At 41.0% G+C, this 144179-nt stretch overlaps 4 protein-coding genes and 3 pseudogenes across 8 annotated transcripts in view; 2 read left to right on the forward strand and 5 right to left on the reverse strand.

Moving 5' to 3' along the window:
• Nucleotides 1-259: 259 nt before the first annotated feature.
• GTF2H1 (general transcription factor IIH subunit 1) lies at nucleotides 260-36652 on the reverse strand. Its single transcript, XM_038407241.2, has 15 exons — nucleotides 36064-36652; nucleotides 28714-28882; nucleotides 27369-27561; nucleotides 21787-21949; nucleotides 20871-20964; nucleotides 18375-18524; nucleotides 15757-15836; nucleotides 13991-14121; nucleotides 11376-11463; nucleotides 9015-9103; nucleotides 7692-7809; nucleotides 6465-6555; nucleotides 2995-3110; nucleotides 1808-1900; nucleotides 260-1136 (listed from the first exon to the last, which is right to left on the reverse strand). The coding sequence occupies exons 2-15, from the start codon at nucleotides 28865-28867 to the stop codon at nucleotides 1050-1052; spliced, it is 1647 nt and encodes a 548-aa protein (XP_038263169.1). The 5' UTR covers nucleotides 28868-28882; nucleotides 36064-36652; the 3' UTR covers nucleotides 260-1049.
• A 258-nt stretch (nucleotides 36653-36910) lies between these two features.
• Nucleotides 36911-78329, forward strand: HPS5 (HPS5 biogenesis of lysosomal organelles complex 2 subunit 2). Its single transcript, XM_043517582.1, is given in 26 exon segments — nucleotides 36911-38008; nucleotides 39024-39196; nucleotides 40219-40329; nucleotides 42954-43018; nucleotides 43568-43760; nucleotides 48140-48273; nucleotides 49661-49876; nucleotides 51167-51238; nucleotides 51829-51895; nucleotides 51897-51918; nucleotides 53173-53351; nucleotides 53613-53636; nucleotides 53638-53677; nucleotides 53680-53771; nucleotides 57574-57733; nucleotides 60597-60720; nucleotides 66513-66665; nucleotides 67451-67522; nucleotides 68583-69202; nucleotides 70663-70783; nucleotides 71085-71240; nucleotides 71755-71874; nucleotides 72907-73020; nucleotides 73918-74024; nucleotides 74798-75083; nucleotides 76058-78329. Coding segments are annotated over 25 exon segments (3417 nt in total). The 5' UTR covers nucleotides 36911-38008; nucleotides 39024-39088; the 3' UTR covers nucleotides 76119-78329.
• Nucleotides 78330-78475: 146 nt separating this feature from the next.
• LOC119857158 lies at nucleotides 78476-88577 on the forward strand (annotated as a pseudogene).
• A 19912-nt stretch (nucleotides 88578-108489) lies between these two features.
• Nucleotides 108490-117413, reverse strand: LOC119857157 (serum amyloid A-5 protein-like). Of its 2 annotated transcripts, XM_043517594.1 has the most exons (4): nucleotides 117337-117413; nucleotides 116881-116999; nucleotides 109454-109592; nucleotides 108490-108709 (listed from the first exon to the last, which is right to left on the reverse strand). In XM_043517594.1, the coding sequence occupies exons 2-4, from the start codon at nucleotides 116981-116983 to the stop codon at nucleotides 108568-108570; spliced, it is 384 nt and encodes a 127-aa protein (XP_043373529.1). In that variant the 5' UTR covers nucleotides 116984-116999; nucleotides 117337-117413; the 3' UTR covers nucleotides 108490-108567. The 2 variants fall into 2 exon arrangements, with proteins under 2 accessions (XP_043373529.1, XP_038261595.1); XM_038405667.2 differs by lacking the exon at nucleotides 117337-117413 and having other exon boundaries at nucleotides 116881-117320.
• A 2246-nt stretch (nucleotides 117414-119659) lies between these two features.
• LOC122460699 lies at nucleotides 119660-120192 on the reverse strand (annotated as a pseudogene).
• Nucleotides 120193-131371: 11179 nt separating this feature from the next.
• Nucleotides 131372-144179, reverse strand: part of LOC119857159 (serum amyloid A protein-like) — a 33674-nt gene continuing 20866 nt past the window's right edge. The window contains exons 1-4 of one of the 4 annotated variants that reach the window (XM_043517595.1): nucleotides 136354-136533; nucleotides 135898-136016; nucleotides 132268-132406; nucleotides 131372-131522 (exon numbers count right to left, since the gene is read on the reverse strand). In XM_043517595.1, the coding sequence (XP_043373530.1) occupies nucleotides 131381-131522; nucleotides 132268-132406; nucleotides 135898-136000 (384 nt within the window). In that variant the 5' untranslated portion in view covers nucleotides 136001-136016; nucleotides 136354-136533 and the 3' untranslated portion in view covers nucleotides 131372-131380. Of the gene's footprint in view, nucleotides 131523-132267; nucleotides 132407-135897; nucleotides 136209-136353; nucleotides 136534-144179 lie in introns of those variants that run through there. The other 3 variants (XM_043517596.1, XM_038405668.2, XM_043517597.1) reach the window with 3 other exon arrangements.
• Nucleotides 138670-139203, reverse strand: LOC119857302 (annotated as a pseudogene).

The following is a 144179-nucleotide window of genomic DNA, read 5'->3' on the forward strand; positions in this document are numbered from 1 at the left end:
GTTTACTTTTGTCTTTAAGTCAAATATTTAATACAAGATAGATAGGTTTTATGATCAACTCACAGTTTATGTATTTGGAACAAAGTATGGCACAGATTCCAGATACCTCAGGAGCTTGTGTATTTCACACTTTTCACTCTTTTGCAATGATTATCAATTCGCCAAAAATAGTGTAACAGTCAACAAGGAAGAGTGGAGAAAAACAGATTTAGGAGAAACCTCTCTTCTAAGAGGTGAAAGTAAGTGACTTTTCCTCTAGTTCTTTAGTAAGAAACTTTATTTTAGAAAATGCATTCTCTCCTTCTCAAAACAGATGCCACCTTAAAAAAAAATTGCAATAGCAACCCTTGCATTCAAAGGAAAACATGCAAACTTGATGGCTGAAAATATTCTGCATAAAAATCCAAGACACAAGGCAGAAGTGTGCCCTCCCCCACTCATGCCTTTAGAGACTCCAAACCATAAACAGCTTTCAGTGCAATGTCTGTTGCTTCCAGTTTGTGGGGAAACATATGGCTGAAGCTTATCTTCTGACAGCTAATCTTGTCAGATGTTTGAAGCAAAAACAGTCTCAGTTGTATTTAAAATGTCATTGTTAACCTCTGTTTCAGTAAGTACAAACAAAATTCAATAAAATGCCAGAATCCAGTGAAGAAAAACATTACATTCTACCCTGTGCCATACACATTTTAAAAAATTTAGACAAACAGTTTCAGATTTTATTAATACACCCTTTTTAAATTTATTTCTGAAAGCAGCTCTTTACGCAAATCAAAAGCAGTTCCTGAGTAACTGCAGTAAACAGCATCTTAAATACGTTATTTTTTTTGCCTCTCAGCTCTTCTGTTTTGGTTCTTCCTCAATTTTTTCCCTAGTTTCAAGTTTAATCACAGGTCCTTTTCCAAAAAAATGTGCAAGTTCAGTTAGCAACATTTCCAGGAATCCACATATTGCAGATGTTCCTGCAATATCTAAGAACTGCACATTTGCCAGGTTGTGTTCCTACAGCTATTGCAGATTTCCCTCTCCAACCTTCATAGCAGGAGTCTTCACGTTTTCTTCAGCATACGTCGGGACTGCCACGTGTGGAATTTATTGTAGGCTGTCTGCAACATCTCTTCTATGTGATTTATCAACTGAAAGATAAAACAAAGGGATCATCCCAGTATCTGAGAAACGCGTGCCCTTACTCTGCTCAAACATAAATGGGATTGATTATTATTTCTCTCAGTATGAGGAATCAGGAGTAACTCCTCTAAAGCCTAGAGAGTTGCATCAGGGTATGTGATGCGAGAGGAGAATTGGCCGCAAGTTTCAATTACAAAATGCCTCGAAGTTTTATTAGTCAAGTATGGCAGAGTATCAGTAAACACAGTGGATATGTAGTGAGCTAGTTCAAGGGAAACTATGTGGACAACTTATGTTCAAATGCTGTACTTAAAAGCACTTTCCACTGTCACTGGAAACTAGCTAAACAGGCCATTCATCCACTCATTGAGAAATCAGAGTATCAACTTGAAAGATAATAAAAGGAGAAAATTATTCCAGAATATAATACCCCTCCATCCTTTTCTCCATCAGTCATGGTTTTTTTTTGTTTTTGGAGGGTGGAGGTGGAGAGATGATGATGAGAGAAACACACTTAAGAAAAATTAAGAATTATACATGTAGTTAACAGAACAAATTAAAACCCCCCAAATACAGGAGACCAAAATCTGCCATCCTGTGAAAAATATGAGTCAGTTATTTTTTTTAAAGATCAGTATGTGCACAAATAATTGAAATTGGAAATATTTTTTCCTCTTACATTTGTGCTTAAATATTGTCTCCGAATTTTTTCTTGGAATGGACAGAGCTTTGTAACTTGAAATCTTTCCAAGTTATTCTTCATTTTCATAACCTGAAAAATCAACAGGAAAAGAAAAAAGAGTACCAACTCCCCTTCACATGAACATTTTCTTGCTTTCAGCAAATTGCTCCTGCAAACTGAAATACCCTGAAGCTAGTACCTAGGGTTACTGTAAATATGTACAGTTAAAGCAAATTGCTAGGAAGCACTTACTGTATTGAAAATGTGATAATCTCTTTGCTTTAAACAACTGGAAACAAGCACTAAATGGCTCTGCATTTTTCTTAAACTTAAGCTGTTTAACTGAGCATAATATGCTTTACACCTGTACTGTGGTAATTTCTACAGTATCTTTGTCAGCAACACCTCACATTTAACATTATTTATTTCTCTGCTTCAAGCCAACAGCATACTATGATTTTTTTAAGTTTTGCAGTAGAAGGCCCAAGCCATCTGAATAGAACTTTTCATTTCACACAGTAATCTACTTGTCTGATCCAAAACAAGGCACAGTAGTTAAATGCCTTGTCCAAGATCAAAGAGGAAAACAGTGGCAGAGCTAGAATCCTATGCTTTGTTTCCAATTCTTAGCCCCATGCTCTAACCTTTTTGAAGTGCAGTTATACGCTGCAAGGTGACTAGAATGGCACAATTGTTCTGTGGATGTGTGTGAGATTCTATACTAAACTTGCTCTGTTTAGACAAGTTCTCTCCTGCCTATCACAGTTATCTTGATTTTGAGATCCAAGGTTGATTGTATTTTCTTTCCAGTTCTCATTACCAGTAATCAGGATTCTACAGTTGGAATATAGGTAATATGACAATTTGAGACACAAGTATTCAGCCCCTTCTTCTGTACTGTAGTTAATGGGACAGCGAAAAACTGTCTTAGGCAATAGGATTGGCAGATCACACTCCAATTATGCAGAGGGAGCAGATCTGCCGAGTTAAATATGCTGTTTTTATATAGTAGCTTTCTGTTCATAATCATTTCAGGAGTGAAAGGACAATCATCATGTAGAGTTATATATATCACATTATTAATCATGTGATATTACAGCTTGAATAAAAATACTTTCAATACTACTCATTACAAGATACACTGACATTTATACTGGCAAGTTTATACCATCAATCCCTCTTACCTTTTCTTCTAGGAAGGGTGTATTAACAGGAAAGCAGGACCAGAAGTGTCGCAGTAGCTCCTCAACTGCCACATACAAGTGTTTCAGTTCAGACTGAACATCATTTGGCACCATCTCTACAACAGGAAAAGAAATGTTCTAAAAGGCATGTCACTTAAATTATGTAATGTGTAAGTAAAATAAGAGCTGGCTAATACATAGAGAAAGCTGTTTGATACCTGTAACAGGACCAGTTTAGAGCTCAAACAACTGTATTGTGCCAGTCCACAAGCAGAGAGTCAATTACACTATTTCTTTGTAGTCTAAGTCTCTCTTAAAAAAGATGCTCTAGGGCTCATTTAAAAAGTTGAGTGTTTATTAAATGTATCCCCTTGGAGGTAACAGGACCCGAAAAACCACCCATAGTGGTTAGGAACACTGGACCTTAACCTGCTGCTACGTCCTCCATTTTCTTCCAAAGGGGGCTGAGGGTGAGAGCCCCCAGAGCACTTCCCCAACCTGAAGTGTGCAACACTATCACAATCCACTCATTTTGGAGCAGAAGCAGCACAAATCAATTTGGATCCTACTGACTCACATAATCAGGGTCCTTCCCCCTTCATGACATACAGGAGTAGGGGCAAGATCACGGTGGCAGAGAAGATAGAGAGGAGAAAAATACTGGGAAGGAAAAAGCACAAAGAAGCCATAGGAGTGAAAGAAGCAAGGGAAAAGAATTAGAGACTGAGATGCACAGGAAGAGAAGTTAGGGAAGGAACAATCAGACAAAGTGAGCAAGAGAGGAAAGGGGGAAAAAAAAGCAGAAATATAAAAGTCAACAAGGAAGCAGCTGTACAAGGAGCCCCCCAAATGTCTGTATGGGGATAAAATGGGGGAGGATGGGGCCCAGTAAACACTATGTACCGGGGCCCCAGATTTCTCTCAGTGCACTGTGCTGTGGCTCTGTAGCCTTGGGGGGGAAGGAGCTGTAGAGGCACAATCGCAGCAGGAATGCTGGGAGACATGGTGCCGGACCGGGGTGGGGAGGGGGATGTGGCTGCCGTGCCCGTCTCACCAAAGCTGCATGGTGCCCTTGCTCCTGCATGAGGGATGGCCTGGCCTGCTCCCTTGGGGAGGTTGGTGCCATTGCAGGGTGGGTACTAACTGCACGGAGTCCTTGTGCTTCCAAAATGCCAGGCCTCAGACTCCCATGCGGGCCTGTGAGGGGAGAGATCTTTGAGCTGTCTCCCCTGTGCCCCTTACACACCTACCTAGGGCTGGGTATAGTTGAGCCCAAATCTCTAAGGACTTTGTCTTCACTGCTAAAAAAGGCTGCGTCTTTTACTTGAGGGTAACTACTGTGTCTGAGCTAGTCCTGGGTAAAAAACAGTTTATTTAGCAGTGAAGCCAGGCCCTGAGGCTGTTCCTAGCCAGAGATCATCTCGCCCTTGGCTTATTCAAACACGCTGCTCTCTCCTGGCTTCTCACAGGCAGGCAGCAATATTTTCAGTCTGGTTCAATTCAATACCTAATTCCAGCTCTCCAGAGAAGTCGCACAGTCCTTCCCGGTGCCAAAGTGTACTGCAAAGAGGTATCGTGCAGCAGAGCCACAAAAAGGTACTAGCTGTCATCTAGTAATACAAACTCACAGTAACCTTGACTTGACGGTGTCAGCAGAACTCCAAACAGAGGCTGCAAACAATGCCGCTGTTTGAGTTTATTTCATTAAGGAGCTTGCAACTCAGCATGGCTCATTATGAAACCTGGCCCCCAATACTATTTGCAGGCACTTGTAAGCTTTGACCCCAACACCAGAATTGAGCACTTTAGCTCTCTATAGTACCCCCAAGGTCTTAGTACACCCTGCATTTTGGGCGGATCCATCCTTCGTAGCAACTTACTATGCCTGCTTAATTTGTATTCACTTCTACCCTTTCTGCATTCTTGAGGGTAGAGGAACTTGTGGCCTGCTGAGTAAGGTATTATTTTTTTAAGAGTGGAGTTGGGGTTGCACAAGTGGGGTAGAATACAAAATTAAGGGGTTGGAAGGAAAACAAAACCAAACCTGACAGCATGGGAGGGAAAACCTTGTCCTTTCCCACCTTTTATTGACCCCTTTTCATCCACTCTGAAGTGCGCTCTACACTTTCCCTTGTGGTACCTGACTGTGGTTACTTCTGCCCTTATCTCTGTGATGCTTCCTGTCAGTTACCGGGGAAGTAAGAGTGCAAACTGGGCCTTACAGGGACACAGCTTAGTCGCTGCAAGGCTGAAGAGGCAGGAGCTCAAGGAGGTATAAGCAGGGTCGGTTAAAAGGGGAAGAATTAAGTGAACACATAGGGCCTGTGTAGAACAGTTATGCCTCTGTAATCCATAGGAAAAATTAACATTGAGCAATTATTTCATAGAGACAAGGTGGATGATGTAATATCTCTTTTGGTGAGAGACTAGCTTTTTGAGCCACACACAGTTCTTCAAAGGATACTCCGAGCATCACAGCTAAGTCCATTTAGCTGTGACATTCGGAGTAACTTTCCGACACCTGAAGAGCTGTGTGTGGCTCGAAAGCTCATCATTCTCAATTGGTCCAATAAAAGATATCCCCTCACCCACCTTATCTCTCTAATATCTTGGGATTGACACAGCTACAACTACATTGCATACAATTATTTCACAGACAGATCTGGTTACAAAATCTGTTTCCAAATCAAATCTATAGCTTGTTCCCCTAGCATAAATGAAGCTTTATTTTGTAAATGGCAGAAAAAATGTAAGAGCCAAGAAGCTACTCCTCCACTTTTACACTGTGGCATACCTTCCAAGGCCAGGGAGTGTTGAGTTTTAGCCCTTAACTCAAGGCTTCAGAGCTTTCATTTGTGTACATCTGGCAGCAGGACTGCTGCTGCTGCTACCTCTTATCTCTTGTGATTTTTCACTTCTACCTCTGCAGAAAGCCAGCAGGAGGAGAAAGAAGGGGGAGGAGAAGACTACACAAAGCAGGTGTATAGATGAAAGCACCCAAGTGTGAGCAGAGATATTGGAGGAGGAAGTAGGCTTACTGGTTGTCCTCAACTCAGAGTGGCCACTTGGGTTTCACCCTCTCCGCTCAAAATGGTGGCAACAGGTTGGAAGCAGCTAGACAGGGCCTTTAGTGGAGGAGTAATAAATGGTTTTACCTTTATATAACTTAATATTCTGAGAGTCAGTCTGGCTTTGTTTGCTCCTAGCTAACTTAATCCATTTACCTCAGCACCAGAGCCATCATTGCCTCCCTATTGGGCAGACTGGATTACTAGTTTCTTTCAGAATTTTTCCTTTGTCACTTCTGCCTGATAACTTTTATACTTTGCAACAGTATTTTCGATGAATGTCTCTGCATTTGCTTTGTCAGTATAACCTGTTGTATCCAAAATTTAGAAAGCCAGGGCACACCACCTTGTTGTTGGTATAGCCTATATGGCTAAAAGATAACTTACTATGCAAAAACTTACGGTTTATGGCTTGCTGTGTCCCACCCTGCATAAGTGCTCCTCCAGGTGACAGGGCTGTGATGGTGCTAGTAGCAGCACCACTTGAAAGAACCTTTTTTTAAAAAAAAAAAAAAAAAGTCCTTTCATATCATTTTCCCCAGTGACTTGCTTTAAAACATTTTGGACAAAGTCTTGAAGTGTGAACTGCACTGGCTCAGACATATCAATCAGGACGTTAGTGATCTTAGATTGAAATAATTTTGAATTTTGCAAATATAAAAGTAATCTCCCCATTGATGTGATAGGGAATTGGACATGTAGTTCTACTAAGCATTAACTCATGTTGCCTTTGGAAGTTCCAGAAACCATGATGGGAACACAGACAGCACCTGTCCACCAGTATTGTTCTCTACTTGATGTCTATAGTGTGGGTTCTTAACATGCACATGATATTGCCGAACTAGTGCATGTACTGGATGTAAGTCAAGATCATTCAAACTTTTAATAAGGCAATATGACAACTGAAGGAAAATTTTCATTGGTCCTCATGACTTTACTAGAACTGAGATGCACACACATTGTGGTAATTTAATAAGGGCCAAAAGTAAATTTTCTGAGTGCAAGGGAAGTTACGAGAACCAGCTGCCCCAGTCAACCTGAGGGCACAGCACACATGCAGCCATTTGGCAACCTCAGAGATGTAGTAGCACCTGTGTCCTGCAGATCCACTTAATCACAAACCCACTGGCTGTGACCTTGTATTGCCATCAAACCCTCCCCCGCGAGGTAAGGGCCACCAGAGATAGCTCCACCTTCACGTTGTGGAGCTAAGTCCCCATGTGTAGCTTTGCTGTACTGCACAGGGTAGACCAGAATGCTGATTCCACTACATGTGGAGCTTCCTCACAGGTATGAGAGGGCTATAGGATTTGCCGATCAATACCAGCAAATATGGTAGTACTTGTCTTAATATTACAACTTCAGAGAAGAGCTGAAGTGGTATGGCTAAAACACTGCTCTGCAACTTAAGTGTTGTTCTGATTGAAGACTTCACTTCTAAAATAGTTTCCAACATTATGCAATTTAATAGGAAAAGTATCAGGTTCATCTTGAGGGACAAAACTGTGTAAGTACCATAATTCTAGTAAGTCAAGAAATATCTAGACAAAGCTAATTTGACACCAACTTTCCAGTATTAAGGAGGGAGCTTTACTTTTTTGTATTTAAATTAAAATGAATTTTTCCTACCTGAGTTAGTCTGGGTACGTAGGCTTCCATTTCTTGCCTAATACTATGAAAAGAATTAATAATATCCTGACTGGTTGCATATTGCTGTGATTGAATTGGAGTTGGACCATGATAATACCTATGAGAAGAGAAAGGGGGAAAAAAACAAACCAAAACACAAGGTAACTTAATTCTCAGTAGACTAAGATTTATGTAGCAGTTTCAACTCTCAGATTTTAGGTGCTATACAAACTTGGCTTTTGGCCTCTATTAAAAATTATATAAATCAATAAATCAGTGGTCTGATTGGAAATGTAAAACAATTAAAATTTAACTGTAAGCTTCCAAATTCCACCTACAACCTAATTTTTTCCCATATGTGACAGCACAACGAGAAGGAACATGCCATTTTTGATTTTTTGTTATGCAGATCTTAGGGCAGGTCTACATTTAAAATGCTGCATCAGCACAGCTGCAGAGCTCTCCTGTCAGCCAAGTTAATCCACCTCTGACACGTGGTTGCTATAGTGACAGGAGAAGCTCTCCCGCTGACAAAGCGCTGTCTATGTGGGGGGAGAGGAGGGAGGATAAGGTTGGTATGACTATCACTCAGGGGTATGGATTTTTCACACCCGAGTGATGTAGTTATACCAACAGAAGTCTGTAGCATAGAGCTGGCCTTAAAGTCATCACCCCTTTTGTGCTTTGCTCAGCACTGGCAGTACTGTCACTTAGATTGACAGACTCCAGATGAGTGGGGCAAGTCCCACCTCTCAGGACTAGCATTTGACAAACACCATTACACCATTGGTTCACATTTGGAAGGTTCTCTTTGTATCTCTTGTCCTGACAGTTGCAATGTTTTTCAAACTGAAAGCTTAGGTTCTGGAAGACAAAAGAGTAGCCCATCACAAAAGTAGTGAATCAAACCATTGAGAGTTGTCCCAAGTCAACACCCAAGTACAATCTGTGTCTGTGCAGAGAGTGCAAATATTTCCAAATACATCATACCAACAAAAATGCTTATGAGATGTCTCAAACTAAAATAAGGTACATTTGTTAGATTTTCATATTCAGACTAAAATTAAGGATCTCTTCTAGCAATCATTTGTAACAGGCTTACTAAATTCAAAAGTCAATATGAATTAAAGATAGTTTTGAAAATGGTAACTAAAATTTGTTTAAACAAGGTTTCAGATTAATTAAATTTTAATTTAGAAGCATTCAAACACAGAGCAGATTAGGGACAGATTGATTCTGAACAGATCATAAAGAGATTTATATTAGTTTTAATATGCTGAAACATCCAAAGAACTGCAGTTTTCTTTTATCCATTGAACTTACCGATCAGATTTCTTTAGGTTTAGTGCAATAGTTTTAATGCTATTATTCTTTCCTAAATCTTCATATTCAATTGCCTCCTGTAGCTTCACCTGCAATATAATAAGAGATAATAAAAACTAAATTACTTATGATATAGTTGTACATACACAGACTGTGCTTTTTTCCTTGTCCTAGTTTCCTGGTAAGAGAATGGAAAAAAAACAAGATAAATGAAAAAAGCCCACGTGGCTCAGATCCTCTGCTCTGGCAGTGCATCACCAGCATAGGTTGGGAGGAGAGGTGTATAGGCGGCTCTGGTTGTCTAGCACAGTTTTCAGTGACACTGGCTGTGAAGGCCACAAGATCCCTATACTATTTGCCGTGGCATAGGGGGAGCTCCTTTCTCCCATCACAGCCCAACTGGATTACCCCCATATAAATTGGTCTTTCTTCCATAGCAGGCTGTTGGCCCAGTGATTAAGATTCCCTCAGCAGCACAGCACAAAGTGGCCATATGCTGTGCTATGATCTCAGCCAAATCTCAAAGATCTTTACACAAACAGACAGGCCTAATTTTACAAGTGACTAGCATTCCTGGGTATCCAACCTAACATCTTAAAGGATCCAGGTCTTCAGAGGGCAAGTACTCAGCACTTTCTGAAAGTCAGGTCCCTTTAAGGATCTGAAACTGGGCACTCAGAACTTAAGACACTCAATACCACTGGTCAGTTCTGAAAATGTAAGACCATTATAACTGGAGTCAATGCTTGTGTGAAGACTTCAGAATTGGGCTGAGTGTTTAAATGCATTGGAAGTTACATGGTGGTAAATCCGATTGTAAAATTATTTCTATTATTTTTAAACTAAAAAGCACAGAAGCCAACTAAAATGTTTAAAAATTCCAAAATCATTGTCTTGTTATACAAATATTTTTTAAATGGCATTTGAGAAATTTTAATAAAAGCAGAAACTTGTCAAAGAACCTAGTGTCTGCCAGTTTTGAAAAAAGTTACAGTAAAACTCGCAATCAATATATGAACAGGAAAAACGTGACTAAAGCCATATTTAGGTAAATATTCTACTGAAATCCCATGGGAGAGCTCCCTACCACCCTCCCTTTTTTAAAAAAACATGTTCACATGCTTGTTTTAGTACTAATGGCCTTTACTACTTTTTCTGCAGATCCTGGCCAGGATTTTTTTTTATAATCCGAGCCACCTCATTTAAAAAAAAAAAGTGTGCACATACATAAACAACCCTTTGTAGTCCCTGTTTATGTGCATATGTTACTTTAATACAAGAGGAAGGAACAGGGTCTAATGTTTTTAGTGCAGGAATTTAACCCTAGAGCCAGTGCAGATATGTAGCTAAATAAGGTGTTCATTTGTGGCAGAAAATATTAAGGATCATTAACAGTAATATATTTAAATATGGTACAATGAAAATTAAGTGAAAACTGCTTTGGAGATCTCTTGCTTTCTTCATTCATTAAGTGTAGAGAGATTTTCCTTTAGTCCTGCTCTGTTATTCATTCCCACTGAAAACTGCACCATATAGTGAAGTCCGAGCTAGTGACTGCCACAAAAGCTACAATGGGTATTTTCTAAAAACTGTTTGCTACTTGTGTGGATTTCAAGTAATTTTTGGGGGTTGCGGGAAGTGTATGTGCAAAGGTTAAGTCAGTGAAGTTTTCTCCCTTAGCTTTTTGGATTACAGTATGCAGTCATTCAAAACATTTTATTTTCTTAACAATTTTTACATAATTCCAGTATCCTGAACACAGCAGCTCTGTGGAAAAATTCCAAGAGAAACACTATAGTTGCCTCATTTTTGTGCCACCAATAATCAATCAGATTTGAAACTCACTTTCAGTTGAGCACTACGATTCTGATGCAAGGTCAACCCTTTTAGCTGAAGTATCAAATTAGCATTCTGTTTACTAATAAGTAGTAAGTGTGCATTCCTTCCCCAATGTATTCAATATATTAATTCCATGCAGTGGTTGCAACTACTAATATCTTAATTCTTTGCCTGGATGTTCTCCTAAAGGTGCTCAGGCACTTACAGTGGTAATGCATAAATACAACCACACACAATGAACAGAACATGCCTTTTAAGATCCATTAGAAAGGTATGGGGGAAAATGTAAATATTTACTCAGTGAAAGAAAAAAACCAGGAAGATTGTATTATCAATTAAAGTTATTTGCACTTAAATAAATGAAGAGCTCTGTGTCAACAGCATGTTCATCTTAAGGCTGTTGTATTTAATACTTTACATTCATATAATTCTTCATACTTTTAAGCAGATGATGCTTTATGCAGCTGTTTGCAGTATTATAGTTCAACTGGAATTGCAGTGGAAAACTCACTTTGTTCATACCTTTTTTATTGGTGTCTGGAAGAAATCTGAATCCCGGGAGTTTCCATCCATACTGCTGGTCTCACTGTAGTGATCATTTTGTGCTTCTCTTAAAATAAAAGACAGTTTTAAAAGGAAGTGAACAATAAGTCATCTTGTGGGAGGCTGACATTTAGACTGAGGACATGTAGTAGGTTAATCTTTATTTCTTTCAAAAAGGTCTGCACTTAAATGCTGGATCCCTGGGTGTCACTCTAAAAAGGATCAGTATTTTGTTGACGACGGGCGATGGGGATAAGATTCTTCATCTCTGCACAAAGAAAAAAATAGTGTACTCTTGACACAGACAGGGAGGTAACAGGACCATAGTGCAGTGAAGAAGTCCTTCTGCCAACTAAAACTTTAGTCACACACGTTGTGTGCTACCGTTAATGCATTTACATCACATCATTCCCGTGTCAGTGTTGGCACACAGGACAGAAACTACTCTCTTTTAGTCCTCTGTTATTTGCTGCTGCTTCCATCTGCTCTATGGTGTTGAGATCTACTTTTCTATCCTCCCTGTTAAGGGTTTTTCTTAACGTGTCTCTTGGACACCCTTGTTTCCTCATACCAGTTAGTTTCTACTTAACATCTTCGTGTGGGAGTCCATGTTAGTTTCTGGAGTACAGCTACTTCTTCTGATTCTGGTGGAGACGAGTGGCTGATGGCTGATTTCTCACATCTCTTCGCTGGTAAATACTTATTTCCAACCAATGCCCAGGATCTGTCATAGGCATTTGTTTACAAAGGGGTCTAGTTTTCTGTCTAACATTTTGATAGATCTCCAGTTCGAGGCCATATGATAGCACTGAGTTTACGTTTGAATTGAAAATTGTCAGTTTTGTTCTGAATATCTTAGTTTTTCATATGTTAAGTTGAATAAATGATCTGGATGCTTTTCCTATCCTTGATGTCACTTCCTTCTTCAGGTCTCTGTTGGCCATACTGGTGCTACCCAGGTAGGTGAACTATTCTACTTTGATGTTTTTGCCTTCAAATGTGATGTTACTGCTTGATGTCTGGGTTTCCAGGATGTTTATTTTAGCACATGTCTGTTCTGAGTTCTGCTTGGTGTGCTGTATTTGCCAGGTTGTCTTTGTTTAACTTTTCAGGGGTGGTGTTCAGTGCAGGAAAATCTTGGCTTTCTAATATCTGCCATCTATCCATGCTATACCAGTATTTGTATTGCTAATATACTACTTTTGTTATCCAGTCTATGACCATGCCAAACAACAGCAGTGATTAAAATGCAGCCCTCGTTTCTTGCCACTCTCCACGTTAAACCACTCTGGTCTGGTTGTTCCCCCCCTTAGAACACCTCCGATCTCTGCACATGGCCTTGATGATATTGACAACTTTAGCTGGGATGCTGTAGAACTGAAGAATATTCACTGTGTCTGAAGGCTGTCAAATGTCTTTTGAAAATCAATTAAATAAGTAAGGAGGGCAGCTTGCCATTCTATACACTCTTCTAGGAGGGTGCTTAGTATGAATATCTGCTCTACATAGACTCTCTTGGGCCTCAATCCTGTTTTTCCTGTTTTGCATCCACTGTCTCCATCATTGTCTTTAGTATCACACTTGCCCAATACCACACTGTCACCTCCACACAAACTTGTCTGGAGTGTGGGAGTGCTGGGCATGCTACGTTCACAGTACGAGTGTTGCTAGTCTCCCTCTAACTGGCACTCTGATTCTGATTGCTGCTGTGCACCTACAATAGGGAGTACTCCCACACAGAAGGACGGGAAAGTAAAGGTGCCTTAGTATCCAGATTGTGAATTTTGTAGAAAGGAGCAATATAAGTTTTGGGGGATGGAATGTTTTTCCTATCAGAAAGGCTTATTAAGGTATAGTATTCTATTTAAATGAAAACACAAATACATCATATGAGCAAATAAAGAAGCAGTAAGGGGAAAATGTGTCTCCTAAAGAACTGATTGGATAAGTTGACTATAGTTGGCTGAGTTTTGCAGGACTCAGGTGGAGCCCCTTCCTGGGCTGCACAGCAGCCACTACTGCACCAGAACTGTAACTCAGCCACCTCGTGGATCTGCATTAGTAAACCCAGTTGCCCTGGCTCTTCTATCCCCTCCTCCTGAACACAGCAGTATAGGAAGCCCCTACAGAGCTATGTTCAATGTGCAGGTGGCATGAACTCCATGTGATGTCCTTGTATCCAACCAATCTATCCCTCTGTATGACAAAAACCAGACCACTTTCACTGCACTCATGGCCTTCTAGGCCTTAATTTGGGCTATCATCTGGATGAGGTTGTCAGTTGTCAAATATTCTCTAAGGTGAATAAAACATGAAAAAAACCATGTTTGAGATACAGTACAGAAGAGGAATATATGAAGGTATTTCCAGCCTACAATATTTTACGCCACCTCGTGCGAAAATAACATCTTTAATTTTGGTGGTTGGCATGGCCTTATACATTGAAAGGGATTTTAAAAGTAAAAATGGAATCCACACTATCAGATTTTGTTTTTAGATCATAATATTCCACAGGCTTCAAGATAACATTTGTAAAATTTTCAAGTTTGTATTAGTCGCCAGTTCTGACAGCTTTTTCCTATGCTGAAACTTACTGTTTTCTGAGCCCAGCTGCAAGGACCATGGCACTGTGATGATTAAAGCGTTTTATAATGGCAGCATTGCTACTCTCCTTTAAGGACTTTGAGGAGTTTGATGTGGATGGCACAGAGGAAACACCATAACCCTGCAAGTAAAGTAATTAACAGTTAAGTTATTCCAAACTAACTGCAGCATGGGGCACAGGTCACTTGCAGGTTTAAACTAATGTAAACGGTGGATTCTCTGTAACTTGACGTCTTTAAGCCACAATTTGAGGTCTTCAGTAACTCAGCCAGAGGTTATGGGTCTATTACAGAAGTGGGTGGGTGAGGTTCTGTGGTCTGCAATGTGCAGGAGGTCAAACTAGACTATCATTTTGGTCCCTTCTGACCTTCAAGTCTGAGTCTAAAAAGTGAGACCATTCCCTATTTTCCATTAGATCAGACATGTAGCAGTGATTCTGCATTTCCCATTTTCTGGGCTTTTACTGAATGAACAGCATTGCAGTGTGGTTTAGAGGAATATACATAGTATTGGGAGTCCTCGGGGTCCTAATGCTGGCTCTACTGCTTATGTGCAGTGTGACCTCTTCACCTCTGCCTCATTTGTACACTGGGGATAGTACTTCCCCAATCTCAGAGGGATGTTGAGATCATTAATGCTTGTTTTGCACTTTGAACATGTAAACCTCTGTATAAATGCTAATTCTTTATTTTCAAACGGTTAGCTGCAATTACCAAATTCTTACAGAATTTTATAGAAATCCAGTAGGCCAAGGACTATTTAGTAAACTAATAGGAATGTCATTCACCAAATCTGTCGTCATGTTTTAAATTTTATTAAGTGCTTAGGGATACAGCTTATATCACTGTAAAACAATATAAAGTTGTATTAATTTGCACTCTGACTCTAGTTACTAATTATTCTGTTCTAACCATTGTCAATGGTATCATTGGAGCTATCAAACATGTCTTTGGTGTGTGTGGTACAAAGTACACCTCTATAACGCAACCTGATATAACACGAATTTGGATATAACGCGGTAAAGCAGCACTCCGGGAGGGGAGGGGGGGACCTGGGCTGTGCGCTTTGGTGGATCAAAGAAAGTTCGATATAATGCGGTTACACCTATAACACGGTAAGATTTTTTGGCTCCCAAGGACAGCGTTATATTGGGGTTGAGGTGTATTTAATATTTTAAATTGATATTAAGAAGTGTTGTATATAGTTAACTTCATTTTAAGTAAATAAGTTGGACCAAAAATGTGGTAACTTTTATATTTATCTTCGCTTTGATCTTAATCTTCTGTTTTGTAGGATTTCTGTTTACCAATGCCAGGTAGCCTCTAAATGGAAAGGATTAAATAAGGGGAGGTCTATGTTAAAATAAAAAAGCTGTACAAGAATGCTTCTAGAAACAAAAGTCAGATTTTATACTAGTGTGCTTAGGAAGCCAGCTGAGGTAATGCAGCGCCATCGAATAAAGAAAAGATGCATAGCACACAGACTGAGAAAACAAGTTCTGATTCTCCATCCACCTACCCCACTGTATATCAGAAGTAACTCTATGCAGTTACACTGGTGTAGAACTGATGTGATTAGAATCAGACCCAGATCATCAACACAAAGAGGAGAAATTCAGTGACAAATTAGCATTGGGCACCAGAAGTTATTCAGTGGAAAGTTTGTATTTTGGTATTGTTTGCAGTCCTTTTTTTAAGCTGATAGTTTTACAATGTGGAAAGTCTTACTTTTTTTGTTTTACAGTCTCTGTACTTACCTCATCTAACGATTTATCTTCCAAGGCCGTTAAATCTAGCAGTGGATTTTTCACCCCTTGAGACACCATTGTTTTTAACCCTATGAGAAGGAAAAAACCCAATGTCTTCTTGCAAAATAGTATCTAAACAAGAGTATCTGTCAACACTCAGGGTTGATAAAGCGTGAACCTCCAAGTTATCTAGACTTAAGTAGCTTGATATGATTCCATAATTTTCTTACACAACATATAGTACTAAATTACTATTAGACACCAATATATGGAAAACTTGTCTTATGAAAGGAGACTAAAGGAGCTTGGCTTGTTTAGCCTAACTAAAAGAAGGTTGAGGGGAGATATGATTGCTCTCTATAAATATATCGGAGGGAAAAATACAGGAGAGGGAGAGGAATTATTTCAGCTCAGCACCAATGTGGACACAAGAACAAATGGGTATAAACTGGCCACCAGGAAGTTTAGACTTGAAATTAGACAAAGGTTTCTAACCATCAAAGGAATGAAGTTTTGGAATAGCCTTCCAAGCGAAGCAGTGGGGGCAAAAGATCTATCTGGTTTTAAGATTCTACTCGATAAGTTTATGGAGGAGATGGTATGATGGGATAATGGGATTTTGGTAAGTAATTGATCTTTAAATATTCAGGGTAAATAGGACTAATCCCCTGAGACGGGATATTAGATGGATGGGATCTGAGTTACCCAGGAAAGAATTTTCTGTAGTATCTGGCTGGTGAATCTTGCCCATATGCTCAGGGTTTAGCTGATCGCCATATTTGGGGTCGGGAAGGAATTTTCCTCCAGGGCAGATTGGAGAGGCCCTGGAGGTTTTTCGCCTTCCTCTGTAGCATGGGGCACGGGTGACTTGAGGGAGGCTTCTCTGCTCCTTGAAGTCTTTAAACCACTATTTGAGGACTTCAATAGCTCAGACATAGGTGAGGTTTTTCGTAGGAGAGGGTGGGTGAGAATCTGTGGCCTGCGCTGTGCAGGAGGTCGGACTAGATGATCAGAATGATCCCTTCTGACCTTAGCATCTATGAATCTATGAATATATGTGCAGGAAATTTATTTCTAACAGCACTAGTTGTTGGCAAACTTGAATGTGTCGTGTAAACAACCAACATGTAAGATATCTGGTACATTTTAGATTATATGGGTTTGCAGAAACCTGTGAACTGAACACTACAGGTATCAAAAAAACAAGGCTGTATCTATTTTAGAACACAGGTATTTCTAAAAAGTACAACTTTTTTTTTTAAATCCTCCGAACATGTTCCATGGTTGGGAAAAAGGGTAGTGTCAGAAGGTTTTGCATGTGTCCAAGTGCTATTATGTGCAGTAACTTTCAGCCCTTTATAGCATCTATCATTAAAGTCAGTCTTTTGCTCTGTATTTTTGAAAATTATTGCAGGAATTATTCTAACTAGTTCCAGATACTTCCACCCACAATTCTGAACATTTTCTAGTAATTCATCAATAGTACTGCCTTCAATATAAAGTATTATATTTAATTTTTAAATAGATAGTATTAACTAGTGATTAGAACAGGGAACTGGAAGCCATAACTCTTATGTTCTATTTCCAATTCTGCCACTGTGTGATCTTGGGTAAAACACTTAATTATTCTATGCATCACTTTACACATCTGATGATGAGGTATGGCTTTTGTTTGTTTTTGCTTTGGTATTGTCAGCTGAAGGACACTATCAAATGAAAAGCATTCAATATTTATTAATATATTAAAGGATCTAATCTTCTCTCCATACATGTGTATCATTCATGGATTATACACATGCATCAAGATGACATTTTCAGAATATAACTTTGACGTTTTTCACTTCTAGGTCATGGTTTCAAATGTGTCTCAGAACTGTGATGGTCAATGAAAGTAGAACATATTCAAATGGCCTGTGAAAGAAACCAATCTTCATCCACTTTCTAGAGAACTGATTTATCACAAAACCCACATCTGTTGCAAGTCTCAGAGGAGACATCACAGAATAAATAGTCACCTAAACAAAACTATGCCCTACTATCAGAGGTATGGTTAAGGCCCCTTCGTTATACATTGAGGAAGCTTTCACTGACATTATCCATGCTGCATGAGTTGTGTATAAAAAGGAGTTTCTAGTGCTGGCATCTTTTAAGCACCAATTTGTTTCTAAGCATTTTAGTACGGGACCTGAAATGTCTTCCATAATCAGATACTGTAAATATATAGGTTTCAGAGTAGCAGCCATATTAGTCTGTGTCCACAAAAAGAAAAGCAGAAAAACTTTATTTGAGCATAAGCATCCGATGAAGTGAGCTGTAGCTCATGAAAGCTTATGCTCAAATAAATTTGTTAGTCTCTAAGGTGCCACAAGTACTCCTTTTCTTTTTGTAAACATTCAGCCTGATCAACACTGTTTAAAGATTACATCACAGGTCTTGGCTCCTGTCATCTTGCAGCATTTATCAAACAACAGGACAAATACATAATTTTTAAAAATGAGAATGTTGGTTTTATCTGATTAATCTAATGTGGCTTTCAAAACTTAGCTTTATTTTTTAAATTATTTTTGAAGTTTCAGTTTACTGTGGCTACCACCACTAACACCTGTTGCACAGAAAGAAAAGCTTACCTTTTTCATCCATTTTGGCACATTCAGCAAAGAGATCTTTTGAGCCTGTATTCAGCCTATCTCGATGGAAATAGTGAGATTGGAAAAATCGTGTCCAGAATTCTTTTTCTGTCATATTATGTGGAACATTTTCTGCATATTTCACTTTTACTGCAAACAAACCAAAGTGTATATAAATTCAAGATACTGTTTTAATTGTCGGTGTGTGATGGAAAATGACCAAAGCTTATGTTGAATAGGCGTAAACACTTACTTACTAAAAAGATATGGAGTTTGGATTTAAAAAGAGATGGCAATTTATACAACAAATGGAAGTTCTGTCATGCCCAACAATGCTTATTATGTATTAGAAACAAAACACCAATAGCCTATAAACTTTGAAAATGGTACAGCTGAGCACATCTGAAAATTTCAAAGGTCAGAAGTCTAGTTATTTAAGAGGAATCCTTCCATATTGTTCCCAAGATGGACTGGTTCTTTTTCATCCAGGACTGATCAAACTAATGTCAGTTTCAAGGTCCAATCTAGCATTTGTAAATCAGATAATTTACCAACAATCTCTCATTAGAAAATTTTAGAATTGTTAAAAAAAAAAATCCTTCAAATGGAGAGTGGAACTTAGCATGAACATTTACTCATGGCTTAAAAGCAAACCAAACTGAATAATTCCAGAGTCTCTTTTCAGCCTCAAGCCTTAAAATTAGGGCCATCAAGTGATTAAAAATATTAATTGTGATTAATCGCATGATTAATCCAACTCAAACAATGGAATACAATTTATTTAAATAGTTTGATATTTTCTACATTTTCAAATATATTGATTTCAATTCAACACAATACAAAGTGTACAGTGCTCACTTTATATTTTTATTACAAATATTTGCACTGTAAAAAATAGTATTTTTCAATTCACCTAGTACAAGTACTGTAGTGCAATCTCTTTATCATAGATGTTGACCATACAAATGTAGAATTATGTAAAAAAAAAAAAACCCCTGCATTCAAAAATAAAATGATGTAAAACTTTAGCGCATACAAGTCCACTCAGTTCTACTTCTTGTTCAGCCAGTCGCTCAGACAAACAAGTTTGTTTACATTTGCAGGAGATAATGCTGCATGGTACTGTTGTAGCTGGCATGTGCCAGATGGACTAAAGATTCATAGGTCTCTTCATACTTCAACCATCATTTCAGACGACATGTGTCCATGCTGATAATGGGTTCTGCTCGATAACCATCCAAAGCAGTGCGGACCAACGCATGTTCATTTTTGTCACCCGAGTCAGATGCTACCAGCAGAAGCAGGTTGATTTTCTTTTTTGGTGGTTCGGGTTCTGAAGTTTCCCCATCAAAGTGTTGCTCTTCGAAGACTTCTGAAAGCATGCTCTACACCTCGTCTGTCTCAGATTTTGGAAGGCACTTTGGATTCTTAAACCTTGAGTTAAGTGCTGTAACTATCTTTAGAAATCTCACATTGGTATCTTCTTTGCGATTTGTCAAATCTGCAGTGAAAGTGTTCTTAAAACGAACAACATGTGCTGGGTCATCATCCGAGACTGCTATAACATGAAATATATGGCAGAATGCAGCTAAAACAGAGTAGGAGACATATAATTCTCCCCCAAGGAGTTCAGCCACAAATTTATTTAATGCTTTTTTTTTTTTTTTTTTTTTTTTAAATGAGCCTCATCAGCATGGAAGCATGTCCTCTGGAATGGTGGCCATAGCATGAAGGCACATATGAATGTTTAGTATATCGGGCACGTAAATACCTTGCAATGCTGGCTACAAAAGTGTCATGTGAATGCCTGTTCTCTCTTTCCAGTGACATTGTAAACAAGAAGCACGTAGCATTATCTCCTGTAAAATATAAAGATACTTGTTTGTTTTTAGTGATTGGCTGAACTAGAAGTGGGACTGAGTGGACTTGTAGGCTCTACAGTTTTACATTTTGTGTTTAACTGTAGTTATGTAACAACAACAAATCTACGTTTGTAAGTTGCACTTTCACCATAAAGAGATTGCACTATAGTATTTATATGAGGTGAATTGAAAAATACTGTTTTTTTTTATTACAAATATTTGCACTATAAAAATGGCAAAGTGAGCACTGTCTACTTTGTATACTGTGTTGTAATTTAAATCAATATATTTGAAAATGTAGAAAAACATCCAAAAATATTTAATACATTTCAGTTGGTATTCTATTGTTTAACAGTGCGATTAAAACTGCGATTATTTTTAATCACATGAGTTAACTGCGATTAATCGACAGCCCTACTTAAAATATTTCCAGAACCTACAAAAAAAAAAAATCACACTCAAGTAAGACCCACATAAGAAGTGCAGAAGGGAGTAGGAGGGAATGTTCAGAAGCCCTGTATATTTTACCAACAGAAAAAAGTGTAGGACTAACCCTCTAGTCTTCTAATGATAAAACATAATATAATCAACTTGGAGTGCTTTGTATCACATAGGTATTGATTTTTCTGCCTACCTGCAGGATAAGTCCTGAATATGGATTCAATAATATCTGAAGTTAAGTTATACCTCAGACCATTGCAGCCATCTGTTTGAGGCCGAACATCAGCCTACGGGAATAACATAAGAATATTGTCAAACTGGGTAAAACCTTGTTATGGGTTGAGTTAAAACTGATGTGTGAACCCATATTTAAGATAGTTGTAAGAGAGAATTAACCGATATAAACAAAAGTAGTAGAGTGGATAGTTTTTTGTTTTTTAAGCCACAGTACAAAATGAAAAGCAACTTTTGATTGTCTCTTAAGGAAACAAATTTATTTGCTTACAGCCAATGTCTTTCACTACAAAATTGTCTTTTCGGGGGGAAGAACGATTTAGCCAAGAAGTGTGTGTATTCAGTCCTTTTTTTTTTTTAATTGATAAGAAAAGAGCCTACAGATATCTGAAGGTATAAAGAAAAAGGGCAGAGGAAGTATCATACAAGGAGTAAGAAAATGAAATAGAAGGGAAAAATTTAGGTTGGATATCAGGAAAATCTTTCAGATGGAGAGGTATAGCAGAATATGGAAGTGTAACAGGAAATAGAGGAAACCTCCTTTCTCATGACATTTATAAATAGACCAGACAGAACACTTTAGGGTATATGCAGAGAACAATCCTGCACTGACAAGGAGATTGGCTTAACTTCTGAGACTATGGAAAGATAATGGATACTCTTGTTTAGAATTGGGGAATTTCACTTACAAAAAACACCACATTAAAACTCAAGGCAGGGCCTTTTTTTTGTATTGCATTAGGTAGAAAAAGATTTCAAAGCAAAGTGTATTTGGGGTAAAATTTAAATTCATCCACATTTTACAGAGAAAGTCTAGTCAAGAAATAAATGTTTTTGTTTTAAAATCCTTCCTATGCTATGTAGGTCAAACGTACCAGAAAAGCTGCAGAGATGCCCACATCCTGCTTACTAGGTGCCACAGAATTATCCACAGCGTTCAAGCTTAAACGGTTGGCCCAGAATTCTTCAGCACTAATTACTTGGCTCACAACGAGGTCTTTATAAAGCTGAAACAAAACAGGATCTTCTTGCAGCATTCTAGTAAAAGAACGTATTGAATAAAATTGAAACACTCCACACTAATTCAGCAGGATTTCCATGTCAATAAGCCATATGGGTTCCTGAAGGGAACAGATCAGTGAGGTAAGAAACACACAGCATTGTCAAAGAAAAGTTAATTAGTTGTACAAGTGAGATATTGAGGCCAATACTGCTATTCATATTGGCCAAAGGGGAGAGAATAAGGGTTTGTCCTCATGGGGACACTCAGTTGATTTGTTTTCACTTCCCTGAAAGTGTGAAGTTCACAAGCATTAGTTTAAAAGGCATTAAACCCCTGTATGGTCACTCATTCAGAAGTAAAATGGCCGTAGTTTGCTGTAGCTTAATCCTCACTTAAGAAGAGTCCATCCAGGTTTAATGTGCTTTAATTTATGCACTTTAATTTCACATCTTTAGTTGATTCATCTTAACTTTTGCGAGTGTCCTTGTGTAAACAAGCCCTAAACAGAAACAAAGCTGCTGGATGAGGGATAGTTTTAATGGGCAAAAATGGTGATCCCTAGAAAGAAGTTAATACAAGATGGCACCCACAAAAAGAAAAAAGTTACTTGCCTTATAGTAACTGGAGTTTGAAAGCTGTTAATGTATAGTCACTCTTGGTGCCCGCATGGTTGAGATCGGAGTCTTAGTCTTTTGGCCAGCACTGTCCAGTGGGGATGCACATGCACCCTGAGTATCCTCATGCTCCTGTTCCAAGGACATAAAGGGCAGAGCACGCCCAACTGCCACTATTTCCTTCACCATCACAGAATCCAGATGTTCTAGGACTCCATAGTAGCAGGGAAGAAGGATGGGTCACGGAATATACATGGAAAACACATTTCAAAGAACTTTTTTTCTTCTTAAGTGGTTATTGATATATATTCCATTCTTGATGACTCACAAGCAGTGACCTGATGCAAGGAGGTAGGTGCCTGGAGTTTAAAGACTGAAGCACAGCATCAGACCTCAATGCTTCTACTAAGGAACAGGTTACTAAAATATGGATTGAACCACAAATAACTTCTTTTCAGGTGTCTGAAATAGGTATGCTTTGCCCGGCAGCTGTTGGGTACCTAAACTAGCTAATTTGTAACAAATCTTAATATAGACTGAACACACATGGATATCCTCTGGGCTGATGCTGCTCAACCTTTCATTTTCTCAACAAATGCTGTAAATTGATTCAGAGAGGTCATGAAGGATTTAGTCCTTTGCAAATAAATGGATAGAGCTCTGCAAATTTAAGATGCATAGCCTAACCTCCCCCTGATTAATATGTAATTTAGGGAAGAATATTGGTAAGTGAATCATTTGGGCAAGAACCTGGGATGGGGTGTAAGTGATAACTTATCTCTAAGAAATATGGTATAGGGAGGTCCTGTCATAAGAGCCTGTATTGCCCTGACTCTAATTAGCTGATGTAACTGCTATTAAAAAGGATGTTTTCATAAATAAGTCAAGCACAGGTTCAAACGGGAGGAGGGGGAAGAGCATTAAGTATGCCACAACCACATTAAGGTCCTATGGACTGGGAGGTTTCCTTACTAGTGGAAAAACATAAGGTCTTTAAGGAATTATACCACAAGGGGATGAGGAAAAAAAAATGTAGTTTTAAATGGGGGGCACGGAAGGTGTAATAAGCAGAAGGGGCTATGAGGTGCACTCTAACAGAGCTAATCAACAGTCCAAAACTCTTTAGAGCAAGCAAGCAAACCAAAAGAGGAGGGACCTGGTTGTCAATAGGCTGTGATTCACATTGTTCACAGCAAATCCTGGATCTTTTCCATTTAGCAGCATAAATTAGTCCTACTCTGAACTAAACACATGTTCCTCAGATGTCCAGAATGATCTGTCTGACATCCACTCAGTAGCCAAGCAGTGAGATGGAGGGAGGTTGGATTTGGATGCGAGTTGTTCATGTTGTCTTGAGAGATTAAGTTTGATAGAAGAGGAAAGGTTTTCAGTGGATGAACTGGTAACAGCATCAGCTCCAGGTACCAAAGCTATCTCAGCCAGGCGGGAGCTATCATGATAACTGTGGCCGCATCCTATCTGCTATTCCTCATCACTCTGGGAATCGGGGATTGGCTGATAAGCATACATCATCCCTGGTGAATCACTGAATGAGGAGTGTTTAACAGAGATCCTGGAGCAGAATCTGACATACAGCTTGCTCTTGTCTGTTGTGAGTAGGTCTATTGAAGGATGCAGCAGAAACCAGAATCCTTGATCATCCACTGGTGGTCTGATGAAAAATGTCTGCTCTAGCAGACTATTTGAGCTTTCTGCAGACCTGGAAGATACTAGGTGCTAAATGCACCAGTTTCATAGCGAAACCACGTCCTTCTGCCATAATGGGGATGAATGGGCCCCTCCCTGCCTGTTTATATAAAACGTGTCCATTGTGTTGTATTTCATAACTTTACTAGTCATTCCTTGAGTCTATGGTAGGAACATGGCCCAGGCTTTGCAAGAGCTCTGAGCTCCAATATGTTTATATGTAGTAGAATCTCCTGATGATGGTCCAGGTATGCTCCCAAACCCTGAAAGGGTCAGGAAGATGGAGTGGGCGTAGTATGGAACTGTAGAGAATATCTAGCTATGAGCATCTCAGTTATCAGGTTCCATGACTCCTTCAATTTTTCAAGGAGATTCCCAATTGCATGTGTGTAAGAGTGGCACAAGAAGGAGGAGTGTTGATTCAGTAGACTGATCAAAGCGACTCTCAACCAGTCGAATGAAATAATAATTTAGATATAGACGGAGAATGGGATGAAGTCATAGCCAAGGCAGAAGAGCTCCTTTTTTTTGAAAATGCTGCCTTGTTCTTGGAAGCTTTGAGTTTCTCTGGTGAAAGAAGGTACCAGATGATGGTCTCTGTTTGGCATAAGTGTGAGGTCTTCCCTATTTTGTCCAGGGGAGAGTCTTCTCTGCCTGAATCAGAGGTTGGGTGCATTGAGTGGTCTAAAAAAAAAAAAAAAAAAAAAAAAAAAAAGAGTAAGATGCATCTCCCAAATCTTTAGAGTCCTTTGGGCCATATTTAACTTAACTCGAGGGGGCTGGACTAATGCGATCAGGTGATAGTAAGCTGAAAATCTGGGCCTCATAAAAAGGCTCGAGAGAGAACAGTTGGAAAGAAAGCTGTGCCAGAGGCCACAGACAACAAGAAATTCCTGGAGGGATAAGGAACCACAGGGAGCAAATTAAGCTCCTATGGGAGGCCTTGAGCTACGAGTTTGCAAGAAGCAGGGAGATCCTTGGGATGAGACACACTGGGGGGGAACTTACTATGAAAATGACTCCAGGAAAAGCAGCCTAAAAATCAGTGCTGTATTACAGCCAGAGCTCCCCAATGCCCCCAGCCAGCCCCTCGCTCTGGGGACCAACCTCCCCAGACACCCTATTGTCCTTGGCCGGCTCCTTGCTCTGGGGACTACCCCCTCTGTGTTCCATTGCCCCCGACTGGCCCCTTGCTCCCGGGGGGGCACCCCATAGAGAACAGAGGACAGGTGAGCTCAGCCTCCCTGCACCAGCCTTTACAGTACTTGTATGAGGTGAATTGAAATACTATTTATTTTGTTTATCTTCTTTGCAGTGCAAATATTTGCAATAAACAAAGTGAGCACTGTACACTTTTTATTGTGTTGTAATTGAAATCAATATTTGCAAATGTACAAAACATCCTAAAATATTAAATAGAATACCATTTATTTATTTACCATATTATTTATTTACTATTTAAACACTGCTATTAAAACTGATTAATTGCAATTAATTTGTTTAATAGCTTGACCGCCCTAATTTAAAGGTGGCCCAGAAGGGGCTGAAGAGTAACCCGAAATGGCCATAAGAATTGTTTGTCTGACCTTCTGGTTGGACCTTTGCTATCCAAGAGCGAGACTGAACTTTAAGAGTGACCAGGCCGTAGCGCCAGGTTGCTTGAAGAATATGACCACTGCAAAACAGATCAGCCAACAAAAGGAAGTGCGGGAATGGAAGAACCACTGCGATGTTATATACTGACATGAGGAGGAGCTCTGACAGCAACTCTCACCCAACAACAGACTTGCACAGTGAGTGTCTGTCAGAGATATGAGCCTTTCCAAGACAAAAAGGCATCTGGGATGCCCATTGTTAACTGGAATTGCTGCCTGGCAAAAGAGACAATACTTAAAGCCATGTAATTTAATCTGTACTGACAAGAACATCCTGATCAGAGGTTCAGGGGGAGAGAGGGAATCAAAATAAAGAAGGTGAACATTTCCAAAATCAAATAACTATCCTAGCACTAATATAAATATATATATATATGCACAATTATCTATAAAGACTATGAAGAAGGTTGCATTGAGACCTGGACCCTGAGGAGCTCCATTTTGTAGTTATGGATGGTGAGAAGGAATGGAGCAGCAGAGGGACCCACTCTGCCCTTCGTGTCCTTGACACAAGGACACTCAATGTGCATGTGTAGCCCCAAAGGACAATGCTGGCCAAAAAAGACTCCAGTCCAAGCATGTACTCAGCAAGCAGAATATATAAATATGGAGAACTCAAATAGCCTATGTTTAGTTTCTTGTAGGCAGTGTATTTATTGCACCTCACATGTTAAGTCAAGACAGTTGAAGAATTTCCTACTCAAATTCTCATGTTACCCATCAGAAATTCTAATTTAGAAATACTACAGAAGTAGACAGAAATCAGTTTGAGAAGGTTTATTTAGAAACGGGTAGTTTAAAAAAAGCCTAATTACTAATGACATAGCAAATTCTAGCCTGCAAACCCTCCATCAAGTCCTTTCTAAACTGATACCATGAGGAAAAATTCTATTTTGTTTTAAACACAAACCTGGAGAGTTTTCCAATACTTCAAATTATACAGCTGTTCCTACTCTTTAAAAATACTGTAATATTTAATGAACTGTGCACTCAAGTCTTCTTTACCATCCCGCTGATCACAAGTCTATTTAGAAAAATGGTATAGTTATGTTCAATTTAGGAAGGAAACTGATTGGATAGAAAAAGTATTTGTATTCCAGGATTGGGGAGGAAATGAATAGATTCCAATGCATCATTTATCTTGCTTTGCTTGTCTGCTAGAAGGAAGTAATTTCTAGGCTCTCTCTGAAATCCATTGATCCTAATAAGGTAACAGGTTAGTCACAAAGCTTTTAACAAAATAAATGGCTTGCTTACACAAGTCCTGTAAAATGAAAACATGCCCAGAGGAATTTCATCAGAAGCTAAAGCCAACAGATTTTTACTACTGAAGTAGAACACAACAAGCATTTTTGTGCTACAGCAATATAGCTCAAGAACTGTTCACAAGTCACAAGAAACATTTATGTTGTAATTAGAGAGGGGGAAATGACAGATTCTTTTTTTGAAGATCTTCTCCCTCTCCCCTCACACTTTACCTGTTCTTTTCCTCAAGTTCTTTATTTGCTTTCCTCTTGAATTTGGGCAACAACTGCTGAAGAAGGTCCTTCACTGCATCTCGCTCCTTCACTGCTGTGCTTTCATTAGAGAAGTGGAAGTTGGTTGTGTCCCCTGCATGCAATACCAGCTGTAGCTGAATTTTAGCCTTTCCTTCCGGACTGATTTTCTGGCCTAGAATATATAAAAGAACAGCAATTAGTGATACAAGTACATTTATGTAACAAACTTTCTCCCCAGATCATTCATTTATATGCCGTTGTCGGTATCATCCCATTAAATCGTGATATCCCACATTGGTGGTATTATAGCACATTTCTTCCAGCCCTGGATAAGAAGCATGCAGCTGCCTCTACAAGTTAGCTTGAAAAGCTGCATCTCACTTTTCCCACTGCAACCAAAGACATCCTGGACCAGATCCTGAGCTGCAGCAGAGTACTCCTTGGCCACCTTTATGTTCCACCTTTGCTAGTTTTCTATCAAAACTCAGAGCAGCCCTCAGGTCCCTCCAAGTTGCAGGACCTAGCAATGGCCCCATGGTGCTGCTTAGAGCAGCTGGAGATCACTAAGGCATAAGGATACCTGAGCCCTTCCTCCTTTCCCATAGCCACAGAGAAAAAGGAGATACAGGACCAACTAGGGGAGATCTACACTGCCCATAGTGAACATCTACCTGCTTCTACGCTGAGGCATTGTCTTATTTGCATTGCTTCCCTAAAACCAGCATAAACTGCCCTACCACACCTCAAGATCTGAGCCCCTTTCTCCAATATAACCCCACTGGACATCAGATTTTAATCTAGATTTTCAAAGATGAGAGGCTAGTATAATAAACCATCAGACCACATAACTTTACCAAACTTTAATCAATTTACTGTGAGCTGGGTTTTATAGAATAGACTGTGGCAGAGCTAGATGCACATCCTAATTAGCCGAAAATGGGTTAGATAGTTCCCTCTTAGGCCCCATAAATCCTGTATCCTACAAAACAAGACATATGGCCTAGTGATTTTCCATTAGACTACAATACATATTTCTGCTTCTAAGCTATTGCAGAGTTTAACAAATTGGAAAAATGAAAAAAAAAATTTGGGGTCTATTAAAAACACCTGAATTATTATTTTTTTTTTAAATTACAGAATCTTCTATGCCTGTAACTTACTCCTGGTTCCACTCATGCTTGCCAGAAAGAATAATCTAATGAAATGCCCAAATTGGCCAAATACATGTGAAATAAGGTTTGAGTCTTATTTAAATACTTTAAATATATTTACTGATAATTTGCATACAAGAGCAACAGATACAATAGAAAGTGCTTTCACTTACATTTTATATCTGCATACATATGGCTGACTGTGAATCGGTCTTTGCCTTCAGGTGCCCATGCTATCCTTTCAGCCATAAGGTAGAGAGCCCCATCCTGTTTCTTTTGACGCACCTTCTTTACTATCAGTAACACTTCCTCAGATGATGTTGCCATGATGGCTATAAGGTACTATTAAAAGCACACGGTACCGTTAGTTAATTCAATAGCAATTAGTACAGTATTTCCATTGACTGATTTTTTTTGCAGTATTCCAACTTGTTTCAAGGCATTAAAATTTGCATTTTCACTTCAATACTTACATTCTGTAAACTAACAGCAGCATACAGTCACTGTCCAAGCCGTATGGGGGACACACTCTGATCTCTACTTTACACATGCAGTCAAACATTTTCGGATTGAATAAAATAATCACATACACATATAATAATCCACAGCCATATTATACCTAGATTTCTTTTCCAATCCTCCTTGTGCTCCAGCTACACCTACATTTCATCTAATTCCTATATTTTCTATTTCTCTTTTATGTTTCTTTACTGGTTTGTCCAATTGTGAAGAGGGCTTATACCTCAGAGAGCATGTACATTCCAAATTCCCTGTGGCATTACATAATGCTTTCCTTCTGTGATAGAAACTCTATATGTTAAAACTATTTGGAAGGGAAGAGGGACGAAAATATCGTAGACATGTTCTTACAATTTTGTACCTCCCAAGTAAAAAAGGTGAACCAGTTACTTTCTCCTTCCTTCAGCACGATCCACTGATTACCATGCAAGACTTGAATGAGACCTCAGACACAATCATAATTTTAACTGGCCTATTTATTTTGTTCCAAGAATACTCAGGATCTAATCTTGCAACCACAGAAAAGAATGTTTCAGAGTAGCAGCCGTGTTAGTCTGTATTCGCAAAAAGAAAAGGAGTACTTGTGGCACCTTAAAGACTAACAAATTTATTTGAGCATAAGCTTTCGTGAGCTACAGCTCACTTCATCTGATGCAATGATGAAAAGCTCACGAAAGCTTATGCTCAAATAAATTTGTTAGTCTCTAAGATGCCACAAGTATTCCTTTTCTTTTTACAGAAAAGAATGAGAGTTTTGTCATCGACTTCAATAAGACCTTTTGTAATTGGAAGGAAGGATAATGGGAATGCCAATGTCTTTTTTCCTTTATAGTTTTCCCAATCTTAAATTTCTCAAGAGAACAGATAAACAACAATATACAAATTTTACTGTAGTCCATCACTACACATTTCACTCCTATCAGAATGACATGAAGTTTCCTTCAGTACTATATCCTTTAAATATTTTATTCCCATCCTACTCCTGCAGTTTTATTTGCCATGTACCTTACTACCCCTTCCTCACTTTGCTACAAGTGTATTAAGTAGTTTTAGAAATCCTTTCAATACTTTGAATATGTACATGTACATTCTTATTTTAATTGCCAAGATCTACATCAATACTTTAAAAGAACATCTGTACCATAGTTTACCACATATTAATAGATATCAGAAACCAATATACATATCCATTTATACTTGCATATGGATATGTTTTTAACTGGATTATAAATACTGTACAACATTGAAAATAAAAATCTAATTGTTTTAAATTTGAACATCTATACAGATAATTAGTAATGACCAGCACTCTGCTCAGTGAAAATTTTATAAGCTGAGCAATCAGACAAGTGTATTAAGTACAATATTTATGAGAGAAAATGTTTAGTAGAAGATGTATCTGCACTTAGGCTTTGGTCCAGAACTAGATCAGCAGTTTTGCTATTGACTTCAACGCTGCGGTATTGGGCGCTTATATGATTTCTGCCTGTTTGTGACAAAACTGTGGTTATCACTAGAATACTTAGTATTTAGGGTGCTATAGCTAGAGAAGTTCTGGTAATACTTTGTTTCTAAGGCAAAATGAGACATGTATGAAGGCATGATTTCAAGGTAGCACCCAGGATATTCTGTGCCATTTCCCCTTCCCCCCAATACCACTATTCTTTCCTGGTATTATTTAGGACAACCATCTCCTTTTAAGATTTAAAACCTTCCCAGCTCTGGCTCTGCAGCCTCCCACAGGATTCTTACCCTTGCTGGAAATAAGAGATTTGGTCATAGTGAGAACTTCAATGATTTCTCAATAGTGTAGATTTTAGCAATTTTCTCATTTGTTATTTTTAAATTATATACCCCACGTTTACTACAGTTGAAAGAGGGCACAACTGCACTAAAGGCGATGGACTTCAAATCACATTGAATTGAGATGAATTAAAGGCATTTTCATGCTTAGGCTTAGCTTATTGTGCAGTTATACTTTCTCAGCTAGGTAATGTTTCCTCTATATACAATTGATTTTCCAAATGAGAAAAAAATATCAGCTGTTCCTGATTTATCGAACAAAGACAATGTTTCTGGCACAGTACTTTGCAGCATGCAGCTTCTGAATGCATAATATCCCACAAGCGGCTTATTCCATTGTCTGGGAAACTGAATGCACTAACTCAGTGCTCTTCTGTTCTTTTTTGGTCATTGCTGTTACTCTTGCTTTCATGCCTCTGTAATAACTGCACTTTAAAGATGACAGCTCTGACATAACTGTCTGCAAACTACTCGCAAGTAGCAAACATTATCCAAGATAGGGGGGAAAAAAACCCTGGAGTCCTCTTTAAACAGTGCATTAAGAATCAAAATATTTCACTAATCAGGGTTTAAAAAAAATACTATACACCTACTATCTAACAAGGCGAAATGGCTCCACCAGTTAGGTTCTGAGGTATTACTAAAATAGAAATCCAAATGCTTCTCCTCTAATTGCTGGTGGGAAGGCTCTCTTTTGTATCATCTCTAGATAATAAATGTCTTCTCCATCATTTAAAGCTTTCTAGCTGCTGTAAGGGAGGAAAAGTTCCCCAATACTCTACCCCTCCCGACTCAGTTTTTTGGAGTGCACTTTCTCTTGAAGGTCTGCAGCAGCACTGTGAAAGTGACATGATTCATGACAATATCACTGCTGCTCCCAGGGGTCTGAACTACAGTTGTCAAGATGACATGTTTTGTTAATTTTAATCTGCTGGTTTTTTTAGCAAAACTATAAATTAGCAATAAAGGCATTGGCGTTGTCTAGTTGAAACTCAGGAAGATGGCTCTTTGTCAGTTTACACTTGTTTCAAATTTGAAAGATTACCTTTGCAACCATGAAGGCTAGAAACCCAGTTTTATTTAAAAGCTTTAATTCTGCAGAAATTGATGGTTAAGAGACCCCCACTCAAGACCGGTAAGTGGATTTTCCATGCCATGTACTAAGCAATATGAAAATACAACTTGTTACATACAGGTTTTTGCTGCTTTGCATAGACACGTATCTCTGACAGTAACTTATCTATGAAATATGAAGTTATGTTGTTGAACATTTGTGTTCTGCAACAAGGCCTTTGAAATAATAAAATAGGTAATATTTCCATAAAGCACGTAGATAAATCAGTGGTTCCAACTTGTGGGTAGGACTCCATGGAGGAGGCACAAAACTTCTCCTGGGACTGACATTTTCAGTTGTACATGACTACTGACACCACTCATCCTGCAACATAAGTGGTGCATTTAAAAAACAGAAACAAAGGAAGACTGAGCTGCAAGGGTTGTTTATTTTCCAGCCCATTTCTGAATATTCCCCATGAAATTGGGAAAGGAGGGGTAAATGCAACATGTGAAGAGCCCAGCAAAAACTGGAAAAGGATCTTCAACATACCCATTTCCATTTCCCTAGTTGGTGGATTAAATCAGGCAGAGATTAACTAGCAGCTACCTTTAAAGCCACCTGCCTGGCTTCTTTGTTTCTCTTTAATTAGCTCTCCCCTACTATTGCTTTTCTCTGCTCCTTCTAGAGTAGCCAAGTAACATAGTGGCACCAAGGGATCTTGCCTGTTCCCCTCCCACATGGATTGCTTTGGCAAGTGAGATTTGGATAGAGAAGAGAGGCCACCAGTACCCCTGTTAATAGTCCTGATTTGGCTGAGACAAAAATGGGTTTTGAAATGGTCCTAGGCTTCTGTGACAGGTGGACAAGAAAGGGAGCTCATCTGTCATTTTACTGTAAGGAAGGGTAGAGCACTACAAGTTGTTCTGATTAGGCAAGCAAGACAACAAGCTGAAGAACTCTGGAACTTATGTTTTGGCCTGTCTACACAATAAGTCTGAACCCCTGGCACGGTTAGAAGCATCTGTGGTCTAATGTAGTAAAAATTTTAGTTGCAGTAAGACTAGAAGAAACAACAGGTCCTGGAAAAAATTTTGAAGGAGAAATTAGTTAAGGACATTGAAGTCAATGGTAAATGGGACAAAATACAACATGGTTTTACAAAAGGTAGATCGTGCCAAACCAACCTAATCTCCTTTTTTGAAAAAGTAACAGATTTTTTAGATAAAGGAAATGCAGTGGATCTAATTTACCTAGATTTCAGTAAGGCATTTGATACCGTGCCACATGGGGAATTATTGGTTAAATTGGAGAAGATGGGGATCAATATGAACATCAAAAGGTGGATAAGGAATTGGTTAAAGGGGAGACTGCAACGGGTCCTACTGAAAGGCGAACTGTCAGGTTGGAGGGAGGTTACCAGTGGAGTTCCTCAGGGATCAGTTTTGGGACCAATCTTATTTAATCTTTTTATTACTGACCTTGGCACAAAAAGTGGGAGTGTGCTAATAAAGTCTGCAGATGATACAAAGCTGGGAGGTATTGCCAATTCGGAGAAGGATCGGGATGACCTGGTAAACTGGAGTAATAGTAATAGGATGAAATTTAATAGTGAGAAGTGTAAGGTTATGCATTTAGGGATTAATAACAAGAATTTTAGTTATAAGTTGGGGACGCATCAATTAGAAGTAACCGAAGAGGAGAAGGACCTTGGAGTATTGGTTGATCATAGGATGACTATGAGCTGCCAATGTGATATGGCTGTGAAAAAAGCTAATGCGGTTTTGGGATGCATCAGGAGAGGCATTTCCAGTAGGGATAAGGAGGTTTTAGTACCGTTATACAAGGCACTGGTGAGATCTCACCTAGAATACTGTGTGCAGTTCTGGTCTCCCATGTTTAAAAAGGATGAATTCAAACTGGAGCAGGTACAGAGAAGGGCTACTAGGATGATCCGAGGAATGGAAAACTTGTCTTATGAAAGGAGACTAAAGGAGCTTGGCTTGGTTAGCCTAACTAAAAGAAGGTTGAGGGGAAGATACGATTGCTCTATATAAATATATCAGAGGGATAAATATAGGAGAGGGAGAGGAATTATTTAAGCTCAGCACCAATGTGGACACAAGAACAAATGGGTATAAACTGGCCACCAGGAAGTTTAGACTTGAAATCAGACGAAGGTTTTTAACCATCAGAGGAGTGAAGTTTTGGAATAACCTTCCAAGGGAAGCAGTGGGGGCAAAAGATCTATCTGGTTTTAAGATTCTACTCGATAAGTTTATGGAGGAGATGGTATGATGGGATAATGGGATTTTGGTAAGTAATTGATCTTTAAATATTCAGGGTAAATAGGCCAAATCCCCTGAGATGGGATGTTAGATGGATGGGATCTGAGTTACTATAGAAAATTCTTTCCTGGGTATCTGTCTGGTGAATCTTGCCCATATGCTCAGGGTTTAGCTGATTGCCATATTTGGGGTCTGGAAGGAATTTTCCTCCAGGGCAGATTGGAGAGGCCCTGGAGGTTTTTCGCCTTCCTCTGTAGCATGGGGCATGGTTGACTGGAGGGAGGCTTCTCTGCTCCTTGAAGTCTTTGAACCATGATTTAAGGACTTCAATAGCTCAGACATGGGTGAGGTTTTTCATAGGAGTGGGTGGGTGAGATTCTGTGGCCTGCGCTGTGCAGGAGGTCGGACTAGATGATCAGAATGGTCCCTTCTGACCTTAGTATCTATGAGAGAGAAAACCAAGATGTGAATGCATGTCAGATGCCACCTCTTTTTAAATCTGTGGAATTTTCTTTTAGATTTTGGAAAAGGGAGAGCGGTGCTATTATTTCTTTGCCTTTACAGCCATTAGGCCTATATACAAAGTAATTTAATCTCCAGCTAAATTTCCCGATATTAAACCTCTGAAATCTTGAAGTTTCATTTCAGCTACAGTTTCAATGTCACAAGTAAAAGGAATACTGTAGTTTCCTGTCCTCTTTGGTACTTCTCACTATCCTGGATTTTATGGCAAGACAGCAAAGCTGAACAATAGACAATTACTGGTGACATTTCCATCGCTCCCCTTCCTTAACCTTTCGTTCCAGTTTTATCCCTCCCTTTCCCAAGTTTCAGTGTCTCATGTATACACCAAACAGAAAAAGATCACCCAATCTGTTGATGCCATCCGTGCTCCTGCACAGTGGTGCTTTTATCAGCAGACACAGCATAGAGTATTGAGGGGTGAACAGGGTCAACTGTGCTAGCAGCAGCACAGCACACTGAGATGCGAGCAGACCCATGTCAGTCAAAACACATGGCAACAGGGTCTAAAATGGGATGCTGATTCTTTTAAGGAAAAAAAAAAATGTAGGGAGGGTAAGCCTCACAACTATTTACAGAACTTAAACCTTGATCCTACAAGCTGTTCCACACAAGCAGACTTGCACACCTACCTGGGGTTCTGCAGCGGTGCAGAAGTCCACCTGCATAAAGCAGCTTGCATGATCAAGGTATATATTTTAGGGAAGCACAACATGATAATCTGAGCTGGGTTGCAACAGGACCATCAGGCCTCAAATCCTGATCATTACACAATGGCATTTTTATCTTTAACAAACACACGAGTAGGACCTTGGTTTTACCTCATTTGGAAGGGCACAGGGTCAGCAGGGCACCATTCCCAAACGTTACACACTGCTGGATCTGTCCCCCCTCAGAGGGAGGAACGTGTTCCTGCCACCACACGCCCCTGGGTCCTCTCCCGCCCAGCTTGCCCTGTCATTCGCTCAACCCGCCTGCACGCCCTCCCCCATGTCCGAGCACCCCGTGTGTGTTAATAAATCCGCCTCTTCCCCCGTCCGCATCCCGCTCAGCGGTAGCCCCCAGGGCAGGACAAGCCGAGCTGCCCTCGCCCGGCGATAGCTGGGGAGCCCGGAGCAGCGGGGGCCGGAGGCGGCCGAAACGCGTTGTGCTCTCGGGCTGTCAACGCCGGCTCGCAGGGCGGGCTGCCTCGCTCCCCGCCAGGAGCCAGCACAGGGACCCCGGCCCGGCCCATCCCCTCCCGCACAGACACAGGCCCCCCGCCTGGAGAGCAGCCCCGCTGTCCCAGCCCGCCCAGGAGACTCCGCCGAGTCCCTGGACACCGTCCAGACTCCTACCGTGCGGGCGGCTGCTCAGGCCCCAGGCCGCCCGCGGGCGGCTGCTGCTGCCGCCGGGTGCGGGCGCGGCGGGATGAGCGGGCGGGTGGCGCTGCGCACTGAGTCCAGCCGCTGCCGCTGCCGCTGCTAGGGGGGTCTCGCCGCCTCCTGTTCCATGGGGCGGCCAAACTGGGCAGCAAGGGCACGTGACCGGAACGAGCTAAAGTCCCGCGACGCACAGAGGGAAACCGGGTCACGTGACGGGGGAGGCTGGTGTCGCCATGACCCCTCCCGGTCACATGACAGGTTCTCCCCGCCACCATAGCAATCCCGGATCACGTGATGGTTTCTCCCTTCCCCCACCCGTCGCCATGACAGTGCGCGGGAGGGGCTGGTGACCAGGTACCGATAACGCGGCCGCCCCCGTTCGGTCCCTCCCATCCCGGTCACCCGGCCCCGAAGAGCGAGGAGTACGGCTCCGGCTCCGTCCTTTTCGTTCCGCCTGTTAGGTGCCGTCTGTTCCGCTCCGGGGTACCGCGGCGCTGAGGGGTGGGGAGGGGGGGGGCGGGGACTTCCCTAGGCAACCGCCCGAGGGGGGAGGGGTGAAAAGAGCGTAACCGTCACGTGACCGGGGGGGGAAGAGAAGTTGTGTGCGCGTGACGCACTGTCTTGCGCGCGAGCTGACGTGTTTCAGGTAGGCTGGGGAAGGCTCGCGTGCCGTGGGGGCGGGGCCGGAGCAAGCAGCTGACGGGGCTGGCCGGGTTGGAGTTCGGTGGGTGAGTGTCCGCGCGGGGAACTGGGGCTGGCTGGGGGCAGCAGCAGCAGCAGCGCTGGGGCCCAAGCAACGTGCAGTGGGTGGGACCCATCCGTTTCCTGCCCTCGCCTGTCCCGGTGCCGTGGTGTGACTGACGCCCAGCTCCCCTGCCCTAGGCAGTGCTGGCTCTCGCGGGGGGCTGTCGTGCTCCCCGGCTGCCTCCCCTGGGTGCCACAAGCGGGCACTGCCCCGCCAGCAACCCCCAGAGGGCGAGAGCCACCCTCTGCAGACTGGGAGCCTGCGCTTTGAAATCACTTCTCGGTTTCCCGTCCTGGCGGCTCCGTGTTGTCGTTTCTAGTATGATTGGCAGCCGGGAGAGTCTCCCCCACCAGGTCCTGGCCCTGTTGCCCAAAGTGTTTGCAATTTGAGCTTAAAAGTGAACGTACGCATGGGTGAAACGTACGCGCGGGGAAGAAGGTGACCCCGATGGACCTGAGTCTGCAGGCACACAGCGCTAGTGGCACTGCTGCTCCTTGGGAAAGCCATGGGCTGACTCTGGTATTTAGGTTCCTGTGGCAGCAATGAAAAGGAACATGTCAGTTTCAGGCTACAGCTTGAGGAAACTGTGGGTGGTAGACATGAGTACTGGAGTTGTCCTCAGAGGGAAGAGGATCTACAAAAAAAGTTGGGGAGCTACCCACCCATTCTTCAGAAGAGCCTCAAGAAAGGAAGAAATGGCAAAGCCCCTCCAACAGTTGTCAAAAGCCTGTGGCAGATGGGAGAAAAAGATTCTTTTCCAGGTGTGGGTGGTGTGATTTGTACAAGGGTACACTACCTGAACCGTATTTGGGGAAGTGTGGATTCGATCTGCTATTGTATGTACTAGAGTGGGATTAGAGTATTTTGTTTATTAGGCCAAATCTCCCCTAAAACGGGTGAACAGCAACAAATATCATTCTCTGTAACCATTAGAGATGCTCCCGTCCATATCCTGGAACGGACTTAAGAATTCCAGAAGTCCCAGTGTTACTTTGCTGTCAGCAAATATCTTTGAAACTCGCTGTCAAAGTATGTGTCTTATCCTTCTAGTGGCTGGTCCTCAGTAAATAAGTCTGCTGCTACTGCCAATTAAGTGGTAGAAGTCTGTGCTGTGGAGCTAAAAATGCCCCCTCCCCCCCATGACATGTAGAGTGTTCAGTATAAAAAATTATGGTAAGTTGTTGGTTTTTTTAATTAATAAAGCTTGTGAGGAAACTGCCAATTTTGTACTCAGTGCAAGGTTTGGATGATATGCAGGAAATAATGCATGGGGCCCCATGCTGATGGATGAAGATAAAAATATTAAATAGCTATCCCATTCAGTGCATGAATGATGGGTCCTATGGAAACTGTTGTACGTCATTAGCGTGTATCATAGTGCACGTGCACAAGGAGGCTGAATTAAGGTTGAATGGACTACCTTGATTTTGGTACATTTTTAACTTTTGAGTGCTTGATATTGTAACATTCATATTTTAACAACATATTTTACATGTAATATCAATTTTAAATGTGTCAATGCAGTGATTTACACTGGTTTAACCAGATTGATCTTCAAAATTGATCTTTAGCTAAATCAATGCAATTTTGGTCTATGGGCTGGGCTTAGATTGCACAGGAGACTGTAAACCCATCAGATATTTACCTTTAGGAATAATCAAATTGTAGGTCATCCAACAGACTAACATTTCCAGTGTAAGTTCATAGACAAAACAAATAGGGCCCTGCCCTTGCAGTCAGATCCATGTAGGAGGATCCTTATGCTTGTATGGGTCCAGTTGCAGGATCAAATCTGCAGCCTGTTAGATTCCCCCCCCCCCGCTTTGTATCTTTATGAGCAGTCTTAAGTCTTTGTCCCCATTAAAAAGGGTTTCCTTGTATAGCTATACCAGCTAATCCTCCTTGTGTAGGCAAAGTTTATACCCGCAAAAGATTTCTTTTGCCAATATAGTTTATACCACTTCTCTGACCAAAATAAGGTATACTGCTATACCCGTGTTTGCTATCAGGCTATATTAGGTTAGAGGTATTTCCCCTCTCCTTCTCCATCCCCCCATTTTCCTAAGTGACATAGCTATGTGAGCAAACTTTTAACTTTAGACTAGGTCTTAAAGAACAAAGGTGGGGCTAGAAAGCAAATTGTAACTGCTCAAGAAAGGGATTATATTCTTAAATTTAACTTCTGCAGGTACAGCTAGAAGCTGAAGTAAATAATGCACCAATGATTGAGTATTGCCAGGCTTTCTTAACTCAATGACTTCTGTGCCAATGATACCAGAATCTTACAGCCATGTATTGGCAGAACTTGAGTGTTTGGATCCATTGCTTTCTGCACTCAGGTTGGATTCTAGTCGTCTGAAGGTAAGTTTGGTTCATGCTTGTTGCATTTATTGCTTTCTTGTTTCTTGTTTTTCAGACACGGAAGTCAATATTTTTGTCATGCTACTGCTTGGTGAATGACTGCATAAAATTAATTTGATTTGTATAGCTCTAGAAGCTATTATGCAATTTGCAGATTATGACTTGGTGTTTGCTACTTAAAGCTTGGGTCCACTTTTATTACTGTCAGCTGCATGGTCGAGAACAGTGGCTTCTTGGAAGAACAGTTAAGAGCAGTGTAGAACAAACAAAGATGGATTTTCTTTTGTCTGTAATGAAATAAATAGAAAAATCTTGCATGTATCTTTAAAAATGTTGCTTGCCCATTCTTAAAGTCAGAGTAATTTGCTGTTTAATTCTGTTTTTGAAGCAAATTACGAATATAAGGTAATTTGAGAATAGATTAGTCAGTTCTAGGAAAAATGCAATATTTAACCCCAAAGCCTCTAAGTGCATGGTCACTTAATTTGAATTAAAAAATTTGTATTACGATTTAAGGTTTATTTTTTGGTCAGCCCATGAAATTGGATGATTGGTTAAACTTTAAGTGGATGCTAACTTATTCCGATGGACAATTTCATAGCAAACTGTTCTACACTTTGATCTGTGCTTATTGAGTATAATAGCAGATCCATCAAAAGAAAATAACTTTTCCCCTTGTTTAAAAAATATCGTCTAACAAGGTTTAAAGTGCCCAAACAGCTTATGAAAAAACCCGAATTTGTCTTTTTCTGTGTCCTTTATCACTAAATATATTTGCAGGAAAACAGTCTTCAAGAGTTTGTTTGCTTTTGCTGTTGACTCCCCTCTTCGAATGCATTGGTTTCACTTCTCTGACAACCTGACCTTGCTGTTGCATACCTTGGGGGGGGGGCAAGCAGCAGGCATAGAATGGGTTCATTGTCAAAGCTTTTGTTCTTAACAAATAAAGGACAAATGAGATGCCATTGTTAGTGGAATTTACATTTAAGTAGCTACAGTGTCCTGTGTCATAATTTTTTCAGTGCACGTGTATAGCTGTGTCTCGGAAATGGTTGGCTCTGGGCAGTTCAGGAGGGGGATTAAACCTGATTCAAAAAGATGGTTGGAAACAGAGGCTGTTCCTCACTCATAAGGTAAGGTTAGAATGGTGCAAAAACCTCAGGAAGGGCAATATTTCAGTTGCAGAAATGGGGAAATGGTATATTCATATTAAAGTCCCAGGAATGTACAGCCTGTTGAATTATCCAAATAAGCTGAATTTTCTCACTACTTGTGTTTGAAGAGAGAGGTGGCTGTTTGCAAAAATAGTGCTTTGAAAAGTGTGGGGGTTTGAAGGAGGAGTAGCCTGAAAGGGTGCATAGTCTACTCAGTTGTTCTCCAGACTCATAGCTTACCTTTTTTTAAAACAAGTCTCTCTCTATGTTCAAAAGAAAATCTTCAAATCTTATGTGAAGTCAGCATAACCAGTTTGGAGATATCTACCTAAATTTGCAATGAACCCGGAACAATAACTCTAGCTGTGAATTGCCTCAGTCATTTCAATGGGTGTTAACTCAAATGCCAGTGATGATTCTCTAAATATTAACACTGTTAGCTATTACTAAGGCTGCGAGTTTCACATGGAAGTCACAGGTTTCGTGACTTTCTGTGACTTCTGCAGTGGCTGGCTCTGGGGCTGCCTGATCAGCTCAGGCAGCCCCTGGACCAGTCGTACCAGGCTCTGCTGGGGCAGTCTCAGGCCACTGCCCCCGCAGCAGGAGGATTTTGGGTGGCGGGCTCAGGGCTGGGGCTTGGGGTGTGGGAGGGGCAGTGCTTATCTTGGGGGGGGGGGGCTCCCCAGAAATGGTAACATGTCCCTCCCTCAGCTCCTAGCTCTACTTGCTGCCTCCGCCCGCAGGCACTGCCCCTGCAACTCCCATTGGCTGCTGTTCCTGGCCAATGGGAACTGCAGAGCTGGCAGCGCGCAGAGCTAGGAACTTAGGGAGGGACATGTCGCTGCATCCCAGAAGCTGGGTAGGGAGCCTGCCAGCTCCCTCCCCAGCACCAGTGGGGGTCCCAGGCCCACCAGCACTCACGGCACCCCCCGGACCACTCCTCCAGCATGTGCATTTGCAACGCTCCCTTGACCACTCCCCCCTGCAGCATGTGCACTTACGCCCCTGCCCCCAGCACCCATGACACTCTCAATATTTAGTTAGGGGTTCGTACAAGTCATGAACAGGTCACGGGCAGTGAATTTTTGTTTACTGCCCCTGACCTATCCATGACTTTTACTAAAAATACCCGTGACTTAAACGTAGCCTTAGCTGTTACACTGCTCAATGCACGTAAGACTGGAATAGATCTTCAGAATATATTTCCTTTCCTGTGTTCCCCAAAGTTAGTGGCATATGTAAAGGACTAACTTGGGCTGGAGGAAGTGTTGAAGGTATATACATTAAGATTTTTAAAGGCTTGTTGGCTTTTAACAACAGGTGGCAGGAGTGGAGGCAGGGAATGATGGATTTAATTTTCCTGTGCAGAGGAAGGGGGATCAGCTTTCAAAAAGCTGAGACTGCGTTATGCAATATCTGCATTATTAGTATATCAAATGGTCTGTTTCATTTTTCACTGTTGTGGGGGGGATGATGGATGAATAAAGGATTTATTTATTTACAAGTCTTGATTTCTGAAAAAGTACAGAATTAAAACTGCTGTGATGCTGGTGATGGGATCAGTAAAGGTCCTTGTAAACCAAATGATTTGGAGGCACCTCTATTATAAAAATTTCTGTTGTGTTGTCTTCTTGTAAAGGTATCTCCTTTGGTGCTAACCTTGTCTTTCACTTGTCCAAGTGCTAACACCGTGCTTGCCTTGAGACAGACATAATTGGCAGCATTTTTTTAGGTATGATTATGCCTTTATTGGTATCCTTGTGTATTTTATGCCAGGATTTCCCCCTTATTTGGTATTTTTTCAAAACTTTACCTTTAAACTTGAGTTGTGTACAATTATTTAAAAATATAACCACAGATTTCCAATTGGCTCAAGTGCCACATGAAAGATCCCCTTTGTTACGTGGAGCACAGAGTGAAGAGGATGCTGTCTAATACAAATGGTATACTTAACTTCCATGTGCAGGAGACTGTCTTTTTCACTGTGCCAAAATAGGCTGTCAATTGGACTCGGTTGCACTGAGGATAGGTAATTCGTTATGAAGCCTTTTGTGTTGAGTTCATCAGTTTAGAATCCAATACAGATCAGTCATGATCAGGTATCTTTACAGTCTAACAATAGTTGGTGAATTGAAACCACAACCTCATTTTGGTTCCTTGTGCATTGCTGTTTGTATTCTGAACACAACCCTCGTCACTGGCAGAATTGAATGGGTTTGGAAACTGAACCCTTGTCACTCATGGCGCTGGTTCCTTTAGTCCAGAATGTAAGATGTTGCATAGACTGTGTCAGATGAAGTAATTTTCATTGCCACTACCTATGTTCCTCTTCAATGGATAAACATAGGGCTTCAGTCTCCAGGACTGTCAGTTGGACATTTTTCACAACCAGTAAGTTCCACTTAAAAAAAAAAAAAGTGAAGAGAAGGCAAAGAATCCAAGAGCACTCAAAGCTGCTATGAAGACTGACTTTCATCTCTTGTTGTAGTTCTCAAGTAGAGGATAAGAACTGTCTATAACTAAATGTAGTAATGAGAACTAACTTTACTACTGAATTTGGAACTGTATTCATTTCATCACTTGACTGGTCTTTCTTGCATCAGGAAGGTGCCATTTCCCGGGTTGCCTGTTCTTTACATGATGAAGATTATGTTGCTGTTGCCACCAGGTGAAAAATTTGATTTAATTAATTTTCCTCTTCCTACCTCAAGGCTATAAAGCAAGTTCTCTGCTGGAGTGTATTCCACAATAGCCATGTTGGTCAATTTCCCTGTTAGCTAAGGCCTGAGACATTTCAGTGGCACATGAAAGTGTGTTTGCTGACCTGATAAAGTGAAATGGGTAGCTAAAACATTTATATGTTGAAATTCCAGTTAGTTACATTTATTTAGCTTACAATGGACACCTTTATTGGCAGTTCAGAGGCCCAGGTTTGAGTGAGCAACCCTCCAAGTCAGGGCTGATGTACACTGGTAGGTTGGTGTGTGGAAGCTTGTATTGTGCCTATCTTTGGATAAATGTAGCACGTTATTTTTCAGAATTGTCAACCTCGTATTTTTCATATGCACAGCATTCAAACACAACATTATTATATCAAAATTTATTCTTTGTTTGCTTGCCTCTTTCTGCAAGCAGCACTTCTTTACTACTGGTATAAATGATTGTCACTTTCAAAAGATCAGTTCTCTTAAAAATGTTAATCTCCTAACTATTACAGTCAAGGCCTTGTAGTGGTCTGGGAACTCAATCAGGAGCGTCGTGGAAAGCCAGAGCGGATTTATGTTTCCACTGAGCACAAAGGCAAAAAAGTCACATCTCTCTGTTGGGATACAGTCGCACTTCGAGTTTTTGTAGGAGATCATGTGGGAAAAGTATCTGCTATCAAGATTAATACATCCAAACAAGGGAAGGTAAAATGTTACTCATTTTCTTTACAATGAGAGGCGATTCCAACAGAGACACACAGATTCAATGTGTCCATGTTTGTTAGTAAAATCAGGATGGGGGAAAGAATTCACTAGCAAATTAAGTTCTGCTCGTTTTAGTGACTAGACAGGAGTGATGAACTAAATACTGGTATAAATGTTTGCTTCAATTCTTGACTGTATATGTAGCTAATCCAGCAAGTGGCAATATAATGTAAATATTCAACAATACATTAGCATTCAATTTGGAGGTACGATTTACCACTTTTAACCGACATTGAGTTCAGGGTGGATTTTTTGCACAGTGATGCAACTCCTTTTTAGAAGTCTGAGCGTAAATCCACAATTTCTGTCTTGGCGGTTACTTTAAATAGTCTTAAGTAATCAAAAGATGAATGCACCACTTATTATGGTACTTCTGCTTAATTGTAGAATGAGACCATCACTGTACAGGATGATATTAAGTTATTATATATACTTACGGCAGCGTATAGAATATAGGCACTGCCCGTCCAGCTAGCACAGGTATAAATAGCAATGTAGACATGTCTTAGGTGAGTAGAGTAGAGTACCATCCATTGCTAAACACACGAGTATATATTCTACATAGCTCTCCACATGCTCAAGCATTGCCTACTATATATACTCTGCTGTTTTTAACAGTGTAGTGTCAGAGTCCATTCCCTGTCACGGGGAAAGACTGCAATGGAGAAAGGCTCTGGCAGTGGGAAGGCAGCAGGGAAACTTCCCCATTCCCCTCCCCACCAGAGACTTTCCTTGCTGTCGCCCCTGCCAGAGCTTTTTACTGCCATGTCTTGCTACGCACTTCAGTGACAAGTGTGGACGCAGCCCGCTTTCACTGCGGCATGTAGTTACATGTGTCGTGTCTGTAGACAAGGCAAAAAACAGTTTGTCACAGTCCTGGCTAAGCTTCTCCCACTGGATGCTTGGCAGACAGCTGTGTTTGTATCTCATGCTGGATCTATGTGCTACTAAACTCCTCTGGATAGGCTTCTGGTTTCTTGGGCACACTTCCCAGGCATAAACTCTCTGATGCCACTTACGGGGAATGGGACCTTGTGATTGAGCAGTCTTGGACTCCAGGATCAGTGCTGACCCCCAAAACCCTCCAGTCTCCCCAATAGCTTAAGCACACCTTCCCCAGAGCTCCGTTCTCATGAGTGTTCTGGTTCATAGTTTAATCCTTTAGGGACATGTGAAGTTAAATGAGGTAACGCAAAAGGACTTTCTAAACTAGTCATGCTTTATTCATAAATCACAAGAGATAAACAGATATAGGCAAAATTAAATATCTTTATTCAATTCCCTCCCCAAGTGCTCATGCTGAGAGGTGTTTGGATTTTGGTTAGTGTATTCAGGGTCCCAGGACCTTCCTCTCCTTCCTTCCTCCTGACCTGTCTAGCCACCTTGTTCTGTGCAGTGAGAGAGTTACTCGGAGCACACTGTCCATTTATAACTTTCCAGTTCCTCTGCCATGTTACTCTCCTAGTCAGCCTCAAAGCTTCCCTCAGGTGATCAAGATCCACCGTCAGGTGTGCTGTTGCTTGGTTACTGCCTGTCTGAAGTCCAGACTGAAAACACTAGTTTCTTGCAACAAAGCCTCCCCGTATAGGTAACTGTTAAAATGTTAATGACTCTTGATGTTCCTGTCATAGCTGTCTAGTTAGGGTCTGTGCCATGTATAATACAGTCCCTGTTATCAAATGGCTGATTCAGTCTACACTGAGGCTTTCCATGGTATAGCAATTTCATAATATGAACCAGAATTCTTAACTTTTACATAAGGAAAGTCCCAAATCATGTCACAGCTCCATAGTTAAACATATTACCAGAACAATTGCAAAAAAGAGCAAAACTGGAACTGAAAATTATAGTAAAGTGGAAGTTCGGGTTTTGAGGTTCATATCATGTCAGATTTGAACAATACATTTAGCATTGAATCTGCAGAGAGCTTTTAGAAAACTGGCCTCTATCTTTTTTGCTTTTTTATAATTTGGGCTTCAAATTTGTCAGGGCATTTTATATAAAAAAATCATGGAGCAGTTGCTAAGCCTGTGACTCTTAATAATTTTATTATGACTGCTCTGTGATTCTTGATAAAATATGCCCTGACAAATGAGGGGGCACCGACCAGCTGCAGCAACACCCTCTGCTCTGACACCACAACCCTAATCCTAGCCTGGGAAGGGAGGGGGCTTCAGAGCAAGCCCAACCTGCACTCACCTCGAGCACAGGGAGCATCAGAGCCTGCATCCTGTGGGGCCAGCCCCAACTCCCCACTCTGGGCATTGCAACCAGGCATGCAGGATTGCAGCACTACTCAGATTTGGCCCAACCAACTCTTCGTCGTGATAGAGTGGCAGACCAAACCTGAGTGGTGCTGCAATCCCATACACCTGGTTGCAACACCCAGAGCGGGGAGCTGGGCCCAGCCCCGCAGGACAGGAGCTGAGGTGAGTCATGGACGAAAAAAGTCACGGATAAATGGGAAAATCATGCTATTGTGACTCTTTTTTCCTGCCATGACAAATCTATAGCCTTATTTATAATGTATAAAATATAGCCTATAAGAAGGCCTGAAAGCCTTTTTATTAAAGAAAAAAATCTGCTTGTTTTAGAAGTATCAAGTAAGTCAACTCTATTCTTCCCTGGTTTTACTGGGTTACGTGGGGGACAAGGAGAGAAAATGTCTCCGGAATATATAATGTGTGCACTAAACCCTCAGTTGAAGGGATTGGACTGTGGAAACTCTGACGTACTTTCTCCACAATATTAATTGGCCATTGAAGCTAAATAATACCCAAAGCTTTAATAGTCAGGCTATGGCCTTTCTGTATTAGAGAATTGTAACAAACTTTTCACTTGTGCTCCTACTGGTTCAGCTGCATCAGTGTCATCATGAGTGAGAGCCCAGGTGGTGCTACTTGATGTATGGCCCACAGTCAATGCAATTCATCTATGTGAGAATTATTTAATAAATGGTAGTTAGACAACGTACCGCAGAGTAATGATGAAACTTACCGGCATTTGTAGGTCGATTAAATGTGAAGCTAAGTTACCTTAGTAAATAGGTGCATTCCCACGGGGAATAAGTTAAGGGAGACTATTGCAGGCTTAAAAGAAAATGTGTATTACATGGGTAATGACACATTTATATAGAAAGATAACTTACTAAAAAAAAAGTCGGAGAGGACTATGATGTACAACAATGAATATAGTACAAGTATACATTAATGGGGAGAAAAATTACAAGACACTATAGACAAGGCCCCCATCTTGCAAACACGTATGTGAATAACTGTATGTATGTGGATCAGAGGTTGGCAGACTATTGGCCCGTGGGATTGTCCTGCCTGGCCCCTGAGCTCCCGGCCGGGGAGGCTAGTCCCCGTCCCCTCCCCTGCTGTCCCCGCTCCCCCGCAGCCTCAGCACGCAGCGCCGCCAGCACTCTGGCTCGCCACTCCTGCTGGGCAGCGTGGGTGGCATGGCTGGCTCCGACATGGTAAAGGGGCAGAGGGTCCTGGGGGCCGACAGGGAGCAGGTGGCGATTGGATGGGGTTCGGGCAGGCAGTCAGGGAATGGGAAGGGGAGAGCTGGATAGGGCATGGGAGTCCCAGGGGGCCTGTTGGGGGCAGGGGTGTGGATAGGGGTCTGGGCAGTCGGGACAAGGAGCAGGTGGGGCAGTCAGGGGACAGGGAACGGGGGGTTGGATGGGGCGGAGGTTTTGTGGAGGGGTGGTTAGGGAATGGGGAACAGGGCGGGTTGGATAGGCGTGGGAATCCCAGTTGGCCTGTCAGGGGTCGGGGGTGTGGATAGGGGTCGGGGCAGTTACGGGACAAGGAGAAGGTGGGGTTGGATGGGGGTGGGGTCCTGGGGGAGCAGTTAGGGGTGGGAGTCCTGGGGGGGGACAGCCAGGGGACAAGGAGCGGGGGGAGTTGGATGGGTTGGGGATTCTGAGGGGTGGGAAGTGGGAGGGGGAAGATAGGGGACAGGCTGTTTGGAGAGGCACTGCCTTCCCTACCCGGCCCTCCATATAGTTTTGCAACCCCGATGTGGCCCTCGGGCCAAAAAGTTTGTGGATAGTCCATTGAAATCTGTAGGGCTATTCACCCGCATAAACATTCTCAAATTCAGGGTCTTATTTGTAGGAGGAAAGTAATGGTGTACGTTATTGGACACAGGACAGAGTTAAATTAATGTGAACAACCACAAACAGTTCGAAGTTTGCCGTTTTCTGCCCTTTGAGTGCAGCATTTTGCAATTTTTTCATAATGTCGTTTTTATAGAATATTATCAACATTGACCTAAGCCCAGTATGTGTTGTTTTTTGTTTGTTCCTTTAGGCAGCTGCTGCTTTTGTGATGTTTCCAGTTCAGATTATAACCACTGTTGACTCCCGTGTAGTTCAGCTTGATTATTTGGATGGAAGACTGCTTATTTCTTCACTTACTCGCTCCTACTTGTGTGATACTGAGAGGTAAGTTATATGCTAACTGCAAAAGTATCAAGACATCTCTTAAAGCTGGAAACTGATTCAAATGAATCTGCTGAAAGATCATGCTTCTTTAGAATTTACATTTATTATTTGTAAATTTCATCACTCAAAATTGTTACCGTTTAGCTGGTCATACATACTCATCATGGAAGAAACTTACTGGCATATTGTAGACCAGATATTACACCTTAACAGTATTATCTTAACAGTATTAACTTACTTTTTGGTTTTGCTTCTGATTTTAGGGGTTGGGTTTCATGGTTTTAAAATGAATACTTTAGTTTACAGCTCTTCAGAACAGTATTTAGTGTCTACACTGCACATGCAGTTTAACAGACACAGTTAAACTTTGAGGTCAGCAGAGACAGCAAGGAAGATACCAGCCCTGCTGTGTAGACCCTAGTTAGATAGACCCAATTGGCTAGGAAAATATCATAGAAATTACTTTGATTGCTAAAGCAAAATAAGTAGTAAAATTAATGCAGAAAGGATGCAATGTCTTCATAAAGTACAAATTTAAAAATAATGGAAAACTGACTTGTATCAAGCAAACAGGTTTAGTTTTGGTTAAACTGCAACTGTCTCATCACTCTATACTGGGTGAGATTTTTTGGTTTAACTTACTGGCCATCAGGAAGTTTAGACTTGAAACTAGTCGAAGGTTTCTAACCATCAGAGGAGTGAAGTTCTGGAACAGCCTTCCAAGGGAAGCAGTGGGAGGGCAAAAGACATATCTGGCTTCAAGACTAAGCTTGATAAGTTTATGGAAGGGATGATGTAATGGGATAGCCTAATTTTGGCAATTCATTGATCTTCAGCTATTAGCGGTAGATATGCCCAATGGCCTGTGGATGGGATGTTAGATGGGGTGGGATCTGAGTTACTACAGAGAATTCATTCCTGGGTTGCTGGCTTGCCCACATGCTCAGGGTTTAGCTGATAGCCATATTTGGGGTCAGGAAGGAATTTTCCTCCAGGGCAGATTGGCAGAGGCCCTGGAGGTTTTTCACCTTCCTGTGCAGTGTGGGGCACGGGTCACTTGCTGGAGGATTCTCTGCACCTCCAAGTCTTTAAACCACAATTTGAGGACTTCAATAGCTCTGACATAGGTTAGAGGTTTGTTATAGGAGTGGTGGGTGAGATTCTGTGGCTTGCGCTGTGCAGGAGGTCAAACTAGATGATCAGAATGGTCCCTTCTGACCTTAAAGTCTATAATTCTATTAAATAAACTTTACCATATCAAATACAAACTAAAATATTTTGGAAGCTAACGGTTATGAATGTTCCTTTGGTGGATACAGTCCTCCAAGAAAATGTTAAAACAGAGCCTGTTTTCTATATTGTCTAAATATATATTTTCCCCCACTAGAGAAAAATTCTGGAAAATTGGTAACAAAGAAAGAGATGGAGAATACGGCGCCTGTTTTTTCCCAGTTGGAAAGAGTTGTGGGAGCCAGCAGCCATTAATATATTGTGCACGTCCTGGGTCAAGGATGTGGGAGGCGAACTTTGAAGGGGAGGTGCTAAGTACCCATCAATTCAAACAGCTGCTCTCATCTCCTCCTCTCCCCGTTATTACTCTAAGGTAGTGGTATTGATGGTGGTTAGTGATAAATTGGATTTCATCCCATGACTCTTTCTGTGAAAGCTACTCTCTGAAAGTCACAAAATACAGTAATAAGTCAAGTCATGAACAAACACTTCCGCTTGTCATGCAGCCTAAAGTTTTCATTTTGCAGCTCTCAGAAATATTTGTTCAGCTGTTCTTTATAGCATCCACTTGCCCCATACTTGCATCCAAAAGTTGTTTTCTTCTGAAAGGAAAAAAAAAAAAACCTAATGACAAAAGATCATGCTTAAGTAGTGACTAATGCAATGGTTGCCATTTCAATTAGAAGTGGTCAATTTTTATTACATATCTTCAAGTTGGCAGGAGCTCTGTGCATGAGTGCTTTAAGAACTGATTTCTTTGTTTTGTAGTCAATTCTGGCTTCCAATTAAATGTAGCTGTAGCAAGTTATCGTCCTATTTGATTAGAGAAGTGAATTCATACTTTGACTCTTGGGTTATATTTTCCATAGCAGAGATGCAGTTTAAAGTGATGCCTTTGGATGCTCTAAAATTATTATTACTAAACATAGAGCTGTTAATGCACTACTGTTTGGTAACATGTTTGACTCTTCTTGGAATGGGTTAGGTTGGGGTAAGGTATTCTCAGAATACTTCCAGTGTACTTTATACCTATGGAAAATATAACTACATAATTATTTCATAGAATAATTAACTTTTTTCTATATTGTATTTTAAATGTTTTTGATGGGAAAAAACTTCTAAACAAACTGATCTCTGACCTTTACTGTAAATTATCTTAAGAGTTAAGGCAACCAGAGATCTTGGATTCTTGTAAATTGCTATTTCCTGTTCTGAAGTATCAGTCCTTTTGTAGTTTATGATGACCTCTTCTTTCCATATTCATGGCTATTTAAAATGCCAGTGAAAAACAATTACTGCTGTTAGTTAAAAGAATTATGCTAATCCATCCACCCTGTATTAATTTTAGAGGTAAATTGTAATATAGTCAGATTGTGACTTTAGTAAATATTGACATTCCTAAGTATTCCACTTTAGTAATAGTAGGTCTTTTGCCAATAAACTTTGTTCATAAGTGACAGTAAAAACTAAAGCCTCAATCTTACAAACATACCCATATGTTTAACTTTATACATATCACTTTAGTGGAACTAAATACATGCTTAAAATTTAAGCATGTGTGTAAATGTTTACGGGACTGAGGGCTTAAATATTTTGCTAACGTGTGTTTTGTAATTAGAATGAATAATTGTCAATTGCCATTTAGATATTATACGTTTTATAGGTTGGATCCTCAGTATAATACTTCCGCCTGCTCCCTCCAGTCTTTGTCTTTCCCAAAACTGTTATATTTGACGTAAGTATTTACCAGCGCTCTGCTTTATTAACAATATTGTCTTTGTGTTAGCTTTCATCTCATCAGTTCAAATTAATATCCTGCCAAGCTCATGAGCAGTAGTTTTGATTTGTTTATCCTCTTCTTCCCATGCTCCAATTCCTCTTAACCCACTTCCCCCCAACCCTGTTGTCTAGTGAATTATTTTCAAAATCCTAATTACTTTAAGTTTCCAGGTCTGGTCAACAAAATATAAATTTGTACCACTTTTAGCATTTCCACTAAACGCATTTTTTATGGGTTCACAGTTTCATTAAATCTGCAAACCTTCTCCAAAAGTCAGGTTTTTTTTAAATACTTTTTTTTTTAACTGTAACATCTACAAAATAATCTTCCTACCTGAATTCCCGTTATGCAGGTTTGGTTAAATACGATAGAAAACAGATGTGTTAGGTCAGGATGCTGTCTCTTAAAGTTCAGATCTTGTTCTCTAAATAAAAATAGTCAATAGATTAATTAAATACACTATTAAATGGAGTACTCTGGCAAGAGAATTTCCTTCTGAAATGAGTACATTAAAACAATGCTTAATATTTTTTCTTTGCTTACAGCGAGCATTGTGTTATGACGTGGACAGAAAGAGGCATTTATGTCTTCATTCCTCAGAATGTTCAAGTTTTTACTTTGGAGTGAAGTAAAAGGTGAACTTTAAGGAATTTACGTTTTTGCTACATTGTTCATTACATTTTGACTCTCTAAAGTCCTGTACTTATGGTACAGTAAACCAATTTCCATTTCCACAAAGGGGTAAATAACATTAATTAATAACTTTCTAGTTTAATAGCAATTTATATGACAAATTTTTGAATATTAAAAAAACAACAAACCTTTGAAAACTAATCTTTACAAATTACTTATTTGGATGCTTGTGAAATAAAAGTAATAGGGGACAGTGTATTGAATCTCAGAAATAAAATGACCAAATGCGATTCAATGAAACACCATAAATATTATGGTTTTCTTTCCTTGCTTCTCCTTACTCCATTTTATTATCTTTCAAAGAATATCTGATGTGGATCCAACTCTAACAGATTAGGAGACTTTTGTATAGTGATCTTCTAAATTGTATTTACATTCTTCAGTTTAGACAGCTGCCGAGTTACACAGAAGGACTAAGAAATGTCAAACACTTATGTGGTTACTATATTGGTCCTAGAACTGTTCTAAAGGTTCTAAACTGTTCTAAAGTGTTAACTGCACTCTTGATATTAACAGTTCAAAATGCCACTGTTATGGAGCATTTGCACATTTAGTGTTTCTTGTATATCAAATTAATTAAATCCTTACAAGCAACTAATTAATTTCAAATAATGGGACCTGTCATTGTGCTACGTAGTCTCTGCATTTTGGTTTTTGTTTTCCAAAGAAAAAAAACGTGCATAACATGTAATTAAATACTTCTAAGTAACTTGGCAAAGATCAAAGGACTCTTAGATTTTAATTGTATGCAATGATAATTATATATTAACGTACTGTCATCTAATTTTATCCCATATTCTATTGGTCTATTTCAGGAATGGAAATTTGTTGTAATCATTAGTAGGCAGATGGAAAATTACAAACTGTTTCCAATGTGTTTGTGGCCGTGTCAGTCCCAAGAAATTAAAAATGTAAGGTGGCTGAAGAAATGTCTTTTATTGGACTAACTTCTTTTGTTGAGAGAGACAGCTTTCGAGCTTACACAGAGCTCTTCTTCCGGTCTGGGGAACTTAATCAGAGTGTCATGATAAATCTGTTCTACGTTGTATTGGTCCAGTACAGAATTTGGTCCAATAAAATACGTTACCCTCACCTTCTTGTCTCTCTAAATTGTTTCCAAGTTTACCCAGAAATGGACAGGAATAATGATAAGTACATTTATTCCTAAGACCTTTCTATTCATCTGTTTTATATAGATATCCAGGATATAGCAGTGTACAGAAATGAGTTGTTCTGTCTGCATACGAATGGAAAAGTCTCGCACTTCTCTCTTCTGCTAGTGGAGCGGTGTGTAGAACGTCTGCTAAGAAGAGGTTTCTGGAGTCTTGCTGCCAGAGTCTGCTGTCTCTTCCAGAACTCTATTATTTCCTGCAGAGTAAGTTAGGACCTCTTCCCACCTCTTTACTACATCTATTCAGTTAAGACCTTGGTCCAAACCAAATCCTATGAAACTCTGCACTTCGGATTTTGGAGTTTTTTTATCATGTTGAAATGTTATTGTAGAATTAATTAGCAATGACTCCTTTATTAGAAAACTTAGCCTATAATTGTATGGGTAGTAAATTAAAACCCGTCTGTTATGTTTCATATGTGCATTAAGACTATTAACAAACCTCTTGCTTTTTTGTATTGTTAGGCAAGAAAATTTTTGCCGCTAGAACAAACTAGAGCACTTGAAATCACAGCTGGACCTCTCAACCCAAGTGATGTCATTAGCCAACTGGAAGAATTGATATCAAAGCTGGAACCTTTAGATTCTGCATGCAGCAGCAGAAGGAGCAGTATTTCATCACATGTAGGTGTATATAAAGTTGAATTTTTTCATTAATTGAGTTCTTCCTCATTTTGTTATAAGCTTGTCTTTTGCCATCTTTGACCGTGGTGCTGGAGTGATGATACTGAAAATGCTCAAATGCAAAGAATAGGGCAGACAATCTCCAAAACGGGTGGTTTATTCTAATAATTATATTCACCAGGCCAGTAACAAAACAGCCTTTGTAATGCCTTACAGGTTCTCTTTAAGCACTGTAGCCTTTGGCTCCCACTCAAACAGCCAAGTCTTTATGGTGAGGATTAATTAAAACCTTATTCACCATATATAAAGTCCTACCAGTCCCAAGGGATCAGACACATTACCCACCAGGTCAATGAATATTTCAGATCTTACCCAAATATATGCTTACAACCAATTCTATTAACTAATCTAAGATTTATTTAAAAAGAAAAGTTATTGTGGTTCAAAATCATTATATGTGCAGATATGAGTATAGTTCTTAGGTCAGTTTCGTAGTAGAGATGGTGATGATGCTGATTTGTAAAAGTCCTTTCTGAATCAGTTCAGTAGGTTATAGTCCAATAGGCAGTCGATGTGTAGAGTTGTTCAGATTTCTTCCATGACAATTTGCAGGGATAATTCAGGGTACACCTGGAGACCTCTTGCGACTTGAACTTCCCTATCAAAGTTTAAGCAAATCTGAGATGGTAAGGATCAGGCCCGAGCCCTTTATAGCTAAAGCTCAGCAGATAAGTCTCTTGACATCAAATGATCACAGCAGGGGCCTTCCCGAATGAGAATAGGCAGTGTATATTGTGCTTTGAAGCTAACTTCTATTTCCTATGTATATGCTGATAAACTAGTTGCATTGATTAGCATATCGCAATTACCCATTCAAATGGTTCATAGGTATGTACTGCACACTTCAAAGAGAAATAAAGACAATGATATTATTACACCACAAGTTTCATCTAAATGTTAATATCCCTTTTTGATCTCTGAATCAATAGAATATAGTAATGAAACATTACAGACAGGAACTGAAGTTTAGCATGTACAAGCTAATTAGATTACATGTTAAACTTGTAACAAGATATAGGTAAACAGACAATACAGTTAATATCTGCTTCTAATTCTCTAACAATAGAGGGTTACATTTCAAGAACTCCTGGTGTATTTAACATGGCTTTCTTAATTATATACAAGGAATGGTCCTGTTTACCATTTCAGTACTATTCTAGTATGTTCTTAAAGGTTGATTTTTGGATCAGCCAGCTGCTGGTTGCTTAACCCTCGCTGGCTCAGTGTCACACAATCCTTCACTCTGCAGATTAGAAAAAAGGTTTATCTTATATTTGCCTTTCTTCACTGATAGTGGTCAGATATTTAGGGTGTGGGGGAGGTAATATCTTTTATTGGACCAACTTCTGTAGGTGAAAAGTACAAGCTTTCAAGCTACAAGGAGCTCTTATTCAGGTCTGGGGAAGGAAATCAGAGTGTCTTAGCTAACTACAGTTTGAGACACATTGCTAAACATAAGGGTTAACTCATATTGTAGGAGGCCACATGAAAAGAGGTGGGCAATTGAGGGTTTAGACTATTATGCATAAGGGGTTTGAAGTGGACAATTAAGGACAGCAGGCAGTAGTGGTGGAGGGGGGCGTATTACAAATTGTTGTAATGAGCCATAAAACCAGTGTTCCTGTTGAATCCAGGGTTTTTGTTGTCCACCAGAGTTACGAATTTAAGTTCCCAGTTGACATGTACCACCCCAAGTATTGGAACCCATACTGCATGTCATCATACAGTTAAAACCCATATTTGATGCGGACCACATCCTGAAATAAATCTTTCTTGAGTACCCTATTCTTGTCTTCAAACAACCCCCCAGCCTTGCCAAGCTCTTCATCAGAAGCAAGCTCCCCACAAACCAGGATGTACCAACTCAAAGTAGCACCAAACTCTGCCAGAATAACAGATGCAAACCTGCAGACATATCCCCACTGCTACAATGATCAGTACCTCACACAACAAAAACACCTTTCAAGATTCATGGGTCCTACACATGCTTATTACAACTCATTCAGTACATCAAATGCCCCAAAACAACTTTGTGGGTGAAAACAGTCAATCATTACATTCTTGAATGAACTCTCACAAAAAAATGATAAAAAACAAAAACACTTACTGCCTATGGGCAAACTTTTCTCACAAAGTGATCGCTCCATGTCTGGTTTCAAAGTAGCAGCTGTGTTAGGCTGTATTCGCAAAAAGGAAAGGAGTACTTGTGGCACCTTAGAGACTAACAAATTTATTTGAGCGTAAGCTTCGTGAGCTACATGCTCAAATAAATTTGTTAGTCTCTAAGGTGCCACAAGTACTCCTTTTCTTTTACTCCATATCTGTTCTTTCAATACTGCCCTCAAATACCACAATACCTTCAAAAGATGAGCTTGGGAACTTAAATTAATAACTCAGCTAGACACCAAAAACACAGATCAACAGGGACACTAGTTTTACGGTCCATTACAACAATTTGTAATATCCCCCATCCCCGCTGCCTGCTACCCTTAATTGTCTACTTCAATCCCTTATGCATAACAATCTAACCCTCTGTTTGCCCATTTCCTTTCAAGTGGCTGCCTAGAACATGCATTGTCCCTTATGCTTAACAATCTGTCCCAACTGGTATTTAGCTCACACACTCATTTCCTTCCCCAGCTCTGAATAGGAGCTCTGCATAGCTCAAAAGCTTGTACTTTCCACAGCAGAAGCAGAAGTTGGTCCAATAAAAGGTATTACCTCACCATCCTTGTCTTTTTCATATCCTGGGACCAACATGGCTATAACCACACTGCAAGATACTTAGGGTGTCTATTACTAACTAGACTAATGGGGATAGGAACCTAAAAATGTTAATTATGAAGTTCTCGAGATTTGTAAGGGTATGATTGATAGATTTTATGTTCATCTAGGGCTACTTAATTCTGTTCTCTGACCCACAATGATTCCTGCATGACAGTACTTCTCTTAAGTTATATTTTAGAGTGCTGTAACATTCTTCAGAAAATGCCGGTTTGTGTGGAAATGTGACCTCATTTGGGCATAAGACTTGTACTCAGTTTTAAAAATTGGCTTTAACCTTACTTACAAAAGTGTCAAGGGCTGTTTTACTCATGTGGTTGGTAATATGTTGACCCTAACTTTGTGTCTTGTGAAAAGGAAAAACTTGCTTCGTATTTAGCACTTACATAGCTATCTTCAAAGCACTTTAGACAACTAATTATTCTCACAACATCCTGTGAGGTTATCCATGTTGTACAGATGCAGAAATGTACAGCTTGAGCTGAACCATGACCAGGGAGAAACATGTGATTTGGGGAAAACTTTTGTGGAGGGTCTATAATTGCACTTACAATTGTGTTAGCTAACTAGTTATTTAAGACTCAATTAACTGTATTTATACCATGACCAAAACTCCCATTATAGGCGAGAGGAAGTGACTTGTACAATGTGGCTTTGTCGGAGACTATATTAAAACTGAGGAGTTCTTAGTTCCTCATCTTGTGCTCAGCCCACCAGACTTGCAGTTTTTTTTGTAGTTACTCTTCCTGTAAAAGTTTCATTTTAACTCTTAGTTCAATTTCTTTATAAATATACAATGTGTCATACTCATCTGCATACAAATACCAGAATGCTTTTCCAGCATACATGTGTTTATTTCCAAGGTTTCAGATTAAAAGCTCTGGTGGTTCACTGAATTCTCAGTATGGTTTAATAAGGATATTTTTGTGGCTCATGTGACTATTATTTGCCCCCACAGGAAAGTTTCAGTGTCTTAGACTCTGGAATTTATCGTGTTATTAGTCGAAGAGGCAGTCAGTCAGATGAAGACTCTTGTTCCCTAAACAGCCAAACATTGTCAGAAGATGAGAGACTTAAAGAGTTTACTGCACACCAGGAAGAAGAGCAGGTGGAGCTTGGTAATGGCTTGTGATGAAAATATGCTTTTCAATTGCCTTCTTTGTGTTCAGCAAGTAGCTGGTGATATGGTATCTAGGTTTAAAACAACAACAAAATCCTTCATAGCTGTAAATTCCATTTGTCTTCCACCATTTAGCTATCCCTGATTTAAACCCTATAAACTGTTTGGTGGATCACATGTGCCACATCTTGCTAGTAGTAAACCTAAAGTCACCACTTACATGGCCTCTTTTAGTAAAACGTTGTACTGAAAACTTTAGGGTTGAGATCCTGACTCGATTGAAGTAAATGGCAAAACTTCCTTTTATTTCAGTAGAGCCAGGATTTCACTCAAGATTTCCTTTTTCTGTAGGTAACTCAGCTAGGTTATTCTTAGCATTAAGGCAAACTACCCTGCTTCAGTATTAATCAAGCCTCTGCTAGCCAGATTTCCGCTTTAGTTGTCCTATCCTAACTGTAGTTGAGCCAGGCCTTATATTGATGCCAGGGCGCTGGTCAGTGTGGGTCAAGAGCTTTTAACTTTCTTGCAGGGTTTCTTTTCTGTTTTTTTTTTTTTTTTTTTTTTTTTGGAAGGGATTCCCTCCTGTACATTTACACATTAGAGTATGAGGGATGCAAACCTTTTGAAATAGTAACCCCGTTATTCCACCCAACCAGCTTTGTTCTTTTCTTCCCCCAACAAATGTCCATCTCTGGACAAAAGTAGAGGCTTCTCTGGCTTTTCAAGGGGTAGTGTGATCTCTCCTTTCTGAAAAAAAACCAATCTTTGTTAGTAGCTCCTTTCTCTGCTGTTGCCTGTCTATGTTGATAGAGGAAGCTGTTTAACGTTGGGTAGAGGATAGAATTGCTTGCAGAGAGGGAGATGCTCTTGGGTTTCTGCTGGGAATATGCTCCAGTGCTATAAGGAGAATATTGGGGTTTATTTTTTGTATAGTGAGCTGTCTCTTCAGATGCACTAGAAGAGCTGGATGAGGCAGACCTGAAGGCCCACTTCTATTAAATATTAAACTCCTTCCACCTCACCCACCCAATTTAGAGCTGCTAGCTATGAGAAGGTGGGGAGTTTTTCTCCTGACCCCTAGGTTGCTGATGACCTAAAAATTAAGTGGGGCAGGAGAGCAAAACTCCCTTCTCATCAGGGAGTCAACCTGCTATCCCCTGCAGAGTGGGAGCATCCTGTAGGAAGGGATGGCGCCCCTTGTGATCTCCCTGATCTTGAATTGAACCCTGCTGTTTGGTCAAGAGGGAAGGTGAAGAATGCAGCTGTATTGGTAGACTCATTCTTTTCTAAAATCAAGGTGGATTATACTAAAGTGTATGAAAATACATCAGGGGGTTTCTTTGGCCTCTCTTTAGTGAATCTGTTGGTGTCAGACACTAAAATGTTATAGTGCAACAATTTTTTTTGCCAAGGTGTTTGTGGACTTTCTCACAATGTGTGTCAAGAAAGAGTGGAAAAAATAAAGGTTTAAAAGCTAATACCATCTTTAGGTAGTTTGTACTATTAATAAATGCATGTTTTGTGACCATGAACTTTACCCTTGTCATTTGTGACATTTGTTCACCCATCTTTACTTTTTGGTTATGCCATCTTAATGTATTTTAGAACGTAAAATTTTCAAGGAAGGAGACTGGCTTTACACGTTTGGAGTTAGTTTTCCTGTTGCTGCTCAACTAGTGATCTCAAAGTGGCTGGTTATTTCAAACTATAAAAGTCGTAGCTGCTTCTGTACCTCAGTGCATGTGAGCATCATTTGGTACTTTAGATGAGTGGTTTGCAAACTGCAGGTTGCGACCCAGAACTCGGTCGCGGAATGTAAGGTACTGGGTCGCGTTGGCTCTGGTCAGCACCGCCGACCTGGCCGTTAAAAGTCCCATTGGCGGTGCTGCCTGGCTAAGGCAGTCTAGTCCCTACCTGACACTGTGCTCCACCCCAGAAGCGATCAGCAGCAGGTCCGGCTTGCCGGCGGGGGGTCACGGGGCTCTGTGTGCTGCTCCTGCCCCAAACACTGGCTCTGCACTCCCAGCCAATGGGTTGTGGGGGCAGTGCTTGCGGGCAAGAGCTGCACGGAGCTGCTTGAATACCTAGGAGCCGGACTTCCTGCTGGCTGCTTCCAGGGCACAGCGCGGTACGCGGTGCCAGGACAGGCAGGAAGCCTGCTTGAGCACTCCTACTGCACCGCTGACTGGGAGCCACCCGAGATAAGCATGCACCCCAATCCCCTGCCCCACCTCTGAGCCCCCCCCAAACCCGGAGCCCTTCCTGCATCCAAACCCCTCATCTGCGGCTCCACCCCAGAGTCTACCCTCTCAGCCCAGATGTAATCTAACTTTCCCAGCCCAAATGTAATATAACTTTCATGAAATGTCACTACATAGTTTAATATGACATATTTATGGTTTTTTTGAGCCATCTTGGTTACCTGCTGAAAATAGCATTGAGCTGTTGCCTCAGAATAGGCCAGAAATCCATGTACGAAGATAGTCACGCAATCCAGTGTTCTCCTTTTACTGCCATTGGTTTGTCAGTTGCCTCTTTATCAAATAAAGATTCAACAGGTTAATAAAACAAATACCTACTGGTATAAGGCCAATAATGCTAAAATTGCCCTTGATCCCAAGGGGGGAGAGAGAGAGAGTGTGTGTGTGTGTGTGTGTGTGGTGTTGCTAGTTCCTATCCTTTCTCCAGTCTTCCACTCTCTTAAAAATCCGTGATAGAACCTGCAAGTAAAAAAGAAAACACAAATTAGGGCACAAGAGTAAAATTTCCCAGTTAAAGGAAAGTGTGGGTCATAACTGGATTATATGTTTCATTGTCAAGTCATTGCTTCATAATTTTATTATTTCAATTCCATTTGTTAGACAACGTATCTCATGCTTCTGTGGTGGTTGAGACTGATCGGAATGAGACTTTTCTCCCATTCAGTATTCCATTGTCATTTCGTTCACCATCTCCTCTGGTCTCCCTCCAAGCTGTTAAGGAAAGGTAAAAATCATAGGATATTTGTTCATCCATTACATTCCTTTTTTTCTGAAGTCATAGCATTGTTGATTCATACTTTGTTGAAAGATAAAATATTACATAAAATACGCAATATAAAATCAAATTTGATAGGGAAGTTAGAGTTTAATCCTGACTCCAATGAAGATAATAGGAGTCTTGCCATTGACTTCAATCAAGCCAGGATTTCACTCTTGAGTTTTAAATGGAGGTTAAGAACACATACCATAGTCTTGTGGCTAGTGTTTCCAACTTTTGAGTGAGTCTATTGATTGTGGCTATGGGATTTAGCATTTTGGTACTTAGATTGTTGAAGATGTTAAGGACCTGCTGTGTATTTTAATGATGGTATGTATTGTCAAGATATGTACCCCAAATCAATTAAATTGTACCTTCCTTCCTTCAGTAAAACTTATGCATTCCTCACGGGTATCTGGAATCAACTGTGGTTTATATCTACTGTATGTGAACAAACCAAGTTTTATGTCTAAAAATCAAATGTGCGGCTTTTAAAAATAAAACAAGCAAGCCACTAAAATAAGGGGGGGAAATAGCTTGCATAAAACTGGTTATTTCAAAGCTCTGAATATAATGTATCTTATTTAAAACCAGAAGTGCTGGCCCATGATGTTTGTAGTATTATCCTGAAATTTTGGGTTAGCCCTTTCATTCAGTTTTCTAAGGTAAGTGTATTGCTCCCAGACCCTTCAATAATAAAATAATGTTTTCATCAAATTACTTGATGCCTGGTAGTCTATTGAAAGTTTTAATCCATAAACTTTATGTGGATAGTCACACCTCCATTTTGCTCTTTCCAAATACCAAGCTATATCCATTTAAAAAAGTTTATTACCAGAGAACATTAATTTTTACACAAGCAGAAAATTAAATCCATAAGTATTCATATGCTGCATTCTAGTTACTCCAGTTTAAAGGCTTGGGTCAAGTATCCTATTTTATTTTGCGGTTTATAATCTTTTATAAAAATTTCCTTTCAACACTCATTGTATTTTAAGATCAGTAATCTACTGGGTTTAAACCTATTCCCTCTTCTTAAATTTGAAGAGCAGCTCTTTTTTGTGTTGTACTGTGCCACCACTAGGAGGGGCTCTTTGAGGGGTGAATGTTAACTGTTTAACCAGAGAATCCAGAAGTTCTACTTGGAGTGATTGTACAAGTCCATTCCACTGTAGGGGTGGGTGTGTGTGTGTGTGTGTGTGTGTGTGTGTGTGTGTGTGTGCGCCTTGCACAATTGTAGGGAACCTTTTCCCTGAGTGGTACCCATCAGGGTGAGTCAAGCACTGTCTGCCATCACTTGCCACTGCTTGCAGATATAAAATGACAGTGACAGCTGTTGGAACACTTCCAGTCTTGCTATTACAGGTTTATTTCACTTGCTCTTTGTATATAGTCTGTTGTTTAGTTGGTAGTTCGATATAGTTCATAGTTAGTGTTAGGGATAGGTTTCAGTTTTAGATTCTTTATGGACCAGATTTGATTCTCAGTAGCAGGTACTGTACTGGAGCCATGCCTTGTTCTCTGGGGTTCAAGTCCTGCCAATTGTGTGCCAGAGCTTTGCCTGTCAGTGACCCACAGCCCAGCTGCCTAAAATGTTTGGGGGAGTCCCATATCAGTGAAAAAGTGTTACATTTGTAGAGAGTTTAAGCCTGACTCTAAAAAAAAAAAAAAAAAAAAAGGGGGGGGGCGGGAGGAGAGAGAGCAGAAAGACTTAAACATCTCTTTATGGAGGTGGCACTTTACCCTCCTTTGGAGCCATTGGGTTCAGAGCATATTCCAAGCCCGGCACCATTGGTACAGAGTGTACCTCCTGAGACGTCTTCAGCACCATGTACAGTGTTTCTGGTATCAAAGAAGAGAGACGCATCTTCCAGGGACACAGTACCTCTTTCAGCAAGGCCAGTTAGAGACGAGGACTCTGTGAGGGACTCGAAGGGGAAGTGTTTTCTAAAGCATTCCTCTGCCACAAAGTGGGGTTTGTCAACTCAAGAACCTATGCCAGGTCTGTTGAGGCTGACCCCTGAATTTATTATACAAACACAGCAGACTGAAGACCAATTCTGGTATTGATGATGTCAGAGGTACGCTGCCACAGAGAATTGCTTAACCTTTTGGTATCGGCATCCCCAGCAGAGCAAGAGTGGTTTCAGCCACGACCATCAACGGTAGTTCCTACAGCAGGTCAGTAAAAGCATGCAGTCCTGATGTCGCTTCCAATACCTAAGGGGCCAGTACAATCCAGAGGAAGCCACTGTCACTATCCCGAGTACCACCACCTCTGGGTTCAGCTTACCTGTCTCCTGTCTACATGGGTTCTGCTCTGCTGTTATTGCAGGACTCGGTCATCTTGGTCAGATTTGGAAGTGGGGTCTTCTGTGTCTCAAACGAGATGGCAGGGTTATTGTCCTTCAGAACTTTGTGGTTTATGGATGTCCCAGCCTGAGAAGTCATGTCTGAATCCAATGGGAAGGGCAAAGGGGAGACCCTACTAGTGTTGCTAGAAAGACCAACAACCAATTTTGCTGAGACCAGGTTGGTGCAATTAGTATGAGGTAAGCATGATCCTGCTTGGCCTTTAACAGGACATTGGGTAGTAATGTATGCATTTCCTCTAACAGCAGCAGAGAGCTCATCTGTGATAGCATGAAACTGTGTCAAAGAACCTGGGCTGTGACCCTCTCTGGAGCAGAACTGATGGCACTTTGTTGCAAATAGGTCCTCTTGGGGAGTTCTCCGCAACTGGATGGTGAACCTGGCCACGTCCAAACAGAGACCATTCATGGTGGGTGGAGGAGGACCTGACAATGTGTTCTGCTCACCTGGGAAGCAAGCAGCTTTGGGGTGAATTGAGTTGGTTTTACAGAACTCCCAAAGCAGAATTACCTCCTGGCACAGCTAGAAGGAACACACCACTCCCTGTCTGTCCGCATAGGACATAGTTGCTGTGTTGTGCGTTAACGCAGCAGACTTTTTCCCCACAGTATGTGGATGGAAGGTCAAACATGCTAGATTGGTAGCATGTAGCTCCCTGACGTTTATTCGAATCCTCAGATCTTGCGAGGGCCACAATCCTTGAGTTTGCAGGGTTCTGATGTGGCCCACCCAGGGATGAGGTATCCATGACCAGCTTGAGCATTGGTTGCGGAGAAATGAAGGGAACTCCTGCACAAACATGCCAAAGGTCTGTCCATCAGTTCAGAGAGGACAAAGTTACCTATGGAACACTAATCACTCTGCCTAAACTACGTCGCAGGGGACATACACCGACGCTAGCCATCCCTGAAGCCTTCTGAGGGCAGAAGTGTAGCCTGGCGTGCTATACTATGCAGGTACATGCCACCATGTATCCCAGAACCTTGAGCCAAGTGTATGCTTGGTAGCTGGATATGTTTTTAGATCCACGACCAGGTCTCTGAGCATTTGAAGAGTTGATAGGGGCAGATGCACTCTGGCTTTTGTAGCATCCAGGCATGCTCCGATAAACTCTATTCTTTGAACAGGTTTTAGAACTTATTTGTCCATACTGAAGAACAGCCGTAGTGTTTTGATGGTGGACTGTATGATAGTCATACTGGTGGACAGTGACTGATGAGAGGCCAGTCTAAGTCTCAATCAGTCGTCCCGGTGGAGGAATCGCATGGATTTCCAATCTCTGCAGATACACAAAAAGAAAAGGAGGACTTGTGGCACCTTAGAGACTAACAATTTTATTTGAGCATAAGCTTTCATGAGCTACAGCTCACTTCATCGGATGCATTCAGTGGAAAATACAGTGGGGAGATTTATATACATAGAGAACATGAAACAGTGGGTGTTACCATACACATTGTAACAAGAGAGTGATCACTTAAGGTGAGCTATTACCAGCAGGAGAGTGGGGGGGGAAAAACCTTTGTAATGATAATCAAGGTAGGCCATTTCCAGTAGTTGACAAGAACGTCTGAGGAACAGTGGGGAGTGAAGGGGGGGGAATAAACATGGGGAAATAGTTTTACTTCGTGTAATGACCCATCCACTCCCAGTCTATATTCAAGCCTAAGTTAATTGTATCCAGTTTGCAAATTAATTCCAATTCAGCAGTCTCTTGTTGGAGTCTGGTTTTGAAGTTTTTTGTTGTTGAAGAATTGCAGCTTTTAGGTCTGTAATCAAGTGACCAAAGAGATTGAAGTGTTCTCCAACTGGTTTTTGAATGTGATGATTCTTGATGTCTGATTGGTGTCCCTTTATTCTTTTACATAGAGACTGTCCAGTTTGACCAATGTACATGGCAGAGGGGCATTGCTGGCACATGATGGCATACATCACATTGGTAGATGCGCAGGTGAACGAGCCTCTGATATGTGGCTGATGTGATTAGGCCCTATGATGATGTCCCCTGAATAGATATGTGGACACAGTTGGCAATGGGCTTTGTTGCAAGGATAGATTCCTGGGTAGTGGTTCGGTTGTATGGTATGTGGTTGCTGGTGAGTATTAGGGCCTTCTAATTGGGCCGTCCCAGATCCTTTAGATCTTCAGCACAGTTATTTGTCATGATTTGCGGCCAGGGTGAAAGATCAACCGGTTTCCACTCAGGAAATCTAGAAAGAAATCCTCTCTTGCACTTGTTTGTGCAGTTAGTTTATGTCACACCACCTCTTACCTGGAGCATTGGCTCATTTAACTAGAGCACATACAGCTTTTCTTATGCATGTACCCGGTCGAGACATTTGCAAAGCAGCTACCTGGTCATCAGTTCATACATTTGCTGCTCATGCCATTTCCCATCAGTCCAGGAACAATGCCAGTTTTGGACGGCTTGTTCCACCATAGCTGTTCAGGTAGACTCCAAACAGTTCTCTGCTTGTGAGTCACCTGTAGTGGAATGGACTTGTGCAAAATACTTTGAAGAACAACAGTTATGTAAAGATAGGTAACTGTTTTTTCTTTCTGACACGGCTAAACCTGTTCTGACCTGGAGCACAGGAACTTGAGGTTGCTTTTTGAATCCTGGTTTTCTAAAAAAACTCTTGAATGTTATGGGTTAATTTATTAGAGTTTTGGAATGTAGATAGGCCTTCCTTTTGAATGAGACATTCTAAGGGTTAGGAGTGGATAAGTGAAACAGAGGACCTCTTAGAACGCTCTCTAATTTATTAGGTTTCAGAGTAGCAGCTGTGTTAGTCTGTATTCACAAAAAGAAAAGGAGTATTTGTGGCACCTTAGAGACTAACAAATTTATTTCTCTAAGGTGCCACAAGTACTCCTTTTCTTTTTTCTAATTTATTAATAACTGTAAATTTCCTGAACAATTTTCTTGTTGCTGTGAAGGTCATTATAGACCAAATTAAAAGATAATTAACAAAATTCTTTTGCATGTGCGAATTTAGAGGCTTTATCATGGAAAAATTAGCCTCTCTGTATTGCAAATAAAAATCTCATAATTTGCATAATTGTTAAATCCCCTCTACTGAGTAGCACAAAACCAAACTTCCAGTGTTTTGTGATCTCCATTGGGGCCTAAAAATCTTAGGAGTAAAGAACTTGACTAAAATGTACAAGTTCTGAGATGTTTCTTACTGAGTACAACATGCATTTTTTCATGTCTGGTTCTGACTGACTGATACTTGCTGGTTACCAGTGCACCCATCCTCTCTTCCTGCCTCCTTTAGATGATAAAGGTTTCTGAAGTGAGAGGCTGGCTAGAAAGACCGAGATCTGTTGCGTTGACTGAGCTCCCCCCTACTGCCATCTCAGTTGTTTGAACTTTTGACTTCTAGTGTTTCCAGCTTTGTACGCAAAACCACTGAAAAGATTGGCACCCTTCATATGAGTCCTGATGTCAGAGTGAGGCAGGAAATAAAAGATGATGGGGAGTCTCATGAAGTGACTGCTAGTATAGCCACACACTCCCAGGAAGAAGATGAAAATGAGTAAGTTCAAGCTTGCATAGTTTTATTAGTCGAATGTGCCAGCTGCCCAAGGACTGGGAACTCTCGTCTTCCACAATGATCCCATTCATTTAAAGAATGGGGAATCACATGATTCTGCTGGAGATTTTTTTTCCAGCTCGCTGTATAGAGTGGCTCCATGAATTCATCTGGTTTCTCTCTCCTCCCCCACCCCCTTTCTCAATTTTTTACCTCAAAGCTTGTTCAGGTGTTAACATCTATTTTTGAGAAGAGTTTAACAGTTTACATTCATGGTGCTGGAATGGTTGAGGAAGGGGAAACTAATATAGTTCCCTACTTGCCCTTCTTGGGTACCTAAGCAGGCTTGTTGACACATGTGAATTTTAAAGCCTACATCCTATTATTAATGAAAAGAGGAACAAGTAGCTTTATCACCCTCAAAACTGGGTTGTTTAAACGAATAAGAAAACACTCTAGTGGCTTAGTCGTATGAATAAAGAATGAGAGCTAAATTGTTATCAGGAGTTAAATTGGCAAATCATTGAAATGTTTTAAGCAATGAATTTGTAATAGCTCAGTGTTAGTTTTGTTTCTTGACATCTGAGAACCCTCATAGGTAACGAATTACAAGATGGAAAAAGTTATTTTTCTTCTGCTCCTCATGTCCAGCTGCTCCATAATTACTGTAGTCTCATTTGTCTATTTCTCATGAAAAGTAAGAGCTGCATTTCTCATAACAGAATTAATGCTATTTCTCTCTCTGTTTTGAAAAGAGAGCACAATTTTGTCTTCATATTTCTTCCTAGAGTGGAACTACAGAGCCAGCCTCAAGAAGAAGACCGGCTAAGAGATCTCAAGGTAGCAACGACAGAAGCTATGTAAGTAGAGAGCATAGAGCTATATTTTACTTTGGCAGAAAGCCTTTATTGTAAATATCTGCAATAAATGATACTGTGCAAGTGTATCCAGACATAGTGTATGGCTGTCTCAGGGCTGGGCAAACTTTTTGGCCTGAGGGCCAAATCTGGGTGGGAAAATTGTATGCAGGGCCATGAATGTAGGGCTTGGGCAGGGGGTTGGGGTATGGGAGGGGGTGCAGGAGCGGTGTGGGGGGGCTCAGGGCAGGGGGTTGAGATGTGGGGTGCAGGAGGGATGTCGGGTGCAGGCTCCGGCCCAGCGCCGCTTACCTCAGATGGCTCCGGGGTGACAGCGGCACTCAGTGGGGCTAAGGCTGGCCCCGGGCTGCTCCCAGAAGTAGCCAGCAGTGGCTCCAGGGGATAGGGTGGGGCGGGCGGCTCCACCGAGCGCTGCCCTCACATGTAGGTACCGCCCCCAAAGCTCCCATTGTCCACCATTCCCCGTTCCCGGCCAGTGGGACCTATGGGGGGCGGTACCTGCTGGTGAGGGCAGCCCATGGAGCCGTCTCCCCCTCCCCCCCATCCTCCAGGGGCTGCAGGGAAGTGGTGCTGGCCACTTCCGGGAGCGGCTCGGGGCCATGGCAGGCTGCGCCATGGGACTGGCAATCCTGCGGGCCGGAATGAAAGCCCTAAGGGGCTGGATCTGGCCCGCGGGCCATAGTTCGCCCTTCCCTGGGCTATCTGAAAGTCCTTACTTAAATAGTGGCTTTTTTCCATTAAAAATATAACTTCATTGTGAGTTTTGCTGAGAAAAAGAGGACTGTAGCATTAGAGGTAGAATTGAACAGTTGCCTACCAACCTGCGTGAATCATTTGGAGGGGAGATCCCCAAAAGCATGAGAAGAGAAATTATATAGTGATTTCCTACTGTCCTGACTACTCAGGAAAACAGCATTGGTCTGACCAGTATCTAGGAATATGCTAATAGTTGAGTTGTCCTCTTGATACGTCTAATAGATCAGCTCTGGCATCTCTTGATTATTAAATAGCAAGTTCAATGCGTTTCCACTTCGTTTTACAGGAACAAACTGCAAGATCCACTGGTTTTGTTAGATCCACAATGCTTGAAAGAAGTTTTGCAGGAGTGGTTTTTGTATCTGGAAGAAACATTTGGTTTCAAAGAGCCTTCCTTTTCAGGTGACTGCTTATCCATTAAGAAAGTTAAGAATGTGCTTGCTGAAGAACAGAGTGAGGTTTTAGAAGAAAATATTGCACCAGAGCAACACAGTGAAGATCATGTAGGCAAAGGACAGACAGATGCCTTGCAAGGAATTACTGAACAGGATCAAAGTAGCGAAGCTTGTTTTGGCAGAGAAATTTGTGAAAATGATGCCAATTCAAAGGGAGCCTCAGGCCATGTTTTTCAAGCGTATCCTCCATGTCTCATAGTGCACGATATTCAAAAGGACCTAGTGGAGTTGACAACATTATGTTTTGAATTAAATGTGTTTCCTTGCAAGAATGGGAATGCGGAAGAAAGTGCTCAACAGGATTTACAGCGAACAATGTCATGGGTCTTGGCTTGCCAGTTCATAAAGGACTATTTCTTTCTCTTGGATTTAAAAAGACTGAAGCGATGTATTACAATCAATTATACTAGCAGTCCCAGTGTTTGGGAAACTTACATTGAAGGATTGAAAGGTAATGGCTGTGGTGGCTTTTTGTTTTTTAACTTTTAAACCAATTGAAGCTAAGTTTTAGGTTTTTGTTCTGGAAAAAAAATCCAGATTTTAAATAAATAAAATCCAGCCTGAGGGGACATTCCTTTCTGAACCGCCTCTGAAACAAATACTCTTTTTTCGTGTTTTTTTTAATAAACAAAACCAAGTTAATAAGAACCAGTGGTTTCTGGGGAAAATACTTGTTGTTTAGTTACTACACTAATGTTATTTCTAAGCAAGTTAATATATAGTGCAGCTGCAGTTAGCTGAACACGATAGTGATGTGAATCAAATATGTTGAAACAGAATATGAAAATTTCAAAGAGAACTTGAAAAAATATGGTGCTGTTGAACTCAAATAATTTCAACTATTTAACGTATAAACTAAAATTGGGAAAAGAGTTTCAGCATCCTCAGTGGCAAAGTAGGCACAAGTATGCACAAATATTTCAGCTTGTTTCCAAAGCTTGGACAACAGCACATTTATGAAGATCAGCAGTGAATTGGAAAAACATTACCCATATTGGCATGCAGTTGATCACCTCAGACATCCTTTTCTTCTCCAGAAGTCCCTTCTGCCCTTTCTCATACCTTTGCACTCCAATGAATGAGGCTTCCTGGATGTAATTCAGAACAGAATTTGGTCCGCTATATGCAACTTCTAAAACTGAAGCAAAACCTTTTTACACAGGTCTTCAGGGCCACCAATTGATAGAACCCTGATTCAGCATAGAAAGTTAAGCACATGTTTAAGTTTTTTGCTGGATGGAGGACTGTTTGGGCATGCAGAAATTTGTTCTATGTTGGCGTAAGCAAAGTTTAGAGTAGAAAAGTATTAATTGCATCCCTGCATTGATTTGAGTGGAACTGCTTATATGCATTCATCTAAGGATGTGAGGTTTCGCAAGATCAGGGCTTATGTGCCCAGTTTGCTTCCTGTGAATTCAGTTACAGAATTCCCAGTGACTTCAATAATGTCCTTTATTGGTAATTTAAGTTTTAAATTGAACTTGGGGTTCATTAACAGTTGGTGTTGAAATAAATTCAGGTTGGTCTGTTCTGTACACATGATGCCTATGTTCTGAAATTCCATATGGGTTATATAACTTTATATAGTAAAAAGTAAGTTGCCTTAAATCTTAAAGAGAAGGAGAAGTGAAAAACTTTATCTTGAAGTTTTTATATAAAAAAAAATTCCCTAACAAAAAAAATCATTTAATAATGTTAACTTTGCCGTAACACTATTGATGGTAATTCAATTAAAGCCAAACACACAGCTTAAGTGTGATTTACTCACCTACCATTGCAGGCTAGAGATACATTTCCATGACGGGGACTTTGGAAGAATAAAGGAAATTTTTCTCTTCCTTAATTGTTTTTTAAACTAGCTGAGTTGAAAAAAATAAAATCTTAAAACATTTACAATGTTTTGTGTTTCAGAACTGACTCACGCTAGTCCAGTGACTCTGGAAATGGAAAATGGAGATATGTTGAAAATATTCAAACTGTTAAATGACTTGGGGCCCTGGGATAGTCCTCTGTTGTTGGCACATGCTCAAAGGTCTGTAGTGTGTGACTCTTTTTTTTTTTTTTTTTTTTTTCTTGTTGGTTAATATGACAAATTTCAGACTGTCAGTTCACTTTCTGTTTGCCTTGCTCTGGATTTGTATTCCCACTAGCTTCTTCAATGTTTTGTGAGACTTTTTTGTGGTAATAGTTCTAGTGTTAGCCTTGTTAAAGCAGAAGAACTTGAAACATGCTGGTAAATAAATTAGAATCTTGAAATAGAGTTGCATTTTCTTATTAAAGTGGCAATCTTGCTGTGATTTGGCATTAAAGATAATATTTGTTTGTTTGTACAGGCTTTATGAAAAGTTTGGGGAAACAGCAATAAGGCCCTTGATCAAGTTCTACCCATCAATCTTGCCCTCTGACATCATGCAGCTTTGTAGACATCACCCTGCCCACTTTTTAGCATATTTAGACAGTCTTGTTAAATCAAAGCCAGAAGATGAAAGGTAAAGGAGCTGCATGTATGCTGTGTGCCTTTTTTTCTTATTGGGAAATGGTTATGTAATAAAAAGACTGGATATCATCCAGGTGGTGGGGTTTTTTAATGTAATGCTACTTTGCCTGCTCATTAAAAATAGAGTGGAACTTAACATTAAATAACCTTTTTGTTTTGCCAGTTAATTTCTGTGCACCAGTCTCTTCCCATGTTGCCTCATTACAAAGCAGATTCCATTTTATCAAGATTTTTGTAACAACTCTTTAATGACTTAGTGTTTTATAAACTGTAATGTATCAAATTAACTCAAACTAGCAATGGGAAACATTTCAATATGTAAAATTCAAATATGGATGTAGTCTGTAATATTTCTGAAGATTAAAGGAAACGTAACTTGTCTAGAAATCATCTTTCCAGTGCACTGATCATGGGGTTTTTTTAAATAGTGTATATATAAAAAGTTTTTATCACATTTCCATATTTGGTCAATTTAAAGCCTGTGGATTTTCCCATTCTTTTTTTAGGTCATCGCTGCTTCAATCTCTTCTTAATCCTGAAGCATTACGACTGGATTGGCTGTGTTTGGCAGTTTCCCATGATGCGCCACAAAGAACAAATACGGTGGATTCTGAAGGAAACCCTAGGTAAGGTAGTAAATCATGTATATTTAATTGCATTGCGCAAACCAGACGTAGTTGTCCAGACTTGCTGTTTGTTCCATGGTGGAGCTGGCTACCTCAGAATAATTTCACTTTCATAGAGAGTGAAATTCACCCCAATGGAAAGAATCCCCATAAAGCCTTCAGTTAAACAAATGGCTATAAATGATGCATAGTCTTGCCTTGGCCTTTCTATGGTAGGGTGAATTTCACCCGAGGGTATGTTACCCATCTAACTCAAGACGTCTAACAGCAGCAACCAAAGGATTAAACAACTTCCCTATCTTCATAATCCAGGCTGGAATGATCTCTTTAACGACTATAAATATATCTCTCTCTTAAGAAGAAAAGCAGTACTTGTGGCACCTTAGAGACTAACAAATTTATTAGAGCATAAGCTTTCGTGAGCTACAGCTCACTTCATCGGTGCATTTGGTGGAAAAAAAAGTGTTTTTTTTTTTTTTTTTTCCCACCAAATGCATCCGATGAAGTGAGCTGTAGCTCACGAAAGCTTATGCTCTAATAAATTTGTTAGTCTCTAAGGTGCCACAAGTACTGCTTTTCTTTTTGCGAATACAGACTAACACGGCTGCTACTCTGAAACCTCTCTTCAGAAGCTGCCACTTTGTTTTTCAGAATGTTTTTCAGTGTGTTTCTGGGGAAAACATTTTTAAAAATGTGTGAAATTCCCCTACTGGCTCAGCTGGAGTATACAAAACGCCATTCCCTGTGCTGTACATGTGCCTCCTAACGTTGATGCTGATATACAAAAAGGCCACATTAACTTTTTTCTGTCCCTCTCTAATCATGTTAATCTGTGCCTACAGGGAAAATCTAATTTTAAGTGAATCTGTTAAGAAGATAGCTGGACGCACTGCTCTTTGAATTAATATTGTCAAAACTTCATGTGAAAGATGAAACAATCCCATTCATCTATTTGGCCTCCTGATAAAAAAAAATTTTTTTTTAAACTCATCAGAATGTTAACATTTAACTTGAATTAATCTGTCTTCCCAGACCATGTTCACATTTGTTTACCTGGGGCTATAGCCAACTGATTTTGCTTCTGATTAAACTCCCAGCTGATTTTGTAACAAAAGAGAGGATGGCTGACTGCTGCAAGTCATATGGGTAAGTCAGAAACTTTGTAGTTTACTGAAAAATTATGATTATTCTTGAAACTGGTTTAGCTGGTATCTTGGCCCACTGAACATACAAATGAAAACCAATATGTTTGCTGCCAGTCTACTGTCAACTAAATCTGTTTAAATGAAGTATTTTGTGGCTGGCTTTATTTTAAAGTGTCATCATGTATAGGTTATAAATAGCCAATGTGAAACATTCCTCTGTGGTATTACCGGTATTTTGCTTTGTAGCTAAGAAGCAACAAAGTCATGATGTAGCACATACTACGCCATTACCTGTTTAAGCTCTGTTTACTAGCCAACAAATGTTATTGACCTAAAATATGACCAAGGAAAATAACCGCAATGCAAGTCACAAGGGTTATACCTTCATAATTACACTAATGCCTCTCCCATATTTAACCCGCTTTAGCAGAGAGAAATTTACCCATCAGTCTTCATGGATCTCTTGTAGGCCTAAAGACATTCCCTCTGTTCCTAATTACCTCCACTCCCTTATTTCTCTAATGACTTCCCTTATTTTCCTTATGCAGCTCTTACTTTCGTATGATGGTTGTTTTCCACTTGATCCTTTCACTATCATTCACAAAAAAACCCCTCATTGTAATATGGGACCTGGATGTGTTGATCATTGAGCACTTATGACCTTTGTGAGGGTGGTGGTTGACAAAAAGCCGGCTCTAGTTCATTCAGTCTGCTGACAGTTCTGGGGATTTATGGCATGGCCTATGTTATGCCACTTAGAAAGGGCCAGGTTATTCCTAGTATTTGGGGTTATTTGTTCTTACTGATGAATTTGGTAATGAAATGCTGATTTACCAATTACATTAGTTTAGAACAGATAAGTATTTGATTTTGGAAATTTTTAATCTCTTTTTCTAAGCTTCTGGCCTGGATATCTCTCGCTGTGTTTGGAACTGGATAGAAGAATAGAAGCCTTTACTAATATTGTTCATTTGGATGATATGAACCTGTTGGATGGAGAACATGGTTAGTGAATCTTAACTCATGAGCGCACCAATAGAATACATGATCTATATTGACTATGTACTGATTACCATTTAAATATAGAAAAGCATTTAACGAGAGTTGAATGATGTATTTTTTAAGCACTGATGTAGCAAGATCACTTAGTAATTTGTATAACTTCATATAGTATATTGTACAGCATAAATATAATTGAGTGTATAAATCAGTTACTCTTCGTAGTTTAATTCTTGTCTTCCAACAAAACAGCAGTGTTTATGATTTTTTTTTTTTTAGTCTTGTTTTGAGTGGTTCAAATCTCTTGACATTTTAATCAGATTTTTTAGCTCCAGTTTTCCCTCCGAGTTTTTGTTGCCCAGTACCTTGAAGAATCAGCAAATGCACTAGCACTATCTAGTGGCTTTTCTAGTATATAATGAGCAAGTTTCTGTATCAGATGGCAGAATTGCAATGAAAATCTACAATATACTAAAAAGACACACAAAGGAGCTCTTTCGCTCTTAGTTGAATCCAGAATCTCAACAATGGCTATGAAAAAGCTGTTTTTATTGCTAAATGTCCCATCAGCCCTAACAATTAGCTCCAATACACTTGAAAATTTTGTGTGCGACTGTCAAAAAATAAAATGCATTTTAAGCCCTTTAATTAAGATATGAATGTAGAATGTTGACTCTAGAAAACTAGCTCCTTTTAAATGCAAATAGATGTAAAATTAGGTTTGCTACGAGCTTTTTCTTCACAGATGACTACAGCCAGTCATTTAATTTTGCATTTAGGCTCAATTCCAGAGACCATGGAAGAATGGAAGTTCCTTCTCCATCTTGCACAAAGTCACAGCACTGACCTCCACTATCATGATACACAGAATGGGAATACTATTGGCAATGGTAGCACTAATTGGTCAAACTGCATTACTGTTGAAAATGTAGCTCTTTTGTTGGCTAAGGTAATTGGCCCAGATCGTGCCTTGCCAGTACTGCAGGAGTGTGATTTGACGGCTGAATTCTCTGAGAGATTTACCAGGATCTGTGAAATACTGAGAATTGCTGAAAAAAGGCAAAGGTAATATATATATGTGTGTGTGTGTGTGTGCGTGTATATATATAGAGAGAGAGAGAGAGAAAGAGAGAGAGAGAGAGAGAGAGAACTGTATTGATACTTCACTCAGTGCCATCCTAGGCCATAGTTTTGTCTTTCATTAAATTTAAAAAAAAGTGAAAACACTTCAGACTTCAGCTCCAAGAGTTTAAACAGTGTTACAGAGTAGTAAAACTACCTGAAAATACTTCTGTCCCCAATTTAAGAGGTATATTTGAGATCTGTAGCTTAAAAATGAAAAATGTATTAACAGAAAATATATTCAGAATAAATGTTTAAAAAAAGGATGGGGGAGGGGAGGATAAATGACTAAACTATCAAAAGTCCACTGCTGAAGAACTCGGAAACTCCTGACCTGTACTTCATCCTCCTAGAGCTAGACTGCTCTGATGGCTGCTTCATAAATGCTGTAATAGTTCAATGAGACATTACAGTATTTGGAATTTGAGAGTCTACTTACACTGCAGCTGTTGCTGTTGAAGTAGTTCACCTGCAAATACACTGTTTAACTCCCTTTATGAAAAAAAAAAAGCATGCATGGAAAAACATAAGAGGTTTTGGAATTAAGTGAATTAAGTTCTAGAAGATGGCACTTGAAAAGATCCTATTGCAATCTCTGTTACACCATCCTGAGGGGTGGTTTCAAGCAAGAGTGAAGACCTGGAATCTAGGAAGCCTTAAATACTAGCATTAAATAAAATATAAAATAAATAAAAAACCCCTAGTATCTTCTATTTTCTATTATTTACGGTTTGTCATTCATGCTGTCTATTCAGGTCAGTGAAAAATCTTTAAAGACGGGGCATGATAGGGCTCTCTCTGAAACTGAATCGTATTTATCACTGCATCAGCCAGTTTAAACTCTTTCTAAAAGCTGGTTTCCAGCAAATTAGGTAACTAATACATTTGTTTGTTTGTTTTTTCTCTTTTGTCTGTAGAGCCCTGATACAGTCCATGTTGGAAAGGTGTGACCGTTTTCTGTGGTCTCAGCAGGCATAGCAAATATTCCAGGAAACACTGAAATGAAGTTGTGTACTGTGCATCTTCTATATTAAATTGCCTCTTAAGTTTCGTCACCTCTTAAAGAAACAAACTCTTGTCCACACAATAATGTATGCAGCCACACTGCATGAAAATAGCACCTGAATTAGGTTTTCTTCTACAGCTCTTCCTAAATAGTTTAAAACGTGCTTCTAAAACAGGTTTTAGAAATTGTTAAATTGAAATACTCCAATGTTTATGTTGAAATTAAGACCACAAGTGTCTAACAGATTTGGTTTTTTTACAATAGGATTAAAGTGCTTGAATGAACTTGGTAATAACTCTGCATGAATTAAAACAGTTAGTTAAAAGTACAGTCTTTTGAACATTAAATTATGTTTGAAAATAGTGTATTTTGCCTTCAGCTGCTTTTCTGTAGGTTGGTTAAGATGTAAATTTCAAACAGATTAATTCTGTGTATACTGCGAGCATGAGCAGCCCCTGCTGGTAAACGTTAAGACTCACCCAAACAGTTTTCCCCTTCTGACATTCACTTTTGCCGATAGCTGCAGTGAATCCATGCAAGAATGCAGATTTTTCCTTGATTGTATAGAATATCTATTCTTTAGATTTATTTCTTGGAATAGCTACATCTTTATCTTAAGAGCTATGTAAAATAATGTTATGGGGTATTCATTGCATAGTGTTGAAATATGCATTAAATCTTTGAAATACTCATTTATTAATAGACCACTGAAAAGAAGTGAAAACACAGCATTCGTAAATTGTATGAATCTGTCATGAGGTCATTTTCAGATAAATTACCGCACAATGAACATATCTTTAGATGTCAATATTTTGTAACTGATTTTTGATCTTTTTGGAAGAAATGATGTAACTGCCTTTAAAAAAAAGTATTTTAAAGGGAGGCTGTCAAGTTAAGAATCATATTTTTTAAAAACCTTTACCTCTGTTAAGATAACCATTAGATTATTAAAACTGAATATTTAAAACACCCAATTTTACTTAATCATTTGCAAAAACTACCTTTATACCTATTCTACTTACTCTGTGAACTTCCTAGAGCTTAGATTGTGAAAACAGACTAGTGAGATTTATTTTTGGTTTTAGCTTATTTCAATTTAGAGCCTCATTCACTAGCACAATCCTATAATATTTAGGCAGTAGTCAAACCCCAAAGAACTAACTCCGTATAAAAAAAAAATTGTCATTTTTTTCCCTTGTACACCAACATTTTGTGAGTAAATTTGACAGTATCCCTTTAAAATAAGAGCCTTTATATGTTTTATGTATATAGTTTTGTCTCCATTGTTTGCTGCATTCCAAATTAAAGGTTTTGTTTATTTAAAATTTAATTATTTTTGGTCAATGTTAGTTTTATCTGTGAAGTTTGGTCTGATAGATAAAACTACAGTTGGATAGGTAACCTCTTTGTCTCAATTGTTAGTACAAGTCACCCCCTTATGGTGGAGTGTTTCATAGCTCTTCTGGTGTGGGAATAAATGTCTACTGAAATAGGCCCAGTGGCAGGAATTTCAAACCTTAAGGTTCCTGTCTCTGAAAAGCCAACAAAACATCCTCTTTCAACTTCAGTTTTTCCTGGGGTTGAGATTTTCAGCTGAAGTTGGGAAACAGCACAAATGTGCCATCCTATACCTTCAGGCACACCATGTCTTATTTATCGTAAGTGTAAAAAGGATTGGAAGTCAGGTACTCCTCTGTCGTCCTAACTTTGGTAATGATATGCCATGAGGCTTAGAACAAATCACTTTACCTTTCTGTGCGTGTTTCCCTACCTCTACAATGAGAACACTTCTACCTCATGTGGGTGTTAGAATTAATTAGTTCAGTTTTATACAGCACTTCAAAGAAGTAGAGATTTATATAAGTGGAAGAATCATCTGTCTCAGGAAAATATATAACCAGTGCTCTTTGTCAAAAGTCTAGTGAAATCTCTTCAGTTTAGAGGATAAACAGCTGAAAGCTTTGTGTACATAATAACCTTTATTTTAAAACGCACAATTTAACAATGCTGACTTTTACAGTATATCACAAACTTTCTGTCAAAGAACTTGTTTTTCATTTTGCATAGCACTGTTCATATTAACCAGTTCTACAACAATATTTAGGTTTATTGCACCTAAAATGAACTTGTAGTCATGGTTTCAACTAACTTTAAGAGATTTCAATAAAAAAGAAGTGTTTAGACTTAGTCTTGATTTCCTTATTTATACGTGAATAAGATGTGAAGGATACGTGAACACATTGTGACTTCATCCTTGGAAATGCGGCAGTTGCACACTTGCAAGCATAAGAAAGGGAAGTCCGTCACCCAGATACGTTATGAGCTATTTAACACTTGTGTTTAACCTTTTTGGTGTGGAAGTGGAAAAAAGGGATAAAGGAAATTTGAACGCAGACATCTTAGTTTTCTTAGGAATAGAGCTAACTCTAATAACACAAGACTTTAAATCAGGGCCTGGGCGAGTGGGAAGACTGTAAGGGATGCTGTTTTGAGTTTGTTAGATAAGAATGGAACGCAGACTGTAGCAGGAACTGCTGAAAAAAGTAAGATATCAGGAAGGAATATGTATAAACAAGACACGGCTGTTGATCATTATTGTATGCAACAAAAGGTATAAATGCTTGCCCTAATTGTTTATCTGGCGGAGACCTGCCTAGGAAGGGGGGATCCCTGTCCGTGCGCGCACTCCCCCTTGCAATTGCTCTAGAATAAACTGTCTCTGACTTGTTACAAACAACCCAAGAGTGAAGATTGCATTTTTCTTCCACATTGGCTAATACTTTGTGAAATCCTGTCACTTGGTTTACTAGTAATAGTGGGTTTGCGTGTCAAGATATGAATCCAAATATGTTGGTCAAACCCCAAAAGAGGTGTAGTTTAAATAATACCAAAGTGAATTTACTTTTTTGTACATTGTTTAACAGAGGAAAAATATACAAAAGAGCCCAACTGTCAAATATTGCAAGCATGAGGACCACACTTTATTTTGTTGCTTAGCTGTCCTCTGCTGGACAAATTGAAAGGTCTTTCTTGATCTGTGACTGAAACTGTACCTTTCCTCATTAGATACCCTAATAATCTGTCTTACTGGAATGCCCAGGCTCACTTTCAAGTTTCCACAATAAGCCTAGCCTTTTGGATATCCTCTGAGTGAGGTGTGGTAGGTCTCAATAGATAAGACAACTTTACTGAGAATCAGTAGAAATGGGTTCTACCAGTGAGTGCTGTGGGCCTTTAATCTATTACTTCTCTGTGCCTCAGTTTCTCTATTTGTAAACTGAAGATACTTACTCACCTATGTAAAATGCTTGGAGATTTGTAGATGAAAAAGACTATATCCATTCAAGGGGTAAATGCACCTGCGGCTGGTGCATGTGATCTCAGTGTCAGGTGTGTTCCCTGCACAAACACCTTTTAAAAAACTCCAGTCAGAGCAATAAAGACTTGGCATTTCCTGACTTCAGTATATTTCAATGTAAACGTTAAAATTGAACGTGCAGCCTTAACACTGTCCATGTGCATGTATACATCGCTATATCGCCCTCAAATACTTTGTCAAACTTTTGGTAACACTATATATTACGCTACTTTTTCTGATGCCTTAGACACCTCTGTGACACTTATATCACTGTGTACAATCCGTAAGTCACATATGCAGTTTGTGAAAATAGTTTATACACAAGATGTACAGTTAATGAGGCCAGGGACCTACATCACTCTCTGCTCCTCTTACAAGATTGTAGAAATGATTGCATTCTTCGAGAGTGTTTTCAACTCTGTGATTATATACACTGTAATGCAAACAGCTGTGGAATCTTATTTTTGCTGTGTAAATTTAAGAACTTTAGAAAGTTATGGAATTTAAGCTTTTAAAAGAAATCCTATTCTGTAAGAACAGCCTTGAATTTCACTGGATTATGCACATTACTGAATGGACAACTTTGGAATAGATGAAGCTTTTAACATTGAGGAATGTTAAGGGGCTGTCTGCATGATATTGTAAATTACCAGCACTCTGCTTCATACTGTTTGCACTTCTAACTGTGCAGGTCCTAAGTTAGTTGCCTGGCATACTGCATGGCAAAGTTAGCCACAGCAGCATACTCTTCCTTAGGAAATCTGTTAAAAAGGGCCAAAAAATAAGACCAATCAGTGCTTAAAGATAAGCTGAGAGTCTTAAACCCTCATGCCTGCCAAATCCAAAGTATTGTTACAAAGAACTTCCTTTTTTCTTACCAAATGTTAACTCCAGTTATTTTGCCCCTCAAGCTTTTTTGTTACAATAGGACAAAATGTACGGAATTGATTTTCATTTCAAATTTTTAAAAAAATGTTTCTTTTTGGGTGTAGACCAGGCCTGTAAAATTTCAGTCCAGAAGCTTGAATGTTTTCAGAATGTTGAGTGAATGAAAAGAGGGCTAAAGGAAACATTTAAATAACCTTAGATACCGCTGTTAGGAGAGCTCCAGCTATACAACCAACCGCTACTTTAAATGATGATGTACAGTATCTCTGGTAGGCAGATCATAGAGGGTCTGAAAAACTAATGCATTACAGCAAGGTTTTCAAAAAGATGGAGTCACTTAATTTAGGAAACAAAATGGCTCTCTCCTGCCCCTTGAAACCAGAATTGGAAACAATTCTGGGTAGCAAAGGTGGAGACTTATCATAGTTCAGTTCATCTAGGGGAAAATGCAGTTGTAGTTCAGGGACTACTGAGCTTCTCAATCTCTACAGCTTTGTTAGTACAAGTAGTAAATGCTATCCAGGATAACACTACCTAGGAGTTACCTTTCCCTTTTTTACAAAACTAGTTGGAGTTTGTTGAGAAAAGTGTAGATGCTCATGGGAATAAAATGAGTAAGATTAAAAGAAAATAACACGATTCAGCCTAATATGTCATTTTGTGTCAAGGCTGTTACTGTTGACTGCCAGGGGTGGCAAAACACTTTCAAAAGCTTCCAGAAAACTCAAAGCCAGATTGGTCAACAGGGCATTAAGCAGGGACAATAGAGCTACAGTCTGTTGTGTTTACAAGTCATAGAATTCTGTTGGGCTAGTGAGCGGGACTGATTTAGCACTGTTTCACAACACCTTCCCAATCATGATGACTTTATTCAGATTGCATTCCCATAAGAACCACACTGACCATTTACAAGATCTGCTGTTTAGTTTACAAACTTTAGAGGACAAAGTCTGACCTGAACTAGCAGATATTTACTTGTATTTTCCAGCTAGAATCGATAGGAGTTTTACATATTATAGCCCAAAGACAAAAGGAGTACTTGTGGCACCTTAGAGACTAACAAATTTATTAGAGCATAAGCTTTCGTGAGCTACAGCTCACTTCATCGGATGCATTTGGTGGAAAAAACAGAGGAGAGATTTATATACACACACACACAGAGAACATGAAACAATGTGTTTATCATACACACTGTAAGGAGAGTGATCACTTAAGATAAGCCATCACCAGCAGCAGGGGGGGGAAAGGAGGAAAACCTTTCATGGTGACAAGCAGGTAGGCTAATTCCAGCAGTTAACAAGAATATCAGAGGAACAGTGGGGGGTGGGGTGGGGGGGGAGAAGTACCATGGGGAAATAGTTTTACTTTGGGAATGGATGAGTCATTACACAGTCTCTATTCAAGCCTAAGTTAATTGTATCCAGTTTGCAAATTAATTCCAATTCAGCAGTCTCTCGTTGGAGTCTGTTTTTGAAGCTTTTTTGTTGAAGTATAGCCACTCTTAGGTCTGTGATCGAGTGACCAGAGAGATTGAAGTGTTCTCCAACTGGTTTTTGAATGTTATAATTCTTGACGTCTGATTTGTGCCCATTCATTCTTTTACGTAGAGACTGTCCAGTTTGGCCAATGTACATGGCAGAGGGGCATTGCTGGCACATGATGGCATATATCACATTGGTAGATATGCAGGTGAAGGCGCCTCTGATAGTGTGGCTGATGTGATTAGGCCCTATGATGGTATCCCCTGAATAGATATGTAGACAGAGTTGGCAACGGGCTTTGTTGCAAGAATAGGTTCCTGGGTTAGTGGTTCTGTTGTGTGGTGTGTGGTTGCTGGTGAGTATTTGCTTCAGATTGAGGGGCTGTCTGTAAGCAAGGACTGGCCTGTCTCCCAAGATCTGTGAGAGTGATGGGTCGTCCTTCAGGATAGGTTGTAGATCCTTGATGATGCGTTGGAGAGGTTTTAGTTGAGGGCTGAAGGTGATGGCTAGTGGCGTTCTGTTATTTTCTTTGTTGGGCCTGTCCTGTAGTAGGTGACTTCTGGGTACTCTTCTGGCTCTGTCAATCTGTTTCTTCACTTCAGCAGGTGGGTATTGTAGTTGTAGGAATGCATGATAGAGATCTTGTAGGTGTTTTTGTCTGTCTGAGGGATTGGAGCAAATGCGGTTATATCGTAGTGCTTGGCTGTAGACAATGGATCGAGTGGTATGATCTGGATGAAAGCTAGAGGCATGTAGGTAGGAATAGCGGTCAGTAGGTTTCCGATATAGGGTGGTGTTTATGTGACCATCCCTTATTAGCACCATAGTGTCCAGGAAGTGGATCTCTTGTGTGGACTGGTCCAGGCTGAGGTTGATGGTGGGATGGAAATTGTTGAAATCCTGGTGGAATTCCTCAAGAGCTTCTTTTCCATGGGTCCAGATGATGAAGATGTCATCAATGTAGCGCAAGTAGAGTAGGGGCATTAGGGGACGAGAGCTGAGGAAGCGTTGTTCTAAGTCAGCCATAAAAATGTTGGCATACTGTGGGGCCATGCGGGTACCCATCGCAGTGCCGCTGATTTGAAGGTATACATTGTCCCCAATTGTGAAATAGTTATGGGTGAGGACAAAGTCACAAAGTTCAGCCACCAGGTTAGCCGTGACAGTATCGGGGATACTGTTCCTGACGGCTTGTAGTCCATCTTTGTGTGGAATGTTGGTGTAGAGGGCTTCTACATCCATAGTGGCTAGGATGGTGTTTTTAGGAAGATCACCAATGGACTGTAGTTTCCTCAGGAAGTCAGTGGTGTCTCGAAGATAGCTGGGAGTGCTGGTAAAGAAGGGCCTGAGGAGGGAGTCTACATAGCCAGACAATCCTGCTGTCAGGGTGCCAATGCCTGAGATGATGGGGCATCCAGGATTTCCAGGTTTATGGATCTTGGGTAGCAGATAGAATACCCCAGGTCGGGGTTCTAGGGGTCACTCGATCAGACCTAAGAGTGGCTATCCTTCAACAAAAAAGCTTCAAAAACAGACTCCAACGAGAGACTGCTGAATTGGAATTAATTTGCAAACTGGATACAATTAACTTAGGCTTGAATAGAGACTGGGAATGGATGAGTCATTACACAAAGTAAAACTATTTCCCCATGGTATTTCTCCCCCCCTACCCCCACTGTTCCTCTGATATTCTTGTTAACTGCTGGAATTAGCCTACCTTGCTTGTCACCATGAAAGGTTTTCCTCCTTTCCCCCCCTGCTGCTGGTGATGGCTTATCTTAAGTGATCACTCTCCTTACAGTGTGTATGATAAACGCATTGTTTCATGTTCTCTGTGTGTGTATATAAATCTCTCCTCTGTTTTTTCCACCAAATGCATCCGATGAAGTGAGCTGTAGCTCACGAAAGCTTATGCTCTAATAAATTTCAGAGTAGCAGCTGTGTTAGTCTGTATTGGCAAAAAGAAAAGGAGTACTTGTGGCACCTTAGAGACTAACAAATTTATTAGAGCATAAGCTTTCGTGAGTTACAGCTCACTTCATCGAAGTGAGCTGTAGCTCACGAAAGCTTATGCTCTAATAAATTTGTTAGTCTCTAAGGTGCCACAAGTACTCCTTTTCTAATAAATTTGTTAGTCTCTAAGGTGCCACAAGTACTCCTTTTCTTTTTGCGAATACAGACTAACACGGCTGCTACTCTGAAACCTGATATTATAGCCCATGCACTGATCTGAGAATGTAAACCGTATTTACTTCATTTAAATACAATTTTGATAGTTCAGATTATTTATTATAGATGAAAACACTTCAAAGGACTCTGAATTCCTGATAGAGCTGATGATTCCAATCCACTGGTAATATTTTGAATTAAAAGATATTTTTGTAACTCTTCATATAACTGCATCTAGCTTATGGCTTAGATCTTGCCAAGAAAGCTCACAATAAGTTAACCGCTATTCAGACAAATTAACTTCTCCCTTTTGAGGTCATAATGGTGGTAATAAAAGCTAGTTGCTGATGGTCAAAATTTTGCCAAACTTCCATCTAAATTTAAAAGGGAAAAATGAAAATGTCTACAAAGATGAGATCTCATTTCTGACCAGCTCTAGTAATTTAGTTTTATTATTTATTTCTATTAACATAGCCTCAATGGATCAGGATCCGTTGGTTATGCATTGTACAAAGAGGACAAAGAGATGGTTCATGCCCCAACAAGCTGATGGCAAAGGCTTCTCCAGCTACCTGTGGCATCTCTTGTGAGATGTACTCATTACAATTACAATTATAGATAAGGATAAAACTTATTTTGCATTTATGGTATATGCAAGATGATTACTTAAAACTTCTGCATAAAATCTCACATAAAATATTACTCATTTCACTAATTAAAAAAAGTTAGAAGCAAGTCAGAAAAAGTGACTGCCTGCAACTTCCAGTAAATGATGGACATTTCGTCATATTAGGCACTTGTTAAGTAATTGATCGTTGGCTCTATAGAGAGACAATACAGACATTGACCAATTGAAATCAGGAAGGCTCAAGAAGAAATAAGGGAATTTATTGCAGTAAATTCCCAACAGAAGCAATGTTTGTTTGCATTCAATAAGCAAAGAATTGCCCAATTTGAGTTTAGTCAGGTTTCTGTAAATTATTTCCAATTTGCTCTTTGAAATAAGGCTTCCTATAAATATAGTACCATTTTTCTTGTGAGACTCCATCAGAAAGGACTCCATTTTTCCGGGGCTTTGCAATACAGCAGCGGTAAGTTTCATTCCATATGGAAACTTCATATTTGTACCATTTTACCTTGTTTTGTATTCAATTTTTGTCTTAGAACTGGTGATTTTTATGATGTAAAAACTTAAGCAGAAACGAAAACTTCTATTTTTACAACTTATGTCCCAGCCTGGTGCTGTGATGGCAGAGAGCATTTCATTTTTCTGAGTAGAAATCATCACTTTGGGAACTCTTCTGAATTGTGTGCAACCCTGAAGATCCATGTACCTGTTCCAAAGCAGTTAAAAGACGAATTTACATTATGTCTGGAGTCCTTAAAAGACTGCCCAGTTTTTAGACATATATTCTCCTTCTATTACAGCTTAAAGAAGTGAACTATGAAGTTCTACAACTGCATGTTGTTGTTGTCCCTGGTACTATGTGTCAGTGCCCAGAATTGGTTCACTGATGCTGGATCATTCATAAGGGATGCTTATAAAGGTATGCTTTTTACTCACTGCATGTTTTTCCTCCAAACTGTTCTCAAAAGTTATGTGCAGGCAGCATGGTATAGTAATTAATAAATGAATAAAAAGCCAAGCCAAAGACAGGCGCTCTAGAACAATTTTTGTTAAATTCTGGTAAATAAGAAATTTACTCATTCCTTCACAAAACGATACATTAGAATTTTTTTATGATCCCTTAAAGCAATGCAGTTTTAGGTCTCTCGTTGGAAGTCCAAGCACAAGGCTGCTGAACCAGAGCAAATCAGCTGGCAGGTATGAGCCATAGATTGTAGAAATTATGGATCATAACTAAACAGATATTTTCACCAGACATGATTGACTTAACATTTCGCAACATGTTTAACTGCAACCTGTGCACCCAGCTGACCATGTCCTGACTTTAACTTCTGCACTTTCCTGATGTGGATCTCAGTGGGTCTAGTAAAATCTGGAGGCATATTAATACATTGAGAACTAATGGGTACCTTTTATTTGCATTCTTAAGCACAAGCTTAAATTCATCCTTGTTTAAGAAAGTTTAAGCATGTGCTTAAGTACCCTTCCTGAACAGAGATGCTTTACTCAATCAGGGAGGTAAGTGAGATATCATAGGCTTGTCTGGATGGAGATGTGGATCAAATTAAGTGGACCACCAGGTCTTCTACTGTTATGATTTATTTAGTCTCAAGAAACAACTCAGCATAGTCTTTGATTCTAGTTATTCTCTCCTATTTGCCCAAATATCCTCATGCTTCTATTTTAGGTTGATATTCTCTGATCTCTCCTTTTTGCTGTAAGAAGTGTTGTATTTTTTTTAAACTATAGTGGTAGATAGAGGTTCACATCTATGAAATTAGATATTTTTGTTCTCACATTGTACACTCACAGCTTAAATATTCTCACCAATTTGTCCCCAATAGTCTCTAGTGTAATCGTTGAGAAATTGTAAGTTAAATTGCTGATAAACCCTGGAATAGGCACTCCTAAGAATGCCTTAAATGGATTTAGATTAAATGGATTTAAGTGTGGCATTGATTTAACTAAATTGGTTTCTAAACAGATTTAGTTACATTGATGCAGAACCGTATGTAAACAAAGCCCTAAAGGAGACTGATGTTTCTAAATTGGAATCACACCTCTACTCCATTGTCCTGGTGACCCTTAGAAAATCACTGACAGAAATTTGTGGGTTTGTTTGCCCATAAAGAATTCTCCAAAGATATTGCAACAGGGTTTTGTGGAGATTCCATGTTTTTATGAGATACTTCTCAAGGAACTCCCTTTCATTTCCTCTTCCAAAGCTGTCACCTGGTGGAAGGTTCAGTTAATAACATAGCATAAATGGCTGCAAATCCATGTATCTCTAATGGGAGTCCTGGGTACCAAAGAAAGTTGGGCAATTTTTTGGGGGCAAATATTAAATTCACCAAAAATGCATTTCAGCAGGACACTGCAACTTTTGGCAAATTTTGTTCAAATTTGGCAAATAGTTTAGGCTGGAAAAAATAATTTCAAAACTAGTAATTTTCACAGTGAGCTATTCTGACATTTTGCTGCAGAAATGTCTATTCAAATCAACCTGAACAATTTTCTTTTTCATTTTGATGAGAAAAACCATAACAAATCGGTTTTGATTTGAAACTAAAAGATGAGAAACTTTCTTTTTGGGTTTGTCAGATCTTCCACAGCACCAAAAAATCAGAATTACTCAGCGACATATAGTAGCCTTTCTGCCTTCTCTAGAAGCACTATACTTGGAAGCCACAGTGGTGAAGTGACGGGAATGGTGCTTGACTACTTCAGAGGAATGTGGGTGGAATCACCTCAAAGTGTTGTTTTGAAATTTGCAGCGTCTCTATAATCCTTTTTCTCTTCTCCAGGCGCTGGGGATATGTGGCATGCATACCGCGACATGCGGGAGGCGAATTATAAAAATGCAGATAAATATTTCCATGCTCGTGGGAATTATGATGCTGCCCAAAGAGGGCCTGGCGGTAATGGGCAGCAGAAGTTATTAGGTAATGGATTTCATTTGGATTATGAGTTACATGTCAGTAAAGAGCTATGCAATCAAATAACTATGAAATACATTGTAATTCATAACTAGTTATTGTCCTATTTGAAGTGAGGACATTTTTATTTAACCTCCGAACTGGCTAAGTGTGAAGACTGTGCCCATTCTTGAGTTGTAAAGGTGATTTCTGAGCTGACCTATTTAGATATATTCAGATATCAGATCTCATTACTATGTGCCAGGAGGCCGATGTGTTCACCACAGGGCTCTTAAATAATTGCAGGACCTCACTTTAATCTAGAATCGGTACATATTGCCCTGGGTATTTCATCCAAGAAAACTATGATCAATGGTTCACTTGTGGACCTCTAACAAGGATTGTTTTTCAATGTGTTCAATTTGTTTCAATCTGTTCAATGTGATTACTATAATACAAAGGAGCTTATGAGGCGTGAACAGAACTTAGTGAAGGCAAGTAACGGGAAAGCTTTTAATTCACAACTGGTGGACATCTGATGCACTTCTGGGATGACCGATGCTATTCACACACAAGCTAAGATTTGTGTCTGTGTTTGTGTGTGAAAAGGTAGGCAAGCTAATGTATTTTATTGGAATTACTTCTGTTGGGGAGGTATTTGTGCATGTCCTCAGTTTTATGGAAAATTAGGCAGTAAAGTGTAGGGAAAAAGTGAAAAGTAAATAATTTAGTTATTGAGATTTAACTATAAACTGTCTAAGATAACCTTTGTTTCCTCTTTCCAGTGATGCTAGGGAAGGTTGGCAGAGTGACGTTAGTGGCAGAGGAGCCGAAGACACACGTCAAGACCAGGAGGCAAATGCATGGGGCAGAAGTGGAGGAGACCCAAACCGCTACAGACCAGAGGGCCTTCCCTCGAAATACTAATGCAGCCTGTAATACTTTACAATGGTTCCATTTTTCTACCAGCTGTGCAAAACGACAATAAATAAAACCTTTAAATTTCTGGTGAATGAACAAACATCCTCAGCTACATTAGAAAGGATAAAAGCAATATACATTCAAATCTTCATGATTCGGGGACAAAGGTAACCCTTCACTGCCCCGGGTTTGGAAGAATCTTCCAGATTATTTAATGATTGATCTTTACTTGATTTGTTGCGTATTCCTGTGAAGCAGCGGGCACTGGCCACTGGACTATTGTCATCCATTATGAAAATTCTCCTTTTTAGTGTTGTCCCCATTTTACAGACAGGGATCTGAGAGATGTTAATTGACTTGCCTAACATCACAGGGGAGTCTATAGCAGAGCTGGGAATGGAGTCCAGTCCTCTAACCATAAGACCATCCTATTTGGCTAATGAGTTGTGGGCATAAAAACCACCTTACAAAGAGTTAGGTATCATGGCAAAAACAGAAATTTATCTGGTAGGTTAGGAGGAAAGTTGACATTTTAAATGAAAAGATGAGAACACTTTTTTCTACGGGGCTGGGAGTCTGGGTCCACTTTAATAAGCAGTAATGGTGCTTATGTTTTAAAAGTATATATTTATTGTTGTCAGGTGGGTAGAACAGCTGTTCTGTCTCAGGTCAGGCTAGAAAGGCTGGATCACAGACATCACTGGATGAAATTTCCCATTGTTGCCGAAGAGCAGAAGTGAGTGGAAACAGCATCAGACAGGGGTGGCAAAACTAAGTTCAAAACCAGTTAACGTACATTGATAAAAACCTGGAGAAATTATAGGGGTTAAAAGGCTCAATGCTCACAACTTGAAGTCAAAAAGAAAGGAAAGGAAAGGAGAAGCACAAAAGCAAATTCAAATGAAACCAGTGTTTTCTGGCTGTGTGCTTCCCAGTCTTTGGATAGTTACCTGGCAGCTGACTGCAGTCTCATTAGAGGTTTCTGGTCGTACATTAAACCTAACATCTTCACTTAAAAACAGAGGAATCTTAGGTTTCAGAGTGGTAGCTGTGTTAGTCTGTGTCAGCAAAACCAACGAGGAGTACTTGTGGCAGCTTAGAGACTAACATATTTATTTGGGCATAAGCTTTCAAGGGCTAAAACCCACTTCATCAGATGCATGGAGTGGAAAATACAGGAGACAGGTATATACACTGTTGAGAATCTCCACTCCTGTCCCACATCCCACTGGTGATACCGGTTGCCGGCTCCCTCATGGAGCCAGGAGCACGGGTGTGTACCTGGCATGGTTCACCCCCACTCCTGACATCTACCCCTTTTGTGGCGTGAAGCAGAAACTGGCACATGCTTATCTCATATGTGCCAGGTTGCAGACCCTATTCTGGCTCCTCCAGAGCCTCCTGTTGTCGTTCTGGATGCACTTTTCCCCACCTCTCTTCATATAGTCACACCTTTCTATGGCCCCATGAAGTTGTGAGACCTCCTCATCAGCCTCCTGCTGGCACTGGTCCAAGTGTCCATTACAACACCAGGATGAGGATGCTAGACAAGGGAGTACTCTGTGACTGTGGGGCCTATTTCCACTCCTCCCTGGTCTCACACATCCAGGCAAAGTTCCTCTGGGCAGCGTCTGCTGGCTCCTTAGACAGCTTTGAAGTGCAATGGGTGCTGTCTGGGGTTCTCTGCTTGGTGTCATCCTCTGGATCCCTAGTTCTGAACCTGTGGCCTCCACTCCTGTCCCGGTTGTTCCTTAGTTGTCCCAAGAATTCATTTGGATCCCGGGTCCAGCGGTCCCTCCCACAAGGCTGGGGGAAGGGCCTTTAGAAGTGGGTGGGTGTGTGCAGTTGAGCAGTGAGTCCAGCTGGGGCTGATTCAGAAGCTGCTCCCATCCCCACAGCGGCGTGAGGAGCTGAGCCCCCAAGCAGGAGTGGAGGGAGCAGACTGCGCTCACTCTGGGTGCCCCCCCCACACACCATGCCTCTGCCTTGCCATGCGATGGGCGGAGTCGCGTGCCCCGGCCCAGCACTCCCAGACCAGTGGCTGCTTGGGTAAGGTGGGGGAACTGGTACTTCTTGGGGTGTGTGTGCTGTGGGGCTTGTGTACCTGGGGTGGAGGAGCTGGTGCTCCTTGTGGTGTGTGTGGTCTGGGTACGTGGGATGGGGAAGCCTGTTCCTTGTGGGTTGTGTGTGCTGTGGAGTCTAGATACATGGGCGGAGGTCAGGGGAACTGGTGCCCTGTGCAGGGGGTTCCAGGTGGGGTAGGGACCTGGGCTTAGAGAGAGTAGATGGGTTGGAAGGAGGAATCAGTGCTATGTGGGATAAGGAGTTCATGTTGTGGTGGGGAAGGGGACACAGGTGGTGGCTGTGGGGGACCCTTCCACGGTTTGGTGGGGACAGGGATGCTGCTGGCTCTTGCCTGGAGTCACTCCCTGGTCATCTCTATTTCTAGAGAATCAGGATTGCTGGAAAGCTTCTGGTCCAGAGATCCTGCTGGATTTCTGAAAAATGGACCGGCACCCTTCGCCACATTCTAGTGATGATGAGGACAAGGAGGCTGCAGGGGATTCCATTGGGAACACAGTCTACAGAAAGAATTGGCTGTTCAGTGTCCTTACAAAACTGATTGAGGTGCATGATGGATTCAGATCTAATGCATCCGAGGAAGCTGAGGGAATTGGCTGATGTGATTGCAGAGCCATTGACCATTATTTTTGAAAACTCATGGCGAGCGGGGGAGGTCCCCCGAAATCACAAATCACACCAACACAGACACCAATCAACAAAAGAGTGCGCTGCAATGATGTTATCCACACTGTGTTCCAACTTTGCAAATAATTCATGAACAGAGTGAGAATGATCTGACAAATTAACACAACACATACCCTCAAAATCTTCACATCCGTGTCCATGTGCTAATAACAAAAATTCACTCGCAGCATTATTATATAAAACTGCATGGCAAATGCTATCTACATCGATTAATAACTCAGTTAATATTTCAAAAATTAGATTAAACTGTTTAATACTCCAACACACTAATTTCTCTAAATTAAAAGCATTTTCCATAATAGCAACACCAGGGATGCTTAAGCAATAGAAAATCAATCGCAGCTCGATTATCTAAAATGGCATCTCTTAATTTCTGTTGTTCCATACTTAAAAGAGCAATTGCCTGTGATGTAGCATTAAGCGCTTTAACAGCAAAACAAGCTAATGCATTCAAAGTTTGCACCATATAATAAGTTGCAAAGCCAGGAATGCTTGCAACAGCATTCAGCAAAGCCAAATATTCTGAGTGACTATATAAGGTAACATCGGCGGAACACGTATTTTGCAGGGCCGTGCTTCGCCGATTTTGCTGCTGATTCTTTCCGGGCAACAAAAGGGTCATTCGGCTAAGACAACACAAGGTCTTATGACTTAGATTGGCAGGAATATAACTAAAGGTTCGTTCGCCGCAGGTAAAAAACCAACCAGACGGCAAAATAATATGTCCATAATTAAAAGAAACATTAATCGCATTAGTACAATTCAAAAGGGGGGCACTTACGGTTTGGCAGCCCATGGGTACCTTTGCGCTTGTGCAATTAACCACTCGCGCACATGTTACATTATCTGCCCCGGCTGGGTACGGGGTATGTAAAGATAGGGCCCCAGGGGGCAAGGAGTAATTGGTGGGGCCCCAATTTGCCATATTCGAATACTGTGAAGACAAATTGGCATAAGCTGCAAGCATGGTGTGACTGCCAATTTCTTTGGGATGATGACATATGGGCACAAGTATGTCCATTCCACCAGACTACCCCTGCTCTCCCTGTTTGCCCCGCCACATCGGTAAATGCTGTTATTCCTGTCACTGGATTCTCCTGTCTCATAAGGTGTTTTTCCAACTGCAACGGGGAAGAAAACAGGCGGTGGGGAGGGTAATGACAACTTAATTGTCCCTGATAATTTGCTAGGGCAACAGCAGACACAGTGTTATACATCAACAGATGTGTAATCATCGTTTTTGAAAATGGCAACAAAATCTGATGCGGATCAATTCCTGTCATTACAGTTACTCTTTTCCGCGCTTGCCCGGAATTAGCATGGCTATTGCTTTAATTCTGGAAGTTACCGTACGCACATTTTTACACGGTGGAAATATCCATTCCAAACCGACTAGGGGGTCTTTATCCCGTGTATCCAACTGAAATAATAGCGCTTCCAATACTGCATCTAGGCTAAAGACCGCTACCACAAAGGGTAAGTTTTCCCGATATCTCCCGGAATAACCCTCCCCCACCTTCTGTCCTATTCGTTGTAATGCTTGCTTCTGTAGTACCGACAGTTGTTGTTTATTTCCAGGGGCTCTCCCCCCTTCTAATAAGGAAGAAGAGGAGTTATATCCTGATTTGTGATGCCACAAAGGGGACGAAGCCATTGCAGTTCACTAGCAGTTTCTGTGCATCATACAGTGTGCGCACATGAGGAGAGATTTTCAACTGCTGGGGGCGTACGTGCAGTCAGTGATCTGAAGTCCCAAATACAAAAAGGGCTTTAGTCTGACCTCTTTTCTTGGGCAATCCCGTTTTAAATGACCCATCTTTCCACACATAATAACACGCCCCCCTCCCTTCCTCTACGCCAATTCGACTTGGAGGTATTCAAGGCTACCGCCAAGGCGCGTGCATGAATCTTTGCATTACCCTCCTCCTCCACCAAAGGAGCACGAGTGCAGGCTTCAATCATGTCGACTAGGGAGGCCGATTTTGGTAAAGTCACCAAATCTTCTTACACGTGGGTTAGCATTTTGAAGGGCTAAATCTACCCCCAATGCTGATCTGGCGTCTGGTGTTAAATTAGGGGCCCCTATCCAATGCCGTCCTTAGGCGGTCCAAAAAGAGGGCAAAAGATTCGCCCACTCCCATGCGTGACTTTCAATAGGGAGGTGAAGGGGTGCCCAAACAGGGAGCTCTTTGAATGCTTCCAATGCTAAAAGCTGAGACTGTTGTAATATTTGGGTACCAATCGCGCCTGTAGCTGAGGCTTTTCAAATCGCCCCTGTCCCAACCAACATGTCTATTGATGCTACCTGGAGAGGGTCGTCCCGGGGTCTATCTAAAATTAAGTACTGCCGCGTGCTCAGCCTTTTTTCTCCATGAATCCTTCCATAATAATCTCTGTGTGGGTGTTAACACATGTCTGCAAATTTCTGGGCGTCAAAGGGACACATCGCTTGCCCCAAGAATATTTATTCTAATAATGCTTGTACATACGGATTTTTTCAAGCCATACGCCACAATAGCTTTCTGAGCCTCCCTCATCAATTTCCAATCTAACGGCACCCAAGATTTAACCCCCTCCCTTGATACCGATACCGGGAAAGTAGCCGGCATGGCATCCAAAAATTCCCCTTCAATTATAGCATCCTTTATCAATCCATGCCAGCGCTTAATTGGGTCAGGAGATCCCGCTCCTCCCCCCCCATCCCTCCAAATCACCCCCGTCCCCCGTTCTTCTTGCCCTCGTCCAATTGAAGAATACGTAGGCGGCGGAGGTTTCACTTTTGGTCGAACCAGTTGCGTAGCGGGGGCATAAATTTTGCGATATTCTTCCTCTGCTGTCGGTCGCAACTCTCCCTTGGGAGTGAGGTGCTCCGTACAACCATAATACCCACACAACCTACAAATATGGGGCAAACGTGAGGGGTCAGGTATGCCGTGCTCTTGAAGCTGTTGTAGCAGATGCGATCATGACGATCCTTGCGGTCTGTTTTCCTTTCTATCCAGCTCATCCATCATCTGTTGAGCTGCAATACCTTCCTTATATAAACCACCGAATTATCTGGTCCTGCGTCAAGTTATCAAACTCTCCAGTTTTAGGCAAGTCAGTAATCCAAACGTGTCGGGGAGGGGCTGGTGGCACAACCGCGGGCGGCAATCCTGACCCCCCTTGTAACGGGTTCTCTGGATTGCCCGATGACAATTCACCCGACACAGGCTGATCCACGGCCATCGGTTCGCCCCGATCTGAGTCGTCATCCTTCAAGGGCAACGGTACCTCACTGGGGTCCAACGGCGCCAAAGGAATCATAGGCGTTGTTTTACCAAAAAAGTCTTTCGCTCCTACCGTGAAGGCCCCTTTCACTGATGATTCTAATGCCTTCGCGTAATGCAATACGCGCCCCCTGCCTGAGCCGCTGCGGTGGTAACGGCTCGATGAACAGTCCGCCAGATAGGGCTCAAGGCAGCAGCTTCTTTATTTCCGACCCCCACAAAGTCCCACAGGTCTTCCCCCACTGTTTTCCACCACCGAGGAGTCAAACACATTCTTTGCATTACCAGGACACCCCATCGCTTTCCCCCACCGAAGCATTTTTGAAGAGCTTCTGGGAAAATTTTTCTCCCTGGTTATTAAGCAGATTGCTTAAGACCTTAAACACAGCCTGCTCATCTGCTGATGCTGCCCTTCATTATGAGAGATATTCCCCACCGCTCACCTTTCAGTGGGAGCTCCTCCCGCCTCAGTTGGGCGTCCCGGTTCCTCACCCCAACGGAGGACACCGGCAGCGGCGTCCCTGCTATTTCTTCCTCTGTCCGTGGTATCAAATTCACAGATTCTATCACGTCGGGGTCACCATTTGTTGCTGCTAGCAGGCTGGCTTACAGGACAACTGACACAGTTGCTGGTAAAAAGCACTTTATTTCCCTTCCCACAGCCATATATATATACAGCACTTGTTTATTCCTTTTCTGTTATTTATCACCCAATGTTCTCATCATTCTTATCTTTGGGTCCCATTATCTTGTGGTGGTAAAGACTCTCAGGTGCTGCTTATCTCATTAGTCCTTAGTTCAGCCAAAGTTTAGTCCTTCAACTTGCCACCCGCAGCCCCCGCCTCTTGTACTGTTATTTTCCATTACTTGGCACACATTTCTAAACATCTGATACTCAGCATTTCCCACAGATGAAGAGCTGTTTTAGCTAAAGTACACTTTGGTGCAATAATAAATGGATCAGAGGGATGGGAATAGCATCCCAGTAGGAGTTGTGGGGCAACCAACTCAATGAGTTTTAAGAAAGCGCTGGAGAAATGTATGCATGTAATTGTATGACAGCGTTGATTGTCATGTAGGGAGTTAAGGCTCAAGAGCCCTTGGGTTCACTTCTGGTTTATGTCTTATGTTCCTAAAAGATCATGCTTCAGGGTTTTAATCAGCCACTGGCGGGGATCAGAAAGGCATTTCCTGCCCGCCGCTGCCCCCTCATGTATTCTGGGAGTGTTTCCCCTTTTTTTATTATAACCTTCTCTGAAGCGTCAGGGATAACCAGGACTGGAGATAGGATACTGGACGGGGAGGGCCAGGACTCTGAGGTGGCACCAAACATTCTCTCTCTCAGGTGCTTGGCTGGCTGGTTCTTGCTCACATGCTCAAGGTCTAATGGATTGCTATATGTGGGATTAGGATGGAATTTCCCTACAGGTTATATTGGCAGTGGCCTTGGGGGATTTTTGTCTTCCTCAGCAGCATGTGGATTTGGGTCACTTGCCAGGTTAATCTAAGTATAATCTCACATAATTGATTATTTCCATCCCATTTCAGGAGCCTCGGGTACTGGTACACCTCGGTCTTTCCTGTTTTCTGTTTGTGGCACATAATAGTCTAGTCACTTATGGGCTGTAAAATTTTTGTCAAATTTTTGTTGTTGGGTTTAGTGTTCAGGTGCAGGATGGCGATGGTGACCTATGATATATAGGAGGTCAGACTAGATGATCTGGCTGTCCCTTCCCGCCTTAAACTGTATGAGTGTGATTTGTTCTCATCTAAGCTTTAGTTACGTGAAGTTCACTAGCGATCTGTAATATCATTGTATGATTTGATAACTTTAATATGGCTAGCCCAGTGTGCACAATTAATTCTGATCCATGAGAGTTTCACTTTGTCACTCATATATTTTTTTACTAAGTAGTGTGAAGATTTGTTATGAGAAATATATCTTAATTCATCTGTATGTAATATCTCTGCAGAGGAAGTAATACTTGAACTTTTCAAGAGAGGACCTCACCCCCTCTAACAAATGTTGATTAAACTTCCCAGCAATCTGTCAGGTAGGTAAGTATTATTGTCCCTGCTTTTTGAGATGGGTAAATTGAGCCAAGATGAGGTTAAAGACTTGCATATCGTTCAAGGAAAGTCTTTTCTGCCTAAGAAGACTCATTTAGAAAATGCTTAAAAATGAGCAGTACAGTTTTGGAAGGTCTGAAAAGAGTAGATTGTTAGTGACGTCTGGCTTTGGATAACTAAAGCAATAGTTGTAGTTCTTGACTGTGACTCCCTTACTAGTTTTCTTTCTAGTTTTTACTAGTGAAGTTTTCTTTTACTTCACTTGATAGGTCATTAGCCCTGAAAAGAGTGACTCCATCGCTTACAGAGGAACAGGCCAGATTTAGACCATGATGAAGTATAAAAAGTATAAAAAGTCAGCTGTTTGTGATGAGACAGATATCAGAGAAGGAGATAGAACGAATTTGGTTGTGTTCTAACAACTTGAGACCCTTGATAGCATTTGGCAGAAAAGATTATGACAAGTCTTGAGAATATATGGCATTCCCAAGAAATTGATCAAGCTGGTAGAAAACATCTATAGAAAGTCAATGAGTGCAGTAAGAGTAGACAAGAAGCTGATAGAAAGGTTCAGGATAACCAAAGGAGTGAGACAAGGATGCACGCTTTAGCTAGATTTGTTCAAGTTGATACTGGAAGCAGTATTGTTTAGCACTGAGAGATAATATGACTCCTTTTATTTCATGTGGGAGGATAGTGAATCACCTTTAGATTCCCAGAGGATATTGATTTCATAGCATTGTCCCAAGGAAGAGTTACAGAGAATAACTGCCAAGGTAGATTAGGAATGCATAAAATTTGGACTGAAGATCAGCACGAGGAAGGCAAAAACTGTGACAACTGGAAGAGAAGAGGGAAGAGGTTGAGATCAAACTTAGAGACAAAGAACTAGAACAGTTGAAAAAACATAGGAATTGCAAAGATGATATAAAAGAAGACTGCATTGAGAAAACTCTGCAAGATGTGGAAGGCTAAAATCAGTGTGTAGGAGACAGTTATCATGCCTGTACCGTTGTAGAGGTTGGAATGTTGGAGTGTGAGGAAAGCTGAGGAATGTAACATACTAACTGCAGAAATGAACTGTCTGAGGGGAGTATTGAGAGTTTCAAGACTGTGGAAAATGAACAATGAAAAAAGAGAACAGGTAAAGCAAGAAATAATGCTTTTATGGACGAGTGAAGAAAGATAATTGCAGTTTGGACCCGTGTCAGGAATGTATCCGGAAAGGGTATCATTTTTGGTGGTATATACCAGAGTTCAAGGAACTGGAAATGAGGAAGACTGGGGATGCGTGTTGGATAGACATAGTGAAGAATGATATAGAACAAAAAGGTTTAAAGATGAAGAAAACCATGGAACTGGTATGGGTATGGGAGTTGCTTCATGGGAATGGCTCACGGCGTACAATCTGGAGGTCACTGGTCGAGGATCACCTGAGATAAATGGCTGCAATTCCTTGTATTTTACATACAATTTGAACTAAACCCTTCGGTAATTAGAGCTCAATATACATCGGCCATTATTGGTGCTAATTCTGGTGACTTTCAAATTTATAATGGCTGTTTAATCTTCAGCATTTTTAAGTATAGCGATAATGTGATGCTGCCTTTAAAATTACACATTTCTCTATAGCCATGATAACTATTATTGCTATTAAATGTAATTAAATCTGATCAATGGACTAGGTTTATCGGTTTGATTGACAAAGTCCCAAGTTAGGGATATAACATGACTCGTTTATTTTGTGGGACAGATTGATACCCAAAGATTACAAACACTGAAGTATTAGCAAATTCTCAATTAAAGAAAGAGACATTATCTGCTTCTCTCAATTTTCAAAATAAACAACTTGGGAGATGGTAATCCCTTCCCTTGTGTTTCTTTTTTTATGCCTGATGTGAGGTCATTGGCTAAATTCTCATGGCTTAGGGAAGGGGTCAAGTGTGCTGTGAGAAGAAAAATAATTAAAATATAATTTTTTTTGGTACACTGTTGATAATTCAATAATTTGGAGATATGCTGAGTAGGAGTTTGTAGAATTTCTCATTGATCGGATTGAAGGAATAAGGATGATAAAGCCTGTGGACACATCAGTGTACAGTAACTCCTTGCATAATGTTGTATTTATGTTCCTGAAAAATGCTACTTTAAGTGAAATGATGTTAAGCAAATCCAATTTCTGCATAAGAATTAATGTAAATGTGTGTGTGGGGGGTAGGTTCCAGGGAAATTTTTTTCACCAGACAAGAGATTGTGTGTATATATATAGTGACAAAGTTCCTCTTCTGCCTTGATGGGTCCTGTGCTCATTAGCAGTTTTTCTCGCCTCAGAGGTTCACGGCAGTCCTCAGTTTGGCCACTTTTGTGGCTCAAACCTGCTGTTCACTCAGCTAGCCTCATCACTGGCCAGCATGGGGAAAAGAAGAAGAATAAAACCCGCAGTCTCTGCTGATCCATCTAGTGGATCGGGGAACAGGCCAGAGACCTTCCCCTCTGGTGGAACCCACAGTCCAGTTCAACTCCTTCAGAATCAAGTAGGGAGTTGGGGGGATGGAGAGATGGGGAGAACCCGGGCCCGCCCTCTACTCTGGGTTCCCGCCCAGGGCCCTGTGGAATGCAGCTGTCTACAGTGGCTCCCGTAACAGCTGCATGACAGCTACAACTCCCTGGGCTACTTCCCCGTGGCCTCCTCCCAACATGTTCTTTGTTCTCACCACAGGACCTCCCTCCTGATGTTTGATAATGCTTGTACTTCTCAGTCTTCCATAGTATGTCTTCTCACTCTCAGCTTCTTGCTCCCAGCACTACAAACTGAAGTGAGCTCCTTTTTAAACCCAGGTGCCCTGATTAGCCTGCCTTAATTGATTCTAGCTGCTTCTTGATTGGCTGCAGGTGTTCTAATTAGCCTGTCTGCCCTAATTGTTTCCAGAAAGTTCCTGATTGTTCTGGAACCTTCCCTGTTACCTTACCCAGGGGAAAGGGATCTACTTAACCTGGGGCTAATATATCTGCCTTCTATCACTCTCTTGTAGCTATCTGGCCCGACCCTGTCACTATATATATTATATATATATACACACACACATATACACACACACTATAAATTTTAAACAAACAATTGAATACTGTACATAGCAATGATGATTGTGAAACTTGGTTGAGGTGGTGGAGTGAAAGGGTGGAAAAGGGTGGGATATTTCCCAGGGAGTTCCTTACTGCTAAATGATGAACTAGCACTCGGCTGAGCTCTCAAGGGTTAACACATTGTTGTTAATGTAGCCTCACATTCTACAAGGCAGCACGAATGGAGGGAGTAGACAAGGCATGGCAAAGAGAGACAGAGACACACTCCGTGCATGCATGCGTGTATGTCTGTGTGTGTGGGAGAGAGAGAGAGAGAGACACACATCGTGAGAGAGGTCACACATTGCCCCTCTAAGTACACTGCCTTTTTAAGTAGATCAGCAAGTTGAGACAGCAGCTGCTGCCAGAAAGCTCCCTCGTCCTGAGCCCTGTCGTGTCTCCTCACTATTCTCTGGAGATGGGGTAAAGGAACTGGGGGCAGGCATGAGAGGAGGGGGACACCCTGACATTAGCACGTAATTTACTACATGATATACTACCTTACCTAGGGTTTCCTTCAGAATCCAAGCAAACAGCCACAGCAAGCAGGAGGCTCTGGAGAGCAGCTCCAAGGCAGAAGGCAGGAGCAGCACATGGCAGTTGGGGACAGCTGAACTGCCGCAATTGATAGCCTGCTGTACGGCTGCCGCACAGGGAATTAAGGGGGCTGCCGGTCCACCCTGGTTCCAAGCCCCCACCAGCTAGCTCCAACGGGCTGCTCTTCATGCAAGCAGTGGACAAAGCAGGCGGCTGCCAAACAGCATTAAAAGGGATCATTGCGCAACTTTAAACAAGCTTGTTCTTTAATTGACCAGCAATGTAACAATGAAACAACGTTAACCGGGATGATGTTAAGTGAGGAGTTACTGTATATCTTTTCTTTTGTCATTGACTGTAATTGACAAGCCAGCAAGGGTTGGTAGATAACTCACCTGTCATAGTGAATGTGACAACTGCTTGATCCAGCCTGATTGCATTAGAGAAAGATTTGATTTGTATATGGAAATTATATTTTAAAAAGGAAGAAAATATTTCTTATTAACACTTTTTCTCCCCAGGACTCTTCTTCAGCCAGAAGCATTACAACAGGATTGGCTGTGTTTGGCAGTTTCCCATGATGCGCCATAAAGAACAAACGCGGTGGATTCTGAAGGAAACTCTAGGTAAGGTAGTAAATCCTGTATATTTAATTGTACTGCGCAAACCAGACGTAGTTGTCCAGACTTGCTATGTGTTCCATGGTGGAGCTGGCTACCTCAGAGTAATTTCACTTCCCTAGAGGGTGAAATTCACCCCAGTGGAGAGAATCCCTATAAAGTCTTCAGTTATGCAAGGTCTGTGAGTGAGGTATAGTCTTGCCTTGGCCTTTCTGTGGTAGGTTGAATTTCACCCTAGGGTACGTTACCCATTTACCTCAAGACGTTTAACAGCAGCAACCGAAGGATTAAATAACTTTCCTATCTTCATAATCCAGGCCGGAATGATCTCTTTGACTATAAATACATCTCTCTCTTAAGAAGCTGCCACTTTGTTTTTCAGAATGTTTTTCAGTGTGTTTCTGGGGAAAACATTTTTAAAAATGTGTGAAATTCCCCAACTGGCTCAGCTGGAGCATACAAAATGCCATTCCCAGAGCTGTGCACGTGTCTCCTAACATTGAGGCTCATACACAAAAAGGCCACATTAATATGTGATTAGAGAGGGACAGAAAAAAGTTTAATCTCTGCCTAAAAGAAAATCTCATTTTAAGTGAGTCTGTCAAGAAAATAGCTGGACCCACTGCTCTTTGAATTAATATTGTCAAAACTTCATGTGAAAGATGAAACAATCCCATTCATCTATTTGGCCCCCTGATAAAAATAGTTGTTTTCAATTCATGAAACTGTTAACATTTAATTTGTGAATTAATCTGTCTTCCCAGACCATGTTCACATTTGTTTACCTGGGGCTATAGCCAACTGATTTTGCTTCTGCTTAAACTAGGGTGACCAGATAGGAAGTATGAAAAATCGGGATGGGGTTGGGAGGTAATAGGCACCTATATAAGAAAAAGCCCCAAATATCTGGTCTGTCCCTATAAAACTGGGACATCTGGTCACCCTGGCTTAAACTCCCAGCTGATATTGTAACAAACGAGAGGATGGCTGACATCTGAAAGTCATATGGATAAGCTGGAAACTACGTACTTTACTGAAAAATTAGTAGTATTCTTGAAACTAGTTTAGATGTCATCTTGGCTCACTGAACATACAAATGAAAACCAATATGTTTCCTGCCAGTCTACTGTCAATTAACTCTATTTATTTAAATGCAGTATTTTGTGGCTGGCTTTATTTGAAAGTGTCATCATGTATAGGTTATAAATAGCCAATTTGAAACGTACCTGTGCAGTATTACCTTCTTTGTAGCTAAGAAGCAACAAAGTCATGTTTTAGATTCATAGATACTAAGGTCAGAAGGGACCATTCTGATCATCTAGTCCGACCTCCTGCACAGCGCAGGCCACAGAATCTCACCCACCCACTCCTACGAAAACTCACCTATGTCTGAGCTATTGAAGTCCTCAAATCGTGGTTTAAAGACTTCAAGGAGAAGAGAAGCCTCCCTTAAGTGACCCAAGCTCCATGCTACAGACCCTTTCCACTATTTTAACTTCCTTGTATGATAAAGTCTCTGAAGATAGAGAGAAAAGAGAAGCTCAGAGGTTCTTGTCCAGAATTATGAATTAGCATATATACATAGTATGGATATTGTCAAACACCCTTTGTGTGTTTTAAAATGTTTCCAATAATTGGGGGGGCCCAAGGGCATAGCCCATTACACAAGGAGAAGGTATATTCTGGCCAGAACTGGACAAATATTCTCTTAGACTCAAGGACATTCTCTTAGACTCAAGCAGACAGTACCTCTGTTGTTAGAGGCCTCATCAGAAAGTCCCACACAACAAAACCGTGTTCATCTGTATTGCCCAGCCCTCAGAAGAATAATAGTCAGAGTAGACCCTGATGGGATTTGAACCTGTGGTTTCAGGCTTTATCATTATTTCAAACCTGATGATCAGGTCACTAATAAGTCTGTACCATTTCAGCCTGTATGTTTGATTCACTCAGCAAGTTACTCTGTTTTTTATGTCCACCCTCCCCCCCACCCCAAATCAGTAGCAAGGTTTAAGTCATTTAAGGTCTATCTTCATTAGTAAATTAAGTTGTGCTAAAACATTACCTTGAGGAGTCATATTAACGGTAGCACAGGTTTACCATGACCAGCTGGCACAATGTTAAACATAACTGGTTCCTGCCTACTGGCTGCAAAGTCAAGTTTAACATGTTAGTTAAAATGACTCCTCAGGGTTGTGTTTTAATGCAATCTAGTATTATAGTCAGAAGAAGCCCTTACTAATACACAGCCAAGCTCACACCTGCTTCTGAAAGGCTAGCAAGATCCTTTGCTTATTTCTTTAGCAATGTTATTGTGAAAGCTATAAAAACAGGAAACAGCATCCAAGGCTTGGCAGTAGATGGAGTAAGAAATGCAACTGTTAAACAAGGATTTATGGAACAAAACCAAGATTCAACCAAAGCTGCAGCTGCCAGATCTGTAAATGAAGAGCCAGTACAGGGATGGACAACTTTGGGTCCAAATTCTGACTCGTTTCCTTCCTTCCTTCAATCCTTTTTCCTCAGACAGAACCACATCTATTTTTCATTCAACACTTTTTTCCTCCTCCTCCTCTCTCATTCACCTTGGACATGCTAAAAAAAACAACTAATTCTTTCAATTTTTACCCTAGAACACTCACATTCTATGCTTGCAGTTATTCCTCCTCTTGGAAAATCATTAAGTCTAATAAACATTGAACTGGTAACAATAAATCAGATCAATTAGTTAAGTACCGAGACTGGGATTTAGGCCTCTTTGAAAAACTCCAGCCTCAGTCTTCAGAAGAACAGCAACATATTACTTATATTTGAATATTTTCTTAAGGACCACGGGTCCTCATTTTATATACAGCCTTGGTTTTATTACTGACTATTAAGATCTCATCTACTGTATGAGTCTCATATTTGTAACTTAATACCTGGAATTTTTTGCATCCTAATGACTGTAAAAGAAATCCTGCCCCACTGTCACTTAACCCTGACCAAGCAGCCCAAAGTTAAAACATAGTCCTTATGTATGCAGCCAACAAGAGCGCTAATTTGGAATATGGATACCTGCATACTAGGAAACTGACTAAACATTGGTCTATATTTCTGAGGTCATAGTTAAGGGTTTTCCGCTATAGTGTGATCAAAAGAAATCACTTCAAACTCAACAGCTAATCAGTGCATTGTCATAAGTTTCAGTACTTTCATAGTAGATCATAAAAACAAAACCAGAAATATACTTTCCCATATATCCAAACTAGTCCTCTGTCTTTGCAAGGATCTCTAAGATGACAGGGCTCTGGGAGAGCTCAACCAACTGGCTGACAGCTCCTCCTGCCTCCAACTACCAGGGAATCTTGACTCCAGTCTATTGAGCATACTTGCTCCAGTGCACACAATTCACATCTGCTAGCTCCTTTCCTCTGTGGCTCAGTGGTTGGAGGGAGGTTAGACAAGTTCAGACATTAAGAGTAATAGAAAAGTTGATGCTTTAAGTATTAATCGTTGCCAATTTAACTGATTTTGTATACTTTTTCACCTGTTTACTTAATCGCTAGAGAGTTTTCTTTTAGAGAAAGTGACTTTTTCAAAAAAATTTGGCACAGATATATGCTGTTCTAATGCTATGAACTGAGAGTCAGGGTAACTCATTCTGCAAGTAGTCCTAATGAAGTCAATGGGATTACTTTCAGAATAAGTAAAGGTATCAGAATCTGGCTTGATGAGAGATGATCACTGTGGCTGACAACATCATTCCTCTGACACAACGGAAGTTTCTACAATAAAGATAAAGTTGTGAATTTGTTGTAACATGTACTACACCATTACCTGTTAAGCTCTGTTTATTATCCAACAAATGTTATTGACCTAAAATGTGATCAAGGAAAATAACCCCAAAGCAAGTCACAAGAGTTGTACCTTCATAATTACACTAATGTCTCTCCCACATTTAATGTGCTTTAGCAGAGAGAAATTTACTCACCAGACTTCATGGACCTCTTGTATGCACAAAGACATTCCCTCTGTCCCAAATTACTTCCACTTCCTTATTTCCCTATTGACTTCCCTTCTTTTCCTTATGCAGCTCTTACTTCCATATGATGGTTGTTTTCCGCTTGGCCCTTTCCCACTATCATACACAAAAAAACCCTCAGTGCAATATGGGACCTAGATGTGTTTACCACTGAGCACTTATGACCTTTGTGAGGGTGGTGTTTGACAAAAGGCCAGCACAAATTCATTCAATAAACTGATAGTTCTGGGGACTTATGTCATGGCCTACGTTTTGCCACTTTGAAATGGCCAGGTTATTCCTAGTATTTGGGATTATTTGCTTTTACTGATGAGTTTGCTAAATCAGCATTTCATTACCAATGACTTTAAATTCCTGAAAATCTTTTAATCTCTTCATTAAGCTTCTGGCCTGAATATCTTTCTCTGTGCTTGGAACTGGGTAGAATAGAAGCCTTTACTAATATTGTTCATTTGGATGTTATGAACCTGTTGGATGGAGAACATGGTTAGTGAATCTCAACTCGTGAGTGCACCCGTATTATACGTGATCTACATTAAATATTGATTGCCGATTAAGTATAGAGAAGCATTTGTCCAGAGTTGAATAATGTGTTGAGTTTTTTAAGCACTGATATAGGAAGATCACTTGGCATCGTGTATAACTTCATATAGTATATTGTACAGCATAAATATAGTTGAGTTTATAAATCAGTGATGCTCTTTGCAGTTTAATTCTGGTCTTCCAACAAACCAGCAGTATTTTTTTTTAAAAAATCATAGTTTTTTTCTGAGTGGTTCAAATCTCTTGACATTTCAATCAGATTTTGTTTTGGCTCCAGCTTTCCCTTTGAATTTTTGTTGCCCAGTACCTTGGAAAATCAGCTAATTCACGAGCATCATCTAGTGACGTTTCTAGGATATAGTGAACAAGTTTCTGTATCAGGTTGCAGAATTGCAGTGAAAATCTCCAATATTCTAAAAAGACACACAAAGGAACTCTTTGGCTCATAGTTTAATCCAGAACCTCAACAATGGCTATGAGGAAAGCTGTTTTTAGCACTAAATGTCCATAAGCCCTAACCACTAGCCCCCTCCGTGGCCACAATGAATCTGGTTGCCAAGACCAGCTTCCAGGTCTGGAGGAAGACCTGGTAGAAGACTGGCAGCTCAGAGACATCTCGCAGAAGACCCCTTGGATGGAGAAAAAAGAGCTGCCAGTCGTATGGGAGGTGGCAGTTTATTGGAACAGGCTCTCTGCCCCACCGTGAACCCAGATCCGACAGTGCATACACCCCACGGGGCACTGGCTCCTAGGGCTGGTTCTAGGTTTTTTGCTGCCCCAAGCAAAAAATTTGCCATCCCAAGCTCAGGTGGGGCTGGGGTTTGCAGGTGGTGCTGGAAGCGGAGGGAGTTGATGTCACCTTCTACCAGCGCCTGCAGGGGCTTTACCCCCTCCCCTGCCTGGCTCCCCAGGCCCACCCAAGCAGCGCAAGTCTGGGAGTGCTGGGCCGGGGCGTTGGGCAGAGTCCCACCCAGAGTGAGTCACGGCCCGCTCCCTCCTCCCTTCTCTGGGGGCTCAGCGCGCTCTGCTACGCGACTGCTAAGGCCAGCAGCAACAACCCTGCCTAGGGGCTGGCCAGAGAGAGACAGACAGACAGCACCTCAGCCACCTCACAGCGTCCCCTGCAGCCCTGCCTCCCACAGACAGACAGCGCCTCAGTCGCCCCACAGTGCCTCCTGCAGCCCTGCCTCCCACAGACAGACAGACAGCATCTCAGTCGCCCCACAGCGCCCCCTGCAGCCCTACCTCCCACAGCCAGACAGCGCCTCAGTTGCCCCACAGCACCCCCTGCAGCCATGCCTCCCACAGACAGACAGACAGCACCTCAGTCGCCCCACAGTGCCCCCTGCCTCCAACAAACTATAAGATTTGAGGCCTCTTGACTACGCACTTTTACCCTAAAAATTGAGGAAAGGCCTAAACAATTATTTGAGCAGAGTCATGCTAAGAACCCCCCCACTGCATACTGCAAATTTGTTTGATCTTTTGTTCAAGTTTGGGACCAGGGGTAATTACAGTGTTGTTGTAGCTGCGTTGCTCCACGAATATTAGAGACACAGGTGGGTGAGGTAATAATGTCTATTGTTAGACCAACTTCTGATGGGGAGAGAGACAAGCTTCCGATTTCCACACAGCTCTTCCTCAGGACTGTTAGGCTGACATGAAGATGGGATGGGTTACTACAAAAACTAATTTCCTCATACTAATTTCACCCTACTGTTACTTACACCTTCTTGTCAACTGTTTGAAATGGGCCACCCTCATGACATTGGCCTCATTACCACTACAAAAGTGATTTTTCCTCCCTTGGTATTCTACTGTTGAGAATAGCCCACCTCTACTTCAACTGAATTGTCCCATAAGCACTGACCCCTCACCCCCACACTTGGTAAGGCAACTCTCATGTTTGCATGAACTGTGTATATATCTGCCTCCTGTATTTTCCACTCCATGCATCTGATGAAGTGGGTTTTAGCCCACAAAAGTTTATGCCCAAATAAATGTGTTAGTCTCAAAGGTGCCAGAAGTACTCCTCATTGGTTTTGCTGACACAGACTAACACAGCTACCATTCTGAAACCTAAGATTCCTCTGTTTTTAAGTGAAGATGTTAGGGTTAAATGCATGACCAGAAACTTCTAATGAGTCTGAATTCTGCTGCCAGGTAACTATCCAAAGACTGGGAAGCACACAGCCAGAAAACACTGGTTTCATTTGGATTTGCTTTTGTGCTACTACTTTCCTTTTCTTTCTTTTCTACTTCAAATTGTGAGCATTGAGTCTTTTAACCCCTATAATGTCTCCTGGTTTTTATCAATCTACATTAACTAGTTTTGAACTTAGTTTTGCCACCCCTCTCTGATGCTGTTTTCACTCACTCCTGCTTTTCTGCAACAATGGGAAATTTCATCCAGTGATGTCTCTGATCCAGCCTTTCTAGCCTGACCTCAGACGGGACAGCTGTTCTACCCACCTGACAACAATAAATATATACTTTTAAAACATAAGCACCATTACTGCTTATTAAAGTGGACCCAGACTCCCAGCCCCATAGAAAATGTGTTTTCATCTTTTCATTTAACATGATAACTTTCCTCCTGACCTGCCCCAGAAATTTCTGTTTTTGCCATGATACCTAAATCTTTGTAAGGTGGTTTTTATGCCCACAACTCATTAGCCAGATAGGATGGTCTTATGATTAGAGGACTGGACTCCATTCTCAGCTCTGCTATAGACTCCCCTGTGATGTTAGGCAAGTCAATTAACATCTCTCAGATCCCTGTCTGTAAAATGGGGACATCACTAAAAAGGAGAATTTTCATAATGGATGACAATAGTCCAGTGGCCAGTGCCCTCTGCTTCACAGGAATATGCAACAAATCAAGTAAAGATCAATCATTAAATAATCTGGAAGAATCTTCCAAATCCCAGGCAGTTAAGGGTTGCCTTTAGCCCCAAATCATGAAGATTTGAATGTATATTGCTTTTTATCCTTTCTAATGTAGCTGAGGATGTTTGTTCATTCACCAGAAATTTAAGGTTTTATTTATTGTGGTTTTGCACAGCTGATAGAAAAATGGAACCATTGTAAAGTATTACAGGCTGCATTAGTATTTCGAGGGAAGGCCCTCTGGTCTGTAACGGTTTGGGTCTCCTCCACTTCTGCCCCATGCATTTGCCTCCTGGTCTTGACGTGTGTCTTCGGCTCCTCTGCCACTAACGTCACTCTGCCAACCTTCCCTAGCATCACTGGAAAGAGGAAACAAAGATTATCTTAGGCAGTTTATGATTAAATCTCAATAACTAAATTATTTACTTTTCACTTTTTCCCCAGTTTAATCCCTACTTTTCCATAAAGCTGAGGACACGTACAAATACCTCCCCAACAGAAGTAATTCCAATAAAATACATTAGCTCGCCTACCTTTTCACACACAAACACAGACACAAATCTTAGTTTGTGTGTGAATAGCATCGGTCATCCCAGAAGTGCATCAGATGTCCACCAGTTGTGAATTAAAAGCTTTCCCGTTACTTGCCTCCACTAAGTTCTATTCACTCCTCATAAGCTCCTTTGTATCGAAGTCATCATGTTCAACAGCAATATTTTAAAACAATCCTCATTAGAGGACTGTAAGTGAACCATTGATCGTAGTTTTCTTGGATGAAATACCCAGGGCAATATGTACCGATTCTAGATTAAAGTGAGGTCCTGCAATTATTTAAATTTTAAAAGCCCTGTGGTGAAAACATTGGCCTCCCTGCACATAATAATGAGTTCTGATATCTAAATATATCTAAATAGATCAGCTCAGAAATCACCTTTACAACTCAAGAATGGGCACGGTCTTCACACTTAGCCAGTTCAGAGTTAAATAAAAATGTCCTCACTTCAAACAGGACAAGAACTAGTTATGAATTATGTACTTCATAGTTATTTGATTGCATAGCTCTTTACTGACATTTAACTCATAATCCAAGTGGAATCCGTTACCTAATAACTTCTGCTGCCCATTTACCGCCAGGCCCTCTTTGGGCAGCATCATAATTCCCACGAGCATGGAAATATTTATCTGCATTTTTATAATTCGCCTCCCGCATGTCGCTGTATGCACGCCACATATCCTCAGCGCCTGGAGAAAAGAGAGAGGATTATAGAGACACTGAAAATTTAAAATAAAACTTTGAGGTTATTCCACCCACATTCCTCTGAAGTAGTCAAGCACCATTCCCATCACTTCACCACTGTGGCTTCCAAGTATAGTACTTCTAGAGAAGGCAGAAAAGCTACTATATACCGCTGAATACATACTGATTTTTTTGGTGCAGTGGAAGATCGGAGAAATCCAAAAAAGAAAGACTGTTTAGTTTCAAACCAAAACTGATTTGTTATGGTTTTTCTCATCAAAATGAAAAAGAAAATTGTTCAGGTTGATTTGAATAGACATTTCTGCAGCAAAATGTCAGAATAGCTCACTGTGAAAATTATTAGTTTTGAAGTTATTTTTTCCAGCCTAAAGTATTTGGCAAATTTGACCAAAATTTGCAGTGTCCCCCTGAAATGCATTTTTTGGTGAATTTAGCATTTGCCAAAAAAAAAATTGCCCAACTTTCTTTGGTACCCAGGACTCCCATTAGAGATACAGGGATTTGCAGCTATTTATGCTATTTTATTAACTGAAGCTTCCACCAGGTGACATCTTTGGAGGAGGAAATGAAAGGGAGTTCCCTTGAGAAGGATCTCATAAAAACAGGGAATCTCCACAAAATTCTGTTGCAATATCTGCCTTATGATATGCAAAAAAAAAGGCCGCCTTATGCAAAAGATATATAAGTGGGTGGAGCAGAACAAAGGGGGGCAGCCGTCAGGAGAAATCCACCTAGCTACCACCTTAGCCAGAACAAGGGCTGTACCAGGGAAAGGATTTTGCCCAGACTAGGAAGGCATCCAGTCTGTGAAAGAAACTTATTGAAACATCTCTGAGGGTGAGATTTTATCCATATTCAGTTTTATTTTATTTTGCTTGGTTCTTCACTTTGTTCTGTCTGTTACTACCTGGACCCACTTAAATCCTACTTTCTGTATTTAATAAAATCACTTTTTACTTATTAATTAACCCAGAGTATATATTAATACCTCGGGGGGGGGATAGCTGTGCATATCTCTCTTATCAGTGTTATAGAGGGAAAATAATTTATGAGTTTACACTGTAGAACATTTACACAGGATAAAACAGATTTATCTGGGGTTTGGCCGCCATTGGGAGCTGGGCATCTGAGTGTTAAAGACAGGAGCTCTTCTTAAGCTGCTTTCAGTTAAGTCTGCAGCTTTGGGGCATGTGGTTCAGACCCTGGGTCTGTGTTGGAGCAGACTACCGTGTCTGGCTCAACAAGACAGGGTGCTGGAGTCCCAAGCTGGCAGGGTAGGCAGGGGCAGAAGTAGTCTCGGCACATCAGTTGGCAGTTCCCAAGGGGGTTTTTGTGATCCAACCCATCACAGTGGCATAGTAGTGATTTTGATGTGATGGTAGTGATTTTAAGTGAGTTTTAAGTGTGGTGGCTGGAGAACAGACAAAGTGGTTACTGGTTTGTTATTTTCTTATTTCGGGTAAGGGAAATAGGGACAGAAAAGGAAGCAAAATAAGTAAGAGTGAAGATCAGAACAAGCTAGAACTACACAAGTTGCAAATTGCCCAGAAAGGCTGAACACTGAGCACTGGGAAAGTCTCTGTTAACTGAGAAGCCCCTAAGCTGAGTGCATCTCAGTTTCAGTGAACTGCAGATGGGTGTGGCCCAGCCTCTGTGTCTGTGCTGAAGCTGACTGTAGTGTCTAACTTAGCAAGACAGGAGTGGAGGGGTGCCTGTTCTGGCAGGAGGGGGTTCTCTGTGGTATCCCAGCTCATGGAGTGACAGTCTAAAGGAAAGACAAATGGAAATTGATGTGCAATTTGCCCGGGAAAAGCTTGCCCTGGGAAAAGAAAAGCTTGTCCACCAGCAAACCCTGGACTTAAAAGACAAAGCAAATTGAGACCCAGAAGCACAAACTGGCTGTAATGGAGTGGAAGAGGTGCATAGAGAAATGTATCCTGGAGCTGGAAGTAGGGATCCGGGTGACTGCTGCAGTGGGAACAAACCCTAAAGACTCTGTAGCTGGAAGCAAGCCCAACATAAGTGAAAGGGTGGGGGGTGCTTTTGCTGGCTAGTGAAAGGTCTGTCATAGCTGGTAGCTATGAGCCCACATCTGGATCAGGGTCTCTTTCCTTTTGGGGGACACAGGAGTGTCTGCCCCAGAGGGGAGCCCAAAAATGAATTTTAGGTAAAATGCCATGGTCAGTGTCCAAGTCTCTGGCAGTAAGTTCAGGAGGAGGGTGTGCCGTTGCACTGTATATGATTTTATAAAAATATGCTAATGAGTGTGAATATAATGTAACTGGAATATGCTTCGTACAAAAGCTCTCTTGTAAGGTATCATTACAAAGCTTATAAACTACTGAGTGTGGTCATCCTATTTGTATAAATGTATCACTCTTGTATCTGAAACTAGAAATATGAAATATAACTCTGAGGTCCGATTGTAATTAGCAAAGTGTGGGCCATTAATGGTGGTTTGGAATCTTAATGGCTCCCATTAACCAGGACAATTACCTGTAGACGGCTCTGTTTTACTTGCAAGTCTTCCTGTATACCTTTGGGCTGACAGGTGGATAATGAAGTCTTACAGCGACATGTGATCATGTCACCTGAACTGGAATCCATCTTGAACCTGGTGCTTTTCCATTGAGAAGGAGGGGTGGGAACCCAGAGGGACAAAGGATTCCCGCCTTATGCAAAAGATATACAAGTGGGTTGAACAGAACAAAGGGGATGGCCATCAGGAGTAATCTCCTAGCTACCATGTGAGCCGGAACAAGGGCTATACCAGAGGAAAGGATTGTGCCCAGACTCTGAAGGCGTCCAGTCTGTGAAAGAAACTTATTGAAACATGTCTGAGGGTGAGATTTTATATGTATTCAGTTTTATTACTGTACTAGACTTAGACTTGTGTGTTCTATTTTATTTTGCTTGGTAATTCACCTTGTTCTGTCTGTTACTACCCACTTAAATCCTGAACCCACTTAAATCCTGCTTTCTGTATTTAATAAAATCAATTTTGTACTTATTAACTCAGAGTATGTGTTAATACCGGGGGGGGGCAAACAGCTGTGCATATCTCTTCTGCAGGGGCAGAAGTAGTCTCGGCACATCAGTTGGCAATTCCCAAGGGGGTTTCTGTGATTCAACCTATCATAAACATATAGGTAAGGGTAGCATAAAATCCCTCCTTTACCTGTAAAGAGTTAAGAAGCTCAGATAACCTGACCAAAAGGCTCAATAAGGGGAGAAGATACTTTCAAATCTGTGGAGGGAAGGCTTTTGCTTTGTCTCTTTGTGTGTCTTCTCTCTGAGACAAAGAGAGAGACCAAGCAAGTAATCTAGCTCCTACTGAAGGATACATCTAACTTACAGAAATAGTAAGTAATAGCAAGGAAATGCGTTAGAGTATCTTTTGTTTTAGCTTATGAATTTTCCCTGTGCTAAGAGGGAGGTTTATCCCTGTTTTTTGTAACTTTAAAGTTTTGCCTAGAGGGGAATCCTCTGTGTTTTGAATCTTATTACCCTGTAAAATTACCTTCCATCCTGATTTTACAGAGGTGTTTCTTCTACTTTTATTTCTTTATAATAAAGTTCTGTTTATAAAGTATCTGATTGGTTTTTAGTGTCCTAAAAACCAAGGATCTTGTCTGTGCTCACCAGGTTTACCTATTTGGTTGGTAGATTATTCTCAAGCCTCCCCAGGAAATGGGGCGAAGCGGTTTGGGGGGATATTTTAGGGAAACCAGGAACACCAAATGGTTCTTTCCCTGAATCTTTGCCTAACTCACTTGGTGGTGGCAGCAGTATCCATCCAAGGACAAGGAAGGATTTGTATCTTGGGGAAGTTTTTAACCTAAGCTGGTAGAAATAAGCTTGGGGGGGTCTTTCATGCGGGTCCCCACATCTGTACCCTAGAGTTCAGAGTGGGGAGGGAACCTTGACACAACCCGTCACAATACCTTTGGGGAATTCTTTAGGGACAAAGAAACCCTCACATTTCTCTCAGTGCTCTTTTAAGACTCACCAGGACAATGGAGTAGAGCTATGATTTAGAATCATCAGCCTCCCAAATCTCCTTTAAGGCTTTGTCTACATACAGTTTGTGCATCAATGTAACTAAATTTATTTAGAAACCAATTTAGTTAAATCACTGCCACCCAAGTCCACTATAATTTAAAAAATAAAACAAAACAAAACAAAAAAAGCCCACTTCTTATGTCAAAAGGGAGAGATCATGGAGTAACAACCTAAAATAGAAACATGAGGATATTTGGATCTAAAATGGGCAATGGCAAATAGGAGAAAATAACTGGAATCAAAGACTATGCTGAGTTGTTTCTTGAGTCTAAATAAATCATAACATTAGAAGGCCTGGTGGTCCAGTATAATTTGATCCACAGCTCCAACCAGATAAAACCTATTATATCTCACATACCTCCCTGATTGAATAAAACATCTCTATTCAGGAAGGGTACTTAAGCACATGCTTAAGATTTCTTAAATCAGCTTGGCTTAATGGTGAACCAGCTTGGCTTAATGGTGAAATCCTAGCGGATCTTAAACATAAAAAAGAAGCTTACAAGAAGTGGAAGGTTGGACATATGACCAGGGAAGAGTATAAAAATATTGCTCGGGCATGTAGGAAAGATATCAGGAGGGCCAAATCGCACCTGGAGCTGCAGCTAGCAAGAGATGTCAAGAGTAACAAGAAGGGTTTCTTCAGGTATGTTGGCAACAAGAAGAAAGCCAAGGAAAGTGTGGGCCCCTTACTGAATGAGGGAGGCAAGCTAGTGACAGAGGATGTGGAAAAAGCTAATGTACTCAATGCTTTTTTTGCCTCTGTTTTCACTAACAAGGTCAGCTCCCAGACTGCTGTGCTGGGCATCACAAAATGGGGAAGAGATGGCCAGCCCTCTGTAGAGATAGAGGTGGTTAGGGACTATTTAGAAAAGCTGGACGTGCACAAGTCCATGGGGCCGGACGAATTGCATCCGAGAGTGCTGAAGGAATTGGCGGCTGTGATTGCAGAGCCCTTGGCCATTATCTTTGAAAACTCGTGGCGAACGGGGGAAGTCCCGGATGACTGGAAAAAGGCTAATGTAGTGCCCATCTTTAAAAAAGGGAAGAGGAGGATCCTGGGAATTACAGGCCAGTCAGCCTCACCTCAGTCCCTGGAAAAATCATGGAGCAGGTCCTCAAAGAATCAATCCTGAAGCACTTAGAGGAGAGGAAAGTGATCAGGAACAGTCAGCATGGATTCACCAAGGGAAGGTCATGCCTGACTAATCTAATCGCCTTTTATGATGAGATTACTGGTTCTGTGGATGAAGGGAAAGCAGTGGATGTATTGTTTCTTGACTTTAGCAAAGCTTTTGACACGGTCTCCCACAGCATTCTTGTCAGCAAGTTAAGGAAGTATGAGCCGGATGAATGCACTATAAGGTGGGTAGAAAGCTGGCTAGATTGTCGGGCTCAACGGATAGTGATCAATGGCTTCATGTCTAGTTGGCAGCCGGTGTCAAGTGGAGTGCCCCAGGGGTCGGTCCTGGGGCCCGTTTTGTTCAATATCTTCATAAATGATCTGGAGGATGGTGTGGATTGCACTCTCAGCAAATTTGCGGATGATACTAAACTGGGAGGAGTGGTAGATACGCTGGAGGGGAGGGATAGGATACAGAAGGACCTAGACAAATTGGAGGATTGGGCCAAAAGAAATCTAATGAGGTTCAATAAGGATAAGTGCAGGGTCCTGCACTTAGGATGGAAGAATCCAATGCACCGCTACAGACTAGGGACCGAATGGCTCGGCAGCAGTTCTGCGGAAAAGGACCTAGGGGTGACAGTGGACGAGAAGCTGGATATGAGTCAGCAGTGTGCCCTTGTTGCCAAGAAGGCCAATGGCATTTTGGGATGTATAAGTAGGGGCATAGCGAGCAGATCGAGGGACGTGATCGTTCCCCTCTATTCGACACTGGTGAGGCCTCATCTGGAGTACTGTGTCCAGTTTTGGGCCCCACACTACAAGAAGGATGTGGATAAATTGGAAAGAGTACAGCGAAGGGCAACAAAAATGATTAGGGGTCTAGAGCACATGACTTATGAGGAGAGGCTGAGGGAGCTGGGATTGTTTAGTCTGCAGAAGAGAAGAATGAGGGGGGATTTGATAGCTGCTTTCAACTACCTGAAAGGGGGTTTCAAAGAGGATGGCTCTAGACTGTTCTCAATGGTAGCAGATGACAGAACGAGGAGTAATGGTCTCAAGTTGCAATGGGGGAGGTTTAGATTGGATATTAGGAAAAACTTTTTCACTAAGAGGGTGGTGAAACACTGGAATGCGTTACCTAGGGAGGTGGTAGAATCTCCTTCCTTAGAGGTTTTTAAGGTCAGGCTTGACAAAGCCCTGGCTAGGATGATTTAACTGGGACTTGGTCCTGCTTTGAGCAGGGGGTTGGACTAGATGACCTTCTGGGGTCCCTTCCAACCCTGATATTCTATGATTCTATGATTCTATGAAATAAGGATGGATTTAAGCATGTGCTTAAGTGTTTTTCCTCAGTCAGGACCTAAGAATTCAGTTCTGCAAGGTGTTGAATGCGCTCAACTCACCAGCATGGGAATAAGGGAAGTTCAGCACCTTGCAGAAAATGTTCATTCCTGTAGTGCTAAATCAGGACCCAAGTTATCTGACCCCAGAAACATTTCTGGGAGGGGGAAGGAAAGCTTCTGAAAATATTCAACAAATGTTATATTTTCTTTACAAGGAATTGGCATACACCTCTCACAAAATGAAGAACTAACAAATAAAAGATACCCATTAGTTATCAATGCATTAGTATGCCTCCAGATTTTACTAGACCCACTGAGATCCACATCAGGAAAGTGCAGAAGTTAAAGTCAGAACATGATCAGCTGGGTGCACAGGTTGCAGTTAAACATCTTGCTAAATGTTAAGTGACTCTTGTCTGGTGAAAATATCTGTTTAGTTATGATCCATAATTTGTACTATCTATGGCCCATACCTGCCATCTGATTGGCTCTGGTTCTTCAGGCTTGTGCTAAGACTCCCAATGTGGGACCTAAAACTGCATCGTTTTAAGGGATCATAAAAAAAATTCTAATGTACCTTTTTGTGAAGAACTGAGTAAATTTTTTATTTATCCAAAATTGGTCTAGAGCTCCTTCTTCAGCTTGGCTTTGTGGGTTTTTATTCATTTATTAATTTTTTTAATATCTACAGCGTGCTGAGGACTGTTTTGATGAAGAACAAGCAGTTAGTAAAAATCATACCTCGATAAGCATCCCTTATGAATGATCCAGCATCAGTGAACCAGTTCTGGGCACTGACACATAGTACCAGGGACAACAACAACATGCAGTTGTAGAACTTCATAGTTCACTTCTTTAGGCTGTAATAGAAGGAGAATATATGTCAGAAAACTGGGCAATCTTTTAAAGACTCCAGACATAATGTAAATTCCTCTTATATCTGCTTTGGAACAGGTACATGGATCTTCAGGGTGACACACAATTCAGAAGAGTTCCCAAAGTGATGATTTCTACTCAGAAAAATGAAATGCTTTCTGCCATCACAGCACCAGGCTGGGACGTAAGTTGTAAAAATAGAAGTTTTCCTTTCTGCTTCAGTTTTTACATCATAAAAATCACCAGTTCTAAGATGACAATTGAATACAAAACAAGGTAAAATGGTACAAATATGAAGTTTCCATATGGAATGAAACTTACCGCTGCTGTATTGCAAAGCCCCTGAAAAATGGAGTCCTTTCTGATGGATTCTCACAAGAAAAATGGTACTATATTTATAGGAAGCCTTATCTCAAAGAACAAATTGGAAATAATTAACAGAAACCTGACTAAATTCAAATTGGGCAATTTTTTGCTTGTTGAAGGCAAACAAACATTGCTTCTGTTCATTCCCTTATTTCTTCTTAAGGCTTCCTGATTTCAGTTGGTCTAGGTCTATATTGTCTCTCCATAGATACAACGATCAATCAGTTCACCAGTGCCTAATATGATGAAATGTCCATCATTTACTGGAAGTTTCAGGCAGTCACTTTTTCTGACTTGCTTCTAATTTTTTTTAATTAGTGAAATGAGTAATATTATATATGAGATTTTTGTGCAGAAGTTTTAAGTAATCATCTTGCATGTACCATAGACACCAAATCAGTTTTATCCTTATCTATAATTGTAATTGTAATGAGTGGATCTCACAAGAGATGCCACAGATAGCTGGAGAAGCCTTTGCCATCAGCTTGTTGGGGCATGAACTGTCTTTTTGTACTGTTTGTACAGTGCCTAGCCAATGGGTCCTGATCCATGACTTTGGCTTCAAGAGGCTCTGGTAATAGAAATAAATAATAAAACTTAAATTACCAGAGCTGGTCAAAAATGGGATGTCATCTTTGTAGACATTTTCATTTTTTCCCTTTTAAATTTAGATGGAAACTTGTCAAAATATTGAACTTTGAATAACATCAACTAGCATTTATTACCACCGTTATGACCTCAAAAGGGAGAGGTTAATTTGTCTGTATAGCAGTTAACTTATTGGGTAACTTTCTTGGCAAGATCTAAGCCATAAGCTAGATGCGGTTATTTGAAGAGTTACACAAATATCTTTTAATTCAAAATATTACCAGTGGATTGGAATCTTCAGCTCTATCAGGAATTCAGGTTACTTTGTAAAGTGTTTTCATTTGTGATAAATAACTATCTAAATTTTACTTGAATGACATAAATACAGTTCACATTCACAGATTAGTGCATGGGCGATAATATGTAAAACTCCTATTGATTCTAGCTGGAAAAATGCAGGTAAATATCTGCTAGTTCAGCTCAGACTTTGTCCTCTAAAGTTTGTAAACTAAACAGCAGATCTTGTAAATGGTCAGTGTCGTTCTTATGGGAATGTAATCTGTATAAAGTTATCATGATTGGGAAGGTTTTGTGAAACAGTGCTAAATCAGTCCCGCTCACTAGCCCAACAGAATTCTATGACTTGTAAACACAACAGACTGTAGCTCTATTGTCCCTGCTCAATGCCCTGTTGACCAATCTGGCTTTGAGTTTTCTGGACGCTCTTGGAAGTGTCTATGTTCAACTGTAACAGCCTTGACAGCTGAGGGTTTAAGTTCTCTTGAGCGTTAAGAATCTCACTTATCTTTAAACACGGATTGGGCTGATTTTTTTGGCCCTTTTTAACAGCTTTCCTAAGGAAGAGTGTGCTGCTGTGGCTAACTTTGCCATGCAGTATGCCAGGCAACTGCCTTGGGACCTGCACAGTTAGAAGTGCAAGTAGTATGAAGCAGAGTGCTGGGAATTTACAATATCATGCAGACAGCCCTTTAACATTCCTCAATGTTAAAATCTTCATCTATTCCAAGTATAAAGTTGTCCATTCAGTAATGTGCATAGTTCAGTGAAATTCAGAGTTGTTCTTACAGAATATGATTTTTTTTCTTTTAAAAGCTTAAATGCCATAACTCTCTAAAGTTCTTAAATCTACACAGGCAAAAATAAGATTTCACAGCTGTTTGCATTACAGTGTATATAATCACATAGTTAAAAACACTCTCAAGGAATGCAATTATTTCTACAATCTCGTAAGAGGAACGGAGAGTGATGTAGGGCCCTGGCCTTATTAACTGTACATCTTGTGTATAAACTATTTTCACAAACTGCATGTGTGACTTGCGGATTGTACATAGTGATATATGTGTCATACAGGTGTCTAAGGCCATCAGAAAAAAATAGCATAATATATAGCGTTATCTAAAGTTTGACCAAGTATTTGAGGGTGGTATAGTGATGCATACATGCACGTAAGCAGTGTTAAGGCTGCACATTCAATTTTAATGTTGGCATTTCCTGACTTCAGCATGTTTCAATGTAGAGTCTTTATTGCTCTTACTGAAGTTTTTAAAATGGTGTTTGTGCAGGGAACACATCCGACACTAACATCACATGCACCAGCCGCAGGCTGCATGAAGTTGGAATAGAGCCCTCTGCATGTGACTCTTACCTATGCCATGTGGAAGTGTGTGTGTCAGGTGAGATGAGGTGCCATGGAGTCAGATGCTTTTGCACACCGGCTGTATTGCTTTTCTTTCAGAAAATCGTCTATTGTCTGGAAGTATCTCTTCAGTTTCAGGCTAGTGAGCAGGAGGTTCTCCTTTCTGGGTAGGTTATCTCCTTTCCCTTCTCAGCACTCAAACACGTCCCCAGCTTCTCAATCTGCTGGAGAAAACCATTTTGGAATTCCTGTATGGAAGTCCCATTCCAGGCATCTTGGATGAGATTGTCGTTAAAGATATGGAAGAGCTCTTGGAGGATCTGTTGGATGGCTCCTTTGGCATTCTCTTGTTGGGACAGTCGGATCTTGAGGATAGCTCTGGGCTTGAAAGCTGTCCTTTCCTTTAGACATTGGAAGGGAAAGTTTCCACCCATTTTCTCCAGATGCTCTAGACTCTCGCTGGTCATTCTGGCTTGTAGAACCTAAATCCTGTTACAGCCCAGACATGAGATTTTACTGGAGAAGAGCAGCATGAGCCAACATTGCAGCAGCCACCTGCTGATCATGATGATGTCTTAGATTCCCTGTGTTTGTGTAGAACTTGAGCAACTGGTGCCTGTTCAAGGTCTTCCGTAGGCTTTTGTGGTTTTGACCCCTCTCTCTGAATTGAAGTATTCCATAGAAAATGATTTTTCTTGCATCACTTTCTACTTTTCAAGGTTTCAGAGTAGCAGCCGTGTTAGTCTGTATTCGCAAAAAGAAAAGGAGTACTTGTGGCACCTTAGAGACTAACAAATTTATTAGAGCATAAGCTTTCGTGAGCTACTGCTCACTTCATCGGATGCATTTGGTGGAAAAAACAGAGGAGAGATTTATATACACACACAGAGAACATGAAACAATGGGTTTGTCATACACACTGTAAGGAGAGTGATCACTTAAGATAAGCCATCACCAGCAGCAGGGGGGGAAAAGGAGGAAAACCTTTCATGGTGACAAGCAAGGTAGGCTAATTCCAGCAGTTAACAAGAATATCAGAGGAACAGTGGGGGGTGGGGTGGGGGGGAGAAATACCATGGGGAAATAGTTTTACTTTGTGTAATGACTCATCCATTCCCAGTCTCTATTCACGCCTAAGTTAATTGTATCCAGTTTGCAAATTAATTCCAATTCAGCAGTCTCTCGTTGGAGTCTGTTTTTGAAGCTTTTTTGTTGAAGGATAGCCACTCTTAGGTCTGTAATCGAGTGACCAGAGAGATTGAAGTGTTCTCCAACTGGTTTATGAATGTTATAATTCTTGACGTCTGATTTGTGTCCATTCATTCTTTTACGTAGAGACTGTCCAGTTTGGCCAATGTACATGGCAGAGGGGCATTGCTGGCACATGATGGCATATATCACATTGGTAGATGCGCAGGTGAACGAGCCTCTGATAGTGTGGCTGATGTGATTAGGCCCTGTGATGGTATCCCCTGAATAGATATGTGGACAGAGTTGGCAACGGGCTTTGTTGCAAGGATAGGTTCCTGGGTTAGTGGTTCTGTTGTGTGGTGTGTGGTTGCTGGTGAGTATTTGCTTCAGATTGGGGGGCTGTCTGTAAGCAAGGACTGGCCTGTCTCTCAAGATCTGTGAGAGTGATGGGTCGTCCTTCAGGATAGGTTGTAGATCCTTGATGATGCATTGGAGAGGTTTTAGTTCCTGCTTGAGGTTTTCGCTTTCAGTTTCCTTCTTTTTATGTCGTGGAAGTGAACAAGTCCTTAGAAGAACAAAACCACAGTCATTACCAATCCCTACATTTCTTTCCTTAAGTCCCCCCTGCCCTCTTAGAGAAAGAAAATTGAAAGGGTAAGACAAGTATGATGATTAACAGTGTCGTCCAGTTACAGGTTAGAATAGGGACCTGTCTTTCTACTCCCAAGTTCCTGTAGTTAGCACTGCTAGGCAGGTCTGAATGTTTGTTGTATCAGTAAGACTCATGCTTTTAAATAATGACAATGAATTTTGGGAGATGGGCAGGGGTGGGGGGGAACTACTGCAGAGCTTCTTTTTGCTCGACTCTGCAGATAACCGCAGTGACGTGATGTGTAAAGCTGCTGATCCTTTACCTTGCCAGCAGGTGGAAAACTTTCCCTCTCTGGTGTGGCACTCAAAATCAGAAAACTCTGCTATGCTGTGGCTGCCTCATTCCTTCCTTCCCACCTAATATTATAGGGACCTTAATATTTGATAAGCATGGAAAAAAATTCCAATGAGAGATTGGGGCCAGACAAGTCTCTATTAATCTCTTGCAATTTCCTGGTCATCTGAGATAGGAGGGAGGAAAAAAATTTCATCACTGGATGAAATTTCCAATTGTTGCTGAAGAGCAGGAGTGAGTGAAAACAGCATCAGACAGGGGTGGCAAAACTAAGTTGAAAACTAGTTAATGTACATTGATAAAAACCTGGAGAGATTAAAGGGGTTAAAAGACTCAATGCTCACAACTTGAAGTAGAAAAAAAAGAAAAGGAAAATAGTAGCACAAAAGCAAATCCAAATGAAACCAGTGTTTTCTGGCTGTGTGCTTCCCAGTCTTTGGATAGTTACCAGGCAGCTGACAGCATCTCATTAGAGGTTTCTGGTCATGCATTTAACCCTAACATCTTCACTTAAAAACAGAGGAATCTTAGGTTTCAAAGCGGTAGCCGTGTTAGTCTGTGTCAGCAAAACCAATGAGGAGTAGTTCTGGCACCTTAGAGACTAACACATTTATTTGGGCATAAGCTTTCATGGGCTAAAACCCACTTCATCAGATGCATGGAGTGGAAAATACAGGAGGCAGGTATATACACAGTACATGCAAAGATGAGAGTTGCCTTACCAAGTGTGTGGGGGTGTCAGTGCTAATGGGACAATTCAATTGAAGTGGAAGTGGGCTATTCTCAACAGTAGAATACTAAGGGAGGAAAAATCACTTTTTTAGTGATAATGAGGCCAATGACATCTGGGTGGCGCATTTCAAACAGTTGACAAGAAGGTGTGAGTAACAGTAGGGGGAAATTAGTTTTTGTAGTGACCCATCCTATCTTCATGTCAGCCTAACAGTCCTGAGGAAGAGCTCTGTGCAAATCGAAAGCTTCTCTCTCTCCCCAACCGTTGGTCCAATAATAGACATTACCACCTCACCCACCTTGTATCTCTAATATTCAGGGAGCAAAGCAACTACAACAACACTGTAATTAGGGTAACAGGGAAGGTTCTAGAACAATCAGGAACTTTCTGGAAACAATTAGGGCAGACAGGCTGATTAGAACACCTGCAGCCAATCAAGAAGCTGCTAGAATCAATTAAGTCAGGCTAATCAGGGCACCTGGGTTTAAAAAGGAGCTCACTTCAGTTTGTAGTGCTGGGAGCAAGAAGCTGAGAGTGAGAAGACATATTACTGGAAGACTGAAAAGTACAAGCATTATCAAACATCAGGAGAGAGGTCCTGTGGTGAGAATAAAGAACATGTTGGGAGGAGGCCACGGGATTGTAGCCCAGGGATTTGTAGCTGTCATGCAGCTGTTACGGGAGCCACTGTAGACAGCTGCATTCCACAGGGCCCTGGGCTGGAATCCAGAGTAGAGGGGGGGCCCGGGTTCCCCCCATCCCTCCATCCCCCCAACTCCCTACTTGATTCTTAAAGAGTTGAACTGGACTGTGGGTTCCACCAGAGGGGAAGGTCTCTGGCCTGTTCCCCGATCCACTAGATGGATCAGCAGAGACTGCGGGTTTTATTCTTCTTCTTTTCCCCATGCTGGCCAGTGATGAGGCTAGCTGAGTGAACGGCAGGTTTGAGCCACAAAGTGGCCAAACTGAGGGCTGCCATGAACCTCTGAGGCGAGAAAAACTGCCAATAAGCACAGGACCCACCAAGGTAGAAGAGGAACTTTGTCATTATATATATACACAATCTCTTGTCTGGTGAAAAAAATTTCCCTGGAACCTACCCCCCCACACACATTTACATTAATTCTTATGCAGAAATTGGATTTGCTTAACATCGTTTAACTTAAAGTAGCATTTTTCAGGAACATAAATACAACATTATGCAAGGAGTTACTGTACATTGATGTGTCCACAGGTGTTATCATCCTTATTCCTTCAATCCGATCAATGAGAAATTCTACAAACTCCTACTCAGCATATCTCCAAATTATTGAATTATCAACAGTGTACCAAAAAAAATTATATTTTAATTATTTTTCTTCTCTCAGCACACTTGACCCCTTCCCTAAGCCATGAGAATTTAGCCAATGACCTCACATCAGGCATATAAAAGAAACACAAGGGAAGGAATTACCATCTCCCAAGTTGTTTATTTTGAAGATTGAGAGAAGCAGATAATGTCTCTTTCTTTAATTGAGAATTTGCTAATACTTCAGTGTTTGTAATCTTTGGGTATCAATCTGTCCCACAAAATAAACGAGTCATGTTATATCCCTACCTTGGAACTTTGTCAATGAAACTGATAAACCTAGTCCATTGATCAGATTTAATTACATTTAATAGCAATAATAGTTATCATGGCTATAGAGAAATGTGTAATTTTAAAGGCAGCATCACATTATCGCTATACTTAAAAATGCTGAAGATTAAACAGCCATTATAAATTTGAAAGTCACCAGAATTAGCACCAATAATGGCCGATGTATATTGAACTCTAATTACCGAAGGGTTTAGTTCAAATTGTATGTAAAATACAAGGAATTGCAGCCATTTATCTCAGGTGATCCTTGACCAGTGACCACGAGATTGTACGCCGTGAGCCACTCCCATGAAGCAACTCCCATACCCTAGCTCCCTTACTTCAAAGATCAACCTGGGAACTAGCTTCTTCTTTGATTCCCATGTGCCAGCGATGACGGGGCCAAAAGAAGTCTTTCCATCACTTTCTGTCTTGTACCAGTTCCATGGTTTTCTTCATCTTTAAACCTTTTTGTTCTATATCATTCTTCACTGTGTCTATCCAACACGCATCCCCAGTCTTCCTCATTTCCAGTTCCTTGAACTCTGGTATATACCACCAAAAATGATACCCTTTCCGGATACATTCCTGACATGGGTCCAAACTGCAATTATCTTTCTTCACTCTTCCATAAAAGCATTATTTCTTGCTTTACCTGTTCTCTTTTTTCATTGTTCATTTTCCACAGTCTTGAAACTCTCAATACACCCCTCAGACAGTTCATTTCTGCAGTTAGTATCTTACATTCCTCAGCTTTCCTCACACTCCAACATTCCAACCTCTACAACGGTACAGGCATGATAACTGACTCCTACACACTGATTTTAGCCTTCCACATCTTGCAGAGTTTTCTCAATGCAGTCTTTTTTTATATCATCTTTGCAATTCCCATGTTTTTCCAACTATTCTAGTTCTTTGTCTCTAAGTTTGATCTCAACCTCTTCCCTCTTCTCTTCCAGTTGTCACAGTTTTTGCCTTCCTCGTGCTGATCTTCAGTCCAAATTTTATGCATTCCTAATCTACCTTGGCAGTTATTCTCTGTAACTCTTCCTTGGGACAATGCTATGAAATAAATATCCTCTGGGAATCTAATGGTGATTCACTATCCTCCCACATGAAATAAAAGGAGTCATATTATCTCTCAGTGCTAAACAATACTGCTTCCAGTATCAACTTGAACAAATCTAGCTAAAGCGTGCATCCTTGTCTCACTCCTTTGGTTATCCTGAACCTTTCTATCAGCTTCTTGTTTACTCTTACCGCACTCATTGACTTTCTATAGATGTTTTCTACCAGCTTGATCAATTTCTTGGGGATGCCATATGTTCTCAAGACTTGTCATAATCTTTTCTGCCAAATGCTATCAAGGGTCTCAAGTTGTTAGAACACAGAACGAATTTGGTTATCTCCTTCTCTGATATCTGTCTCATCACAAACAGCTGACTTTTTATACTTTTTATACTTCATCATGGTCTAAATCTGGCTTGTTCCTCTGTAAGTGATGGAGTCACTCTTTTCAGGGCTAATGACCTATCAAGTGAAGTAAAAGAGAATGGGGCAATAGTAAGGGAGTCACAGTCAAGAACTACAACTATTGCTTTAGTTATCCAAAGCCAGACGTCACTAACAATCTACTCTTTTCAGACCTTCCAAAACTGTACTGCTCATTTTTAAGCATTTTCTAAATGAGTCTTCTTAGGCAGAAAAGACTTTCCTTGAACGATATGCAAGTCTTTAACCTCATCTTGGCTCAATTTACCCATCTCAAAAAGCAGGGACAATAATACTTACCTACCTGACAGATTGTTGGGAAGTTTAATCAACATTTGTTAGAGGGGGTGAGGTCCTCTCTTGAAAAGTTCAAGTATTACTTCCTCTGCAGAGATATTACATACAGATGAATTAAGATATATTTCTCATAACAAATCTTCACACTACTTAGTAAAAAAATATATGAGTGACAAAGTGAAACTCTGATGGATCAGAATTAATTGTGCACACTGGGCTAGCCATATTAAAGTTATCAAATCATACAATGATATTACAGATCGCTAGTGAACTTCACGTAACTAAAGCTTAGATGAGAACAAATCACACTCATACAGTTTAAGGCGGGAAGGGACAGCCAGATCATCTAGTCTGACCTCCTATATATCATAGGTCACCATCGTCATCCAGCACCTGAACACTAAACCCAACAACAAAAATTTTACAGCCCATAAGTGACTAGTCTATTATGTGCCACAAACAGAAAACAGGAAAGACCAAGGTGTACCAGTACCCGAGGCTCCTGAAATGGGATGGAAATAATCAATTATGTGAGATTATACTTAGATTAACCTGGCAAGTGACCCAAATCCACATGCTGCTGAGGAAGACAAAAATCCCCCAAGGCCACTGCCAATATAACCTGTAGGGAAATTCCATCCTAATCCCACATATAGCAATCCATTAGACCTTGAGCATGTGAGCAAGAACCAGCCAGCCAAGCACCTGAGAGAGAGAATGTTTGGTGCCACCTCAGAGTCCTGGCCCTCCCCGTCCAGTATCCTATCTCCAGTCCTGGTTATCCCTGAGGCTTCAGAGAAGGTAATAAAAAAAAAAAAAGGGGAAACACTCCCAGAATACATGAGGGGGCAGCGGCGGGCAGGAAATGCCTTTCTGATCCCTGCCAGTGGCTGATTAAAACCCTGAAGCATGATCTTTTAGGAACATAAGACATAAACCAGAAGTGAACCCAAGGGCTCTTGAGCCTTAACTCCCTACCTCACAATCAACGCTGTCATACAATTACATGCATACATTTCTCCAGCGCTTTCTTAAAACTCATTGAGTTGGTTGCCCCCACAACTCCTACTGGGATGCTATTCCCATCCCTCTGATCCATTTATTATTGCACCGAAGTTGTCCTTTAGCTAAAACAGCTCTTCATCCTCCCTTGTATTGACCCCACTAAGGCATTCATAGTGAGCAATCATATTGCAGGTCACTCACTGAGGAGGTCACTTTCTCTCCATGTTACAACACCCATTATTTAACCTGCAGGCGAACTGTTAACACAGAAAGAGCTCAGTACCCAAGAGTGTCTGCAGCACATCTTCTGAGACCCATGAATGGTACTTATCGTAGAATCATAGAAGATTAGGGTTGGAAGAGACCTCAGGAGGTCATCTAGTCCAACCCCCTGCTCAAAGCAGGACCAACACCAACTAAATCATCCCAGCCAGGGCTTTGTCAAGCTGGGCCTTAAAAATCTCTAAGGATGGAGATTCCACCACCTCCCTAGGTAACCCATTCCAGTGCTTCACCACCCTCCTAATGAAATAGTGTTTCCTAATAGCCAACCTAGACCTCCAACACTGCAACTTGAGACCATTGTTCCTTGTTCCATCATCTGCCACCACTGAGAACAGCCAAGCTCCATCCTCTTTGTAACCCCACTTCCCGTAGTTGAAGGCTGCTATCAAATCCCTCCTCACTCTTCTCTTCTGCAGACTAAACAAGCCCAGTTCCCTCAGCTTCTCCAAGCAAGTCATGTGCCCCAGCCCACTGATCATATTCATTGCCCTCTGCTGGACTCTCTCCAATTTGTCCACATCCTTTCTGTAGTGGGGGGCTGAAAACTGGACTCAATAGTCCAGGTGTGGCCTGACCACTGCCGAATAGAGGAGAATAATCACTTCCCTCAATCTGCTGGCAATGTTCCTACTAATGCAGCCCAATATGCCGTTAGCCTTCTTGGCAACAAAGGCACAGTGCTGACTCATATCCAGCTTCTCATCCACTGTAATCCCCAGGTCCTTTTCTGCAGAACTCCTGCTTAGCCAGTCGGTCCCCAGCTTGTAGCGGTGCATGGGATTCTTCCGTCCTAAGTGAAGAACTCTGCACTTCTCCTTGTTGAACCTCATGAGATTTCTTTTGGCCCAATCCTCCAATTTGTCTAGGTCACTCTCAACCCTATCCCTACTCTCCAGCTTATCTACCTCTCCCTCCAGCTTAGTGTCATCTGCGAATTTGCTGAGGGTGCAATCCATCCCATCATCCAGATCATTAATAAAGATGTTGAACAAAACCAGCCCTGGGGCACTCCGCTTGATACCGGCTGCCAACTAGACATCAAGCCATTGATCACTACCCGTTGAGCCTGACAATCTAGTCAGCTTTCTATCTACCTTACAGTCCGTTTATCCAATCCATACTTCTTTAACTTGCTGGCAAGAATACTGTGGGAGACCGTATCAAAAGCTTTGCTAAAGTCAAGATATATCACGTCCACTGCTTTCCCAATATCCACAGAGCCAGTTATCTCATCATAGAAGTCAATCAGGTTGGTCAGGCATGATTTACCCTTAGTGAATCGATGTTGACTGTTCCTGATCACCTTCCTCTCCTCCAAGTGCTTCAAAATGATTTCCTTGAGGACCTGCTCCATGATTTTTCCAGGAACTGAGGTGAGGCTGTAGTTCCTCAGGTTCTCCTTCTTCCCTTTTTAAAAGATGGGTACTATATTTGCCTTTTTCCAATCATCTGGGACCTCCCCCGCTCGCCATGAGTTTTCAAAAATAATGGTCAATGGCTCTGCAATCACATCAGCCAATTCCCTCAGCTTCCTCGGATGCATTAGATCTGAACCCATCATGCACCTCAATCAGTTTTCTAAGGACACTGAACAGCCAATTCTTTCTGTAGACTGTGTTCCCAATGGAATCCCCTGCAGCCTCCTTGTCCTCATCATCACTAGAATGTGGCGAAGGGTGCCGGTCCATTTTTCAGAAATCCAGCAGGATCTCTGGACCAGAAGCTTTCCAGCAATCCTGATTCTCTAGAAATAGAGATGACCAGGGAGTGACTCCAGGCAAGAGCCAGCAGCATCCCTGTCCCCACCAAACCGTGGAAGGGTCCCCCACAGCCACCACCTGTGTCCCCTTCCCCACCACAACATGAACTCCTTATCCCACATAGCACTGATTCCTCCTTCCAACCCATCTACTCTCTCTAAGCCCAGGTCCCTATCCCACCTGGAACCCCCTGCACAGGGCACCAGTTCCCCTGACCTCCGCCCATGTATCTAGACTCCACAGCACACACAACCCACAAGGAACAGGCTTCCCCATCCCACGTACCCAGACCACACACACCACAAGGAGCACCAGCTCCTCCACCCCAGGTACACAAGCCCCACAGCACACACACCCCAAGAAGTACCGGTTCCCCCACCTTACCCAAGCAGCCACTGGTCTGGGAGTGCTGGGCCGGGGCACGCGACTCCGCCCATCGCATGGCAAGGCAGAGGCATGGTTTGTGGGGGGGGCACCCAGAGTGAGCGCAGTCTGCTCCCTCCACTCCTGCTTGGGGGCTCAGCTCCTCATGCCGCTGTGGGGATGGGAGCAGCTTCTGAATCAGCCCCAGCTGGACTCACTGCTCAACTGCACACGCCCACCCACTTCTAAAGGCCCTTCACCAGCCTTGTGGGAGGGACCACTAGACCTGGGATCCAGATGAATTCTTGGGAGAACTAAGGAACAACAGGGACAGGAGTGGAGGCCACAGGTTCAGAACTAGGGATCCAGAGGACGACACCAAGCAGAGAACCCCAGACAGCACCCATTGCACTTCAAAGCTGTCTAAGGAGCCAGCAGACGCTGCCCAGAGGAACTTTGCCTGGATGTGTGAGGCCAGGGAGGAGTGGAAATAGGCCCCACAGTCACAGAGTACTCCCTTGTCTAGCATCCTCATCCTGGTGTTGTAAATGGACACTTGGACCAGTGCCAGCAGGAGGCTGATGAGGAGGTCTCACAACTTCATGGGGCCATAGAAAGGTGTGACTATATGAAGAGAGGTGGGGAAAAGTGCATCCAGAACGACAACAGGAGGCTCTGGAGGAGCCAGAATAGGGTCTGCAACCTGGCACATATGAGATAAGCATGTGCCAGTTTCTGCTTCACGCCACAAAAGGGGTAGATGTCAGGAGTGGGGGTGAACCATGCCAGGTACACACCCGTGCTCCTGGCTCCATGAGGGAGCCGGCAACCGGTATCACCAGTGGGATGTGGGACAGGGGTGGAGATTCTCAACAGTGTATATACCTGTCTCCTGTATTTTCCACTCCATGCATCTGATGAAGTGGGTTTTAGCCCTTGAAAGCTTATGCCCAAATAAATATGTTAGTCTCTAAGCTGCCACAAGTACTCCTCGTTGGTTTTGCTGACACAGACTAACACAGCTACCACTCTGAAACCTAAGATTCCTCTGTTTTTAAGTGAAGATGTTAGGTTTAATGTACGACCAGAAACCTCTAATGAGACTGCAGTCAGCTGCCAGGTAACTATCCAAAGACTGGGAAGCACACAGCCAGAAAACACTGGTTTCATTTGGATTTGCTTTTGTGCCTCTCCTTTCCTTTCCTTTCTTTTTGACTTCAAGTTGTGAGCATTGAGCCTTTTAACCCCTATAATTTCTCCAGGTTTTTATCAATGTACTTTAACTGGTTTTGAACTTAGTTTTGCCACCCCTGTCTGATGCTGTTTCCACTCACTTCTGCTCTTCGGCAACAATGGGAAATTTCATCCAGTGATGTCTGTGATCCAGCCTTTCTAGCCTGACCTGAGACGGAACAGCTGTTCTACCCACCTGACAACAATAAATATATACTTTTAAAACATAAGCACCATTACTGCTTATTAAAGTGGACCCAGACTCCCAGCCCCGTAGAAAAAAGTGTTCTCATCTTTTCATTTAAAATGTCAACTTTCCTCCTAACCTACCAGATAAATTTCTGTTTTTGCCATGATACCTAAATCTTTGTAAGGTGGTTTTTATGCCCACAACTCATTAGCCAGATAGGATGGTCTTATGGTTAGAGGACTGGACTCCATTCCCAGCTCTGCTATAGATTCCCCTGTGATGTTAGGCAAGTCAATTAACATCTCTCAGATCCCTGTCTGTAAAATGGGGACAACACTAAAAAGGAGAATTTTCATAATGGATGACAATAGTCCAGTGGCCAGTGCCCGCTGCTTCACAGGAATACGCAACAAATCAAGTAAAGATCAATCATTAAATAATCTGGAAGATTCTTCCAAATCCTGTGCAGTTAAGGGTTACCTTTGGCCCCAAATCATGAAGATTTGAATGTATATTGCTTTTTATCCTTTCTAATGTAGCTGAGGATGTTTGTTCATTCACCAGAAATTTAAAGGTTTTTTTTATTGTGGTTTTGCACAGCTGGTAGAAAAATGTAACCATTATAATGTATTACAGGCTGCATTAGTATTTCGAGGGAAGGCCCTCTGGTCTGTAGCGGTTTGGGTCTCCTCCACTTCTGCCCCATGCATTTGCCTCCTGGTCTTGACGTGTGTCTTCGGCTCCTCTGCCACTAATGTCACTCTGCCAACCTTCCCTAGCATCACTGGAAAGAGGAAACAAAGATTATCTTAGGCAGTTTATGATTAAATCTCAATAACTAAATTATTTACTTTTCACTTTTTCCCCAGTTTAATCCCTACTTTTCCATAAAACTGAGAACATGCACAAATACCTCCCCAACAGAAGTAATTCCAATAAAATACATTAGCTCGCCTACCTTTTCACACACAAACACAGACACAAATCTTAGCCTGTCTGTGAATAGCATCGGTCATCCCAGAAGTGCATCAGATGTCCACCAGTTGTGAATTAAAAGCTTTCCCGTTACTTGCCTCCACTAAGTTCTATTCACTCCTCATAAGCTCCATTGTATCAAAGTCATCATGTTCAACAGCAATATTTTAAAACAATCCTCATTAGAGGACTGTAAGTGAACCATTGATCGTAGTTTTCTTGGATGAAATACCCAGGGCAATATGTACCGATTCTAGATTAAAGTGAGGTCCTGCAATTATTTAAATTTTAAAAGCCCTGTGGTGAAAACATCAGCCTCCCTGCACATAGTAATGAGATCTGATATCTGAATATATCTAAATAGGTCAGCTCAGAAATCACCTTTACAACTCAAGAATGGGCACAGTCTTCACACTTAGCCAGTTCGGAGGTTAAATAAAAATGTCCTCACTTCAAACAGGACAAGAACTAGTTATGAATTATGTACTTCATAGTTATTTGATTGCATAGCTCTTTACTGACATTTAACTCATAATCCAAGTGGAATCCATTACCTAATAACTTCTGCTGCCCATTTACCGCCAGGCCCTCTTTGGGCAGCATCAAAATTCCCACGAGCATGGAAATATTTATCTGCATTTTTATAATTCGCCTCCCGCATGTCGCTGTATGCACGCCACATATCCTCAGCGCCTGGAGAAAAGAGAAAGGATTATAGAGACACTGAAAATTTAAAATAAAACTTTGAGGTTATTCCACCCACATTCCTCTGAAGTAGTCAAGCACCATTCCCATCACTTCACCACTGTGGCTTCCAAGTATAGTACTTCTAGAGAAGGCAGAAAGGCTACTATATACCGCTGAATAAATACTGATTTTTTTGGTGCAGTGGAAGATCGGAGAAATCCAAAAAAGAAAGACTGTTTAGTTTCAAACCAAAACTGATTTGTTATGGTTTTTCTCATCAAAATGAAAAAGAAAATTGTTCAGGTTGATTTGAATAGACATTTCTGCAGCAAAATGTCAGAATAGCTCACTGTGAAAATTATTAGTTTTGAAGTTATTTTTTCCAGCCTAAAGTATTTGGCAAATTTGACCAAAATTTGCAGTGTCCCCCTGAAATGCATTTTTTGGTGAATTTAGCATTTGCCAAAAAAAAATTGCCCAACTTTCTTTGATACCCAGGACTCCCATTAGAGATACAGGGATTTGCAGCTATTTATGCTATTTTATTAACTGAAGCTTCCACCAGGTGACATATTTGGAGGAGGAAATGAAAGGGAGTTCCCTTGAGAAGGATCTCATAAAAACAGGGAATCTCCACAAAACTCTGTTGCAATATCTGCCTTATGATATGCAAAAAAAAAAGGCCGCCTTATGCAAAAGATATATAAGTGGGTGGAGCAGAACAAAGGGTTGCGGCCGTCAGGAGAAATCCACCTAGCTACCACCTTAGCCAGAACAAGGGCTGTACCAGGGAAAGGATTTTGCCCAAACTAGGAAGGCATCCAGTCTGTGAAAGAAACTTATTGAAACATCTCTGAGGGTGAGATTTTATCCATATTCAGTTTTATTTTACTTTGCTTGGTTCTTCACTTTGTTCTGTCTGTTACTACCTGGACCCACTTAAATCCTACTTTCTGTATTTAATAAAATCAATTTTTACTTATTAATTAACTCAGAGTATATATTAATACCTCGGGGGGGGGGAATAGCTGTGCATATCTCTCTTATCAGTATTATAGAGGGCAAATAATTTATGAGTTTACACTGTAGAAGCTTTATACAGGGTAAAATGGATTTATGGGTTTGGATGCAATTGGGAGCTGAGCATCTGAGTGTTAAAGACAGGAGCTCTTCTTAAGCTGCTTTCAGTTAAGTCTGCAGTTCAGGGACAAGTGGTTCAGACCCTGGGTCTGTGTCAGAGCAGACTGCCATGCTTGGCTCAACAAGACAGGCTGCTGGAGTCCCAAGCTGGCAGGGAAAGCAGGGGCAGAAGTAGTCTCGGCACATCAGTTGGCAATTTCCAAGGGGGTTTCTGTGATTCAACCTATCATAAACATATAGGAAAGGGTAGCATAAAATCCCTCCTTTACCTGTAAAGAGTTAAGAAGCTCAGATAACCTGGTTGGCACCTGACCAAAAGGACCAATAAGGGGAGAAGATACTTTCAAATCTGTGGTGGGAAGGTTTTTGCTTTGTCTCTTTGTGTGTCTTCTCTCTGAGATAAAGAGAGAGACCAAGCAAGTAATCTAGCTCCTACTGAAGGATACAACTCACTTACAGAAATAGTAAGTAATAGCAAGGAAATGCGTTAGAGTATCTTTTGTTTTAGCTTATGAATTTTCCCTGTGCTAAGAGGGAGGTTTATCCCTGTTTTTTGTAACTTTAAAGTTTTGCCTAGAGGGGAATCCTCTGTGTTTTGAATCTTATTACCCTGTAAAATTACCTTCCATCCTGATTTTACAGAGGTGTTTCTTCTACTTTTTTTTCTTTATAATAAAGTTCTGTTTTTAAAGTATCTGATTGGCTTTTAGTGTCCTAAAAACCAAGGATCTTGTCTGTGGTCACCTGGTTTACCTATTTGGTTGGTAGATTATTCTCAAGCCTCCCCAGGAAATGGGGCGAAAGGGTTTGGGGGGATATTTTAGGGAAACCAGGAACACCAAGTGGTTCTTTTCCTGAATCTTTGTCTAACTCACTTGGTGGTGGCAGCAGTATCCATCCAAGGACAAGGAAGGATTTGTATCTTGGTGAAGTTTTTAACCTAAGCTGGTAGAAATAAGCTTATTGGGGGTCCTTCATGCGGGTCCCCACATCTGTACTCTAGAGTTCAGAGTGGGGAGGGAACCTTGACATAACCCGTCACAATATCTTTAGGGAATTCTTTAGGGACAAAGAAACCCTCACATTTCTCTCAGTGCTCTTTTAAGACTCACCAGGACAATGGAGTAGAGCTATGATTTAGAATCATCAGCCTCCCAAATCTCCTTTAAGGCTTTGTCTACATACAGTTTGTGCATCAATGTAACTAAATTTATTTAGAAACCAATTTAGTTAAATCACTGCCACCCAAGTCCACTATAATTTAAAAAATAAAACAAAACAAAAAAAAAGCCCACTTCTTACATCAAAAGGGAGAGATCATGGAGTAACAACCTAAAATAGAAACATGAGGATATTTGGATCTAAAATGGGCAATGGCAAATAGGAGAAAATAACTGGAATCAAAGACTATGCTGAGTTGTTTCTTGAGTCTAAATAAATCATAACATTAGAAGGCCTGGTGGTCCAGTATAATTTGATCCACAGCTCCAACCAGATAAAACCTATTATATCTCACATACCTCCCTGATTGAATAAAACATCTCTATTCAGGAAGGGTACTTAAGCACATGCTTAAGATTTCTTAAATAAGGATGGATTAAGCATGTGCTTAAGTGTTTTTCCTCAGTCAGGACCTAAGAATTCAGTTCTGCAAGGTGTTGAATGCGCTCAACTCACCAGCATGGGAATAAGGGAAGTTCAGCACCTTGCAGAAAATGTTCATTCCTGTAGTGCTAAATCAGGACCCAAGTTATCTGACCCCAGAAACATTTCTGGGAGGGGGAAGGAAAGCTTCTGAAAATATTCAACAAATGTTATATTTTCTTTACAAGGAATTGGCATACACCTCTCACAAAACGAAAAACTAACAAATAAAAGATACCCATTAGTTATCAATGCATTAGTATGCCTCCAGATTTTACTAGACCCACTGAGATCCAAATCAGGAAAGTGCAGAAGTTAAAGTCAGAACATGATCAGCTGAGTCCACAGGTTGCAGTTAAACATCTTGCTAAATGTTAAGTGACTCTTGTCTGGTGAAAATATCTGTTTAGTTATGATCCATAATTTCTGCAATCTATGGCCCATAACTGCCATCTGATTGGCTCTGGTTCTTCAGCCTTGTGCTAAGACTCCCAATGTGGGACCTAAAACTGCATCATTTTAAGGGATCATAAAAAAATTCTAATGTACCTTTTTGTGAAGAACTGAGTAAATTTTTTATTTATCCAAAATTGGTCTAGAGCTCCTTCTTCAGCTTGGCTTTGTGGGTTTTTATTCATTTATTAATTTTTTTAATATCTACAGCGGGCTGAGGACCGTTTTGATGAAGAACAAGCAGTTAGTAAAAATCATACCTCGATAAGCATCCCTTATGAATGATCCAGCATCAGTGAACCAGTTCTGGGCACTGACACATAGTACCAGGGACAACAACAACATGCAGTTGTAGAACTTCATAGTTCACTTCTTTAGGCTGTAATAGAAGGAGAATATATGTCAGAAAACTGGGCAATCTTTTAAAGACTCCAGACATAATGTAAATTCCTCTTATATCTGCTTTGGAACAGGTACATGGATCTTCAGGGTGACACACAATTCAGAAGAGTTCCCAAAGTGATGATTTCTACTCAGAAAAATGAAATGCTTTCTGCCATCACAGCACCAGGCTGGGAGGTAAGTTGTAAAAATAGAAGTTTTCCTTTCTGCTTCAGTTTTTACATCATAAAAATCACCAGTTCTAAGATGACAATTGAATACAAAACAAGGTAAAATGGTACAAATATGAAGTTTCCATATGGAATGAAACTTACCGCTGCAGTATTGCAAAGCCCCGGAAAAATGGAGTCCTTTCTGATGGATTCTCACAAGAAAAATGGTACTATATTTATAGGAAGCCTTATCTCAAAGAACAAATTGGAAATAATTAACAGAAACCTGACTAAATTCAAATTGGGCAATTCTTTGCTTGTTGAATGCAAACAAACATTGCTTCTGTTCATTCCCTTATTTCTTCTTAAGGCTTCCTGATTTCAATTGATCTAGGTCTGTATTGTCTCTCCATAGATACAATGATCAATCAGTTAACCAGTGTCTAATATGATGAAATGTCCATCATTTACTGGAAGTTTCAGGCAGTCACTTTTTCTGACTTGCTTCTAATTTTTTTTAATTAGTGAAATGAGTAATATTTTATATGAGATTTTTATGCAGAAGTTTTAAGTAATCATCTTGCATGTACCATAGACAACAAATCAGTTTTATCCTTATCTATAATTGTAATTGAAATGAGTGGATCTCACAAGAGATGCCACAGATAGCTGGAGAAGCCTTTGCCATCAGCTTGTTGGGGCATGAACTGTCTTTTTGTACTGTTTGTACAGTGCCTAGCCAATGGGTCCTGATCCATGACTTTGGCTTCAAGAGGCTATGGTAATAGAAATAAATAATAAAACTTAAATTACCAGAGCTGGTCAAAAATGGGATGTCATCTTTGTAGACATTTTCATTTTTTCCCTTTCAAATTTAGATGGAAACTTGTCAAAATATTGAACTTTGAATAACATCAACTAGCTTTTATTACCACCATAATGACTTCAAAAGGGAGAGGTTAGTTTGTCTGAATAGCGGTTAACTTATTGTGAGCTTTCTTGGCAAGATCTAAGCCATAAGCTAGATGCAGTTATATGAAGAGTTACAAAAATATCTTTTAATTCAAAATAATTACCAGTGGATTGGAATCATCAGCTCTATCAGGAATTCAGAGTCTTTTGTAGTGTTTTCATCTGTAATAAATAATCTGAACTATCAAAATTGTATTTAAATGAAGTAAATACGGTTTACATTCTCAGATCAGTGCATGGGCTATATGTAAAACTCCTATCGATTCTAGCTGGAAAGATACAAGTAAATATCTGCTAGTTCAGGTCAGACTTTGTCCTCTAAAGTTTGTAAACTAAACAGCAGATCTTGTAAATGGTCAGTGTGGTTCTTATGGGAATGCAATCTGAATAAAGTCATCATGATTGGGAAGGTGTTGTGAAAGAGTGCTAACTCAGTCCCGCTCACTAGCCCAACAGAATTCTATGACTTGTAAACACAACAGACTGTAGCTCTATTGTCCCTGCTTAATGCCCTGTTGACCAATCTGGCTTTGAGTTTTCTGGACGCTCTTGGAAGTGTCTAGTAACAGCCTTGACAGCTGAGGGTTTAAATTTTCTTGAGGGTTTAAGAATCTCACTTATCTTTAAACACTGATTGATCTGATTTTTTGGCTCTTTTTAACAGATTTCCTAAGGAAGAGTATGCTGCTGTGGCTAACTTTGCCATGCAGTATGCCAGGCAACTGCCTTGGGACCTGCAGAGTTAAAAGTGCAAGCAGTATGAAGCAGAGTGCTGGTAATTTACAATATGATGCAGACAGCCCTTTAACATTCCTCAATGTTAAAATCTTCATCTATTCCAAGTATAAAGTTGTCCATTCAGTAATGTGCATAGTTCAGTGAAAATTCAGAGTCGTTCTTACAGAATATGATTTTTTTTCTTTTAAAAGCTTAAATGCCATAACTCTCTAAAGTTCTTAAATCTACACAGGCAAAAATAAGATTCCACAGCTGTTTCCATTACAGTGTATATAATCACATAGTTAAAAACACTCTCAAAGAATGCAATTATTTCTACAATCTCGTAAGAGGAACGGAGAGTGATGTAGGGCCCTGGCCTTATTAACTGTACATCTTGTGTATAAACTATTTTCACAAACTGCATGTGTGTCTTACGGATTGTACACAGTGATATAAGTGTCATACAGGTGTCTAAGGCCATCAGAAAAAAATAGCATAATATATAGCGTTATCTAAAGTTTGACCAAGTATTTGAGGGCTGTATAGTGATGCATACATGCACGTAAGCAGTGTTAAGGCTGCACATTCAATTTTAATGTTGGCATTTCCTGACTTCAGCATGCTTCAATGTAGAGTCTTTATTGCTCTTACTGAAGTTTTTAAAATGGTGTTTGTGCAGGGAACACATCCGACACTAACATCACATGCACCAGCCGCAGGCTGCATGAAGTTGGAATAGAGCCCTCTGCATGTGACTCTTACCTATGCCATGTGGAAGTGTGTGTGTCAGGTGAGATGAGGTGCCATGGAGTCAGATGCTTTTGCACACTGGCTGTATTGCTTTTCTTTCAGGAAATCATCTATTGTCTGGAAGTATCTCTTCAGTTTCAGGCTAGAGAGCAGGAGGTTCTCCTTTCCTGGGTAAGTTATCTCCTTTCCCTTCTCAGCACTCAAACACGTCCCCAGCTTCTCAATCTGCTGGAGAAAACCATTTTGGAATTCCTGTATGGAAGTCCCATTCCAGGCATCTTGGATGAGATTGTCGTTAAAGATATGGAAGAGCTCTTGGAGGATCTGTTGGATGGCTCCCTTGGCATTCTCTTGTTGGGACAGTCGAATCTTGAGGATAGCTCTGGGCTTGAATGCTGTCCTTTCCTTTAGACATTGGAAGGGAAAGTTTCCACCCATTTTCTCCAGATGCTCTAGACTCTCGCTGGTCATTCTGACTTGTAGAACCTAAATCCTGTTACAGCCCAGACATGAGATTTTACTGGAGAAGAGCAGCATGAGGCAACATTGCAGCAGCCACCTGCTGATCATGATGATGTCTTAGGTTCCCTGTGTTTGTGTAGAACTTGAGCAACTGGTGCATGTTCAAGGTCTTCCGTAGACTTTTGTGGTTTTGACCCCTGTCTCTGAATTGAAGTATTCCATAGGAAATGATTTTTCTTGCGCCACTTTCTACTTTTCAAGGCTTTTCCTGCTTGAGGTTTTCGCTTTCAGTTTCCTTCTTTTTATGTAGTGGAAGCGAACAAGTCCTTAGAAGAACAAAACCACAGTCATTACCAATCCCTACATTTCTTTCCTTAGGTCCCCCCTGCCCTCTTAGAGAAAGAAAATTGAAAGGGTAAGACAAGTATGATGATTAACAGTGTCATCCAGTTACAGGTTAGAGTAGGGACCTGTCTTTCTACTCCCAAGTTCCTGTAGTTAGCACTGCTAGGCAGGTCTGAATGTTTGTTGCATCAGTAAGACTCATGCTTTTAAGTAATGACAATGAATTTTGGGAGATGGGCAGGGGTGGGGGGGAACTACTGCAGAACTTCTTTTTGCTCGACTCTGCAGATAACCGCAGTGACGTGATGTGTAAAGCTGCTGATCCTTTACCTTGCCAGCAGGTGGAAAACTTTCCCTCTCTGGTGTGGCACTCAAAATCAGAAAACTCTGCTATGCTCTGGCTGCCTCATTCCCTCCTTCCAACCTAATATTATAGGGACCTTAATATTTGATAAGCATGGAAAAAAATTCCAATGAGAGATTGGGGCCAGACAAGTCTCTATTAATCTCTTGCAATTTCCTGGCCATCTGAGATAGGAGGGAGGAAAAACCATGTGTGGAGGGAATACCAGAGGATGGACAGAAGGCACTGAGAAACTGGGAGGTTTACTTAAGAACCCAATACCAGAATTGCTGACTTGAGTGTACACGAGCCTGATTCATATGGCTTGATTTGTTTGTGTGTGTATCGGGCGGGGGCGGGGTGGGTCTGTCTGTAAGACTTGTGAATTCTCGTTGTTGTCATGAAATTTCCTAATCATAGGAAACCTCTTTCTATATGTATCCATCCTGTTGGACAGGACCTACAGCAGGTTCTCACTAGGCTGAGGACAATGGGGGACATTTAACTTTAAAACTATGTTCTGATGACAGCATCTTTATGCCCGAGTTGGGAAACCAGTTTGGCCAAGTTGGTGTTAAGGAGAATGGGGGTTAGGAGTGGAAACTTACCGAAGGTTGACAGAGACAGATGACAAAAACAAAAAGTTCTAAAAGAAATCTAATATAGTTCCTATTCTTAAGAAAGGAAAAAAAAGTGATCCGGGTAACTACTGGCCAGTTAGTTTGACATCTGTAGTATGCAAGGTCCTGGAAAAAATTTTGAAGGAGAAATTAGTTAAGGACATTGAAGTCAATGGTAAATGGGACAAAATACAACATGGTTTTACAAAAGGTAGATCGTGCCAAACCAACCTGATCTCCTTCTTTGAAAAAGTAACAGATTTTTTTAGATAAAGGAAACGCAGTGGATCTAATTTACCTAGATTTCAGTAAGGCGTTTGATACCGTGCCACATGGGGAATTATTGGTTAAATTGGAGAAGATGGGGATCAATATGAACATCAAAAGGTGGATAAGGAATCGGTTAAAGGGGAGACTGCAACGGGTCCTACTCAAAGGCGAACTGTCAGGCTGGAGGGAGGTTACCAGTGGAGTTCCTCAGGGATCAGTTTTGGGACCAATCTTATTTAATCTTTTTATTACTGACCTTGGCACAAAAAGTGGGAATGTGCTAATAAAGTTTGCAGATGATACAAAGCTGGGAGGTGTTACCAATTCAGAGAAGGATCGGGATATTATACAGGAGGATCCTGACGACCTTGTAAACTGATTGACAGATCCAGAAGAGTACCCAGAAGTCACCTACTACAGGACAGGCCCAACAAAGAAAATAACAGAACGCCACTGGCCATCACCTTCAGCCCCCAACTAAAACCTCTCCAACGCATCATCAAGGATCTACAACCTATCCTGAAGGACGACCCATCACTCTCACAGATCTTGGGAGACAGGCCAGTCCTTGCTTACAGACAGCCCCAATCTGAAGCAAATACTCACCAGCAACCATAAACCACACAACAGAACCACCAACCCAGGAACCTATCCTTGCAACAAAGCCCGTTGCCAACTCTGTCCACATATCTATTCAGGGGACACCATCATAGGGCCTAATCACATCAGCCACACTATCAGAGGCTCGTTCACCTGCGCATCTACCAATGTGATATATGCCATCATGTGCCAGCAATGCCCCTCTGCCATGTACATTGGTCAAACTGGACAGTCTCTACGTAAAAGAATGAATGGACACAAATCAGATATCAAGAATTATAACATTCAAAAACCAGTTGGAGAACACTTCAATCTCTCTGGTCACTCGATTACAGACCTAAGAGTGGCTATCCTTCAACAAAAAAGCTTCAAAAACAGACTCCAACGAGAGACTACTGAATTGGAATTAATTTGCAAACTGGATACAATTAACTTAGGCTTGAATAGAGACTGGGAATGGATGAGTCATTACACAAAGTAAAACTATTTCCCCATGTTATTTCTCCCTCTCATCCCACCCCACCCCACCCCCCACTGTTCCTCAGATACTCTTGTTAACTACTGGAAATAGCCTACCTTGCTTGTCACCATGAAAAGTTTTCCTCCTTCCCCCCCCCCCCCCGCTGCTGGTGATGGTTTATCTTAAGTGATCACTCTCCTTACAGTGTGTATGATAAACCCATTGTTTCATGTTCTCTGTGTGTGTATATCAATCTCCCCTCTGTTTTTTCCACCAAATGCATCCAATGAAGTGAGCTGTAGCTCAGGAAATCTTATGCTCTAATAAATTTGTTAGTCTCTAAGGTGCCACAAGTACTCCTTTTCTTTTTGTAAACTGAAGTACTAGTAATAGGATGGAATTTAATAGAGAGAAGTGTAAGGTTATGCATTTAGAGATTAATAACAAGAATTTTAGTTATAAGTTGGGGACACATCAATTAGAAGTAACAGAAGAGGAGAAGGACCTTGGAGTATTGGTTGATCATAGGATGACTATGAGCTGCCAATGTGATATGGCTGTGAAAAAAGCTAATGCAGTTTTGGGATGCATCAGGAGAGGCATTTCCAGTAGGGATAAGGAGGTTTTAGTACCATTATACAAGGCACTGGTGAGACCTCACCTAGAATACTCTGTGCAGTTCTGGTCTCCCATGTTTAAAAAGGATGAATTCAAACTGGAGCAGGTACAGAGAAGGATGATCCGAGGAATGGAAACCTTGTCTTATGAAAGGAGCCTTAAGGAGCTTGGCTTGTTTAGCCTAACTAAAAGAAGGTTGAGGGGAGATATGATTGCTCTCTATAAATATATCAGAGGGATAAATACAGGAGAGGGAGAGGAATTATTTCAGCTCAGCACCAATGTGGACACAAGAACAACTGGCCACCAGGAAGTTTAGACTTGAAATTAGACAAAGGTTTTTAACCATCAGAGGAGTGAAGTTTTGGAATAGCCTTCCAAGGGAAGCAGTGGGGGCAAAAGATTTATCTGGCTTTAAGATTCTACTCGATAAGTTAATGGAGGAGATGGTATGATGGGATAATGTGATTTTGGTAATTAATTGATCTTTAAATATTCAGGGTAAATAGGACTAATCCCCTGAGATGGGATATTAGATGGATGGGATCTGAGTTACCCAGGAAAGAGTTTTCTGTAGTATCTGGTTGGTGAATCTTGCCCATATGCTCAGGGTTTAGCTGATCGCCATATTTGGGGTCGGGAAGGAATTTTCCTCCAGGGCAGATTGGAGAGGCCCTGGAGGTTTTTCGCCTTCCTCTGTAGCATGGGGCACAGGTCACTTGTGGGAGGATTCTCTGCTCCTTGAAGTCTTTAAACCACGATTTGAGGACTTCAATAGCTCAGACATAGGTGAGGTTTTTCGTAGGAGAGGGTGGGTGAGATTCTGTGGCCTGCGTTGTGCAGGAGGTCATACTAGATGATTAGAATGGTCCCTTCTGACCTTAGTACCTATGAAATCACTAGGGGAAGACACACAGGACATTTGGGCAAGAGGAAGGAAGGGGATGAACTGGCCAAGGTCAGGTTAGCTGAGTTTGGAGGAGAAGGCTCTGCTTTTGTGCATATAAGTGATGCATTGCAACAGAAGGATGCTGGATGACCCCAAGTGACCCTGATCCAGGCTCATAGAATGGCCTGGTGTTTTGAGGAAACTGAGGCAGGGAATTGTGTATCGGGTTTACAATTTAGATAACACTATATATTTACAATTAGATAACACTATATATTATGCCACTTTTTCTGATGGCCTTAGACACCTGTGTGACACTTATATCACTGTGTACAATCCGTAAGTCACATATGCAGTTTGTGAAAATAGTTTAAACACAAGATGTACAGTTAATAAGGCCAGGACCCTACATCACTCTCCATTCCTCTTACGAGATTGTAGAAATAATTGCATTCTTTGAGAGTGTTTTCAACTCCGTGATTATATACACTGTAATGGAAACAGCTGTGGAATCTTATTTTTGCCTGTGTAAATTTAAGAACTTTAGAAAGTTATACAATTTAAGCTTTTAAAAGAAAAAAAAATCATGTTCTGTAAGAACAACTCTGAATTTCACTGAATTATGCACATTACTGAATGGACAACTTTATACTTGGAATAGATGAAGCTTTTAACGTTGAGGAATGTTAAAGGGCTGTCTGCATGATACTGTAAATTACCAGCACTCTGCTTCATACTGCTTGCACTTCTAACTGTGCAGGTTCTAAGGTAGTTGCCTGGCATACTGCATGGCAAAGTTAGCCACAGCAGCATACTCTTCCTTAGGAAATCTGTTAAAAAGGGCCCAAAAAATCAGATATTTACTTGTATCTTTCCAGCTAGAATCAATAGGAGTTTTACATATTATTGCCCATGCACTGATCTGAGAATGTAAATTGT

Source organism: Dermochelys coriacea, chromosome 6 (genome assembly GCF_009764565.3).
Source record: "Dermochelys coriacea isolate rDerCor1 chromosome 6, rDerCor1.pri.v4, whole genome shotgun sequence".
NCBI lineage: Eukaryota > Metazoa > Chordata > Testudines > Dermochelyidae > Dermochelys > Dermochelys coriacea.

Coding starts and splice junctions, on each gene's coding strand:
- LOC119857157 (XM_043517594.1), bottom strand. CDS start 116,983: ATGAAGTTCTACAACTGCATGTTGTTGTTGTCCCTGGTACTATGTGTC. Junction 109,593..116,880: donor CATAAGGGATGCTTATCGAG/GTATGATTTTTA, acceptor TCTTTTCTCCAG/GCGCTGAGGATATGTGGCGT. Junction 108,710..109,453: donor TGGGCAGCAGAAGTTATTAG/GTAACGGATTCC, acceptor TCCTCTTTCCAG/TGATGCTAGGGAAGGTTGGC.
- GTF2H1 (XM_038407241.2), bottom strand. CDS start 28,867: ATGGCAACATCATCTGAGGAAGTGTTACTGATAGTAAAGAAGGTGCGT. Junction 15,837..18,374: donor TGCCAAAATGGATGAAAAAG/GTAAGCTTTTCT, acceptor TCCTTCTCATAG/GGTTAAAAACAATGGTGTCT. Junction 3,111..6,464: donor GACACAGCAAGCCATAAACC/GTAAGTTTTTGC, acceptor TTCCTGTTGTAG/AGATGGTGCCAAATGATGTT.